Source organism: Setaria viridis, chromosome 2 (genome assembly GCF_005286985.2).
Source record: "Setaria viridis chromosome 2, Setaria_viridis_v4.0, whole genome shotgun sequence".
Classification (NCBI taxonomy): Eukaryota; Viridiplantae; Streptophyta; class Magnoliopsida; order Poales; family Poaceae; genus Setaria; species Setaria viridis.
Genome location: NC_048264.2, coordinates 6,347,440 through 6,487,547, shown reverse-complemented (window position 1 = coordinate 6,487,547; position 140,108 = coordinate 6,347,440). Strand labels below are relative to the sequence as shown.

The window sequence follows — 140,108 nt, the reverse complement described above, 5'->3', positions numbered from 1 at the left end:
GCGGCGGTCCGCCTGGGGCGCCGGTCGGGTACGAGAGTTGGGTGGGGGCGCCAGGTGTGGGAGTTGGACGGGAACAGAAGAAAACAAACCGGTATCTTCATAATCAGTGGCAGATGGGTAACTTTTTGCCCCACAAGTGAAAGTAGGGGGAAATATGCTTTTGGTACTAGAGTAAAAAGCAGCTTGACCTAAAGCATCTAAAACTTTTAAGCCCTTTTGATTGGCTTTTAACTTTCGCAAAAACTAAATGCTTTTAAACCTTTTAGTTGGCTAGCCCTTTAGTTGGCTAGCCCTTTAGTTGGCTTTTAGCTTTTTCAAAAGCAGGTTAGAAAGTCCAACCGAAAGCACCGTGAACCTTGTCCAAGTAAAATCCAGGAGCTTCCGATGTTCGTGCAGGTCCGTGCCTTTAGGCATGCAACCTCACTCATCTGAAAAGCCATCAAACTGCATCTTAAACCAACGGTTTAGACGAAGCTTATGGAGGGCATAAGAACAAGAGAAAAACAAGCAGGCCCTGCAGCGGGCTGGGCCGAGGCGATTTGCCCTCAGATCCAGTAGATACAGATTGTACAATTCTGAGAAAATGTGCATGTTATCAGAGGGCAAAACTTCGCTTTGAATATTATTACATATACTATCCAGAGTCCATATATAAAGAAATTGTACAGATCCCAATCATCCAAAAGGTGTTTTCACGTATACTAACGACTGACAGAAGAATGGCGGTGCAACAAAAGATGGATCCAACAGGAAACCAAGCTTACATATACTAGAATTAATTGAATTCCCTCGAGCTTTCGGTAGTATGAAAGCCAAAACAAGAAGAGTCAAAAGAGGAACTCTAACGCTCATGTTTTAGCCATTAGCAACAATCTCGTGGATCTTGTCACTGATCTCTGGGTCATCTGATCTGACAGCAAGCTTCATGGCCACCTCCTTCGAAGAAGTGATTCCGAATGACAGCCTCACCAAGACTTTCACGTTGCCGATAAATACACCGGAGAGCAGACAAGTGTGCGACCTTGAATTGCTTGGGACCACGTCAGTACCCTACAAACAAAAGGCAAATGGTATCGTCAGATTAAGGTTACAGAAGCAATGCTTTCATGTGAAAACGGCCAGGGTTCCAAATCACAGCATAACCAGGAGGCAAGGGACTGGAAATCCTGGTAGTAGCTACAGGGAAGAGCATGTCTTTCAGCTGTTTTTGGTTGTTTTGAACTATCAATTCAGTCAGAAATTATTGGAAGCTAAAATGTTATCGAATGTTGGTGGAAAATGCAAGTTATTGCCTGTTGGTACAGGTCATGATAATTATTAAAAAAACAAAACTGTAAATCATGCAATTTTTCTCTCTCTGCACAAGGTAGAAACCACTATCCAACAATGTAGGAAAAATTACAACACATATTATTATTATATTGTTATGGCATCCATCTCGTAGGGCAAAAAAAAGTGATAACAGAAAGACTAACCTCACAAGGCTGCATCCCGAGGATGCTTATAACAGCACTAACAGCCTCAGCTAAGCCTTCCCTTACTCCAAGTCCATACTCATCAACCCGCTCACTCTCTGGATCCATGTTTTCCCAGGCATTTCGGAAGTTGGATACTCCCACCTTCAACATATAATCAGCAGAAACAATTTCAAGATCTTCAAGCTGGTACTCGTCTTCAACACCATCATCCTCAGCTTCACCTGTGGATGGATCAACCTGAAACACAACAAAATGAGTCACAACCCATAAACTTATTGTTGAACACATCAAATTGGAAACGAGGGGAAGCATTACACAAATTCTCTGCATAGATTTAAGTGTGTATGTATGATGTGTGATTTTATTTTTTATTGCGTTCTTAATTCAAATGCTTTCATACGCATTTTGCAAATGTAGGTCCCAGTTTGCTGCATTTGTCAAGGACACCCAACTACCCGAGTATCAAACTAACAATACAACGGAAACTCTGTGCTAGGCAGAAGCTCAATGCACTTGTGAGAATAGAAAAGGAAAAAATAAAAGTAGAACAAAACAGAAGTATTTTGAGTTCAAACATTATTTAGGTACAGATTAACCTAAGTATAACACAAAACACCATGCTTGATCAAATCACAGCTAATAAAGTCAGTATGGAGATGATTCAGAAGTAGCTAGGGACCTTGCTGGAGAACCAGATTAGTTTTGACAGTAACCAGGTTTTACGAATCTGGTTCAGACTAAAAGGTTTTTCTAGAAAACTGGTTCAGGTAATTCCAATATGAATGCTAATCCTCAAATGAAATGCTTAGAGAAGGGTATAAAAGACAAGTAACCAGGTTTTACGAATCTGGTTCAGACTAAAAAGTTTTCCTAGAAAACTCGCTCAGGTAATTCCAATAAGAAAGCTAATCCTCAAATGAAATGCTTAGAGAAGGGTATAAAAGACAACATATAAAAGCCACAAGGATCCGTCCAGTGTATTTGAGAAGGGTATAAAACCATACCTCCTTAACAATGAATTTCAGTATATTTGAGAACTTGCCGGTGGCAATGACACCTTCAGGCTTTTCAAAAGCCACAAAGGTCTGTCCAGGGGAATCATAAGGTAAGGATTCCAAAGGCTTCGAGGTAACTTCTAAAAATTCATCAGCCTCCGAAGCATCAACAAAAACAATCACCTGCGAAATTGAGGAGTTAAGAAAAGCACTGAATCATAAAGATACATGATATCCAATTACATATGAAAGAAGTTTCATACCTGTTCAAGCAATTGTTCAGGAATTGTATTGGTACAGTTGTATTGGAGCACAATATGTCCATCATAAATATGCTTCACAACATTAACTGAATATTCAGTCTCAGCTTCAGTCAATTCTACAGGTGCTGATGACTGGAAGAGAGAAGAAAAGGTTACAACACATGAAATGTGATTTAGCCAGTGCATATGCTTGTCTTCCATATAAGCAAAATCAATACCAACCTTAAATAGCTTTCCAAAATCAGCAAATTCAGGAATGGATGAAAGAAGCTTCTCATAAGATGCGTCAACAGTAGAAACAGGGCCACTGAGAGCAGATGCCGGACCAGTCGGTTTCTTGCCTGTAGACTTCTTCTCAGCAAGTGGTTGTGATTTTGTCTCCTTTGGAACAGACGAAATATCAAAAGGTACATCCGAAGGTTCCTGTCAAGAAGTTACCGTAGCATAAGGTGACAGGATGATAGAGCAAAATCATAATTATATTGAAGTGACCGAAACATACATAATTACGCAGGCTTGTCTCCAAGTTTACTAGTGGAACATCAAGTGAACCAAAGAGAAACTCATTCACGTCCTTCTCAGTCTCACCAACTGTAGCTTCCCCACCTAACAACTTGAGGTAAAGGGTCGCTCTGTCACGCACCTAGAAAGATAAAAATAGCATATCAAATGTCAGCAAACAAAACATTCCTATATAGGGAACAAGAATATGACAAGGCCATTTATCTAATTAGAACTTTTGTCTCACAATTTAGACTTTCCTAGACGAACTGACGAAAATGCCAATGAGGTCAGCAAACAGTAAACAAGGAAAGCACACGGTGGAAGGGATTACTGAATTATACAAAACAGCATATAAGTATTTTCATGGGTGAGGTTTCACACTAACCTCATCATCACCATCAAACAGGCAACGTCTCAGGAGGACGAATATGCGAGGCTAGATAAAAAGATTGTAAGTGTAACAGATATTAGATAGAGAAGAAACATGTTGCACAGTATAACAGAATAAACTATAAAAAACTATGTAAGTACCTTGAGTGAGTCAACCAACGCACCAAACTTTGCCAATGTGCTTACTGCACCAGCACGAACCGTAGCATTTTCAAGTATCACTCTATTGTATATATAACGAATGTATTTACTGGGATCTGATGTTTTTGGGCCTTCATTTCCCAAAAAGTGAAGAATCTGTCACAAGATTAAAAAGAAAAGCAATTTGATTATAACACAAAAATGTAATGTAGCTCAGGGTATGCTAGTACATCATATCTACACCCACTTTGAAGGGGAAACAACTATCCACAAGCACAATATAAAAATATACAGAAATTTACACAGATGGCCTTAAGTAGTTTATGAACAAATATTTTAGCAGTCCATAATCATCAATGTCAGTGTTATAGGAAAACACAAAATGTGTTCAGTTGAAGCTTTCAATTTGGTCAGCCCATTATACATACAGGAGCAAAAAAAATCTCTACACAGCAGAAGGCACATATTTAGACAAGGAAATTAAGTCAATATCTTACTGCTATTTTCCAGATTTCATGCCTACACAATGATTACCTGAGTGGACAAATAGGTGAATTCACAGTCTTCTATGAATTCACATAAGTGAAACAAACCACTTTCCTTTGCATCAGGAATATCTCTAATGAGTATGATAATTGAATCAACTATGGCTTTCTTGTACTCAAATCCACCCTCTTCTCGTAGAATATTACTCAAGAAGTTCATCCTGGACAACATATATGGAAGTTATAGCTCAGGTGAAAAGGCTAGTTTAGGATATTTTAACAAGAGCAGTACAAGAAGCTGTGCTACTATACATACAGCGAGCGATATTTCAGAGGGAACTTCAAACACAGGGATCTTATTGCTTCGACAACAACGATCTTGAATTCATCAGCTATATCTGACATAAAGTTGGTCATCTGTTTCATTAAACGATCAACACTTGACTCATTGCCTGTCTTCAACAGTGTTGTGATCGCAAGGGTTGCAATACTCCTGTTCTGATCAGAGATTAAGCTCTCCATATCTATGTTACAGTTCGTGACAGCCAAAGGATGAGTTGATGCAACCTGTACAATTATGTACATGAGCACTCAGTAAAAATAATGCAATAAGATTCTGACAAAAATTCTACAAGAACAATCTCATACTATCGATAAGAATGTTAATGCCAACAGCCATATGTGGAACACAAACAGATTTCCATAAGGGGGCATAAATTTCCCATGATAGACCAGTCACACAGGAAAAGATATCCTAGTTCTAACAAAATTATGGAAACATATATGATCACCAAACAAACAAAAAAGGAATAAATTGCTTTCTTTCTTCTTTTTTCTTTAAGCTGCCATCTATGGTACTAGTAGGAAGAAAAATAGCAGATTCAGAACTTGCCATAAAAAATGTGTCCGTGGAGCCATTATAAAAAAGTGTCATTCTGAAATAGAAATCTTGCTTCAAACAAATGACACCAAATCAGTCTAGTAACCAAAAAATATGTCTTTGTCCTACCCAAGGATCAACTATTGTGGAGCACTATGTATAAACAATCATTGAACCAAGAATTCGATGAAATAGTTGTTGAGGCACAAAGCATTTGTAACTTGATTGAAAGGAGTTGATAGATTGACAGTCCAAACCAGCTATATTATATGGCTACTGGGAGAATTTAAAGCAAGCACAAACTGAATGTTGTAGGAAACAAATTATCCAAGATTATTAACTTCAGACATTCAAGCTTTAGACCCTTTTTAAGCAGTCCATTCATGAAAAGGCAAAGTCCATCTCAAGCCAAAATAAGTATGAATACAGAACAGGTAGGAACAATATTGCTGTATTATTGTATTTCTGAGACGAAAAGGAAACCCAGACTTTTGAAAGCCATAGATTCCGTATTGGCACCTTAATAAACAATAAACTTAAATGAGATGAGCATAATATCAAGAATAGTTAATATATCAAAATAAGCAGACAAACCTTATTAAGTGTGCGAACAGCTGCGAATCTGAGAACAGGTTTGGATGAACTTAAGAACAGCTGCAGCACAGTAATTGCAGGTGTAAGCTCGCGGCTTGTGACACCATTCAGTTCAGTTATCGCTCTTGCAGCCTCAAGTATGACCATTTCTGCTTTGTTCCGGAGACAGGACTCGAGGAAATCAAAGAAAGGGCGATCTCCACTTTGGTTCGTGCCAGACTCTCTAATCACCTGTGGACGCCACATTTCAGATATCTATGGTCTACCTGTTATAAATCTTGAAGAATTAGAACACATACCTGGCTAGTGTAGCGAATAAGCAGGCATTGGGCCAAAGGTGAGCGAACCGAACCCCTGGTCAAACTAGTGACGAGCTTGCTGACAGCCAATCGGTCATTTTGTCTAATCTGAAATGCCAGATAGATGATGTTATAACTTATTTGTAGCTTGATAACAATTTGTGCATAACACAATGCTCCTTGTTATTGCCCATAAAGTAGCAAATAAACCAGGGCTGAATAGTTAATTTTTCGCCTACATTTGACTATTTGAAGATATTATGGAGATGCCAATCCAACTTAAGAGAAGCATCAAATGCTGAACTCACTTGGTGAAGAAGAGCAAGGGCATGAAACTGCACAAGAGCAGCTCTTGACTGCACAGCCTCCTGAACTTCATTGCTCCATCTTTTCACGACTTCCGGACTTGTCTGCCAATAATAAAAACATGCAGAAAACATAATCATAAGGATATAAAGCTGCCAATAACAAGATACCCAATAAGAGCACAAATATAACTGCGGGACATACCTGAAGCAAGTAGATGCCACTAACAAGGGCCGCACTGGCCACAACAGGATTCTTATCAACAATGGCTTGCTTCAAATACCTCTCGATTTGGGTGAGTAGAGTTGAGTCGATAATACGACAGAGTACTCTAATAGCGTTTGCACGGTACATGTCAGTTTTGCTATTCATGTCCTTCATCAAAGAGCTGGTGACTATGATAACCTACACCCAATAAATCACAAATGAAGTCACTCCCACATTCCATAAAATGCATAGTATCACAAAGTAACAATTACCAACCTCATCAGCTGAAGGCGAGAGTTCCTTGATCATGAGGTACACCATCCTCCTAAGCCCAGCATCCTTGGACTGGAACAGCTTGGTTGTTGCAAAGAAGACCTCCGTGGCCTCCACCTACAAAAATTTTCCACACTCATGTACCTAGAACACATGTTCTGGACTAGGGCACAATGGCCACGCTAATGTACTGAGGAAATTCAAAATGGCACTACCTCCACAAATGTGATTTTATGTACTCTAAGATCTCCTTTGTACTTTTGAGTGTTTGGAACATACACAACTTAATGTGTACTCTGCACATCAAGATAGCAACTAACCCCTCACCTAATGTTACTCAGGGTACAAATGTGCCATACCTAATTTTCCAAGTACCAACTTCTTTACAGATGACTAGGGATGTCAAAACCTCACATGAATTTTAAATATATATGACGAATACACGTAGCTCCAGATTACTTATCCATGTACATGAGCAATGTAAACATCTAGGCCCAGCAATTCGAATCCACAAACCAAGACAAACTACGATCACGAGAAGATAAGCCACGTGCCACTGTACCTTGGTAAAGGTGTCGCCCTGGTTGAGCAGGTATAGAAGCTTGGTAATGACCTACAGATACGGGCAGAAAGCATCAGAAACCACACGACATTAACATGGGCCTGCGGACGCATTCGCAGTATCGCGAGATCCCGTGGGAGGGAATTGAAATGCGATTGGGTAGACGGGCACCTGGCAGCATCGCCGCGCGTCGAGCTGCGGGTCGTGGAAGACGCGGGCCTCCTGCAGCACGGCGCCCTTCTCGATGCCGAGGAACGGCGAGTAGTACTCTGCAGCAGCGAACCAAGCAAGCAATCAGTCAGCCAACCGCAATGGTGAAGGGCGCGGCGATCCGCCCGGGCCGGATCGCGCCAGATCTATGGCCCGGTGAGCGCAGATCTGAGCGAGCACGCGCGCGCACGGGCACATACACACACAAAGCCGAACGCGCGCACGGGCGCACAGCGAAGGGGAGGAGGAGAGAGAGAGGCGAGAGGCGCCGGGGCGCGCGCGCGCACCTTCCTCGTCGAGGTCGTCGTCCTTCTTCACGACGAGCGGCTGCGCCATGGCCGCGGCTGCTGTCGGGGCGGCGCGCGCGGGGGAGGGCGCCCGAGCCGGCGGCGCCGGGGCGGGGGAGCGGCGGGCGGCACGAGGGGTTCCCGCGAGCGGTGGCCGCGCTGGATTCGGAGGACGGGAGGAGTGAGGAGGGGAGGAGGAGGCGCGGAGCTTACAGGAGTGGGGAGGCGGGCAGCATGGATCTGAATCTGGCAAAGGGAAGGACGAGGGGGGGGGAGGGGGAGGAAGGGGTACTACCACCCTGCCAGTCGTTGAGGAAATGAGCAGCGTTTCCTTTCCTTCGGATGCAATTCAACCATGCACACCGGCGCGTTGATCATAATTATTTTTTTATAAACTATTACGTGTATATCAGATAAATATGGAAATCCGTAAAAGAAGTTCAAAATTGAACAATTGTGTGATGTTTTTTACGATGACACTAGGATTAGTTAGGATATATAATAAACTTTTCTCATCTATATTTAATAGGAAAATTGACATCTCATGAGGTGTTTGAGCGGTGCATCAACTTTTTCTCAATATTGTTCTAAAACGTATTCTAGATATTTTAAGCCTCATTTAAAAAATTGAGAGTTGTAGCCCATTTAACACCTAAACTTCATGAAGCAAGCTAGGTGTGTGGTTGGAAAAAAGAGCAGTTGAACACTCATGTATCATGGTAAAAAAATTAGGTGCTTAAGTATATAAAGTTCCCGCCATATAATTTTAAAGAATAACACAATCTTATATCTACATCTATTTAAAAAGAATTTAACATGAATCATTGCGTACGTTGTCCACTTATCTTAGGAACCATATCAAGAGCAAGCAATGATCATAGATCAGCTGCATTGACCACATGAATGTACGATAAACCCGGACAAATGTATGTGCGTATGGCAAGTGAGATGTGTATCAAAGTTTACCATGCCAAGAACATTAGCTAATATCACAATTAAGATCATAGTAGTTTCCTTTTTCTGGTAAACCAGGGGCTCAAGGCCCTCCTCTGACCCCTTTCTCCCCCAACGGCGTGAGTGTCCTCTCCATAAAAGAAAAAGGATGCATATGTGCAAATTGAACAAAGGTTAAGGAGCACAGTTGCAGACTTGAGCCATATGATCTTAAAGGCTAAATGTAGAAGAAATTTCAGGAAAAAAATATAACAATTTATTATGCATCCGTCCTTAAATGTGCATATGATCCAGTGTTGGGGGGCTGGGAGAGCTGGAGCCCCTGAAAATGAGCCCGCTTACTTAAAGGATTGGTAATTATTAGATCGGTTTTATGTGGCAACTGAAAAAGAAGCACAAAAACTTATCCGGCGACCACATCCTCTCTTCCATTGTTTTTTTTATAAAGGATTGGTAAATTTGATTGATCATAGAAACCGACGTATCAAGCAGCTTGGTCCTACACCAGTGGTGAAAGCGCGGCACATCGCTCAGCTAGGATTGTAGCCATCTCCTAGCTCGTGCATTGCGTGGCCGATGCAATGCAACCAGGGCCCGTTTCGTCGTGCTCCGAGTCGTCGCGCAGGTCGACAGGTGCCCTCCGCGAGAGTAGACGCTCGCTGTTCGTGCGTGCGTGCGCGCACCGTCCTGGCTTGTGCCATTCTCTCTCTTTTTTTTGGCGCGGGAGTGCTCTGCCTTTTGTAGGCTCACGCGGATGCCGAATTCAGTTGGATCACGATACGGTCGTTTTTTTATCGTTTCAACCGCGCTATATACTTCACCTCGAAGACTCTCCAAGTCCGATTGCATTGTATCACCGACCCAAGCTAAGCAACGTGCGTGCTACGATGGAAGCTTTGTTGAGCTGAGATTCGTATTTACACATTGGGGCTATTGTTTTGCTTGCTTAAATGAAATGTAAAATCCTTGTCAATCTTTACAACCAGAAAAAAGGCAAGTGAATTTGTTTTTCTCGACTTCAATAAATCGACTTTATTATCTATATATGTGACATTTGGCTATTTTTCTCCGTGCTCTCACTTGAGCTTTTTTTTTAATTTCAACTACCAACGGATAAAGCACGCGTGATACATGCCATTTTGTGCATCCGGAAAATTTGGGTGATTATTTGTAAGAAAGTTCAGCATCTTTTTGGGTACGCAAAATTTAAGCACATCTTTTCCTATCTCATTAAAAACGGACTTGATTTTATGAAATAAATGTTATTTCGTATGTGGAATTAAGAAAATAAATTCAATCTAACTTTTACAAATTTTAGACACATCTAAGAAATTGACTTTTTTTAAAAAAAATAAGCGTTATCTGGCCTGGTACGCTGTATGTGTAGAAATGGAAAATTCAGTAAATTTTGTTCCACTAAATTTAGACACATTTTGGCCTACCTAAGAAACTGATAGTGTGCTTCACAACACATTTGCAAAAAAAAAGGTTTATTAGGCACATCTACAAAATATTTAGACACATTTTGGCCTACCTAAGACACATTTAGTCATCTTTACAACCAGAAAGGACATGGGAACACCACCACACAAAAATTAAAAACAAATTCTAATTTTACACAAATTAGGCACGTTTCTTCCTCTTCGCCAAAAAAAGGCACTTTTCTTCCTGCCTAAAAAATAACTTGATTTTTTAGATAAATGTGCTTACATGTGTGAAATTGAAAGGAGGGGAAAAACTCAATATGTGATATTTAAATAATAAAAAATAAAAATGGAACGTAAAGCAGTGACTGCAAATATTAAGATTAGAACGAGAAATACAGAAAAGAAAGGGAAAATGAAAACACCAAGATACAACCTCGGCCGAAGCAAGTTAGAAGTCCCAAAGCAAGTAAGCAAACACGCTTTTAAATGGGCCGAATCTGCCACACAAATGGGCTAAAACTATCGCTCAAACAAAGAGAAAAAGGCGAGTAGCATTCGGCCCACGAGCAGTGCAGGCAGCCGCATCGGCAGCCCACCGGTAACTCGGATGACAAAAAAATTTAGCTGCTTGATTGACATTTAAAAGAAGTTTGAAAATGCGTGCTATCGAAGCTCATTAGCATTGACATTGAATTCTCAACCCCAAAAAAAAAGGTCAAACAAGAAACATGCCATTGTCTTGGTATCATAGTTAAGCACTCTGCTTCTTGAATCCCATGGCCACCTGTTGATCACCGTACCCGCTGATGCAGCAGAGCCAAGAAGATAAGCTTGGTTTATCCACTGGGGAATTAAAAATAGCGAAACGGGAAGTTCAAGCTGGAGCCAAAATACAATTCACGCGAGACGAAGCCACACCTGTAGTCATCTCACTCGCGCGCAGTCCTTTGTTTTTGCACTGTCACCGGCTCGCTGCCATCGTCGTCAGCGAGCTCCTCGAGTTCTTACATCTCATCGGCGGCACCTAGATCAGTGTTCACATTAAGCCGTAATTCCATCTACTATTCGTTAAACCAAAGTCCGATTACATTGAATTACTGTTCACAGTGATCGGGAATCGTGCCATTGGTATGCCCACCAATGCTGCACAACCTCGGACTGTTCTCTTGGTATATTTTTTAGTGCTGCATATACGCATGGCCTATCAAGGAATTATGAGGTAATTTTAATACGTGTCAATTGCAAAAATATAAAATTATGGCCTCTTTTGAAAAAGCGATTGTTTTGGCCCCTAACACGCGCTCACATTTACGTCCGGCAGTACTCCATTTTTCTTCCCGGCTATGTAACGTTCTGCAGCATCTCAATTGTTTTTTCAGCCACAGGCACATATCCGGCAGTGTTGTCATGGACCATGTCGGCCCCTGACATCAAGCAGTTCAAGGATGTCGTCCTTGAGCATTTTTTGCAGCGACGATCCGCCAATTCCTCCAGACGTCAAGACGCTCGAAGACTTCAGCGCATATCTTCGATACAAGACGCTCTGCCTGGTAGATGGAGAGGAACCTGATCCCTCGTTCCTCGACGCTCTGTCATTTCAGGCTACACCTTGCAGCATGACGACGACGACGACGATGGACAAGATGAGGGCACAAGCGGCATCAAGAATGGAGGCCCTCCCAGCACTACGGAAGAACCGTCAATGGAGTAATAATCAGGAATCGTAGTGCGGCATTGGAGATAATGAAATCCCCCGTGCCCAGGTTCAGTTTTCTACAAATATTTTGCAATTTGTCGGTGCGGTGAATCACTAATTGGTGATCAATTATTTAAAAATATAATTAAGAGATAATTATGTGATTAGTACAGAAGGGGCCACACACTTTCGGAAGGGATGCCTTCACACCCCCTCATCCTATATAAATGTAACAGTGACTCAATAATCAATACAGAAGAGAATCATTTTCATCCTTCCACTCCCTACGGAAGTTCTTCATTCTCTAACAGTCAGCATCTCTCCCACGACATGAATAAAATAAAGAATGCCATGTGGCAAACGGTGGTTTATGGATTTTTACTACCTGCATTGAGAACGACGTAATATGTGCGCGGCGGCCGACTGGATCCGGCAAAATACTGGCAAAACCTCTTGCGTATGCACGCAACAAAATCCTCCTGCACGATTCATGCGGGTAGATCTCAGTACGACTGTATTCATATGAAAATTTTCAAAAACGGAGTCAGCACGAAACCAAGGATCCATTTTTTACTTCTCACAACTGAAAAAGGAGCAACTCCCGTGAAACCTGGGCGGAAATCACATGCTAGCGCCACCTCATCCATCAATCCGCCCTAGAAATTGGTCTCCGATGAACAACAACATATGACTACTACCTGTGATTTGTGTCAGATCATTATGTGATAGAATCAACCAGTACTTGCATGCGTCGATCACTTGTCCATCGGCAGGATCCAGGCAGCCACGGAAGGATGCGCGTAATTTATGGTGGAGGAAAACCCCGCACATTAAAACAGAGCAATAATGACGCTGGGGGACGATTTTTACAGTTACGGATGAAATACGTGGCTTTTTACTACATGGAACGCTCGCCAGAGCTCTGGCCGTGGCGCCGCCTACGCGTTGGATATTATTCAACTCGCAGCGAGCTAAATAGACGCGCCCTATATATATAATATATTATATAATATATATATATACACACTATATTGCTATTATGTGCCTATGCTCACCGTAGTTCCCACCCCCAGTTGCAACCTAAACACTACATCAGTTGCAATTCTATCTTATAGAGGGTTACGGAGGGGCGTTTGGATATTTAGTCCGGACTAAAACTCATGTCATATCGAATATTTGGAGGCTAATAAGGAGAGCTAAATATGAGCTAATTATAAAACTAATTACATAGATAGAGGCTAATTCACGAGATGAATCTATTAAGCCTAATTAATCCATCATCAGCACATATTTACTCTAGCATCGCATTATCAAATCATGGACTAATTAAGCTTAATAGATTCGTCTCACAAATTAGTCTCCATATATGCAATTGGTTGTAATTAGCCTATGTTTAATACTCCGAATTAGTATCTAAACATTCGATGTGACAGGAATTTTAGGAGGGACTAAAGAAACAATCCTGGAGCTAAAGTTTAGTCCGTGTCACATCGAATATTTGGAGGCTAATTAGAAGGACTAATATGAGTTAATTATAAAATTAATTGCACAGATGGAGGCTAAACGGCGAGGCGAATCTATTAATCCTAATCAATCCATCATTAGCAAATGGTTACTATAGCAGCACATTGTCAAATCATTAACTAATTAGATTTAATAGATTCGTTTCGCCATTTAGCCTCCATCTGTGTAATGAGTTTTGTAAATAGTCTACATTTAATACTTCTAATTAGTATCTAAACGTTTGATGTGATAGATACTTGCTGGAACTAAATGCTAGACCAGTTGCAAAGTAACAAATATGAGTTGCAATTTGTAGTATGGATATCAACTCGGTGATCAACGTATATATTGATTGCAACTCGTAGCTTTTTTGAGTAATTGCAACTGACGGGTTGCAATTGGGTTTGTTTCTCTGGTGGCAACTGACATATTGTAATTGGTTTGTTTACCGAGTTGCAACTAGGGGCCTGTTCGCTTCAGCTTATAAGCCGGCTGAAAAGCTGAAACGGCTGATTTGTTGTGAGAGGAAAACACTGTTTGGTGGCTGATAAGCCGGCTGAATAATTTGAAGCGAACAGGCCGTAGGTCGTTTCACCGGGTGTAACTGAGTTGTTCCTCCAGTTGCAACTGACGGGTTGCCAGTTGCAGCTGGTTTATTTATCGGATTGCAACTGGGTTGTTTCTTGAGTTGTAACCGGAGGGTGTGCGCACCCTAAATAGCAAATGAGCATATGTAGACTCACTTAATAAGTAGTACCTAATAACTATTCCGTACCCGAGCCAACTTAAGGCCCGAGCCAACTTAAGGCCTTGTTTAGTTGCCAAAGTTTGGAGGTGCCAAATTACTGTAGCATACTGTAGCGTTTCGTTTGTATTTGTGAATTACTATCCAAACATTGACTAATTAGGCTCAAAAGATTCATCTCGCAAAGTACAACAAAACGGTGCAGTTTTTAATTTCATCTACATTTAGTACTCCATACATGTACCAAAAATTTGATGTGATGGGGAATCTTCGTTTTACGTAGTGCTAAAGTTGGGAGCTGGAGTGAACTAAAAAGGGCTAACTCACTCCGCCTCCTGCCGGCTTTTTTTTCAGGTTTTTTTCTCCGGATTGAATCACAACCAATTTAGATCGTGGGTCCACTTCATCCATATTCAATTCCTTCCTATCCCCACCCCGTTCCGTCCTCGCCGCAACTCACCATCCACCCCCGTCTCCGGCCACCGCCGCCTGCCGGTGCTTGCTTGCTGCCTACCCGAGCTGCTCGCCTAGGCATCGGCCTCCTCTTTCGTCGCGCCTAGCTGCCGGCGTCGACGGACTCCACTAGCCATCTGACCCCCTGTCTACAGATGCCGCAGCTCCTGTAGATGGTAGGTCAACCCCCCCCCCCCCCCCCCCCCCCCCCCCCGGGATTCAACATGCCCAGCCGCTGGCGGATAGGGCCTCCGCCACATTCAGTTGTCGGTAGCTCACCAGCAAGCCATCATCTTCAATCCGGCATTCGTTTGACTGCCTTCCGCAGTCGATTCCACCGGTCCTCTTCGTCGGCGAGGACACCGGCGCACCCCTGTTCTTCTCTTTAATTCGTTGCCCCTTCTATCATGGAGCGCCAGCGAGTTCCTACCGGCCGAGCCATGTCCGAGCCGGGCATTAGATTTAGCAATCTGCATTAACCTTTTGAGTTCACGCATAATTTGTAGGTAACCCTGTGCCGCCGTGCGGCCTTCCTCCCCCGTGGAGGCAGCTTTCCCATCATCTCTCCGAGCTGTGTTTTTCTTCATTTTCATCCTTACCGATGGAGTCTTCAGGTATGTCAGTTTGTGCTAAATCTTCAGAAAACAAGTAAAGAAAGAGTCTTTATTTCTAGTTCTCTCTAATTATTTCCCCTCCTGTGTAGATCCGGTGCCCTTATAGCCAGAAGAAAGATGTTCAGCGAGGTTCACCACGGATCTGCTCAAATAGTCAAATATAAGGTCGTATGTGCAGCATTGTGTTTGTTTTCTTTAACTTGTTATTGTTAATAACTAGGTGTCATCTTTACCACATTCCCAAGCTTGGCATAACCTTTACAGCTGTTTATTGATTTCAGTTTGTAAATAAACTGTGTAAACAATTACAACCATAATTGAATTGTAGCAAGTCATCGCATTCCTTTTTAGCTACTGCCTATGGTCTCACCCATACGCGCAGCCTTTTGCAGCAGCGGCATGGCAGATAAGTTCGCACATGTAGGTTCTCTATGTGCAGCGGTTTTGATAAGAAACGGCAGTAGTGTATAGCGTTCAGCAGGTGGCCATGGTTGCCGATGGCCTGGCTTGCTTTGATTCTTTGTGGCTTAGTTGCACAGTGCTACACCTCAATCTGGTCAACAGGATTATTAAACACTGCAAAGTTGAGTATATGATGCTATTTCTTAATTTATTTTTAGACCACAAATAATAATTATTATGTCAGCAAATTTTCAATTTTTTTTTGCCAAGATCATTCTATTCGTGGATCCTAATTGTAATATGCTCATGTTTTATTCCATCCTAGTCTCTGTTCAACGATAAATGCTTTTTAGTGGCTTCTATCCATGTCGGTTATACCACATTGGAGATTAGTCATGTTTTACAAGGTTCTGCAGTACTTTGTTAACTGAATTGAATATACTGACAAATGGTATGGTGGATTTCGATCAGGTAGAAGCAAGGTTCATTCAGAGTATACTAACAATGACATCCACTATTCTAACTAATCTGCCTTTTCCATCAGCCTAATTCTGAATATGTTTTCTTTATTAATTTTTCCTGTTTCAGCCACACCTACATGTTGAAACATTGTATGTGGGACCTAAAAGAAAGGTGAAAATGATCTAGTTATTATATAGCTAACTGTATACAGGATACATTGACTGTGGGTATCAGAGCATAATGTTGTGAATTTATGGTGTTTATACCTGAAAAAACTCTTAGAATTTCTGGTCGAAGTAACTATTGTTGCATTTTCAGTCTTAGGAAATAGTCGAGCTAGATCGTCAAGCAGGCTTGTGGCATGGTCTCTATCAGCTCCTTTTTGATTGAAACTGAGTTGGGGCCACAAAAGTTTGAGTCTTTATTATCGAACAATCAAATATTTATATTTTACTGAATCTTGTGGTATAAAGTAGCATTCTCACGGAGTAAGTATGTATTTGTAACATACTCCCTCCGTTCCAAATTGTAAGTCATTCCAAGAATCTTGGAGAGTCAAAGTATCTCAAGTTTGACCAAATTTATATGATAATATAATAACATTTATGATGTCAACTAAGTATCATTAGATTCTTTATCAATTATATTTTCATAGTATACCTATTTAATGTCATAAATCTTTATATTTTTCTCTATAATTTTGGTCAAACTTGAGATGCTTTGACTCTCCAAGATTCTTGGAATGACTTATAATTTGGAACGGAGGGAGTATTAATCAAATTGGCAGTGAACAGAGCTTTCTACGGTCAAATTAACTTAGCAGAGATTGAATGAATAGCAGCCACGATATGTGAGTTTTTATGATCGACTATAAAGACTTAAAACAGTATTTGTGGTTCGACCTATCAAAATTATTTGTGGTTTGGTAAAAAAAATATTTCATGTGATCGAAGGATTTTGGTCAATTATAAACGTTTTTATGAAATCAAATTGGCCGTGTAGCAGAGTTTTCAAAATTCCAAATAGCAGGAATGATTAGTTAATAGTTCACACATGAAATTATTTCAATTTATAAACGTCTGTATGAAATTATCACGTACGTGTTACATGTTTTTGCACCAACGTCTGAGCTTCTTGGTCCTAGCAACGTGTCTAGTCCTCGTTGGACCCATCAATCATTGTGATGTGGGCCGAGGTGCCTTTTTTTTTTGAGCCTGGGAAAACCGAACTTGGAAGGCCGGTTGCATAACGCACGTACAGAGAAAACCAGACGTGAGGGGAGGGCGTGGTGCGAGGGGGCGCGAATGGCTCGGGTATTCCGTACCAGGGTACCGAATAGCGAAAGTCTATATATATATATATATATAATTCCTATGTATTGCTCCTACCCTCATCGTATAAACTAAAGATCAATGTAGAAGAAATCTTTATATTGTGATTCAGTGGTTCTCTGATTACATATAAATAATTGGTGCACATCAATGAACACCAAAAATGCTATTTGTTTCACAGACCGTTAGTTGCCAATGCAAGATCACTTTCAGAATATCCAATCAGGTAGAATACTATGAGCACAGAGAACATGTTGTAGTAGCATATGCGATCAGCAATGTTCTGATGTGATCAGTAGCTATTTCAAAATGATCTTGAAGAACAGGCTACTTCATGGTTAGTAGTTGTATCCTTAACAAAACGTAGACTGCAGTCTTTTGTCATATAGCCAGGAAATAGTAAGGACCACTTTGAATAGTCATCCTGATATGTCGAGAATGCTATTGGTCATGAAGGTGAATTGAGTTTTTTACTGAAGCCTAAACCCTAAACTATCAAGCATCACATATGGAGAGGATAAGAAATATGAAACTGGGAAGATGGGAAATATCATTGGTGAATTTATTAAGACAATTTGTACTACTAGCATTATTGGTTCATACCAAATAAGATGTAGACTAAAAAATTATTGTATCCACTAAACCCTTATTGGTTCTAAAGCTCAAATCCAACCATGTGCATATCATGGCGCTGTAGAATGATTTTTGAGCCATCCTAGACATAATTGAACGCACACTCATTGTTGGGCATTGGTGCACACTCTTGGGATTCAAGACTATTGATGGTTTTGTTCTGACTTTCAGTTTCAAATGACTATGAACCAAAAGCTAGAGATCCATCTCAGCTATGCAATTTTGATCACCACAAGCAGATAGCAGATCTGCTCTGCTTTCAAAGAACAGCAATGCTATTTTATTCCCCTAAAAGAAATCTTCTTCGTCCCCAGAGTGTTATTTGAGGTCATATAATTTACTGTTACTGAGATTAGACTTGTTCTTGAATATCTAAAAAATGACTAAGAAAATCCGCAGGTGCATGACTAAATTTGTTTATACTTCCATACCAGTTTCTTGCCAAAGTTATCTATCTATCTAAAGTAAACAATGACAAAAAAATTAGTTATAGCTTGGTTGTTAAGTATTTATTCAAATGGGTTGTATGTGTGCTTGTGTAGCAGTGTTTGTATTAAAACTCCTCATACAGCAATTATGACTGCAATCTTGTTACTACCAGGGATGGGAAATTTAGATATTAAACATGCAAGATGAAGGAAACTAACCTGCGACCATGGAGAGCGAGGTTGCGTTGACAGCTCGACGCTGACGCCTCAGGCACAAGGAGATCCTAGAGGAGGGTGGATTCGTGACCTGCTGGACGCGTGGGTTGTGTTGTAGTAGCCAGCGGCGGGGGGGGGGGGGGGGGGGGGGGGGTTGGCGCTTGGTCCTCCGCGCCGTGGTGCCGATGGCTCACGGCGTTGACGGCGGACGGCGGTTGCGGGAGGTGATCTGGGGAGGAGGCGATGATGAGGACATCACATGCTCGGATACAACCATATTGGCATCTTTTGACTCTGAGGTGAAACAATTCTTTATCATAATTATATGTGATACATTTGATGAATTGATGCTGCACCATGATGTGTATTCGTTGTCAATTTCAGAAATACATACATGGATCAAAAATAGTGTTAAACACACATGGAAGGTACGGAGGACCAAAGAAGTAGATTGGGGGCCAAGTCCAAGTATTTCTAACGTCCTCCACCAGGCCACCACGTCACTTTTAGCCCAAGGAAAGAAAGAGATCCAATCCAACACGTTTTGGTGCTGGATTCGGACTACAGTTCTGGCCCAACTTGCAACGACCGCCACGACCTCATCCGGACTCCGTTTTGGGCGTTCGAGTACTCCTTGGAATCCTTATGAAGTCTATTTTCATATGGATCGGGACTCATGTCCATATCTATTCTGAGGCGGCCGCAATCATCGAAATACTACCGAGAGGTTTTCTGTCCACAGGTGCTGCGTCGTCCTATTTTGGCCCGATGGGCCGTGTATCAAGTTGGGTCCATTAGGGACGTGTCCTAGGGTTGGAGCACGACCCCAATACCCCCCTGGTCGTCCTCCTAGGTATTAATAAGGATTAGAGCCGCCACGAACAGATTGCGTTTTGTTTTGATGTAAGTTTAGCCATTGCTACTTCCTTGTAGACGCGTGTGTCAACTAGACCATCCGTTCTACTCAATTCGGAACCCCAACTTTGTGATTTCAGATTTGTTTTCATCTCCATATTTGCAATTGAGTTGCTTGTTCTACTTGTTCTTCGATTGCTTGCAGGACGAGTGCCCTAGTGGCCGGGTGACGTGCTCCACAAGATCGCGGCAGCCATTGGAGGAGGTGTATCGGTTGCTAAGGCGCAGCTTGGAAGGCTGTAGTCGGGCCATGAACGTCGTCTCCATCCACCAATCGAGTTATCCACGCCTCTCATCGAAAGATCGGGAATCAATCCTAGCGGGTCCATATCAGGCGAGTCTGGGAAAAGAAGGTGGCAGTGTCGGGGGCTCAACGCGAACCGATGGTGCGGAGGCAGAAGTGAATTCCGTGGAAAAAAGAATGAACGACGCTCGATGACGAGGCCTCTCGCGGAAGGCGTGTCGTTGATCGGAGGCTGGAAACGACTGGAGGTACAACGGGTTTTATTCGACGGACCATAAAATCATCTTACTTTTTGGTATTTGTTTTTTTCATTAGGAGTAGAGAATCTAATTTTAAACATGACAATTTAAGTACACAATTACTCAAACAATATAAGTACACAACAATAGAAAATGGTATTTTCAGTACCTAATATATAATTTAGTGTAAGTAGTACATGACATAGAGAAAGGTATTTATAAGCAATTGATTGAAACGTCCGAACAAACAATCAAAAAGAAAACAAAAACCATAGAAGTCAAATTAATCAGGTAATATCCACAAAATTCTCACTCAACTGTTCAAACACCACCGAGAAATCCCAATGAATGTAAAACAACTAAGAATATTTAAAAAAACACTAAGAAGGATAGATCAGTTTCTTGGCAAGCACGACCCCCAAGATAGGGCAAAAAGGGCTCTACGCAGCTGTGCTTGCTCCATGCATGATCCCCAAGATAGAGGTGGAGTGGCTCTACACAACCTTTGCTGTTTGATGCGCATATCATTCCCAAAGTTAGGCAATAGCTCTTATGTTTCAAAGATGATTCGATCCATTTCTAAAAATCCATGATAAAAGGTATCAATGGACCTAATCCTGGCCTGCACAAACATGTGAAGAATAAAACTTAGTTACACATGGAATTACATAAAAAAATATTTCACAAGCACAAACGCATGAATAATAAACATGAGTTATGTATGGAATTGCACAAAGAAATTTACAGCCATTCTATGAATTTAAGTCTGAGTATGAAAAAACAAGTACTCACAGGTTTAATACCCAGATCAGTCTCACTCCTAACAAGTCTATGCGTGTTAGGTCTCTTCTTGATAGGGTACACGCAATATCGTGCTATACCAAGAGTACCACCGGCTTCGTAGACGTTACGAGCCAGGTAAACAAAACCACCATAGGGGCCTTTGCCTTCACTTTGTGAATCTTAAAATTTCCACACTTGCTGCCCTTTAAATGTTCCATAGGCCACAACTAACACAGCGTGATTAAGGTCATAGAGTTTTGAATTAGGTCCCATCAACATGCCCAAACCCATCAAGCACACCATGTTAACACAGCAAACAAAAGCACCCAATCTAGTTATAGTAAACAATGAATATCACATTCCGCACACACATCATGCACATATTACTTTTTTTACGAGTGGCCTATTGTTCCAGTTTGTTATCTTTGATATATTTTCTTAAGGTATTATTTCCCCTTTATAAGTGTGTATTTGCAGCTTTAGTTATCAAATTTCTCTTCAGTAATGTGCAAACTTTAAATTTAATTGTAGGTAAACTTTAAACTTTAAACTTTAAACTTAATTGATACAACACTCACTCTTACACTCTTTATGTGGCTACCCCACCATGGCACCACTACACTACATGGCAGCCTTGTCATCTCTTCACCTATAGCTCACATGCCACTCTATGCCATGGTATGGCTAGGATGAAGGGGAGCACCTCTATTTATAGGTACTCATGATCATTGTGGTGTTGCCCTATGGCAACTTCCACACTCTTCCATACAAAATATTCTAACTCTAGAATCCTCATCATCCTTATCTAGTCTGTTATATTTCTACCATGCTAAAATATCTAGTTCTAGAGTATTCTACACTTCACCATGAAGCATGGCTACTATGATTCTTGCATTCTCTCCAATTTTCTAGAACTTTCTTACCTTGCCATGATCATGGTAAAGTTAGTCTCTTGAGATCTCCACAATTTTCTAGAATGTTCCAAGTATGCATTGTATATTTTAAAAAAGATCAAATGCTCAAGTGAAGCTTAATAGATATCCAATTTGCAATGGATATCTAAACTAATCCATAACATATTAGATAGGAGGTAATTTACAGGTTAATATATGAGCAAGAATCATTTATGGAACCTTCCTCAAGATATTTACCTTATGGATTGAGTTCTAAGTTGTAACAATATACATTGGGGGAAACATTCCTATTAATACCTGCACCTAGTGTTGCTCAGGCGCTCACTTGCACTTTACGCATTTGACTGCACTGGTTCACTATTAAACCAGGTATGTTTTAACAGTGCAGCTTAACTACAGATGCACTAATTAACAGGATTAATTTCCAATGACAAAAAGGTGGGAGGCGCAAGGCTGTATGGCTTTGAACCCATTTGCACCCCAACCATGGATTTATTATAATATCACAAGGAACCCAATGATCATTTTTCATTAGACTTGTTATATCTTATTTATTATATTTTCCAATTCTTTCTGGTGAACATATTTTACCATATTGGTGATATCTTCATCACTTAGTCATGAATACATATGTAAGGTCTGATCACACTCCCAACAACAATGGCCGCATAGAAGATGGTACGTGTAGGGCCTGTAGGGTTGTAGGCTTGCCTATGGTACACGTAGGTGCTAGGACCAGCCGACAACACAACGTGGTTGCAGTATAAACAATTTAAGACTGAGAACATGACATAGTTGTGCCTTCACATGTGAACTAATAGACGTGGATGATATATTTCACCTGATTAGCAACAATTTCAGCTGAAAGATTTTTTGCCTCTTTATCCAAAGCGAGACACTGCACAAGTAATGATTTTATCACCAACACAACATATCTTCTGACTGACATCAAGTATTCTGGATAGAATAAAGCAAATTGTACATACCACCCAGATCCTTGCAAAGCAGCACCTTCTCCGTTCATCTTTACAGGTGCCTCAAATGAACCACAATCCTCATTAATAACCCAGCCAGGTTTCCCATGCGGTGGCTCCCCACCACCTTCCTATAAAACAACATTCGCAGTTTTTCATGAAACAACACGAGAAAAAAATTGCATGGTTTCCCCTTGAGGGAACAACAAATTTTATTAACAAGATACTAACGCTCATAGCCTTGAGGTCATTCCAAAAAATTGAATGGTTCACATGACCTGCAACATGACAAACATCTTAGTGAAAATTCTAGAGCAGAGGAACAATTCGTTAACAATCTGAACACGATGACCTTTTACCAGAAGGCTACATGTGAATACAATCAAGAGGTTAACATGTCATGCTCATGAACAAGTTAAATAGGCCAAAAAGCTTCTTCACAATAAATAGCAAGGGGCTTAACAAGTCCTTAATCTAGCAGAACAAGAAGTGCTAAAATTGGTCTTGCCAATAAGCGAGGTTAAATAGGCAGCAGTTCACCAAACAAAATGAACAGGTTTCACATTTTCACAAACAAGTACAATATAGCCCATAGCCCCAAGACAATAAAGGGATGTGTAGAAAATGAAGTAAGTTAATTCATAATATAGAAGTGCCAGGACATCTCGTGAAAGCAGTATATAGGTCTAAACATCCACAAATATGCCTCAAAAAATTTCAATAGCCAACCAAAACACACCGATTCCTGCACGTTAGAGAGAACCTAACCAGTTTTCTAATCAACCACAACACAGAAAATGCTACTTGCATTATCAGGACTAGAAGCAGAACAACCTAAACACACTACTGGTACGGTACCATGAACTAATCTTAGAAATTTTGCCTGGAACAGTAGCACTAATCTAGAACACCATATCGGAGACAATCAGGCCATCGATGGTCCACATAAATCTGCATTCATGATCCAGGGAAAACCTCACAACTGAAACCTCAGAAACAGCATAATCATAAAATCCGCCAACCGTATCGAATTCGGGAGATCAACACCCACCTCCTCCACACTCAGATCATCCGAGATCGGCAAAAGAAGCGCACTAAACTCCCATCCAACGTAAACTTCGCCCCGCCTGCATCACCTCCACGAAATAATACAGCCCCATACCCTAAAGAGAGGAGCAGGGGGGCCTCACTCACCGCTGCCATTGAACTTGATGGCGCCCTGAAGCTGGACGATGGTGGAGGTGTCAACCTTGGCGACGGTGGCATCGAGCGAGTCGAGCGCCTTGTAGTTGGCAACGTAGATTGCGTGGTGCTTCTGGTGGTGTAGGCGCTTGATCTCCCCGGAGATGGCCGGCTCCAGCGCGCCAAAATCGTAGGAGAGGTCGAGGTGGCTGACCGTCGTCACCCCCCTCGCGGATGCCGCAGCCACTGACAGCGGCCGAGCGCCGCCGAGGGCGAGGGATAGGATCTTCTTCGACGACAGGGTGCGGAGAGCCATGGCAGGATTCCGGATTCCTCTCTCTGACTCTCTCGTGTGTGATTAGCGTGTGGGTGTGCGTGTCTCGCCGCGGTGCTGTATATGGAGATGTAGCGGCGCTATCAACTCTCCGATCTGGCCGTCCGATTTGCAAAAACACCCTTTGAGTTTGTTATATTATGTTCCGGATCTAGCGAGGCCCTCCACGAACAGTAAATGCTTTCAATTCTTTTACATCCAAGACCCTGTACTCGAAATTATTTCAATGCCAAGGAACGGAAATTCGAAAATCGTGTCAATTTTGCAGAAAACCCCCCGCTGCTACTTTTGTGAAGAGCCCCCTGCCACTTCTGCTCGCGACGCACGCTCGGCCCCGAGCGGCAGCCCGCTCTCTCTCTCTCTCTCCCCCCATCAGCTCCCTGCGCCGCTGCCGCCGCTCGGACCTCTCCGGCGACGCCATCCCACTCCTGTCCTTCCTCCCCTGCTCGCAGCTCAGTCCCTTGACCATCTGCTCGTCTCGTCGCTTGCACGGGGATGGGGCTAAAAGGTGAATGGAGATTTACATATTTCGAGCCAACTAAACTGAATGCATTTTTGTGCAGAAACCATGGCATTAGTAAGGGTGTATATCTCCTTTTAAAATGTTCGATACAAGGATGCTATGCTCTTGCTCAATTTCTTTGTTTGGCACTTCAAGTCTTCAACTATAATATGCAATGCAGAGAAATGTATAGATTTTTTGTTCTAATTTTTCAAATCTCTCAACTAAAGGAACTTTTTCAGGCACCAAGACTGATGCCAAAAGCAAGACTTTATCAGACATATTGGCCCGTGTAGACAGAGACAAGAAGAATTGAGGTGCAGAAGCAAACTAATCACTTGGTTCGTTCTTAAGCTAACTCTTATGTTTAATCTGTTATCTATTTTTTCTTTTCCAAATAATGCTTTTGTGTCTACTTACTTTTCGCTGCCTATATGTGTTTTGTGTTCGTCTCATCGTTCCTAAAATCTGTACTCCGAATCATAACAGACCAGAAACTGGCTATCACATATCAGTTAAGCAGTTGAGGAACCTTTTTCCTGCAATCTTGTAATGTTTATTGGGATTCAATGTGCAGGAGCGAAGTATAAAGTTATACTTAGGATAGAATACACTACTTATCAGTATCATGTTTTACTCTCTTGTCTCTACTTTAGAGTAGCTGTGCATGTTATAGGGCAGCCCGGTGCACGTAGCTCCCGCTTGCGCAGGGTTCGGGGAAGGGTCCGACCACTTAGGGTCTTTTTGGACGCAACCTTTCCGTGCATTTCTGCAAGAGGCTGGTACCCGTGACCTCATGGTCACAAGGCAACAGCTTTACCGCTGCGCCAAGGCTCCCCTTCCAGTTGTGCATGTTATAGTTATTCAGAATTTCAACTTTTTTGGGGGGTGAAACAGTAGGAACTTCAAATTGGGTCAATAACAATGCAAGTAACAAAGCATGAAACTATTAAAGCCTAAAATATGTGTAGCATTGTCACTTTTATGGTTTATTGTCTCCTAGAATACTCTGGACAACCATTGAAGAGCAACACTGAACTAAATTGTATCTTTTGATGGAACTGAACTAAACTGTATTACTTCCTGTTTTTTTTGCCACGTTATCCTGTTGTAACTTGTAAGTAGTCACTGGCGTCACAGGACACGGAAAGTAAGCATACCATGTATATTTTTAAAAAAGAATATACAAATAGGCATATGGGATTATGACAGTGTTTCTGTTTATACATACTGAAACCAGCGAAAACGATAAGCTGCCAGCTACAAGTTGTGTTTATGAGTTGAAAGGATGCCTATAGCTTTACCATCATGATGAGCCACTGTAATCCCTTTTCCAACATATTATGAGCAACCAATCAAGCCTAAGACAGCTTGCTATTTCATAACAAGGATCATGGTGTAATCTTCTTCTTACTGGCATAAGTTAAACACAAACATGCTATCTTTATTTTTTCACAAGTCAAGGGACAAGATGCATTCCTGTCTACTGTTTGTGTTTACGCTGAATGAAATAAATTCTCTTTTTTTTCACACCACTCATTATCTTCATATGATATTCAAACGTGTCCTAATGTCTCCCATTTGATTCAGGTTTCAACAAAATCAACTGGACTTGGCGTTCTAACGAATCGGCAAGCTGATGGACGGTAGCTTACAGAACCCTCGTAGTTTACCTATATCTTTTGTCCGATTTTGGGAGAAGTCACGAATTGGTCTTTGTTTCTTTGGGCTTTTCTGTGGGGCAGGGCTTTTGGTTGCATGCGTATTAGAACTCGGAACATTGCAGTTGCAGTAGAATGAGAGAGTTCAGCCAGCATGTAACTGGTCATCACCAGACTATTGATGTTGTGTTCACTGCGAGACAGCACGCTCATCGTTTCAAATGAAAAATGCCGATGCGTAGTTCTATGACTTGACGGGAGTCTTATTTAGGCATCTCTGATTACTCGTTCTCTGGATGGTAACCTCGACCCCCCAGGCGACACCATATGCGCGGCCTTCGCCGGTATCGTCAGTGCCGCGAGCGGCGACGGCCTCCTCGTCCTCACCTACTACGATTTCCCCGCCACGGCCCCCGTCGTCCCCGGAGTCGTCATGCCCGGCGGCATCCGGGGACGGATGCTGACTGAAGTCACCGAGGAATCCGAAGTCACGCGCTTCGTCTGCAACCCCCTCGGACCTCGGTGGCCAGCTGGTCCGCCTCCCGGACATCGATGGCACGACGAAGACCATGTGGTACTCGGACATTGGCATCCTCACTCAATCCGAGCGCCCGGATCAGCCACCTGACGAGTACGCCGTCGCCGTGCTCAGCAACGGCCAAGACCGGAGCTTCGTCATGCGGCGGTTTCTCTCGCAAACAGGAAAATGGGACAAGATAGTGGGTTTGCCGTCCCCACTCCCGCTCGCGCGCCCGATGGACATGTACATAGCCCATGAGGCGATGGCCTTCGCCGGCCGGCTGTGGTGGGTCGACGTGGCCCGCGGCGCGCTCTCCGTCGATCCGTTCAGCGACCGGCCGGAGCTCCGCTTTGTCGAACTGCCGAGGGGCAGCGTGACAGAGCACGTGGACCAGAAGAAGCGACGGGATATGTGCAGGTACAGGCGCATCGGCGTCAGCGAAGGGAGGATGCGCTATGCAGAGGTGTCACAGGAAGAGCCTTTCCTGCTCAGCTCGTTTACACTTGACGACGACGGCAGCTGCTGGACGCTGGAGCAGTGGCACTACGCCGACTCTGGCCGCATGAAGACCTGTGTAAGAACAAGCCGCAGATTGCTGTTGTTGACCCACTGAACGCAAGCGTCATGCATCTAACAGTTGGCAAGCAGTCTCTCTTTGGACATGGGCACGGGGAATTCGCTTGGGTGCACGCTGATAGGTGAAGATGATCACCGCCGAGCGGAGTATGAGTTCCTTAAACCGTGTGTGCTCCCACAGTGGCTTCAATCAAGCCAGATCCCCTCTTCAGGTTATTGTCTTTCACATGATTCATGTTTGGTACATAGATATTTTTATGCTACAATATTGCCTTTTAATTTTGCATCTTGTTGGTTGGAGGCTTGTGCATAGCAGTATCATTTTGTTCTGTAGTAAAATTAATTGATTATACTTCTGTTCAAAACTTCAAATGTATCAGTTTTATTTGCCACTTCAACTATTATATGCATCATAGGGAACTGTATACTTCAATTTATTTTTATGTAGTAATAAAATTATTCAAGTCCTATATATGATTGAAGGAACGTTTTGGAGGAACAAGGACAATGTCAAAAGCAAGAGTTTATCGGACATTTTAGTTCGTGTAGACAGGGTCAAGAAGAATTGAAATGAAACATTGAATGGGTTACTTGGTACTCCCTGAATCTGTCTCTCAATTATTGTCATATTCATTCCTTTTCATCTTAAGGATACTGCTTGGTGACTAGTTACTGTTCACTGCCTGTATGTGTTCATTTCTTCATACCATCATTATTGAAGTGCATATTCCGAATCATGAGTGATCAGTTTATAAAATGGCTATTTTGGTTAAGAATGAACTTGAACAACAATTCCTTTTGTTAGGTCTTGTAGTGGCACTTTAGACACTACATTTTGAGGGTAGAATACACTAAACATTATCACCATCATATTCTACTTTCGAGTCTTTCAGATTATAGTTGTTATACGAACAGCATTGCATAAATTATTAAAAAATCCAAACTGGGCAAAATATACCAAGTAACTATGTATAGAGGCCTTAAAATGTTTGGCGGGTCATCGTTTTGATTTATTTGTCTCCTGTATGTATAATTTTTTTAATGAAAAACGAGTATAATATTATAAGCAATTAATTGAGATATCCCTGTTTCTTAGAAGTGGTCTTCTTTTTCTGTTTTATGGATCAAGAAATTGAAAGAAAGTAAGCATAACGTGCATTGCTTTTTTTTTAAAAAAAAGCACAAAGAAGTACATGGGCTTGTACAAGACTGCTAGTATTTCTGTTTGTTTGTGAATATATTGAATCATCAGACATGGTTAAGTCAAAACTAGAAATTCTATATATAGAACACAATAATGTGTAAGAGTTTAAAGGATGCTAGCCGTGCCATCATGATGAGTCACTGCATGCCTTTCCTTTGTCCTAGAACCTATAGTAATATCACCTACACATCAAGCCTGAAATGAGGCTTGCTATTTGATAGCAAGGATCATGGTGTACTTCTGCTAAATGCCTGAATCAAGGCATGGATAAAGCATAAACATGCTATCTTTCCATTTTCACGAATAAAAGGGCTACATGGACTGTCGTTGTTTTCTCTTCAGATGATTAATAATTCCTATTTGATCCAGGTTCCGCAGAAATCAACTGACAGAGGTGTTTTAACGAACTAGGAAGGTGATGGATGGTAGCTTGCAGAACTCTCAACTGGGAAAACTCTGGAGAAGTGGGGTCTATTGGCCCTAGCAGTTTAGCTATTTGTCTTATTTCAGAAGGTTTGGAAGATGTTTTGGTTTTATCGGGCTCTTCTTTTTCGAGCGAGCGGGGAGCTTTGCTTGCACGCGCGCGTATTCAGATGATTCAGTTCAATCAGCATATAACTGCCATCACGTAACAGTGACACTATCCATGCTGTGTTCCTTGCAAGCCAGTGGGTTCAAGTTTTTCCATGAAAATGGCGCCAGAAATCTAATTTGTGCTTGTGCACCTCCTCTGTTCACTCAATTTCTGGAGATACCTCAAGATTTTTCTTTTTGTTTTGCTTGCTGTTGATCAGAGGGCTAAAACGATCTCCATGAAGTGGAAAATGACTGCCAAGTTAGGTTTCTTTTCAATCGAGTATGCATTAAGCCGTAAGGCCCATTGCAATTGCCTGTCAGCCGAAGCGTTTAATGAGACCTTGTGTTACGAGATAGGGAAATTAAATTTGGAAATTGTTCCTCAAGACTTTTTTGAACCATATATCCTTGGAACCCACTTTGCAAGATCAAATAATCATGGCTCAACTAGAGGACAAAGAGGTCAAGACTATAAAGCAAAAACTATCCCTGGGAAGGAAAAATTTTGAGTGTTTTCCGTCAGGATTGGAAGGGCGTCTTATGGTTTGATGACCGTTGTTGACAACAAAATCCGTAAAATCCCATAAGATCCAGAGTGAGAGATAGCCGGCTGCAAGCATCCATACAGACTATGATCGGCAAGTTTCTGGTGGCTAGAGTATCTTTCAGCAGCAGTTCAAACAATGGCCTATTCAGAGATATTTTTTGCTATCCGATTGACCGTTCGTTCAAGAGAAGGCCAAACCTCCATTATTGTTTTTGATCCAACGTGCACAAAGCTATTAGACGTGGAGGCTGGAACGCGCCCGCAATCCACTCGGCCTCTTGCCGCCAGTACGCGATCGAGGAGGGCGGCGGGATCCACGGCGGCGGCACCATGAAGTGCTCCGCCGCCGTCCGCGGGTGCGCGTCGTTCAGCTCCTTGGGGCCGATGAACGCCACGAACGCTGCCGGGAAGATGAAGAACAGCGCGCACGGCACCCTATGCTCGTCGGCGATGGGCGGGAGCCAGTGGTGCTTGAAGTCGACGATGACTCAGTCAGGCCTCCTGCCGCGCCCTTCCCCGGTCTCCTCCCCGCAGGCCGCGGTGAGGAAACCGGCGAAAGGCGCGGCGAGGCCATCGAAGGCGATCTTGAGCAGCTCGACCTTCTCAGGCGGGACATCGGACGTAGCTTCCGCGCCGTCCCGGAGGCCGTCGACGGCCGGCAGTGGCAGGGACACGAAGCGGATGTACGGGGAGAGCTCCGGCGGGACGGGCCTGGTCCTGGCGACGTTCCTCGGGGTGGAGAGGAAGGTGACGATGTGGCCGCGCCTCGCCAGCTGCTGGGCGAGCTCGAGGAAGGGGACGATGTGGCCGAAGGCGAGCCATGGGAACACCACCACGTGAAGAGCATCTTTTTCATTCATATCTATCTGTCAGTATGTTCTTGTGTTTAATTAGTTTTGTGCAAGGAGCATGACTGTACAGTAGTTTTGGCTATCAGGTTTTTATGGAGCAAACCCTCATCTACAGTTCTTCTATAACCAGGTGCATGCAAGTGACGGAGGCTTCTCACCTTGGCCAGTTTTCATCTTTTCGATTCGTCAGGCGTATGAGCTTAGGTTGTAGGCTGTTGCCATATGGTTTTGATTTTTGTTAATCCGTTTTCTTCTCTTTATTTTTATGTGCTCATCTGATGTGGCATTTCAGTTGGATTATTGTTTGGCAGGAGAGGATCACAGAAGAACTGCACTCAGTTAATGCCTGCTAACTGAGAAAGATGCTGAACTGCAGCAGAACTAGAGGTTTTGCTTGAAGTCTGGAGGCTGGTTTGCACATTGTTTATATAAACGTGACTAATTCACAATGGGGGTTTTTATATTGTCTTTTTTTGCTTTGCCTTTCACTCTTATTCATATAGTTGTTGCTGCATCTTATTGTTAGATGGAGTGCTCGTATCAGATGGAGGAGCGGTGCGTGCTGGCAAGCGGAGTACCGAACTACAGACTTATCCTAGAAAACTCCAGCTGATTGCCTCATCTTTGTTTGGCTCATGAAGAGCTGCCTGGGCTTTGCTACCAAGTCTGATTAATGCCATCTTGGTCCTGTCAAGAGTCGTGGGGATTCCTTCCCCTTGTCCTGTCATGCTTTAATTATTGGCACTTATTTTTGTAATTTTCCAAGTCTGTTGAGTGGCCAAAAGTTTTAATCACGTAAGTTGTGCAAGCAGATGTGATAATATTTACTAGTAGTGAGTTTGTCGCATACGAGACATGTAGCCGCTCCGAGCACTGGTGGCGGCGGCGGCAGCAGCGACGTTACAGTCGACGAATTTAATTGGATGTAGTTTAGGGGTGTTGGTATCTGTATCACATCGAATATTCGGATGCTAATTATAAGGATTAAATAAGAATTAATTATAAAACTAATTGTAGAATTCCTAAGCTAAATCGCGAGACGAATCTATTAAATCTAATTATTATATCATTAGTGAATGTTTACTGTAGCACCATATTATAAAATTATGGACTAATTAGGCTTAATAGATTCGTCTTGCGATTTAACTTAGAGGTTGTGAAATTAGTTTTGTAATTACTTTATATTTAATACTTCTAATTAGTATCGAAAGGGACTCAAGTTTAGCTCGGATCCAAATACCTCTTAGTTTTAGCGACTGAAACGTCATCTCGAAAATAGACGGATCGGAGGAGTAGCACCCATCACGAGTGATACACACGTGACCGTACGGGCTGTCGAGGTGTCGAGCGAATATTAGTCGAAGCCATTAAAATATTCATATGCGTGGGTCACACCACTATTTTATACGTATAAATGTCATAATCTTGGTCACCTTCTCGATATCAAGGTGCTATACCTATACCATTTCGTCGCCGAGATTTCCATCCAGCTATCCAGGAAGCAGCTATCTAGCCGGCCGCCATGGCATCCTCTCGTCCCCTCCACGTGGTCGTGTTCCCATGGCTGGCGTTCGGCCACATGATCCCGTTCCTCGAGCTCGCCAAGCGGCTGGCGCGGCGCGGCCACGCCGTCACGTTCGTGTCCACGCCCAGGAACGCCGCCAGGCTGGGTGCCGTCCCGCCGGAGCCGTCCGTGCGCCTCCGCGTCCTCACGCTGAACCTGCCGGAGGTCGACGGTCTGCCGGAAGGCGCCGAGTCGACGGCCGACGTCCCGCCGGAGAAGGTCGGGCTGCTCAAGAAGGCGTTCGACGGCCTCGCCGCGCCGTTCGCGGAGCTCGTCGCCGAGGCCTGCGCCGCCGGCGACGACAACGCCGCCGCGGCATTCTCGAGGAAGCCCGACTGGATCATCCTCGACTTCGCGCAGCACTGGATTTGGCCAATCGCTGAGGAGCACGAGGTGAGATATGCACGGTTGTTCATATTTGATGGGGAGATTCTGAAAATATATATTCTTTAGTGATCTTCCTCTGTCTGCTGCTAGATCGCATGCGCCGTCTTCCTCATCCTGCCGGCGGCGATCCTGGCCTTCATCGGCACAAAGCACGAGAACGAGGTGCACCCCCGCACCACGACGGAGGACTACATGGTCGCGCCGCCGTGGATCCCGTTCTCCTCAACCATCTCATACCGCCGCCACGAGGCCGAGGCCATCGCCGCCGCGTTCCGGCCGAACGACTCCGGCGTGTCCGACATGGACCGCTTCTGGGAGATGCAGCAGCGCCCCTGCTGCCGCCTCATCGTCCACCGCAGCTGCCCGGAGGCCGAGCCCCGGCTGTTCCCGCTCCTCACGGAGCTCTTCGCCAGGCCGGTCATCCCCGCCGGCCTCCTCCTGCCCAACGAGGCCGTTGCCGACGACGGCGACGGCGACGCCCCGGGCGTCGACCGGTCGTTCTCGGACGCCATGCACTGGCTGGACGAGCAGCCGAGCAGGTCCGTCATCTACGTCGCGCTCGGGAGCGAGGCGCCGGTGATGGCGGGCCACGTGCGGGAGCTCGCGCTCGGGCTGGAGCGCTCCGGCGCGCAGTTCCTCTGGGCGCTCCGACGGCCCGCCGGGCACTCCGGCTCGCTGCTCCCGGACGGGTTCGAGCGGCGCGTGGCGGGGCGCGGCGTGGTCTGCACGGGGTGGGTGCCGCAGGTGCGCGTGCTGGCGCACGGCGCGGTGGGCGCGTTCCTGACGCACTGCGGCTGGGGCTCCACCGTCGAGAGCCTCTTCCGCTTCGGCCTCCCGCTGGTGATGCTGCCGTTCGTCGTCGACCAGGGCCTCATCGCCCGGGCGATGGCGGCGCACGGCGTCGGCGTCGAGGTACCCAGGAACGACGACGACGGGTCGTTCCGCGGGGACGACGTCGCGGCGACGGTTCGGCGGGTGATGGCGGAGGAGGAAGGCCAGGAGCTCGCGCGCAATGCCAGGGAGCTGCAAAAGGTTGTCGGCGATAAGGTGAGGCAGGAGCAGTACGTCGATGAGCTGGTCGAGTGCCTGCATCGCTCCAAATGAGATGGACCACTGGTTCAGTGTACTCGTGAAGTCTGAACAGTGTGGCATCAGAATATGTTGAGCAATTTATAATTTGTTGGACCAATATGCACCTTCCTTATGGTAGAGTAATTTACTCTTAGACATATGTACCGTATTTACCAGTATTTTGCTCCAACTTTATTTGGATTTTTCTTTAAACATAGTTCGAATTTTGTCCAATATTTCCATGTTTACCGGTAAGCTGCGATTTTTTTTACCTGGTACCAAGGCAAAACCATGCCATTCAAAAATCGAAACTAGAAATGAGTCGAAACGAAGCTCCCAAATATCTTGAAAATACATCAAGCCAACGAAAATCGTAAACACAACTGCATGTTTTTACTAGCACAAAAGCTTTTCGTGCCAGATTTCGTGGCAGAGATCGAGCATTACCCACTGCAACCAGGAAGCCGCGCCTAATCTTCCTGGCGTCGCCGCAAGTGCTCGACCACCTCATCAGGCTTCATTTGGCAGCACAGGGTTAATTAATCCTGGGAAGAAATGATCCCAGGGGATATTATTGGATTTTGGAATCCTCTCCACCGCAAGGCAGTGCTTCCCCCTCTCCCCCGCTGCTGTTTGGGGTCCTGACGCGAGGGGGCAGCCTAGCAGGAGGGTTTTTGCCCTGTGTCTTCTTGCACGCTTCTTTTTTTTTTTAAAAAAAGTGCTAACTCAGAATACATGGCATGCAGTAGTAGTCCTAAGGTACTAAGGTAACAACATCTCTTTTCTAAAAAATACCTCCAAAAATACCTCCAAAAATACCTAAAAATTAGGGGGAAAATCAGAAAATAAAAAATAGCAACTTGATAAATAAAATCCGTAACATGCCTACAAGGTCAACAAGCAACATCAATCACCAAATTACATTCGCATCCTATGAACAGATGCTCTTTGCATGTTTTAAGCATCTACTTAATTAACTACAATGCTTTCAACTCAACTGTGGCCACATAATCTAATTATTGTATAAGAGATTTAGCTAGTAAAATAAGCCAAGGACTTTCCCTCCAACATGCTTTCTCCTATTCATATTCTTCCACCATTCACTGTTCACTGATTCTGAAAAAAAATAAACAACAGTCAGCATTGAAAAGTTGTAAACAATAAACAATTTTAGTCTGATCTCCTAAAATTGTACAGTATGAATTTATCATGATTTGGTAAGCATTTTATATTTCACAAGCTTCCTAAGTTGTCTGCTTAATCTAGTTTGGCTTGTGCCCAAATCACACATAAGACGGTAACAGAAATGGTAAATGGACTAGACAACATCCTACTAACCATGCCTATTTTCTCCACGCACTAGCATGAAGCCAACAAACTTGTGCAGCAACAAAGTTGACACTTGACTTCACCCCTAGATTTCGTGGACTCAAGTACCAACCCCAACTTGTCATGAAAAACTGCTACGTCGTGCAGGTCGGCTGGCTGGAATGTGAAACTGTGACTAGAAACTAGCAAGGCCAGTCGGTTGGAATGTGAAACTAGCAGGACTAGACATGGAAAGAACTGATGCTCGTAAAATAGGAAGCAATCATCCAATATAGTATTATTTGTAAGCCAAGTAACACAACTTAAAAATTACTATGCATGCATACTACTGGTTTACAGAAAGCAGGTAGCAGACACAACCATGCTAGAACTCAAATCAAAGATCTGGCACAACTAGGCAATAGGAGAAGTGGCAACTTACAGTAATATATAATGGCCACACTCCTATAAATTTGTTGATGAAAGACTAGATTAACTTATCAGACTCAAATAGCCTAATCCAACAAACACACCTGAGCAAAGGGAAAGGGAGCATACCTGAGCAATCTTTTTCTTCAACCAAATCAGCCGGACATTTGGGTTTTTTGTGCCCACTAATATTTTTCTGTTTGTTTCACTTCGGAAAACTTCATTTGCATCAGCTTTTTGTTCATCCGATAGTCCTTCCATGGCATCCACAATGTCAATACATTTCTCAATTGAGTAGTCTTCTTCACGTCTTCTCTTCTCTTCTAACTTTTCTAGAGTTTTTCCAATTTGATCCTTTCTAAAGTCAATGTAATCCCCAAGTTTTGCAGCCATCTGACTTTGTTTGCGTTTCTTTCCACCGGTAACATCTTGGTCCTCTGAATTACAACTAGCTGGAGCAGATTGAACTTCTATGCTTTCTACACCACCAAGTCCAAAACTGAGTAGATTTCTATCAATAGATGCCATGCTATGATTGCTTTGCTCTGAGATACTTGTCTGGGGAGTGGGTTCAGTTGGCAGCTCACTGTTATGGGGAGTGGGTTCAGTTCTTTGCGGTGGTGGCTGAATTGATGTAAAATTTAAATCCCCTATGGCCACACTTCCTATTAAATAAATAATCAAGGTAACAATATCAACATCTTAGCATCTACAATAGCGAGAGTTCAAACTAGGAACATAATCTACAATGAAGTGACTCTCTAAAGCACCATCCACACCATAGCACTAAAACAAGAACAGAGGCAATGAACAACAAGATGAAAGCATTACCTTCATACAATAATTCCAAGCTGTTAAATAAAGGAAATGGCTTCTTACGGAACTTGGCAACTTTGTGGTTATCCTATTGAAGTACAAAAAAAAATATGATTAGATGGTTTGTATAAAGGTTAGCTGTTATATAAAGGGTTGTTATATAAAGTTGATTCTCCATTTAAGAGACCTAACCTTAATCAACTTTTCCCATCCTTTTGGTTCTGCAATGATCATACCCAAAGTGTCATTCCAGCCAACACCACTTTTCCTCACTTCTTTTATTATCTTATAGTTTCCTTTTAGCTCTTTCTCCTTTTCTTGCACTTGTTGCTTCGTGAAATGTGTCGTTGGAAACATATCATTGAATTTGTTTGTGATATTCCTCCAACCTTCAGCAGTCCACCCATTTTATCCCTTAAACATTGGGACGTTGGCAAGCTCTTTCAGAATATCCACAAGTCCCTTCTCATACGTGTAGCTCCACGTAGCTCTTTCCGTTGACATGGCTGCAAGAAATAAACAAGATTAGATAAAGGTTGTCATAAAAATAATACAGAAATAAGCAATGAAGTAAAAAAAACAATACAAGCTGTCATGAAAACATTTATGCTTCACCTAATTATTATGGGCAGCCCACATCTGAAGAGCAATTTGGTCTCGTAGGGTGCTTCCTTCATTTAATTGCAATTCATTTGGATAGTTGTTATCCCCCTCTGGCAACTCAACATAATCAGATGGGTTGATATTATTTGGTTGGTGATCTAGCCACCCTTCATCCCCATTTAGCTTTCTAATGAGATTATGAAATACTGCAGCTGCCGCTGGAATTTTAATTTGATTCTCTATTGGATAAAATGTCCCAACTTTCAGGATTGGAAACCGCTTTTTTAGCACACCAAAGGCCCTTTCAATATGATTGCGTAGCTGTGCATGCCGGTGGTTGAACAATTCTTTATAATTTGCATACTGATTTCCATGTCTCCTAAACTCACTCAGATGATATCTAACTCCTCGGTATGGAGCAATGAATGAGGAAGTATTTGCATATCCACCATCTACAAGGTAGAACTTCCCCACAGGAACATGAAAACCCTTCGCACGTGCAGACCGTAAGACCCCTGCATCGGATGCAGATCCTTCCCAACCACACGAGATAAAAGTAAAATTTAAATCAAAGTCACATACACACATGACGTTCTGCGACAAGGTTCCCTTCCTATTTCTGTAGGGAGCGGCTCTTTCTTGTGCAATGGTGATAGGAACATGAGTGCCATCAATGGCCCCAATGCAGTTCTGGAAGAAAGGCATAAAGCGAGAGTCTGATGCAATCTTCACATGTGTATGACTCACATTTGGGAGCTTCAAGAATCTATGAGTCAATGCTGGAATTATATCGAAGAACTCTGTTATTTTCCTATGAATTGTCTCACCACTATGTTGGAATTCTTTTTTTAGCCTATCGGTGCTTGCATTATGAGAGAGCATGAACATAAACATTCCTAGCTGCTCCTCAACTCTAACACCACGGGTGTCACGTAATAAGTTCTCCACTCTAAGATAATTTGCTATAACTCTAAATATCTCAGGTTCCATTCTGAACTCCACTTTGCACCAATTTTCGTGGCCTTCCAAGATTTGTATGACCTTTTCAGCACCAGGCAGAGTTGAGGTATGCTCCGACCTTTTCTCCTCATATAAACACTGCTGAAGAGCGGGAACCATAACTAGGAATAGTTCGTCATCCTCTTCTTCCTCCTCTAGCATGAATCTCCTAACTTCATCCTCCCAAGATTCCATTATCTATATGTATGTATATGGTAAGGAAAGTAAACTATGTTACTCAAATGCATATGGTCTAGAAAAAAGGGGACAATGCATACTGTCAATATTCTAACGAAATAGTTAATATATAAGTTCAACTATAGCTGAAATACACAAGAATCTATAGATCTCACACAAAAGTGAGTCCAGACCTTATAAAATGGCAGTACTGCACCAGTGGCCTTGGGACAAAGAAACTATATAATATAAATCATGCAATAGTTGTGACAAATTAAAGAACTATATACTAGCAAAATTTAGTCAAACTTTCCTAACTAATGTTAATTGTTGGGGTATGTAAGTAGTGCAGAAATGGGGCTGAACCAACAAAACACCAACAAATTATACTGCTGCCACAACATCATTTGGAGAAGCAGTATCTATACTGATGATATACAAATTATACTCAAATGCAATGTGGATGATATCAACAGAAGCTTTAAGAGCTAGTTAACTTTTGACCTTGTACCTAGAAAAGGGCCGCATCAAAAGGATAATAAGAGCTGACAGTTTGGTTACATTCAGAAGCAATGCCCATGACCCTGTAACACTATTTAAGGCTTCACCATCACGTAGGATAATAAGATCTGGCTTTGACTTCATATTTCAATAACAAGTAGGACTGAAGATCTGGGTTCCAGCTCGGGTTTAAACTCTATTTAAGGCTTTGGAAGTGAGATTTTTAGGTACCTCACCATCACGAGAGCCGAGCTCAAGCGGCATCCTCATAGACAAGGCAAGCAACCGATCTTGCGGATCTGCACGGGCAAAGGAGCTACCGCGCTCAGTGCTCCAATCTAGGGGCAGCAAGGCAATGGAGGGTTGAAGCACCGTACATGCTATAAGTCTGTAGTACTGTAATAGGGTATAGACAGACGAGCTGCTGGATATGCTCTTAATCATGACAATGACAAAAAATGGCCGACAAAAAGATAAGGAAATATTGCAAGAAAACATCTTTTCTATAAAAGAAAGTGACAGCAAATAGTACACATGCACATTGGTATTAAGTTCCAACACAGCAAGGTAGCTCGAAATGCAAACGGCAAATAATTGCCAAGAAAACGAACCAACCTGACAAACAGTACTGCAATCTCGAACATTCTCCAAATTTACACCTTAAAAAATTGGATTGCCAATGTTATCTACCTTTTCGTTAAAAAAATACTATGCACCCAAATCCACGGCTTCTCGGTAATGTTACAAATGACAACAGTATCCAAGCCCCGAGGTCTCTGAGCTTTCTCCCAAAATGTTCGAACGGCAATAAACCAAGAACTACAAAACAACATGCTGATGAGAAAGCAGAACCTGAAAGCTACATACCACGATCGAAGTCACTGATGGAATTGCTAGCTCGCGCTTCCAAAGATTAATAAAGAAAATGGCAGCCAAACATTAACAGTTCAGCTCCAAAATTTGCGCACAGCAATTGAATTAACATACACCCCCCCTTAAGGACCAATCAGAACACAAATGGAACTAGTCGACCAGGAAGCGATTGATCTGGTGCCGAGCTGGCACCCAGATCTTATTATCCGCATCAAAGCGATTGATCTGGTGCCGACCCAGATCTTCAGTCCTACTTGTTCTTGCAATATGAAGTCAAAGCAATCTATGTACAGATCTTGGAATTAGAACAGGAAGACTCACCGGAGGATGAGGCAAGGTAGCACGGAGTCACGGAGCAGTCACGGAGCCACGGAGCAGTCACGGAGCCACGAAGCAATCACCGGAGGTGGGGGCAGTCACGGAGCAGATCTCCAGCGAAGATCGAGCCGGCGTGGGGATGGGGAGACGACGGGGAGGCGACGACGAGCCGCACGGGCGACGCCACGACGGGGAGGTGCAGGAACAGGGGAGCCGCACGGACGCCGCTCGCAGGTCGCCAGCGGCACGGGGGGCGGCGGCGCGATGCGGTCGTCAGCGGCACGGGGGAGCACAGCGGCAGCGGCGGTGGGCGAGCACAGGTAGGGATGGGGATGCGGACGCGGAGGGGGGGGGGGGCGCCTGGATGCGCGACGCGGAGGGGGTTGCGCCGCCAGGAGCCTCGAGGTGAGGACGGCTCGCCCCGGGGAAAACTCGCGGATGTGGTCTGGCCTCCCCGTCCGATGGGCTCCCAAATGAGGAGGCGATTCGGCCCGTGGTAAAATGCCCGCGTGGGCTTCTGACCCAGGGAAAATAGCGGGATCCCCTCGGGGTTCTGAGTTCCCAAAGGAGCCCTCAATGTACTCCTCCTGCCTCGCCGTGTCCCAAAGAATTTCCCGCAACTCCCTGGCATTGCCGGCGAACACCTCCCCTTCATCCTCCACCATCACCCGCCGCACCGCCGCCGCGACGTCCTCCCTCCGCACCGAGCCGTCGCGGTCGTCCCTCGGCACCTCCAGCCCGACGCGCCGCTCCGCCATGAGCCGAGCGGTGAGGCCCTGGTCGGCGAACAGCGGCAGCATCACGAGAGGGTGCCCGAACAGGAAGCTCTCCACGAGCGAGCTCAGCCCGGCGTGCGTGAAGAAGCCGCCCACCGCCGCGTGCGCCAGCACCCGCACCTGCGGCACCCACCCGACGCGCACCAACCCGCGGCCGCCGGCGCGCGCGCGGGCCTCGAACCCGTCCGGGAGCATCCCGCCGCTCGTCTCCCGGAGCGCCCAGAGGAAGCGCACGCCGGCGAGCTCCAGCCCTGCGCGATCTCCCGGGCGAGCGCCGGCGTCAGCGGCGCCTCGCTCCCGAACGCCACGTAGATCACCGACCTCTCCGGCTGGGCGTCGAGCCACCGCACGAGGCTCGCCGTCTCCTCGTCGTCGCCCCCGCCGGCCGCGTCGATGCTGCTGGCGGCGGCGGCGGCGTCGTAGGGGCGAGGAGGCCGGAAGGCACGACGGGCTTGCCGTAGATGCCGTCGAGGAGCGTGCAGAGTGCGCCGTCGACCTCGCGGCTGCAGCGGCAGACGAGGAGCGCGCAGCGCTGCACCGTCTCCAGCAGGCGGACGCCGTCCGCGACGCCGGAGGCGTTGGGCTGGAACGCGCCCGCAATCCACTCGGCCTCTTGCCGCCGGTACGCGATCGGGGAGGGCGGCGGGATCCACGGCGGCGGCACCATGAAGTGCTCCGCCGCCGTCCGCGGGTGCGCGTCGTTCAGCTCCTTGGGGCCGACGAACGCCACGAACGCTGCCGGGAAGATGAAGAACAGCGCGCACGGCACCCTATGCTCGTCGGCGATGGGCGGGAGCCAGTGGTGCGCGAAGTCGACGACGACCCGGTCAGGCCTCCTGCCGTGCCCTTCCCCGGCCTCCTCTCCGCAGGCCGCGGTGAGGAAACCGGCGAAGGGCGCGGCGAGGCCGTCGAAGGCGATCTTGAGCAGCTCGACCTTCTCGGGCGGGACATCGGGCGTCGCTTCCGCGCCGTCCCGGAGGCCGTCGACGGCCGGCAGTGGCAGGGACACGAAGCGGAGGTACGGGGAGAGCTCCGGCGGGACGGGCCTGATCCTGGCGACGTTCCTCGGGGTGCAGAGGAAGGTGACGAAGTGGCCGCGCCTCGCCAGCTGCTGGGCGAGCTCGAGGAAGGGGACGATGTGGCCGAAGGCGAGCCATGGGAACACCACCACGTGAAGAGGAGGTGGAGCAGGCTTCTTCGCCATGCCTGTCACTGGCAGTGTGCCCCGATGGTTGGAGCTCCAACGATGGTAGAAGCAGGAAACCTGCTTGCGATGATGGATTGGCAACGACAAAGGATGGGTTATCTATTAGAAATGATGCCCCGTGTACTGTGCGTACTTAAATTTTAAAACGGGTTGCACTTACGATTTCTGACATATGGTGCCGATCCCATCTGCCTCCTAGTTAGCTTTTCCCATTTTTAATCATCCGTGGTCCCCTCTCGCCTCTCGGTCTCCTCTCTCTCGCAAAGTTATATGAAAAAAATTGTATATAAAAAAGTTATATGCAAATTTGTATACAAAATTATATATAGAAAGTTATACAAAATTTGTATACAAAAGTTATATACAAAACTTATATGAAAAAAGTTATGAACGAAACCTTGGGAAAAATTAGAATAAAAATTATACAGGAAAGGGGAAAAAAATATCTAATGAGGTCGCCATGCTGTTGGCAAGTCGCAGCTCCTGCCATGCCCACCACCGCTAGACGTGCCCTCCCACTCCAGCTGTGCCTCCTTTCGTGCCCGCTGCCAACGCGAGCTGAGGGGTCCGCCACCGCGAGACACATCCTACTACTCCCACTAGGGAGCTCTGCTCCTATGCCTGCCGCACTCGCCCCTCTCAAGCTGGATGAGTGATTTCATTGAGAGAGAAGAAGGTGATGGAGAAGGAAAAAAAGAAAAGGATAGAAGAGATGTAGGTGAAAGGGGAGAGATGATAACTATTAGGAATAGATGTGGACCGATGCACGTGGAAAGCGGGGTGCGATCTAGATTGCACGTTGGGAATAAATCTAGAAAAATACAACACTTGTTAGATATGTGTCGAATATGTGTACAGTTTGGTTACACTTGGACTTGAATTGTAATTTGGTAGGTCAGGGATAAAGTCTTAGTCGTACTTTGTATCCCTAGGGTCCATAAATATGAGGGCACTACCGTTGTAACCGTAAGACGACTTGGCGGCTGGTGTGGGCAGCGGCGTGGCCGCTATGGTGGCTGGATGCCAGTGTAGCTGCTGTTTATAGAAAGGAGTACCTGTAGTCATGCCCTGGGATGTAGGCACATAGCCGAACCTCGTTAAAAAACATCGTGCCTCGGTGTCATTCTCGTTTGTGTGATCTTGCGATTTGGTTTTGCGTTCTTGGGGTTATTGCTTCCGCGCTTTTATTCTAACAAGTGGTATCAAAGCTAGATCCATAGAGAAGATCCACGCACGATGGGTGTGTTCCACATCGCAATGTCGCACAAGCTGTCCGGGGAGGGGCAGAGCATAAGCTGGAACACGGCGGCGATCGATGACTCGATCGGTGGAGTTGGACACTTTGAGCAGGTGGCTCGGACTGTTCAATAAGCTGCAATCAACAGGGATATGGAGATCGGGTTGATAGTGCCTGGTGGCTGGTCAGACATGACGGCCAGGTTCGACGGTGCGGCTGGAAGACGTCGTGGATGAAGACGGCGGCTTCGGCTCGCGATCAGATTGACAGGTGGGGTGGTCATTGCCGGCTCAAGGTGTAGCTGCAACGATGGTGGCAAAAGCCACGGTGGACTCTGGACGTGTCAATGGAGGTGATTTGTTTTCAGGTTACGTGATTGTGATGTCGAGGACGGCGGCCAAGGGAGCAGCGATGTACGGCATCGTGATGCTTCGCTAGGTCACGCACTGGCGTGGGCCTAGGGCGCGGCCAGAGGGCACGCACGGGACGGGAGTAGCCAGGATGGCGCGGTGTGTTGCAGCCGGTCGGAGCGTTGGATCAGGTGGCGGACGTGTTGCAGATGGAGGCATACAGACGGAGGCCACATGCAAGTGCATGTTTGTGCATGGCCCCGTACGTGGAGGAGTTCAGTTTGGATTTATTTTTCACGTTTTTTGGTGGGACCCAATAGGAACATGCATGTATTGCTGGGTGTGGATTGCATGCGGTTTGGCTACTTTGGCAAGGCAAAGCGACGAGTCAAGGGCGGAGTATGACTGCATGGAGACGTGACCGGGTTGGACTCGGTCGGTTCGATGACAACACGGTGCAGTCTTTCCATAGGAGATCACGTATGCGAGAGGGAAATAAGGAAAGGATAGAGCAGCGGGAGGAGTCTGATTCTCTTGGGACTACTTGTGCTGTTCTATTTTTTTGCCTCGGTATAGAACAACACATATATAGTCTACAGTAGATTGCACCGAAGGCAATCTGAGCTGTTCGTGGAAGCTGGTGCTTGCGGCGGTGGACAGCGAACGGCGGGCGCAGCTCTCGAGCGGGTCGGCATCGTCGTGTGCGACGATGAGGAAGTTGACAAGGCTTGCGAGCGGTGCGGCTGTGCACAGGCGGTGTACGGCAGCGGCAACACACGGGGAGCAGCACGCGCAGACGGCGTGAGGGCTGCAGGGACGTGTGTGCAGTGGCGTTCAAGACAGGACGCAAGGAACGAGAGCACACGGCGTGTAGAAGGTACGTGGCCTGTGCGTACAGTACACGTGTGTGAATTGATTTTCGGCGATCTGTGGCAAGGCGTCGATGGCTTCCAAATTTGAGGTGGCGAGGTTCGATGGCACCGGGAACTTCGGGTTGTGGCAGATGAGAGTGAAGGACCTGTTGGCTAGAGCAAGAAGAAACTGGTGAAGGTGGAGGATGATAAGTGGGAGGAGATGCAGACGCAAGCGTGTGCAACGATTAGGTTGTGTCTCTCCGATCGGATCATGTACCATGTCATGGATGAAAGTTCACCTAAGAAGATTTGGGACAAGTTGGCCGAGAAATTTATGTCCAAGACTTTGACCTGGAAGATGTACCTGAAGCGGAAGCTGTATGGACTGAATATCCAAGAGGGGTTGGATCTTGATGAGCATGTTAATGTCTTCAATCAATTAATTGCTGATCTGGGGAAGGTCAATGCGAAGATTGATGATGAAGACATGGTGATTATTCTTCTGTGTTCGTTATTGGGGTCTTATGATCACTTGGTTAATACGCTAACGTATGGCAAGGAGAATATGAAAGTGGATGATATTGTTACTGTTTTGCTTTCTCATGAGCAGAGGGAGGAAGAATAATTCACCTGAAGAGTCTTCTGGGAGTGCTTTTGTAGTCAGGAGTGATCATAGTGGTGAAGATAAGAAGGATAACAACAATAAGAAGGGACCGCATTGCTACAAGTGTAAGGAGTAGGGACATAAGAAGGCTGAGTTCCCAAAACTGAAGAAGGGTAGTGGAACCGCAAGTGTGATGATAGCCAATTAGCAGGATGACTCGGATAGTGATCGTGATGTTCTCACGGTGTCAAGTGAAAAGTCTTGTGAAGCGTGGTTGTTGGATTCATCTAACTCGTTCCATGCAACACCAAAGAAAGAGTGGTTCTTATTATACATCGAGGAGGATGGTGGTCTTTGCTCACTTGGGAGATGATTCGGCTTATCGTATCATAGGAGTGGGGGATATAAGTTCAAGATGTGTGATGGTCAAGAGGTGCTACTTAAGAGTGTGAAGCATGTACCGGGGCTGCGGAGGAATCTGATTTTGCTTGGGATCTTGCATGAAGAAGGATGGCTGTATCAGGTGGCGCCTGATAAGAAGACCTTGAGAGTCATGCATGGAGGCAAGACAGTCATGGTTGGTGAGAAGTCAAGTGCACACCAATACAAGCTGATGGGAAGCGTTGTTGAAGGTGGAGTCATGGATGGCAATGCAACTGTGGCGGTGTTCTATCCGGACGTCGGCGAGGTGGCAGCGACATCGTCGAGCTATTTTAAGCAAAGGAGATGACTCAAGTCTGGTACACGGAGGTTCGCGCATGGACAACTCAAGATGGCGTGCATATTCACCAAGGTGGAGTTTGTTAAATATGTGTCGAATATGTGTACAGTTTGGTTACAATTGGACTTGAGTTGTAATTTGGTAGGTTAGGGATAGAGTTTTAGTTGTACTTTGTATCCGTAAGGCCCATAAATATGAGGGCACTACCGTTATAATCCTGAGATGACTTGACGGTTAGTGTGGGTGGCCGCGTGGCCGCGGTGGTGCCCCGATGCTGATGTAGCTACTGTTTATAGGGAGGAGCGCTGGCCCGTAGTCATGCCCCGAGGAGGCACATGGCCGAATCTCGTTAAAAAACATCGTGCCTCGGTGCCTTTCTCGTTTGTGTGATTTTGCGATTTGGCTTTGTGTTTTTGTGTTATCGCTTCTGCGCTTTTATTCTATTAACACTCACGTTCAATTGATGTCTTGAATCCAGATAGACATGTTCCACCATAAGAAACCTTCCCAGCTAATCTACACTTAATTTGTCTCTCTCTCTCCTCAAGCCTCCTTAAATAAATTAGGTCCAGAGGCTCATCAATTTGGTGCCACAACCAGCTAGTTTCACCAGATCTTAGGAGATGGCGTCATGAAGATGAAGTGGTTTTGGCGGTGTGGCCTGACCATCCCTTCCTATCTCGAGCTCAGCTTCACGAGGTTTGTTGCAAGAGTGTTGTTGACGGAGTTGTTGCATTGCATACGAATTCGTCTGTTGCAAGTTCTTGAGGCTATACCTATTTGGGATTTTGGTATCATCATTTTAGGTGTTGGATCAAGTGATTGGATGTCGCAAGCATGAATTTTTTTAGAGCAATGGCAGGTGCTCTGCCTTTCACTAAAGTAGAGATAGCAAGTGCAAGTACGTACATGACCTAGACGGTGTGCCAAGCTACAACTATTAAAGGATTATACTCGTTTTGGTCATACGGTATTTTTTTTCAGCGCATCAACATCATGTTAGATAAGGGTCGCAAGTTGTAGCGCTAGGATCACCTTGTTATCACATCGGTATCTTTCTTTCCATGTTTGAAGCTGTGTAGGTGGTGATGCGCATTCTGCTAAGTGGCATGTTTGCTATGGACCACCAAGTCTGGATTATCCTCTTGATTATCCTTGTATTATAATATGTCGCTCATGCTCCACGCCTGATTCCGGGAGCACGTGGATCCCGCGTGCTAGTGAAAAAGAATAACCAGCAACAGGAAGAAAAGGGTTTTGGGGGGTAGTTTCAGTTTTTCCCATCATCATTGGTTCATCATTTGCCCAGTGATACAGTGGTGGGCCGGCACATGGGCTTAGTCAGATGGGCTAAAACCATCACAACACGATACGAGGCGCTATCGGCCCAAATAGAAAGCAAACGCACGCGCCATTCCTCCCTGGTTTACGCCTTCACTAATGCAGTGACAGACTTCAAAGTTAGAAAAAGTTATTGCTGTCATCATCAATCAAAAGAAAAAAGAAGAAGAAGAAAAAGGAACAGATCATCTTGCAGAAAAAAGAAGAAGAAGAAAGAACATCATTCGAAACCGCCATGTGATTCGTTGGCGTTGGACTCCTTGGAGACGTGCGCCGTTCAACTCCCTTCCCAACTCACCCGACCTTCGTTTTCGCGCCAAACTCCCCCCCTCCTATTTTAGGCTAACCAACCGGAACAACGACGTACGGACGTCGGCTAGCTACCAGCTCATCGTCACCGGCGGTCCGGCCGGCGCTATATAAGAGAGGTCGTTCGAGTTCTTGCAAAGATGACACGCCGGCCTCGCCGTCGTTGGATTAATTAATCCTCCATCACTCTCCCGTTCGTCACGCGGACGAGACGACGCCGTCGGATCGCCGCCGATCGATGTCGAGGCTGCAGCGGTCGTCGGTGTCGTTCCGGCGGCAGGGCTCGTCGGGGCGCATCTGGGACGACCCGCTGCGGGGCCTCGACATCAAGGGCCTGTCGACGCCGAGGGCGGGCGCCGTCGTGGCGCCGCTGCACCCCGACGCAAGCATCCTCGCCGGGGACCCCTCCCCCCGCGTCGTGTCTTGCTCGCTGATGCGCCACGGCGGCGGCGGGGGGTTCGGCAGCGTGGGCGCCTCGTCGGCGGCAGGCGGCGTCATCGTGGAGAGACAGGCGGCGTCATCACCGGCGACCGTCGTCGTCGGCGCGAACGGCGAGCGCCACGAGCGGCCCGCGCGGCGGCGGCGGAGGATCTCCGCCGCGTTCTGCGCCTGCATGGGGCACCCGCCCGCGTCGCACGCGCAGCAGTAGGGCGCGCACGTGTGGCGCCGCCTGCGGCGGCGATGGGGATGTGGCTGGCGCGCGGCGACGTTCTTATGCAGCATTTGTGCATGTGAGAATTATTGCACTCGATGTACTGTAACATTTTTCTGCTCTTTTCTGTGGGTTGAGATCGTAGCACCATGTGCACTATTGCACGCGTGCTTTAATTTTGTGTAGGCTGACGAGTTGAGAAAGAAAACTTGTATGCCAACAATTAGACTTACGATGATGAAGTGTGTTGGCCACAAACCCATTCGAATTTCTTAACATGTGATTGTGATACATCCAAGTGATTGTTACCAGGTGTTCTCACTCTAAATTTCTTAACCATCAGGTGCTCTCTGAAACACCAGATGATTTCGCTCCTTTCATACCATCCATGTTACCAGAATGAACTGTAGTTCAGTGCAGCTCTTCGAAGAGTTCCAAATGCCCTGATTCTCAATTGTATACTTGTATTGTGAAGATATTCCAGCAGGAAAGCTTGGATTTTGACCAACAGGGACTTGTGGTAGCCTGGTTGGGCAGGAACAGGAACTAAAAGAAAACTTGCTGCTGGCTCCGTCAACAACAACATAGCAAGATTTGGTTACTACTATTCGCTTACGAATATATACACCCAAACCACCTATACAGCAGAAGAAAACAAGAGGGATACCGGACACGAGCCAAGAACAGGTTACCAACTTGTACCGCAGCTGAGAAATTGATCACAGGAAGGAGAAATAAACTACAAACCGGGACCATCACGATGACATCCTTTTATGGTTGCTGGATCACGGTCGCATTTTGGCATGCCCAAATCATATCCGACAAGGCAACCTGAGCACATTGACTCTGCATCCGATTGACACAGGCACACAAAAGAATTCCGGAAGACCAGCACAACACAAGCAAGCCAATTTTAGAACACTTTGCTGACACCCAGGGGCAAGGGATCTTATCTTTCACAATTTGCTGATCACGCCCACATTTTTTGATACCCATCACAGATTTTCAGTGTTAAACACTTGCTTCCAAGATTGTGACAGGACTGAACTGTTAAACATTCTGTAGTTTACTAGCTAACCACAAAGTAAATTTTAGAACGCATTGCATGCCAGAAATTACTCGAACCGTGAATTCTTGTAATATATTCATGCCAACAGACAAGTAAAAACTGATGAAAGAATGATACAGACTGGTGAAGATGCCATGCCCAGCCATGTGTGGCCATACAACACTTGCAGGCCTCAGCTCTCTGAAACGACGACGACTCAAGATTTCTTTTCCTAGGTCAAACAATTATCCCTCTATACTAGTACTAGCACAACAGGTTTTGAAGGAAAAAAGCGAAGCAGAAAAAAGCAAAGTGGAGGAATTGGGTGAAAGAATATACTATTGATTATTATACAATGATCTGCCTACAAAAAATACCAGCTTGCAAACTAGGAGCTGCCGTGGGACTTGAACGATGAAATTGAGTGCGCTGAAACCGAGGCAGTTGGGCTGTTTACTTCCCTGTCGCCGTTGGCAGCTCTACCCTTTCCGCTGATCATACTGGCAACTTCTTGAGCGACGTCCATGAACCAATCGTCGCCAGGAAGTACACTGCAGAGAAGCAAGAATATTGGTTGAAATTTTAAGTTTCCGGTGGAAGCCTCATGGCCTCATGGGCAAGAGAAACCCAGCTGTAGCTACTAGAATCTCCCACGAGGCTTCATGTAACACAGAACATGAGGGGATCCTCAAGATCTTTTGAAAGTATGACTGAACTAAGAGTAAGTAGGATGCCTTGTTCGCATTCAAGTACAGCAGCATAATGTGTTGGTATCAGTGAGCTGAAGTAAAAGAAACTGCTTCATATAATCTCTTTTCTAAAAACTACTTGAATATACATCAAGCTTTCCCTAATAACCAAAATTCTATCAAAACCATCCCAGTAGTGCAATTTGGTTAGGTTACTAAGGGCAGCCAATCTGCCAGTTATGGTTAGTATAGGATACAATGGTAGCAGCCTATAGGAACATATAATGATATAACCCCAAGTTATTTACTTATTCTTCTTTTTACTTGCATTCTTAGGGAGGAACATTCGAGTAGTACAAACTACACAATAAAAAAAATGCAACACAGGGTTCACTTCCCTAGAGTACTGTGTATATTAAATATTAGCAACATTTTTTTTGGTGAAGCGTGCAGATGAAAGAATCAGCATTTAATTCTAAACCAATAGAGGCGCAAAAATGATGAGCGTTGTACCTATCAGGGTTGATTCCAGTAGCAGAAAATGCAGCCATTGCTCTATCAATGATATCCAAAATGACTTGATGTACATGTCTAGAGAGAAAACGCCCTTGCCCGAAAATGATGACAAATTGCATATCCAGGTAGAACTGCAAAGAATGGAAAATTTTGAAAATAACAATTAACCAATTGAAACGAAGAGAAAAGGAGGAAAGGAGCTTACCTGCTGCAGACCAAGGGGACCTAGAGGCTTTGGCCCCTGTTCTATCTCTTCCCAGAAGGCCTGATCTTCTGAGAGCCACAGTATGACCGTCTCTGTGAGGCGCATCATTAACAAAGTAGCGAATCTTTCTCTACCAACAAACATTTCTGCAGCAATGCTTGCCATCCTGTTCAGTTTTGCATATAGTTCCTGCAATAAAACACCAGATGACATCCTTCCAAAGACTATATATCATCGAAGATGCTTGCGCCATGCAAAGAAAGACAACTAATTTTGACAAGTTGCACCATTTTTTAACAACACATTAATATAAAAGATAAAAAGAAGCTTCACCATGGAACCTGCAATCTTAGCAAAGTGCATCCAATATGAAGGATATAAGCAACATATGAGGCCTACTTTCTAAAATGGAAAGTATATATGCCCCTTAAGTTTTGACGTTGCACCATCTCAACCCATTGTGCTATTAAAACTTGTATCGATATGATTTTTTTTATATTCCAGGGGCTCAACTAGAAGAATCATCAAAGTTAAGGGTTATAAGCTTCTCTTTCAAAACTGTAGATTTGACCCATCCATTCAAATACCATGTTTCCCATCCAAAAACATTCACTTTTGTCCATATGCTAAATTAATTTAGTCACTACTGTCCCCTTAGGATATCATCATGATAAAATGATAGGCCTACACAAAGGATTGACCCAAGCAACTACGTGAAAAGATGTGCAATGGTCTCAGAGTTGGAATTTCATTATTTGAAGGCATATTTCCGCAAGGCAATTATAAGTAAATAACCTAATTCTGAAAGCTCAGAATTTATAAGAGAAAGACCTATATGATCCATTCTGGCAAATACATGGCCTGGGGTTCAATTTAGCCAATTATAATAAATAGTCGAACTTGTAATTACCTGGAAAATTGGAGATGGAACCCAATCTGGTTCTTCAACAGTATTATCCATATTGATATACATTTCTGCGCTGAGATGGGTATCACCATCATCTGTAAATATAAGTTCAAGAGCATGCTGCCTGCAAAAGCTATCTCTCAGTCTGTCCACCATTCGTTGTAGTTTTCTTTTCCATTCACGTTGCTCAGGCACACGGTTTTGCTTATCTGTTCCTCTTTTACGCAAATCATCCATGCTAGACTGGTTTATTGATGATAACTTCATAGCTGCCCTAGGTAGCAACTCCTCAGCTAGTAGAGATGCATTAGCTAATAAAGCTAACTGCTGTTCTTCAGTCTCTGCCATTCTAACAATCTTATGTCCTAAACCATCTAAGTTAGCTTCATCATCCATTGAACCAGGTAAAGCACTTACAAGCAAGTTGACATATGAATTGAATATTTGTGTGATCCCGTCCATTGTAGAACCACCTAATTGTAAACTAAGTAGCGGTGCAACATCCTCAAAGAAATCCTGAAATTCAAGATAACATTAGGCATACTTAATATAGAACCAAGATACAAGCTAATGTCACTTATGAAGTAGTCCACCAGGAGTAGTTTATAATAGAATATTTCTTGTATGCAAAAGTAATGATAGGCAAAAATCTATTTACAGCGTAAGCAAAACTCCTGTTATTGAACCAGTGATTCTAGTGATTCAAGGGAAATGTGCTGGCATCACCAATTATTCTAGTGTCTGCAAGCCTACTGTATCGGTTTAACACGCAACCAGAAGTCTGAAGTGCATAAAACAAAGGATAAGGCTCATAAGCCATGTATTAGGTTTAATTGAGATGATGATTTACTGAGAAATTAATGCAATCCTTGCTGAAAACAGTGTCTTTGATGAGAACATAAGTTCAAAAGACAGTGCAGGTAAGAGCAGGAAATAAAGATGAAATTACAAGAACGCCTGAGGTAGTGGAAAAAGAAATGTTAGGCCATAAGACACATAGCTATGCCATGTCCAGTATGAATGTAGATTAGCATTAACATGCTACCTATTCTGGTACAAGATTTTTAAAAAAGATTAACATCGTCTTTCTGGATACAACAAATAGATAGATTCATTCTTGTAACCTAAACATAAGAGATTACCATTACCTGAACCATTGAATTGAAGCGGTGTGCGCTGCTAGAGAGCTTAGGCTGAAGTGCCAAATTAGCAGCAGATGATCTTGTTAATGGACGAATACCAGTTGGGGGATAAGTGAGTATCCAGTTATCTGCTGCAGCTAGTGCAGCAGTACTCTCCTCAATTCTCCTCAGGTTAGCATCTAACGCTTGCTCAAGACTGGGCTTGAATTGTTTCAGGAGAACAGATGAAACAGACAGACCACGAGCTTCCAGCAAGGAACAATGGCCAAGTGATATCTGAACACATTCTGCAGCTGCCCTCAAGCCTCCAGCAGCTGCACAAGAGGACAACACATGCCTCTTTACTAGGAGCGCAAAGGACATAACTTGCTTGGTAGCCCATGTAACCAGTTCAGATGCGTAACATGACTCATCACCAAAGACATCTACAGAGTCACTGAGTGCCTGAGCTATGACTGAAAAAACCTGTTGAGCAAGTGCTGCAGTGTATGCCCCACCATATGAAGTGCTAGATGGATGTATAGTTTGCATATTACATTGAAGCCTTTGATTATGTGCACTGAGTAAGAGGCTGTGAGCTCGGGGGCCATCACCAAGTCTTTTGAGGGCAGAAGCCGCAGCTCGAAGCTCAATACCACGAGTGGAAGACTGACAAGCAGCTTCAGCAAGCTGATCAGCCAGCCTCTGACGATTATCAGAGATAGATCTTCTCAAAGCCGAAACTTCAGCTGCAGTTAGAGTCTGTTTTCGTTTTGCGTCAACAGCAACTCGTTCTGCTTCATCCAGTGCATCTAGTGCTTCATCCACTCTTCGCTCAGCTAACAAAACGTCAAGCATGTCAGGAAAATCTGCAGACCATTTCTGAATCTCTGAAGGCTCCTGATCTTCAACATTGGATATGTTATCTTCTGCAGAACCTTCCGGGCCTGATGTCAATGAATCTATCTGAACTCCTTCAGACAGACCGTGAATTAAAGCTGCCTGTGTATTAAGCATATTTCTAATTGACAGCAGCTCCCCTTCAAGGTCGGATATCTCCTTTGATGTTCTGATGACAAGTAAATTAGTACAAAGTAGTTATTAAAGCAGAAAAGTTAACAGTTGAAACTGTGATTTCACATGTCACAAACTAGACAAATATAAAGATCAAAAGTTCAGGATGAATAAGAAAAAAAATACATTGATATAACCCTGATTCAATAAAAACCGATACACTAATACTAGAAAAGAACATTCTTTGGGATTGTCAAAGTATTTAGTTTCCGAGAAAAGAATATACAGATTGCATAGTATAAATGAGATGGATAAAGATATTAACAATGTAAAAATAAAATTAGGCAAATGCATCTACATAAGCATTTTTAACACATTAATATGGTTTAATTCACAAATAAACAAATTGTTATAGCAGTGAATTACTAAAAGAAACAATAGCTGTTCCTGTAGCCAGCATTCAGCACAATGATAGTTAAGAGTTGTTACCATAAAGAAATAAGGATTTGATGAAAGTGGTGATAATAAAAAAATACCAGTGGGATACATGACGAAGGGGGATGGTTCATGTGTCATCATGATTAAAGTGTCGATATCTCAAGCAAAGGTGACAATAGCACAAATTAAGGAAATTTGCAAAAAAGGTTGCTACCACACCTGATAAATGAAGCATAATTTGCATAAACACTTCTGCGCATCTCTTCAGCTGAAGCCTTCTTTAGGTCTTGCAGATAAGAACACAAATGTCTTATTTCCTGCAACAAATTTGAATTTCCTTGTCAGTTATGTCTAGTGCACATCCTAGTGACATACTGACAGTTCAGGTGGAATTCAACACTTCAACAATGTCAATAGCAGAGAGGAAAAAAAAGCAATGACTGGGAGAGTACTGGGAGACAGGGAGAGTACAAGGCAGATGCCTTGAGAAACATGATTACAAAATGCCAAGAGAGTAGAGAAAGTCCAATGTGAACATCTGATGCCTCAGAAATAGCATTAGCTAGTTTACTTTAATGAACCCGTGCAAATTCCGTGGAAATTCAGTACTACTACATAGGGTAAACAACATGCATTGGAAAATGATAAATTCAAACGCTAAAGTATTCTCATGAACCGGATCCACTGTGCAAACTTGAAAGTCTATGAAGAGACTTTAGTTGGTTAGTAAGAAAAAATAGGATACTACAACTATACACTAGTTACATTAATGCGGATAAGAACATGAATTTGCTAAACTGTCAAAACCAAAAAAGTTCAGCACGATTTTATAGTAATGTAAGAGTATAGTACTCAGACTCCTACAATAGGGATGGCTGTAGATACAAAAGTTAAGAGATTTCTCAAATGACATGCATCTTGTTAGGCTGGAGTGAAGTCAACCCAGTAGCCACAAAAAGTAAACAGTGAAGTGCCATCCTTAGTGAGGAATAGAGGAAAGACATGATATAAAATCTTTACTAGAAACTTACCACAAAACTCAAAATCCCAACTGGATTAATATAGTATTCTAGGGTGCATTTCTTAAAAATGTACACCCTCCATTTCTTAATATATGACGTTTTGGACAAGTTAATTAATCGATTTTATGTCAAAAGGTAAACAAACTACCATTTTTCTACCACCAAACACATCAACAAAGAAGAGATGTATTCCAGTGAACAAAACCATAACATCAAGACTTCAATTTACCATGATCCTGAACCCTTTAATCGCTGTGATCATCAAAACTATGTTAGGACTCGAACTGCTGTAGCAATAGCCATAGCAAACTCAAAATGCACTACTTCCGGAAGCAATGGCATAAATTTACCGAGAAATTGAAGATATAAGACAACTCCTCCAAACACAGGCCTCTAGCATTTCATTTCTAGTAACACATAACCACATTATGATGCAGCCTCAAGAATGGCAGCATATTCAAACCTAAACTTCTGAGTATTCAAATTATCTGGCTTGCATTAAAATGTGCAGATAACACCAGTAATAAGGGGGGCATGTGGTTTGGCACATGCTCAGCTTTCCAATTAGCGCACGTAAGACAATAGATAACAAAATTTTTGCCATCATCAGGTCACTTGCTCTACATAATGTGAAGCATATAAATTCCGAAATTATTCAGACAAGTTATGCGAAATCATTTCTTCACTGCGAAGTACCTACCAATTGCGCTAAGAACACATGCATTGAAATGCCAAAGTGCATTCCCTCAATCACCAATCGTGGAGATACTAGAATCGCCCCTACTGCGCAATTCACCCGAATTTCAACACCAATACCCGCCCCCCAGATCGCACCCACCTAATCCGAAAGGCACCCCCACCACGAGACAACGAAATGCGACCTCCCCACCACCCCGGCGACCCTCCCTGAGACAAGAGGCGCGGCCGGATCGAGCCAGGGAGCTCGGCCCCCGCGGCCGCGGGCGGATCAGGGCTCACCTTCTCGTTCATGGTCTGGCACTTGGACTGCACGTAGGCGTCGGGATCGAAGTTGTCAGTCTTGAAGATCTTGAGCTTGTCGGCGAGCTGCACCCCTCCGTCGCCGCCGCCTCCCCCTCCCCCTCCCCCTCCTCCCCCGCCACCGCCGCCGCTCCCCACCGCCGCGGCGCTGCCCACCGGGAACACCCCCGAGTGGCCCGCCGGCCGCGACCGCGACGACTTGGCCGACGCCATCCGAGATCCAGAACACCCCCACCCGCCGCGGCGACCGCTCTTCCTCCTCCTCCGCCTCCTCCTCGCCGGCAATGGGGGGCGGGTTCCGCGACGCGGTGATTGCCGCGGCGGTTGTGGGGGGTGGTGGTGGGGGTTGTTGCTCGCCAATCAATCAAGCAAACGGAAAGGGAGGAGGGAGACGAATGATTTGGGGGCGGCTCGCCGAGGCTCGGCTGGCTTCGGGTTGGGTTGGGTTGGGTTTGGTTCGGAGAAAACGAATGCGATTATTTTTTTGTTGTGTTCGCGACGATGATTCAGGCGTGGGCCCGAAGTTTAGCTGTTGTGAGTGCCATGGCCTCGGAAATGGGCCATCGGGTTTGTTCGTATGCGCTGCTCACGACATTTTTTTTTTGTTATTCCTCCCGGGTCTGAATCTCGCAGGTATCAAAATTCTTGATTATTTTTTTTCATGTTTTAAAATAAAAAATGTATATAAAACTCAAATTGTATACCATTTTAGCTTTTTTTTAGATTCATAGATATTATTATTCACCTTGATATAGTATAGTTAGGTGCATAATAATATCTATGAATTTAGAAAAATCAAAACCACCTCCAATTTAGAACAGAGGGAGTAGAAGTTTGATGGTATACCATGTTTTATAATTTTTATTTACGTTCAAGAATCCTCTTGAGGCTATGGAAACTAATAAGAACGGTCGATTGGATTTCCAGCTTCATACTACCATAGTACCATGCAACAAGCCGACCACGGCCAGCTTAGGATCGTCTGTACACGAAACTCGGTGCAAGAGAAGGTTTTGCGATTTGGGTTTCTTGAGTCGTGACGCGTTTTTTTACTTGTTTGACATCCACTCCCGAATTGATTATTCATTTTTCCCCGATCAAACAATGCTAAAAGGAATCTCCCAAAAGAAGACTATTCTAACCAAAGGCCCACATAACACAATACTAGAGAAGGCCCAGCATTTAAATTTAGCCCGTTTTCCTTGTCTGCAGGAAACTGGCAGAGCCCATCGTTTAACCTGGGAAAAATATTAAGAGCCTAGTCGACGTTTATGGGACTGTTTGTTTGAAATTTTAGTCGGCATGAAAAGTCAGAATATCAAACAAACAGTAAAACTTTTATGCAGTTTCAGTTTATATGGAAAGCTGAAAAGTTAATTTTTTATTTAGAAAATTAAAAATATATTTTAAATATTATTGTTGGCTCTTTAAAACTAAAAGCTAGTAGCAGCTTTTTAGAAAAACTCCAAAAAAGGCAGCTCGGTAATGCCCATCATGCAGCAAAAGAGCGTCCATGCTCCACCTCCGCATGGCTGGCAAAGATCTCTGCGTTCGGTGATTTCTGATTTTTGGCAAGTGCAAATCACCCGGCAAGCAAAAAGAACCCAAGAGTTCCATCGGAACCAAAGTAGGAAGATAGAAGAAGAGAGGAAAAGAAAAAAAAAGAAAAAGGAAGAAGAAAGGATGGAAATTAGAGGAGACAGGAGAACCAAGTTCCTCCTAAATTTGAACTTGCTTCCGCTACTAGTGGCACGAAACCAATGATTTGGTGGAATTGTGTAGCATGCCGATCCTACATAGCTTCCTATCCGCATATCCCCTTCTTTTAAAATTGTATCTTGGTCACTGTCCCGGTAATTAGGACAATTGCTTCATCTTAAAATCTACTTTAAAGAAATAAAAGATGCTAAGATGGGCTTTCTTAGCAGTTACCCTTTAATAACTTCCGGAACAAAGCGAAAGTTGTTATGTTACGAGATCCTCAAAACCTGAAGCGACCTTAGAGAGCTTCAACCTCAAGCGGAAGTTAGCTCTCCTACTCCAACAGTGCACGGTATACACCTCGTGAGAATTCATTTGTCCAAGGACATGCGGGCTAGCGGTTACAGCAACTAGCCTTGGGTAAATACATGATATATTTGTATGATTCAATCAAATAAAATCTCTCACAATCTGACGAATAGCACACAAGCCATGACGTGAGGCTTAAACTTTCGGTTTTCTTTTGTCCTTTTTCTAGAAGCCATATCTTTTATCAATAATTTCAATACTGACTTGAATCTTAAAGCTCCAAAAGCATCACACAAGAGTTTGATATTAGTCCCACTACTGGGGAAAGGGCCATCAGTACTAGTTGGGAACTCCTTTTAGTACCAGTTTCGCAACCGGTATCGCTAGTTTGATACTAAAGGGTCCTATTAGTACCGGTTGAAATAACATGTACTAAAAGGTATTAAAAAAATAAAAAACAAATCCCGCCGCCGACACCCGCCCCGCCGCCGCCTGCCCGCCCTCGCCGCTCCCGTCCCGCCCTACCCCCGCCGCTCCCACCCCACCACTACCGGCCCTGCCCCCGCTCCTGTTGCCGCCCCCGCTCGCCCGCCGCTCCTGCCACCCCCTACGTGGGAGAAGAGAGAAGCGTGAGAGAGGTGTACCCATGAGAGAGAAGAGATAAGGGGGGAGAGGAGAGACGGGAAGAGAGTTAAAGGTACCATGTGACCCCTTTAGTACCGGGTGTACCTGAGGGTCTTTAGTACCGGGTGGAGCTCCCACCCGATACTAATGTGCCTAAGGGCCTCCCACCCGGTACTAAAAGGGACCACGAGGAACTAAGGTACCGAATGAAAGACCCTTTGCCCAGTAGCGTCTAGAGCTTCCAGAAATATTGACGACGTAGGACTTACATGTCATAGCCTCGAGTACATTGAATTTTGTAATCACATGAGCCACTTGAAAATAGCATGAGACGAATAACATTATCTGACACATTAGTCTTGCTTTTTTCTCTGAATACTTTTTTAGTAAAATATTCATCAAGCACCCTATTTTTTTAATTCCATCATCATCAACTGAAAATGCCATGTTAATCAGCACATCTTGCAGGCACTATAAACTCATACACATAATAGGCTGAACAAGGACCTATTCAATTAAGATAAAAGAAATACTAGTCGGAAGTGAGGGGAGCGCAGCGTATTATCACTAGTCGGTGGTACAAAATACCGACAGTTGGCGCACCAAGTAGGGGAAGTCGCGCATTCCTTGCTAGCTTTTGATGGCCTCCTTCGGTTTCAACCCCGGTGGCGCCGCCGCCCCGGGTGACACCATTTGCTTCAGGAGCCTCGAGTTCGTTGTCGATGCTGAGGGAGAGTTGCAGCTCCTCCCTAGCTTTCTTCTAGCCCAGGTATACCGTTTCGGAAGCCTGGACTTCGTCGCTGACCAGCTAGGTCACCTGCACCTTCTCGAGGAGGGGTTCCCCATCCAGCTTGAGCTGGAGGGGGAGCCGCCCTATGGTAGCCCCGCCACTCTACCCATCGACAGTGACGCCCTAGCGCGTCGGATCGACGCCCACCTCAGGGCGAACCCTGAGCTGGAGGCGTGCCAGCACACCTTCTACGCGCTAGCCAACGTCTTCACCCAGCTCTCAGGGGAGGTCCCGCTTCCCCAAAGAATGAGTTTTGGGACCCTACGGTTCAGCTACGTCGCATCGCGGGAATGCTTCATGGCAGAGCTCGCTGCCCACACCCCGCCTGGGGATCAGCACCCTCAACCGCACCATCTTACTACCAAGCAGCGGGAGGCTTACCTTTGTGAGAAGGCGGGACGCCTTGCCGCCGAGCTGAGCAAACAGCGAGGCGAGCCAGCGGGTAGTTGGAGCGCGATCATGCCGAGCTGAGCAAACAACGGGGCAAGCTAGCGGGCAGTGTGGCTCGTGACCGCTCACACCACGTGCATGAGCAAATCACACGCGATGGGGACGGTGTCCACCAATTCGCGCGGGCTAGCCAGAACGTGGCTGCTGCGGCGATGATCCTGCACTCGATCCTCAAGCCGCAGGGCCCTGAGGAACTACGTATTCATCACGAGCTCAAGGGGTTGCTCGAGACTGCAGCAGTCCAGCAGGCGGAGAGCTCCCTCCAGCGAAGGTAGGAGGTGAGCAGCAGCTAACGCACACGAAGCGCGGGCGGCCCCAGGCTTCCCACGCATCGGACGCTATCGTGGCAGGCCGCCAAGGAGCCGGCCAGCCTGAGGAAGGGGCAAGGTGCCACGGTGACTTGCCGCCTCGATGCACAGCCGCCTGGGCAGCGCCCATGACGCGCGGCGCATCATACAAGCACGGCGCCACGAACGAGTAGAGTATGACCGACAACGTCACCACGATCGTGACGACCACCGTGGCCGCCGTGACCGCTACTATGAGCGCTCGCGCTCCCCAACCTTGGATGGCCTGGGCCCAAAGGCATTCGGGAGAAGAATACGCTCCACGCCCTTCCCTGAGCGCTTCCGCGCTCCGACCAACATCAGCAAGTACGTTGGGGACACGAATCATAGCATCTCGCTTGAGAACTACAATATAAGTCCATTTAAACAAATTCAATAACCGGAATATCATTGAGGCTATTGATGCTCTAATAGATTTATATTTGCGATTAGAAGAGACATTTAGAAATGGTACTATAAACAACCCACTACAAATAACCCATATATATTTTTCTTTATCGAGGTCATGGATTGAATTTGAACATGATATCTAATATGGGTGCTTTTTATGACTTTTACTCAATTTTTTTGAGACGATTTATCATGATGTTTTCTGCTGATACTGGAAAGTCCAACAAGTCTCCGGAAATTAAAGTGGCTGGTTCTCAGTTACTATACAGTTTGCAGGGCAAATAATAGGCAATTAATTTTGCACATATGTCAAAACTGAAAACCATGTTATTTGGAATTTCAATATCTTCAAGACCAACAAAACCCGGTGACCACAACCACTCGGAGAGCTAGAGAGTGACAGGGACTAAACTTGGACCACTGATGAACCTCTCATCTGTCTATCAGTCAGCAAAAACTCCTCTGTTTTAGGGCAATGGCTCGGAGGATATGTGCATGAGCTCCATTTCATTTTTCTTTTTATAATGGACCACTCAACATCGTACTCTTGTTCTCTATCCTTGCTTGTATGGCATTGCTTGTATGGTATTGTACTGGCTAATAATACCCTCAACTAGTTGAGATGTAGGCTCAATTACCTTCAAGGTTTCAAGTACACGTAGCGTTAATGGGACGCATATGCACAAATTAGTATGCATGGTTGAAGACGTTACGTCATTATGGGCAACAAGATTCTATTATGATAGATGCAGTTGTGACAACCTGCATGCATTTGGCAGTACAGTGTTATCACTGCAATCGTTTTCAGGTAGGGGAGAGGTCAGGACACAGTACAGAGACACAAATATGGTTCATTGCAATTGCCTACGCCCTATCCCTTCCATTAAGGAGTCTCATGCTACTCAATCATGCAGCCAAAATACAACCTCATAAGAATCTGCATGTTCCAGTCCCTGGGGTGGCTAAAAAGAACGCGAGACTTTCTCAAGCACACATGGATCACCAGCTGCACAACATCTCACGTAGATAGCAGACCTTGTACTCAAGTGATTGTGCATATAGCGCATTATTTTTCACAAAAAGTGCATTTGTAAAAAAAAGATAGTACGGTGGACATGACACCGAAGCAGTATGGTTTTTATGTAAACTCATGACACCTTTTGAATTTTAGAAAAAAATTTAGGACAAATTGTGGTGTTTGAAGCAACCAGTGTCCTTGCTTTTAATTTTACTTTTCTTTAGGATCCTATATGTAAGATGGTGTTTCGGTAATAAGTAGTGCAAACTATAATCCAACCTATTCGGAAAAAGAAAAAAGAAAACGAAAAAGGCAAACCAGTTTGCAATTCAAAAAGGAAAAAAAAAAGGAAAGCATCAACTTTCCTTCACAGCTGCTAGTGTAAGTGCGATAGCATATTGCAACTGCAAACGGTTTTCGTTCGAGGAAATAAAAAAGAAAGTAACTTGCCAATGGTACATCATCTCCTTTTTCACTGAATCTCACTTTCTTTCCACAAGAAACTCAGTGTCACAGCAACACAGCACGCGCACAACCATCGTCAGGTTACGATCAGACCGCACAAGCCGACCAGCAACGACGCCGCCCGCCGCCGTTCGTGTTCATCGTGGCATCGTCTATCCCAGCAGAAGGATCAGAAAAGGCGCGGCGAGTGGAGCGGCCGCGGCGAGGAGGGCGAGCACCACCGCGCGTGCGCCGCCGTCACCGACCGTTCCCACTCCCAACCACCGCCCCGCGTGATGACCGGCAGCTCCGCTCTTCTGCGCGCCGGCCGCGGTGGCCGCGCTGCCGCCACCTGGAGAGCATTACAGCAGGCGTGCGTTAGCCCAGGGATTAGATCATTATAGCCAATGATTGCCTTCGAAAACAAGCCCAAAGTGAGCTCCAAAAGATGGTCATGAGTGATGACAAGTCCACGAGCACGATTGCACGAAACTGAATTAAAAAAAAAAATCAGCAGCACTCCTATGTGTATAAAGTTTCTTTCTTTTTTTGGGAAGCATATGCCTTGGCTCTCTTTCAGTAGTTTCCTGCTTCACTGATCACTGTTGCAAACTTGCCGGCGAGCTCTGTTCAGAGGCAGCACGGATGCAGTGCAGTAGTTGTGCTCTCCCTGCAGCACATTGATTTCTCGCGTCGACTCGACCGAGCTTAATTAAACCCCGGCAGATGAGGCACTGTAATCCAGTATCAGTGCAGCAGTTCCGTTCAGCTAGCAATCAGCGAACTAATTGCTTTCAGTTCAGATACTCTTAACATAGCCATGCTGCACTGCAATTCCTCTGAATAATCCCAACAACGGTGTGGCATCTACAGGTAATCTAGCTAGCTAGCTAAGCTAACCGTTATTTTTGAAGCCATATCAAAACATGCAACTACTAGATCATGCAAGCAGCTAGCGAGGCAAAGAAAATGAACGGGAAACAAATTAAAGCAAATTGATTGATAATGGAACTGACCGGTGGCGCTCGGAGTGGTGCCCTGTGCCGCCGCCTGCTTGGCGTACTGCTCGAACACCTGCGCCTCCTTGGAGTTGGGCGCCAGGTTCAGCAGCCCTGCACGAAGCAAAATCAACAACAAGCAACACAAACACGAGAGCATCTTAGTTGTAGCAGCATGTACAGTAACAACAACAGCAACAAAAAAAAAACACGTGAAAAAGCTAGCTCTTGTGCAGGGATCAGCGCTTAAAGATTCGTGTAGCCAGTTTCCTCCACCTGAAATTAAAATCCTACGACACCCTCATCACCGCATCGTCGTAAAGATTTTGTTGCTGGAGACCACACTGCTCGGCTAGCGCACTTTCTTGGATTCTGTCCCTCCAAAGTCTTCCGCTAGAGTGCCGATCGACTGAAGTCAAGCGGCAGAGGAGACCACACTAGTCCCTTTTCAGAATCTCCTCTGGTATCCGAGGTGGGGTCTACCGATCTCCTTCCTCATCGATCACGGGCGAGCTGCCGTTGTGATCCCCCGGGAAAAAAATGGCCGCGGATTTGGAGCCTTCTCCGGTGTAGTTTCCTACGGAGCATGGAAAATGCTCCCGACGTGTTGCTATCCGCAACATCCCACAACTAGCAAGGGCCCCCGAGCCTATAGTAGCTTGGCGTCGCACGGCATCTCTGTCGCCCAACTGTCTCTGACGTTTGGGAAAAGGATGTGTGCCGGCCTTGCCCTGCTCAAACTCCTAACCGAAATGCAGACACGATGGCATGCAGCTTTCTGCATGTTTTTCGTTTGGAAAGAATTATGCCGGTTTAATTATCAGAATTCACAAGTGAAGGCCGAGCCTTTCTGATTAGCTAGCTTACTGCTAATCGACCGCAAGCAGAGAGCTCAACTCAAGCTTCAGAACCTGATTTCATCCTTCTCCTAGTCGTCATTAATTTAGCATCCAAATTCAAACCGACAAGGATCGATCGAGACTTTCATAATTATTAACAAGTTTTTAATAAGGTGGCCGATATAGTAGACAATTAGGATCATACAATTAGGATCATAATTAGCTAGTAAGTAGGTGGTAATGAATAATGAAGGAATCCAGTGAGATTATCGTGAGAGACGTACTGGGGCAGTCGGAGATGTTGGCGGGTGCGTTGCAGACGGCGGGGAGGCCGAGCGCCTTGGTGACGTTGAGCTTGAGCCCCAGGTTGGGGTCGTCCTTGTCCTTGACGAGCACGCACAGGCACTTGCGGCTGCTCTGCAGCACCGTCTTGAGCCCCGCGCAGCAGTCCGGTGTCGGCGCCGACGCCTCGTCCTGCACGTACGTCAGGCACGTCGCCAGACCCACCAGCTTGTCCGAGCACTCGGCCCGGTCCGCCGCGAAGTCCCCGACGACGACGACCGCCGGCGACATCGCCGCCGCCACGAAGAGCGCCAGGACGGAAGCCGCCGCCCTCGGATCCATGGCGCCGAGAGCTAGTGATGAGTGGTGGAGTGGAATGGGATTTGTGGCGGCGTTTGATGGTGGAGTGCAGAGGAGGAGGAGGAGGTGCGCGCGGCGAGGCGTGGTATATAGGGAGGGAGGGTGGCCGTGTGAGCGCGCCGGGCCGCCGGTGCGGGCGCGTGCTGGTGGTGGAGAGGTGGGCGGGGACCCGGTCTGGTTGGAGTGGACCGGACGCGGACGGGGGTGCGTGACGTAGTGACGTGGCGCTAGTGACGTGCGTGGACACCGGTCGTTGAGTGGTTGGTTGCTTAACTGCTTATTGCCTCTGTCAGAGGCTAAGTGACAATAGTCTGATGGATCATGGATGGATGGTAAGTATAAGCGTCGCCGTAAGGATTTGGAAAGGAAGACTACCGGTGATGCACGGTCATCTTTTGATGGCCGTAGAAATTCAGTCGATTAGTTTGTTTTCGAGGTTATACAAGATGGAGCAGATCCTTTCAGAGGACACAAGTCTCTTATTCACTCTCTTTTCTTAGTCAGAGGTTTGGGGGGGGCTCCAAGCAGGACCCCAACCGCAGCTTGCCATTTGTCAGCATCCTGAGGAGTTGAAGCCATGAAGGCCGTCGCCAACCAACAGAGCCCAACAACAGTGGCGGTTTGGTAACCTGTCATCTGATCGAGCCTTCCATCTTCGTCTTCTGCCCGGCATGATGACAGGGAATCGCTACTGTCCTACTCCTAGGTGCGGTAACCACCCTGGTTGAGCAAATATGCCTCTGCGATGGGACCAGAAAACGCACCGGTTCCTGTTAAGGGACGACCACATACGCTCCTCTGTTTTGTATTGCATCAAGTCATCAAGAGGGTGAGTTCAGGTTGCTGATCCATCACATGGTTACTATGCTAGTGACTTGGCAAATATGTATTCTAGCTTCAATACTTTTTTTGGAAGATGCTTATTAGACTGTAGAGCTTGAAGAGAGATTTTTCTTAAGGAAAAGAGTATTTACAATATTTTTGAAGCCGTTGCGTGCTTATTTATTTGATTTTGATGTCTTATATCTATTATTGTGATGTTCAATCCATTAATTCACTGATTACATACGCTAATGACCGATCAAAAAAAGTCCTATACTCCTATCAACTATATGGTCATTGTGCATAATTCATACGTAATTTTCAGAACCATGAAAGCCAACCGGATATTTTCCGACGGTACGATTGGCCTGGTTTCCTATGACTAGCAGTCAACCAGGTGTATAAAAGGTGGGTCGCTCCTCTTCCCCCTATCACTCCCATGTGGGCGACACAGATGGGCGGAACCCTAGCCGTCACCCCTTACCCCCACCCCCCTCCGTCGTGCCGCCACCAGAGCCGGCCGCTGGAAGCCCAAGCGGCTCGCAAAAATGGTGGCGGTGGGGCGGGTTTCCTTTCCATTGGCATCTTCAGGCAGGCGTGGCCGCCTAGGTCGCCGGAATGAACCGCTGGTGGGTGGATTGCAGCGGGGACGGTGTCACCGGCCAGATTCGGTGTCCTTGCAGCCCGATCTACCTCCTGGCGTGGCCGTGCATGGTGGCGGCTATGCGGCGCCTGTGCGTTGTGGCGGCCATGCGAGGGCCTGGAGCGGTCGTGCAAGGCGCGAGTGGGTGGTGACACCTCGGTGGCTAGCATCACGGTGGCGGTGCGATGCGGCCACGTGCCAGTGGCGACGCCCTAGCCATCATCAACGTCACCGGATCCATCCCATCGGCACGGAACCATCATCAATGTCATCGTTCCCTTAGCCCGGATCCGCCACTCCCTTTTCCTGATGTTGGTGGTGGCCTCATGGCCGATGGTCGGATGGTTGGGGTCGCTGCTGCTTTGTGCTCTAGGGCTGATGGCTCTAGGGACACAGTTACTGCCTGCGCCAGTTATGGAGGGATGTCATCGCATTTGCTCCTAGGATGTGCTTCCACCTAAGCTCTATGTCTGCCTCCTATGGTTGGCTGCTGATGGCACAGCGTGGACTTTGGTAATTACATTCATGAACGTCGTGCTTGCAACAAGTGCTCAGCACCTCGCCGTGTGGCGTGTGTGGTATGGGACGCATTTTGTCTACGTCGGGTTTCAGGTGCTTCGGCCTCCAATGATCGGCAGTGACGTGGTATGGGACGCGTTTCGTTGACCCTTGGGGCTATGTTGTGGTGGGCTAGGGTGCGATGGCGAAAGTCATGCTAGCCTTAGCTGGCTTCGATGGTGATGACGCCTGGGCGCCGTTTTCCCTCTTGAGGGCACCGTCAATTTGCCTCGAGCCCACCCATCACTAAGTCTCCAGGTGAAAACTTTGTCCTAGCGGGCAGCGGCGGCAACGACTATCGTTTTTTCCTCGATGGAGGCGTCGTTTCGGAGATTTTGAGTGGTGGTGTACTTCGTGTGGGTTTTGTGGTTGCTCAACTCGGATTCAACAATAGCTACCGGTATCTTGCTTATCCCTACTGAAGTGTGGATGATTTTGCTACTGTCTTGAGTTTGTGATCAGAGTGTCAAACATCAGATGGAGTTGCTTCTCTTCTTCGTCGTTGGATTGGCTCATGCTTTGGTTTCGATTTCACCTTGAGGAGAAGTTGGTTCATTTGAAGGAGACCTTATGAAACAACATGTATATGGAACAACACGTATATGGAGATTATTGAAGTAGCTTGTTAGAGTTTTTGAGTTGTATGTTTCTTATTTTGTTATTTCTCTTTGGTACATCAGATCTTCTAATGTTTTGGCTACATATTCTTTTGGAACATGTGCCACTCTGTAATCTTTGTGGTCTGATGCATTCTTGAAAAAGAATATTTGAAGCTGGAATATAATCTTCCATTATCTAAAAAAAGTAGTGAACCAGGTGTATATCAAATTATTATATACCTACTGTTTTTTTTCTAAATAGCATATCATATATATCTAGTCTCATGGGCTATGACCATTTTTGCTCTGTGCTTGTACAGCTTTGCTGAAAAACAAACAACATTGACCTCCTTTTATTATATTGCATGTATCCTAATATGCATCTAAATAGTTAAGGACTACGCTCGTCCCTCCGCAACTCACGGGACGCGCGGCGGCATGGGAGAACGTGAGAGAAGCCTTGCCGTTGCGGGAGGAGAGGAGGTGCCGGGCGTGGGTCTGCTTGCCTTGCCGCTAGTAGGTGGGCCATGGGAGAAGCCTTACACGTCCGTGGATGGAGTGCCCCACTGTCGATCGATCCATGCCGGACCCCCCTCCCACTGTCAGAACAGCGTGCGCGGCACCCCCTCCCCCCATCCGCCCGTCAATCCCCTACCTGATCCGCTTCGAACCCCCCCTCCGTGCTCCGGACCCCCTTCCCCCGTCGGAATAGCGCACTCAGGCGGTGACGCACGGCGCTCGTGCGCGCGTGCCCTCTTGCCTTCCTCTGCTTGGATTTGCTCCGAACCCCCTCCCCCCATCAGGACAGCCTGTGCAGGTGGCGACGCGCGGCGCCTGTACGTGCATGCCCTCCCACCCTCCTCTCTGCCCATGTCGAGGAGCAGCTGGGGGAGGACGACCAGTCCAATCGGCTAGGGAGGCATGTGCTCCCGCCGCTTGATGTGCTCCCCTCCCGTTGTCGAGATAAGTGCCTCCCTCCTCATTCCTTATCCCCTTCTTGCTTGGCTTTCTTCTCCCCTCTGCCTGGTTTCAAACCCTAGCAGCGCTAGCGCTTCCCCACATTGGTTTCAAACCCTAGCAGCAGGACGTCGTGCTGATCTGTGAGCTCTGACCATTTCCTACACATCCCTCCCTTTCTCCTGCTTATAGATCTGTGTGCTGATCTGCTTTTAGGTTCCTTCTTCGTCTACTCTGATGTTTCTTTGCTATATGTAGCATTGCTCCTTGTTGTGCTTTTAGGAAACTTGTTATGCTTATTGTTTCAGTCATATTCCCAAGAAACATGCTATGGAGAAATTACTAGGATGCAAAAATATCAGAAATGTCAATCTCCAATCACAAATGCACTTTATAAAAAGCTATGAACAAAATAATCTATGCAAACTCATATAATGGCATTATTCATAATAAAGGAAATACTTAGCTATGTTGTTCACAGGAATGATAGTTTGTTATTGCAACTGTGATCTATGTAGGTGAGAATGGAACTATTGATGGTCAAGGCAGTGTGTGGTGGGATATGTGGAAGAAAGGCACACTGCCCTACACAAGGCCTCACTTGCTTGAGCTGATGAACTCTTTTGGTATCATCATCTCCAATGTTGTTTTCCAGGATTCGCTTATTTCAGTGAGTTTAGTCCAGAATCCCAAAAAGAATTACCGCACTACTCACGAATTAAGCAGAGATGCTACACCTGCATCTTGCTACCTTTTTTTAGGGATTTTAGAGTGCTTAGTTCATTTTGGCCACAAAGTTGCTTTGAGCCTCCCTGCTCGTTTGTTGCAACTGTTTCTACAATCCTGTATTTGTGTTCCAAAATCTGCTTTTATTGTTTGTCCTAGCTTATAAATAAATGTTGGATCATCTTTCATGTGTGTGCAGCAATAATGTTGCAGCAACATGTCTCTTTCCCAAACCAAACCAAATATGTCTCTTTAAGTGGAAAATCAATTAATTAGTGTTTGATGATTCTTGCTTTTCCTAAAATAATAAAACTGTCGAAGTACTTCTTAAATTTCTAGGTTATTTCACTTGCTTTGTCCTATCTGATTTTTCGACTTCATATGACTGTGCTTGAAAATGCAGATGAATAGGGTGCCTACCATTGACATCACTTTGTTTGTGAATGCCTAGGTGCTTTAGACATGTTTTAAGAGCTGAGCTGAAGGTTTTTTTTAATCTACACACACCTCAATACCTCATGAACTGTGTGCTAACTCTTATTTCAATTTTTTGTGATAGTGGTTTGCCTGCCCATCCAATCAAGTATGTGTTGTGTTTCATGATTGAGCTGCAATCAAAGCACAGAACAGGTCTTCCAGGAAGAGTTCATGTTGTGTTTCTGCTTGTTTGTTAAGCTATGATTATTTCACATAACATTTACGTGAGATCTGAGTTTCATGCAGCCGCTAGGAATGGCAAATTTATATGTATTCTGTACTCAGCTTTCTAAATCACAGATATTGATAGTCCAAAATGTATATATTAATCTGATTTGATATTCTGAATGTGGATCTTCTGAAAATAACTCAAGATATAAGGTAGATGTCAATATGTTAATGAGCTCTATCTTTAAACTTTTATGTTAAAATGCTGTGATTTCGTGGTGAATTTGTACTGTTGCCCTTGTATTTGATTGCTGAAATGGTAGGGCGCGCATCGCGTGCCGAATGTTCTAGTGCTAACTAAAGAGTGGATACTCACGGCATTTGAAACTAGCATGAGATACCTGATTTTTCTACTGTTTCCAAAGGATTATGAAAATCTATCCCATGAAATTTCTCCGTTTCAAAGACACATTTAAAATGGTCGTATGCTATAAACAGAACTTTACAAGTAGGGGAACGAGCTTTTACAAAATTCCTGCGAATTGAATCGTTCCAAAAATATAAGTCAATGGAGTCTTCGAAACAAATAGGGACAAACTGCCAAACTGGGATATTCAGCGCAACCGTTCTGATGAAAATCAATCGAATTTATGGCCCTGAAACCAGAAACGGTGACACAGTTATGAGATGAGTTCAATTGATGACACCAAAACCGTATGATTGTCATCTACAATGACAGATTAGAGAGCATATTCTAGTGGTTGCATCCTCCAATCAAATCCAACGCTCACAAGTGATCTAGTTGCAACCAGTTAATTAAAGATTTGATCAGGACATTCAGCAATCCATGCAAATGCTCAAAGTTGATTTCGAGGTAGCCAACTAAAGGCTCTGAATGTCACCAAGAAGTACTGGACCATCATCATCATCATTTAGAAAACATTGTAGGATCGCTATCTTTTGATTTTTGAATGATTGAATTAAGGAGAGAAGTGACAACAGCAGTAAGGGGAATATGGGCCCTAGCTGCAATAGACTCTGTTTTTCAATTTGAAGAGAGTAGTTTTCCTCGGCCAAGTTCTTTTTGGTGCATCTCGCCGGCCCGGCATGGCCACTGCGGGCCGGCCAGCAGGAGAAACCGAAAATGCCCACTGCGGCCTGCCGGCCCACGTATCTTGTGCTCCCAAGTCCCAACAGCAATCAATCCCCAAGTGGCCAAGACCCCCAGCAGGCCAGCCTTCCCAGCGCCTCCCGACGGGGCGCGAGTCGTATCCTGCCGGCCGCTGTCTCCGGCGTCGGAATCCGTCGCATTCTGCGGATCACTTTCCTGGGCGATGATGGCGCTGTCGCCGAGACCTCGCGCCGCGTCGGGCAGCCACGCCGCGCCCGCTCTCGCCGCCGGCGCCCTGCCGGAGGACGCCATCTACGAGATCCTGCTGCGCCTGCCGGCCAAGGATCTCTGCCGCCTCCGCGCCGTCTGCCGGCCATGGCGGTCCCTCCTCTCCGACCCGGCTTTCGCCGCCGCCCACGCGGCACGCCACCCGGAGCCTCTGATCGTCGCGGGCTACACGAGTCACTCCGTCATGAACGACGATGGCATCCTCTTCGACATCATGGACCAATCCGGCCGCGTCGTCAGGCGGATCCGGCAAGCGAACAACAAAGAAGGGCACAATGAACGGATGGTACTGGTACCCACGCAGGGCGACCTCGTCTGCCTCGTGCAACATTGGTGCCGCAGGAGCTGCCGATTGCTCAACCCGGCAACCGGAGCCGTTCACGTCTTGCCGGAAGGATTGGCAGAAGAACATGCGATGCACGAGGGTAAACTCGCTTACTGCGCATTGGCGTTTGGGCAGGTTGCCGCGACCGGTGAGTACAAGGTCCTTCGTGTGTTCCGTGGCTATTTGCCCCACGGTAGGGAGCTTTGTGAGGTCTTCACCCTCAATGGTGGCAGCCATGGTCGGTGGAGGGGAATAAGGACGGCCCCTCCACGTAATGTCATCTTGAATTTGTTGAACATTGTGACGATCTGCAATGGGATTGTGTACTTCTTGTCGATCGAGCATGTTCCGGGAGATTTTATGCTAGACGACACTATAGCTCCATTCAACCTCGAGTCAGAAGAGTGGATGCCAACTATCCGAGGGCCGCTAAGCAGCCTAGAGAGAGCGAAGAACAACGACAGAAGTGTGTTATCACTGGCGGTTCTGAATGGTTGTTTAGTTCTGTCTCAGCACGTAGTTCCTTCCTCTATGGACATGTGGTTCCTGATGGACGTCGACAAGGGCTTATGGGTCAAGCAACATTGCATACAATTTGAATTCAGCTATTGGCAAATTATGCACCCAGTACACCCTTTGCTCGTGTTAAGTGATGGGAGAATAGTGCTTATCCACATGGCAGATAGGGGGTTACTGAAAATGTACAATCCAAGAATCGGCACCTGTACAGATGTGGCAGAGATTGGGCCTTGTGATGAAATTGGTTTGTACACAGGAAATCTACTGAGCTTGGCAAACGGCCCCAGTCAATGAGGTCAATCATGTAGTTTGCTGTCGTATCCATTCAATAAATTTGTTGTTTCCTCCCCCTCGTTGCAGGTAGCAGCATAGCACAATGGATTTTGAGCTTTTTATCCGTTGCTGAAGATAAGAAGATACCCTACTGATGCATAGTTGCACACCATATTCAAGGATTTACTTTTAAAATTTTTAAGAGGATTGGCATCAATAATTCCATCAGTATCTTTACTTCTGTTATATATTAAAGGAATAAATTTCATGTTTTGTTTATGTTGACAAGTTCAATGCCCTTTCTTAGTTTCTTTTGGTCTTTTATTGTTCCATCAGCTGGTTGAAATGCTATCTTGTAAAAGTTGAATTTAATTGTATATATGGTACTCGTTCTGTGAGATTTTTTATACCACTACATTCCGTGGTTCCCAAGCTAATGTTTATATTCATACTTTGATGTTGCCAGAGGTACATAAGTTTTTAATTTTTTGTAAATTCAGGCTGCTTCTTGTTTTCTGTTAGCTAAAATAATTGGTGGAACATTAATAAAAAATGGATTTGATTGTCATGAATTGTTTTGGTAAGACACCCCCTGGCTTCCCAGTCAAGTCCTATTTGACCGTTGCTGCAAAGGTAAAATTTCATTGAGGTGTTTTGTGCGTTTTATTTTGTGCAAGATAAAATTTAGACAATTTGTTTTATTTGTACCTTTATATACTGTTGGGTAAAAAAATGCAACCATTTGGCGGGTAGTCTGTATCCTTTATATACTTTTCTTCAGAACTAAGGGTTTCAGAGAATTTCTCAGATGCCAATTTAATTGCGCAAAAGCCAATTATTTGCCACACCTAGCCAAGAAAAAAAAAATCAATCCGGGCAAAATGTGGCAAAGAACAAAATTCTTCTTCTTTTTTCTGAGGAGGCAAGTATGACTAAATGCAACTGAGTTATATCCAGAAAAATCTGTGTTCTCTTGGCAGAAAATGTGCCACATGATTTTCTTTCTTTTTTTTTGGCACCTACATCATTTCGTAGTACCTTCCGAGATGTCGACGTCCAAAAAACGTTAACCTCCGATTGGAGAGGCAGCGTCGTCGTCCACAACCACAGGAATCATGGCGTCGTCGTCCACAAATTCCAGCCGGTGCCACCACCGCTTCCTCGCTTTCATTCCTTTCCAGTCTCTAAGGAATCATGGCGTCGTCGAAGCTGTGCGCCGGGCAGGTTGTTGCAGAAACGCGCGCCATCCTCACCCTCGCCGGCGGTGACCTGCCCCCGGACGCCGTCTTCGAGATCCTGCTCCGCCTCCCGGGCAGGGACCTCTGCCGCCTGCGCGCCGTGTGCCGGCCGTGGCGCTCCCTCCTCTCCGACCCGGCCTTCGCCGCCGCGCACGCCGCCCACCACGCAGAACCCCTCGTCGTCGCCGGCTACGCGAAGCACACGAGCAACAACGGCGTCCTCTACGACATCCTCGACCTCTCCGGCCGCGTCGTCAGGCGCGTCAACGCGGCGGCGACGACGCCGACGGAGAACGAGTGGGTGGCGTCCACGGGGCTCGGCCTCGTCTGCGTCGCGGAAGGCGCCGGCGTGAGCTGCAGGCTGCTGGACCCGGCCGCCGCCGCCAGAGTCGCGTTTGCCCTGCCTCGGGGACTGGCGGAGGATCACGCGGCGCACGAGCGGGATATAAGCCACCACACCGCCATGGTCGCGCTTGGGCAGGTCGGCTCCACGGGCGAGCGCAAGGTGCTTCGTGTGCTCCACTTGTTCCCCGACATGGCTCGACAGCTCTACGAGATCATCACTCTCGACGGCGGCGACCGTTGCCGGTGGCGCAAGGCGATGGATCCTGCACACACCGTTGGATTGGGCACATGGACGGCCATTGACGGAGTTGTGTACTTCTTCTCAAGTGAGTTCATTCAGGGCCAAGATGTTATGCCTGACCGCATAGCGTCGTTCGACCTCGAGACAGAAGAATGGAGGCCGACGATCCGAGGACCGGTAAGTAGTAGCCTAGCTGACGATGTCGGTGGGCACCGGCCATCAATCACTTGGATTGGGGTGAGTTCTCACTAGCTGCCATGAATGGCTGCTTAGTTATGACTCATCGCGTATTTTCCTCCTCTATGGACCTGTGGTTTCTGATGGATGTAGAGAAGGGGTTATGGGTCAAGAAGCATGTCTTACAGCTCAGTATCAGTTACCAGCATGGTGAACATGCAGTTCGCCCTTTGCTGGTGTTGGATGATGGGAGGATAGTGCTTGTTCACATAGGGAACAGGGGGTCGCTGAAAATTTACGATCCCAGGACAAGCAGTTCTACAGATGTGGCAGTGCTTGGACCTTGTGTTGCAGTTGGTTTGTTTGCTGGAAGTGTATTGAGCTTGGCAAATGGTGACAGTTAACAAGGTCAGCTTTGTAGTCACAATTCACAAACAAAGGCTTCTGCACTAGTACCAGTGAAACATAAGTGTGGGTGCTTCATTCTTAAGTCCTTGGTGAAAATGTGGTACTATGCCAGTTTTATCTTCTCTGCCACTCTAATAAACTCTCACTATTTTTTTAATGCTATTGCCTATTAGCATACCAGCCGCACTTGCACCATGAATATAGTTCGGGCTTCTGATTGTATTGTATTTTTTTAATGCTGCCAGTTTAATCTTCAGATTGTACACATTTCATTATAAGATTACTGGTCACTTGCGCATATTCTTGTTTGAGACTTCCAGGTCATCTGCCCCTACTGCATGTAAACTTTGATCTAGCCATGTCGCTAAAAAGATTGCTTCTTCCATTACCTCACATACTGTGACATCATGCGGTACTAATTATGATCAAATCACTACAAGTCTAATGCGACAAAGCTAAGAAGCGGAAGTGAAAAACCACTGCAAATAAAATAAGATGAGTGAGGCATCAGATACATAGGAAATTGCAATAGACGTGCTTTGGAAGCAGAGGATAGGAAATTGCAATAGACGTGCTTTGGAAGCAGAGGAAGTTTTTTTTTTTTTTTACAATTTTGCAAAAATAAATGCCGGGTAGAAAAAATTACAGAACTGAACCTACATAGCCATTTGAAATGGCTATAGCCGTTTCATCCGACGGTAGATCAGTTAAAAAAAGAATAAAAATAGATACCGCCATTTGAATCGGCGGTTAGGCATGTGGCGGTGATGTGGCACCCCTTGCCGCTGTTTGAAACGGCTATAGCCAGTTCAAATGGCTATAGCTGTTTCAAATGGCGGTAAGCTCCTGCTTTCCGCGTTCAAATGGCTATAGCTGTTTCAAATGGTGGTAAGCTCCTGCTTTCCGCCCTCCAGTAGCAAGAGGTGGATATGCCTATAGCCGGTTGGAACGGCTATAGCCGTGTGAGACGGCTATAAGTTCCATTAATTTTATTTTATTATTTTGATTTTATGAATTTTTTTCTTAGATATGAAAATGTAAGTTAGATGGGAAGCGCTTAATATTCAAATATGTCATTATTGGTTGTAATATGAAACTTGCAAATTGGAGAGAGAGAGCGTGCTTCGAGGAAATATTGCAAATTGAATTAACTCCCGGCTATGGAATACATAGTTGTTTTTAACGAAATTACAACACATGACAATGAAATTCGTACACAACATACGAACACCAACGACTCTAGACTAAATAATTAATTATAGATTGCAGTGGTATGTACGACACGGATGCTATCCTAAACCTGTGCTGTTGCTAAACCTAACATGCCTTAGGTAACTGAAATAATCGGGGATAGAGCCATCTCTACTTTATAGTAGAACTGGCTTTGCGAGAACTGGGAGGGCATAGCCTCATAGTATCCAGCACCTCCAGAGGAAGGCGGTGATGGTGGATGATCCTTGTTGTAGTGGTAGGGGTACTTGCACCATGGATCGGTACAAATCAAGTCATCTGCGATGTTAACCACCCAAGAATTTGCATCAACTTCAGATTGAAGATCCTCCACCCTACACTCGAGGTTAAAGATTTTGCACTTGAGGTAGTAGATGTACTCTTGGGTCGGCTCAGGAAGTGGAGGATCCACCCACTTCATATAGCGGCAGTTTCCTTCATCGAGATAAGACTGAACATGATGTTAGTTTCTAGCACGAAAAAAGTCTAGCAAAAGTAACGAATTAATAATATGACTCACCAAGCCATATGGGCATCAAAAGAAATGCCAACTACCATCACCGTAGCCATCAAACAATTGCATCACACATGCCACGCTATGGTGACATATTGGCCACGCATCATGCTGATCATCATAAGGCCTAAGGGAGTTTGGAGGGGCGTAGTTAGCCCTATCATGTAGAGGGAAGTCGTTGAGGGGTTCATCATACTCCGTTGGGTCAAAAGAACCTAGCCATGTGATGGTACGAATAAGAGCATCACCTCCTTCTTCCCTACTCCCACGACCTCTCCCTCTTGCGGATGCCATTGTTCTTCCTCCTACTTAGTGGTGTGGAAGGATACGGGAGAGGGAGGTCCATATAAGGAGAGTTGAGATGGAGATGCATGTTGCCACCCTATGTTTAGTACCCTGTCATGTTCAATCATCCTGAAAAGGCTTAGATATAGGCTATGCAGGTCTATGGACGTAGGGATAAGTGTGGAGTCCCATCCACCTGAAAAGGCTCACGTTTAGGGTCTTTGCATTCTATAATGTAGGCTTTTCAGTGACGGTTGACGTCTACAGTGGATTGCCACAATCTGAGTATTGTACTGGCATAAAAGGGTGGAATCTGAGTAATTGAAGCATCGATATGAAATGTTATCACAATACAAATAACAATACAACACAGTACAAATAATAATACAATGGCATGTGAGGCGCCCAACATGGCAAAATTGGGTTCAGGGGTCAAAACTAATTTCTTCTCTCACCTTATAAAATGGGTTCTCTCACTTACAGCACTATTTGATTAGACAGCATTTGACCAAAATGGTGTAAGTTCGTAAAATTGCAAATAATTTTTATGAAAAATCTACACTTTCAATGAATAATAAGGAAAAGATGAGTAGAATTCATCGACAACGCCAAGACTTTCTCATTCATCCACTCCACGCACTCTCGCCCCCTCGGTGATCGACATACAAAATATATTCCTCTCACCTGCCATGCGGAATCGAATCGACACATACCATTCTGCTGTCTGCTCCGAGCCGTGCGTGCTTGCTCTGCTAGTCTGCGGTATACTCTCGTCAGTCGTCACCGCTCAAAGCTAGCCGCTCGTGCACCCGGCGGCCCCCGGCCCCTTCCCTTCTCTTCCTCGCGTGCGTGCCCGCTCTATCTATCTGCTGCGGCCAGCCGTGCCGATGCGCGTTAGCTAGCGCTGGCCCAAGCCCAGCTCGCTGCCGCTGTCCCCTCCTCCGCCTCGCCCGCGCTATAAATAAAAATAGCGTCGGCAGCAGCAGCTAGCCTCCCGTCTCCCCCATCGCAAGACACCGAGCTCTATCTCCACTCACCGTCTCGCTTAAACTCTCCGTCTCCGCTCCCAGCTCTCTCTGTTCTCCACCTGAACCAGGCCGCTGGCCGCCACCATGACCTCACTCACCGGCTGCTTCTACGCCGAGGTAAGCTAAGGCCAAGCTCCACCGTGACCTTCGCTGCCCTTCCTTTCTACATCTCCCGAGTCCCAGCTTCGGCTCTGCCGTCGACCCCTACTGTGGTGCTATGCATCTAGACATAGCGTATATTTTTAAGTATATACTAAAATCTAAGAATCTAAAAAACCAAAATGTTTCAACTAACTCTAAATATCGATGATTTTTCTTCATAAGTTGTTCTAAAATCATAACGTATTCATTTCACCTAGTCTCATCCTCGTTGGAGCTCATTTTGTACTGTTTGGTGCTTGTTTGTTACAGTAGCCGACCGAGTGATCAGGGAGTAGCTTAGAAACCAGTACTACAAGCTGGAGCCTAGAGTGCTGGTGTTCGTGTTCTAGCAAGGTTTTTCATCAAAGGCAAGTCCAACCTATTCTTTTTTTTTACAATATCTGAATTTTCAAACAAAATCCATGAAATCCTCTTTACAAATGCATCTGCTTCTTTTTTTTTTCGAAACACAGTACAGATGCAAGCGCTCATATAAATGAACGCATACTTAATCCTATGAATACACATACAACCCTACCCCTATAAATGAGCACCTCCGAGAGACTGAGACAGATCCTACCACTGATGCCTCGCTATCGACTAGCACGTCACCTACCACTTGGTGGGCAGATCCCACCATAAGGGTAAGTTGAGCTTCGGTTTGCAAATGCATGCATCTGCTTCATCTAATTAAAAAGTTGATTGGATAGCCACTCATTGTGTGCAATTACCTCGTTCATACTACATATCAACCTAAGACTTATCAGTAGACATGATATGCGCTGTTTTATGCGAATGCATTGATGCTAGTTGAATAAGGACCCATTACTCGAGAACAGATCCTGTGCTCCAGCAGCTTCGGCTGCTACAGTCACCCGGGCAGTGTCATCTGTTGGATGCACAATGGATGGCCTAGATGCACACATTTTTTGGACGGTGGGTTTCATTCATGAAAAGTTCAAGGGCTGAAATGCAAAAGTGCATCAGGCAAAGTCATGCATATGGCCCGTCCCACTATACCACAACCTCAATATCCCGTCGGACGTTAGTCGGTATAAGTTTGAAAATAACGAAGGACCATTCGTCGGTATAGCTGAGCAACGGACCATTCGTCAGTATATCACGTTAGTATGGCTCATCATTTGACGGGATATATAGTTAGATGTTCCATCGAATCATTGGTCGGCATAACTCAACATATACATCCAACTATCCATCGGCATACATTCCTTAGGCCCATTTCCCTTTGCCGCACTTCTGGCCCATTCTCGCGCACAAAACTTGGCCCACCAGTCAGTCTAAAACTCGGCCCACCGGTCAAAACTCGGCACATGAAACCCTAGCTTCACCTCTTTCTCCCAGTCACCCAATGGCCGCCGCCACCACTGCCATCGCCCTCGCTCCTTTCCTCCAAAATCGCCGCCCTGCGCTCGCGGCTCTCCCAAATCTCCCTCGGCGTGCTCCACCTCCTCTGAAATCCCCTCCGCGCGCTCCACCTCTCCCACCACCCCGACCTGCAGCCCGGCGCTGCCCCAACCTGCATCCCAGCGCCTCCCCGACCTCATACCCAGCGCCGCCCCGTCCTCAAGCCTAGCGCCGCCCTATCCTCAAGCCCGGTGCCGCCCCATCCTCAAGCCCCCTGCAGCCCCGTCCAGGCGCCGCCCCGTCCTCCAGCCTGGCGGCCGCCTGATCAGCATAACTTTCTTCTCCTAGTATCTGCATAACTCTTCTGTCTAGATTGAGCTGTCTTCAAATTCTCTCTGATTATCTGCACCTGTTTCTTAGCTTCTTGGATAATTTCCAAACCAAATAACTAACTCTCTCTTGTCTCACTCCAATATAGTGGAGTTCTGCACTTCCTTCCATATAGAGCCTCAAAGGGTGACATCTTGAGACGAGCTTGGTAGCTGTTGTTATAAGAGAATTTAGCATATGGCAAACTCTTATCCCAACTACCTCCATGTTTTAGAGTGCATGCTCTCAACATATCCTCCAGAATCTAATTTGTCCTCTCAGTCTGCCCATCGGTTTGAGGATGATAAGCTGAGCTAAAATTCAACTTTGTACCCAAGGATTCATACAACTTTTGCTAAAAATGGGATGTGAACTAAGTACCTCTGCCAGACACTATCTTCTTGGGTACACCGTGTAGACACACAATCCTTGATATATACCATTCTGCCAACCTAGTTCCAGAGTGAGTGGTCTTCACAGGAATAAAATGAGCCACCTTAATCAACCTGTCCACAATTACCCATATAGAGTCATAACCGGCTTAGGTACAGGGTAGTCCAACTATGAAGTCCATACTGATCTCTTCCCACTTCCATTCTGGCACTTTCAATGGTTGAAGCAACCCAACTAGTTTTCGGTGTTCAGCCTTGACTCGCTGGCACGTATCACACAAGGCTACATGTGTAGCCACATCCCTCTTTATTCCATACTACCAATCTTTCTCCTTGAGGTCTTGGTACATCATGGTGCTACTAGGATGGATAGAATAGGCTGAGTCATGAGATTCTTTTAAGATGGTGTCTCTGATATTTCCCACATCCGGTACACAAATCCTCTTTCTGAACCATATAGTTCCCTGATCATCCTTTGTGAATTTGGAACTGTTCCTTCTTCCATGAGTTCCTTAATCTCCTAGATCTTGGTATCCTCAAGTTGTCCTTTCCGTATCTCCTGCTCTAGAGTTAGTTCCACTTCCAAATTTACTCCTTCAGCTTGAGCAACTATCCCCAAGTTAAGTTTCTCAAACTCCTTTATCAGCTCTTCAAGCATTTGGAATGCTAGAGCCATATTAATATGACCCTTTCGACTCAAAGAATCTACAACCAAATTTGCTTTCCCCGGGTGATAGTGAGTTTCCAGATCATAGTCCTTGATCAGCTCCAACCAACGGCGCTGTCTCAGATTAAGGTCCTGAGTGAAAATGTACTTCAGGCTCTTGTGGTCAGTGTAGATCTGCCACTTGGTTCCAAGAACATAATGCCTCCAAATCTTCAAGGCATGCACCACTACTGCAAGCTCCAAATCATGAGAAGAATAATTCTGCTCATGTTTCCTCAATTGCCTGGAGGCATAGGCTATAACATGCCCTTCCTGGATAAGAACACAGCCTAAGCCCTGTCGAGACGCATCACAATAGATGTCAAAACTCTTCTGCAGATCTGGCATCACTAGCACTGGAGTTGTAGTCAATCTCTTCTTCAACTCCTCAAAACTGGCTTGATAGGCTTCAGCCCGTTTGAATTCCCTTCCCTTCTGTAATAGTGATGTGAGAGGTTTCACTATTTTAGAGAACCCCTCAATGAACCTGTAGTAGTATCTTGCAAATCCAAGGAAACTCCTGATCTCCGTGCCTGTCTGTGGCTGTGGCGGCTTCCACTTCAGAAGATCCCTGACTTTGCTTGGATCCACTGCAATCCATCCATTGGTGATGATATGATCAAGAAAGGAAACCTCAATCAGCCAGAATTCACACTTGCTGAATTCTGCATATAGCTGGTTCTCCCTTAGCTTCTGAAGTACTAGCCTTAAATGCTCCTCATGTTCTTCCTCATTCTTGGAGTAGATCAGGATATCATCAATGAACACCACAATGAACTTGTCAAGATACTCCATGAACACCTTATTCATCAGATATATGAAGTAGGCAGGTGCATTAGTCAAACCAAAGGACATGAATGTATATTCATAAAGACCATATCTAGTGGTGAAAGCAGTCTTGGGAATGTCCGATGGCCTGATCTTCATCCTATAATAACCAGAACGCAGATCAATCTTGGAGAATACCTTGGCTCCCCTCATCTGGTCAAACAAATCCTCAATGCGAGGCAACGGATACTTGTTCTTGATGGTTACCTCATTGAGTGATCTATAGTCTACACGTATCCTCTACGTGCCATCCTTCTTCTCTATAAAGATAACTGGTTCTCCCTTGGTGATGAACTAGGGCGAATGAACTCGTTATCCAATAACTCCTTTAATTTTTTTCTTAAGTTGTTTTAATTGATCAATAGACATTCTATATGGACGCTTAGAAATTGGTGTAGTGCTAGGTAAAAGATCAATAATAAACTCAACATCTCGGTCAGGTGGCATACCTAGTAACTCATCTAGAAATACATCCAAGTAGTCACACACCACTTTGATATCTTCCAAAGCCTTTCCATCCAACCGATTTACCACACAATCTGCTGCTGAAGGTAGAGTAGCCACGAACTCAACTTTTTCTCCAGCAGGACTTGTCAGAAGAACTGATCTCTTGGCACACTAAATGATTGCATCAAAGGCTGCTAACCACCTCATTCCTAGAATAACATCAATTCCCCCAGACTCTAAGATTATGAGATCAGCTGGAAAGTCTACCCCCACTATCTTTAGCTTAACTTGTGGACAGATGTACTGAGCCTTCATTGCTCCCCCAGGTGAGCTAACTAGCATGTGACGCTTCATGGTATGCATGAGTAAACTATGCTTTGCTACATAATGAGTAGTAACAAAAGAATGCGGTGCTTCGGAGTCAAATAAAATTGAGGTGGGGGCTGAGTTGGCAAAGAACATACCGAGCACTACATCTAGAGCTTCCTGAGCAGTCTCAACATCCATGTGGTTCACCTTGCCACGTGCATAGCTCTGCTACCCCTGGTTGCCCTGTGGGGTCAGGTTTCCACTCCTCAGCTGTTGTATCTGCTGGTTCTGCCTTGGAGCACTGTTGTTATGCACGGGAGTGTTTGGGCCAATCCTCTTGGGACATCCATTGGCATAGTGGTTCACCTCTCCACACTTGAAGCAACTGTTGCCCACTGGAGTGCTAGGCTTCACTGGGGTGCCTGCAAGAGGGTACTGGCGGTTTTGTGGGAAGTTGGCGCGCGGAGTCTGCTGAACTTGACGCTGGAGCTTCTGAATGGGGTGCTGGAATTGATGCTGCTAATAGTTTCCACTCAGGCCCATGAGGCGGAGTGGCGTCCCTTGCGGTGGAGCGAAGCGAGGGCGGGTGTTGCTCCTAGACTGTCCTCGTGAGATGAACTTCCTCTTCATCTAACCTAGCTCGCTGCGCTTGTGCTCCAGACAAATAGCCTTGTCCAACATCTTCTGGAAGGATGGGAAGGTGTGGGACATCAGCTGATACTAGAGTGGCCTAATCAGTCGCTCCAGGAATAGCTTTTGCTTCTTGTCATCATTAGTCACATCTTCTTGTGCATAACGGGACAACTGGATGAATTTGTCGCTGTACTCACTCACGGACATTGTCCCGTGCTTGAGAGCAAGGAACTCCTTCTTCTTTAGCTTCATAAGACCAGCAGGAATGTGGTGATTCCTGAAGCTTTTCTTGAATTCCTACCAGGTGATAGCATCAACATCAGTGTGTACGGTGGTGTAAGCATCCCACCAGTCTGCAGCAGATCCTTCCAGTCGTCCTGAGGCATACAGGACCTTCTCCCTATTAGTGCACAAAGTGATTGTAAGCATTTTCTCCACCGCCTTCAGCCAGTCATCAACCAAAAGTGGCTCAGCAGAGTGGGAGAATATCGGGGGCCTTTGGCTCATAAACTCCCGGTGCTTGTCTCTTGGTGGCTACTGTTGGTTGTTGTTGTTGTTATTCTTCTTCTTCTTCTTCTTCTTGTTGAGCTGAGCCTGCATGGCCGCCATGGTGTTGGCCATGTTTTGGAGGAACTAGATCTGTGTTGCAAGGAACTAATCCATGTGCAAAAGAAACATGACCTAAATCTAAAGATCTTTGAACTACGCTGGACCGCGGTGCAAAACACAGAAAGCAAGGGGGCTCTTTAGCAAAAAGCACGGTGAGGCGCGGGAGCTGACTGGTACGCGAACCGGTTGACTCAAGTATCCACCCACACACGTCATCGCCCTTCCCTCGCACAGGCCCATCACGGCATCACCCCTTCTCTCCCACCGACGTCGCCCTCCCCTTCTCTCCCACCGATGGCGCCGCCCCTCCCAGCACTATGACGCCGCCCTTCCCAGCTCTTGCGCCACTGCCGATCTGTCACCGCACTACCGTTCCCCGGTGGACACCCTCGAGGCTGACCCGCGGCTGGCCGCCCTCCGCCAGCGCCTGCCTGCTCGCCGCTCGCCTTCCCTCTTCTCCGTCCGCCTCCCATTTGCCGTCGTCCGCTGCCCGCCGGCCCTCTCCTCTGTCCACTGCCCATTTGCCGCCCACCCGCTGCCCGCCTTCCCTCTCATCCGGCCAACGACGCCCACCCCGACGATCATCCTCGCCCTCCTGCCCACCCCGACGCCCCGACGCTCATCGACGCTGCCACGGGCAAGCCGGTCTCCTATGCGGAACTCTGCCGTCTTATCTCCGCCCTCGCCGTGGGACTCCTCCACCACCACGGCCTTCGCGCGGGCGACATCGACACAACCATCCATCGCCGCGGGACTCCTCCTCCGCCACAACCTCCGCGGAGTCGGTTCAGGCACCACCGCTGGCCTTGCGCCCAGAGCCAAGAATGCGGCATGCACCATTAGCGTTCTCGGTGCTGTTGGTGACGAAGGCTGGTGGACGCGGCCCTGGAGCTCCTTGGCGGTGAGCGCGCTCCTAGCTGACCCGTTGCCGGCAGCGTCCCATGTCGGGCTGCGGAGGGAGGAAGCGGCCCTAGACAAAGACGAGGAGCTAGTAAGAGGCAGCCCTCCGCCGGCGCTCTCCATGGACCCACGGCTGGGCGCCCTCCGCCGGCGCCTGTCCGACCCCCGTTCTCATCTGTCCACCGATTTGGGGGCATTTTTGTCCAAGTTAACAGAGCTAACGCTAGAATCTAACAGAGTGCTATTTTCAGTTGAGGTCTGCACCTTTCAGTGGTATTTTACGGGGCCAATGCCTTTCGGTGGTATTTTACGGAAGTCGCGATCTTTCGATACTACAGAAACAATTTTCCCAAAAAGAAAAGGGGAAAAAGAAACAAACACAAATTCAAAACTGAATTCAAACACAAATTTGAATTTCAAACAATAAAAAATAATGCACCAGCATGAATGCAGTAATGAACTCCTATGATTCATTAATTTATTTTGAAAAAGATTTAATTGTCTAAGAAATTTAAATGCAACCTTAAAATCCTTAGACCCTTGCACTTTATTTCTAGCAAATTTTATTAAATTGCAAAACTTGAAGTTTAGGGTGTTACACGAGCTCAGACGGGCAACAGTAGGAACACACTTATACATGCATCTTTGGAACACAAAAGAAAGAAAGACAGATATTGCATCATTTCTGGTTGATCCAACTGACTGCATATTTAGTTGTTTACTCCCCGAGTGCAAAGGCAGTGGCGTCAAAGCTGTCGGAGAGGCCAGTGCCAGTCTTGAAGGTGACCTTCTCCGGCGAGGCCTCAGGAACATAGACCTCAACTACACTGAGCCAAAGCATCAGCTCCTTGGTCTTGACACCGGTGATCTTCCGCAGCTTGCCCTTCTCGGCGAACGCTGTCACCTCGGCAGCATAGGACACGGTCTGCTTGATCTTCTTGAAGGTGTGATCCACCTTCTTCTTCCTTTGCACCAGCCACATGAAACCCGTGGTGCGGTTGTACCCAAACTCCTGGATGTCCTCCATTGGCAGGAGACCCTTGGGGAGGCCGAGCTCTTCCAGCAGGTCGACGGATTTCTTCCTGCAGATGGCGTCTCCATCGAAGACCTCTGCGCCAGGACGGTTGCTCTCGATGGCCTGAGACGCCATGTCACTTTTGCTGTGAAGTGGTTCTATTATTGGAATTTGTTGAGTATGCAAATGAGTTAAGCTTGTTGTGGTGAGCTGGTGATACAGATGTTGAAGAGGCAAGTTTATATAGACGTCTCAAGTCTGAAGCGTTGTCCCTGTGCTATTAAATTTTGAAACAAACTGGAATCTGCAAACTAGAATTCAACGGCTAAGGAATGAGCTCATGAGTCATGACCCTAGCCATATCTGACTTGTGACCAGCACGCATACTCTGACGCACAAAATTACTGACCAAGTCAAGAGACGCATAACTGGCAGTGTGCAAATGACCCAAGTCTTGTAGTACGGAAACAGTTAGCACACCAACCTTTAAATAAAAAAAAAGTAGTTAGTTAGCGCACTAGGACCGAGTCAACAATCTGTATATAACTGGGCGGCCAGAGATGACCGACTGACGCCTTGGCTGCTCTGAAACTGAAACCAAGTAAAGAATTTCAGACTTGTCGTCCATACTGTATCATATGGAGTCGTAACTTATTCGCATGTTACAAAAGTCAGCCAATTATGATGACAAGAACTTGGATTCCAAATTTGTCTTATGGTGTAACATTCTAGGTTGTCTGATGAGCTACAGTCCCAAATTGGCCGCAAGCCCGAAAAGGACATACAACACGATAGTTTAGCAAATTTCAGGTCATGCAACCAATTTTACGAAACAACTTGGAGCATATACACTATTTTTTTTTTAATTTGTAAGGCTTCTTTGTCTATAGATATTTTTAAAAGAGAATATTTTTTTTTCATTTCATCAGTTTGATTGCAAGCAGATGCACATGAGAATTGTTTTTCATAAAAGCGAATAATGTGTTTTTATTTCACCAAAAATTTCCTTGACCATTATAAAAAAATTACTTGATTCCAGTTCTGATGTCTGGATTAACACCAGTGACAAGCAATCAACTCATTACACCTTATCAAAATACATGCGTTGCTGCCAAGATTCCAACTAATATGGCATGGTAGACAGTCTATATATCAACAACTTTGTAGACCTTCCGATGTATCGACCGGAATATGGTTTTCATCAATTATCTAACAATGCACAATTATGTTGATATTGAACATTCTACACTTGCAAAGGTAGTAACACATTTCCTTCTTTTCAAAAAAGTACCACATTTCCACAATGTTGTAACTTGTGGCATTCTCTCATCACTCTTCTGTAATACGTGACAGAACATAAGAAATTATACAAATATCCTCCAATCGACTGACATAAACCTGATAAGGACGAAATTGATCAAGTGTTACTTCCAGATAGGCTAGATTTGAAGAGATGTTTGTAATAAGAGATAACAAATTTTGTACTAACTGAATTCATTTTGCCATAAAAAAACTGCGAGATACAAACTCGTAGGGGCAATAGGACACACTTATATATGCATCATTCCAACACAAAAGAAAAAAGACATAGCATCGTATACATAATTAGCACCATCACCGTAGAATAGTACGATTATGGAACCGGCATCATTTCTAGTTAATCAACTGACTCCGTGTTTACTCCCCATGCGCGAAGGCAGTGGCATCAAAGCTATCCGAGAGGCCAGTGCCGGTCTTGAATGTGACCTTGTCCGGCGAGGCCTCGGGAACATAGACCTCAACAACGCTTAGCCAGAGCATCAGCTCCTTGGTCTTGACGCCGGTGATCTTCCGCAGCTTGCCCTTCTCAGCATATGCCGTCACCTCAGCCGCGTAGGACACGGTCTGTTTGATCTTCTTGAACGTGTGCTCGACCTTCTTCTTCCCTTGAACCAGCCACATGAACCCCGCGGTGCGGTTGTACCCAAACTCCTGGATGTCCTCCATTGGCAGGAGGCCCTTTGGGAGCCCGAGCTCTTCCAGCAGCTCGACAGACTTCTTCCTGCAGATGGCATCTCCACTGACAACCTCTGCACTGGAGCGGTGGCTCTCAATTTGGGATGCCATTGGAGTATGGCTAATTGCTAGCAAAGGTTGCTGACCTGAGAATATATTGTGTCCTATGCAAAAGAGTTCAAATTGTTGTGATGAAACTTGATGCAATAGAGGCACGTATATATAGAGGTCTCAAGGCCTGTTCGAGTGTTATTCGGAAAGTGACTGGAATCTGGTGACTGATTCAGAGGCAAAGCAAGGAAATAGACTCCTGACCCTCATAGGCAATAGCACATCTGCACAGGTAGCCACAGCTGACTTTGTTACCAGCAAGCATACTCTGACGCACAAAGTCACTGACCAAGTCAAGAGAAGCACAACTATTTCAGTGTCTAGACGAAACAAGTCTTACAGTTAGCAAACCACGATGACCGAGTCAAGAGTCTATAACCAGCCTATCAGAGATGACCATGAAAAATTCCATGCTGTATCATATGGAATTGTAATTATATTGTTAGAATATTAGAAGACAGCCAGTTATGATGATGCGATCTTTCTTCATTACAAAATGATCATACAGTGCTGTAAGTTTCTAGGTTTACCGAATGAGACACTACCAGATTGCCTCCGCCGAGGAAGCTTTCCTACACAGCTGGATGCTTCTGTTCACTCTTGTATGACTTCATAAATCAATTGCACAATGCATTCCACTAGCCCATGGCCCTCTGCCATGTTTTAATTTCATAAGCCTCATTGTGTATAAATATTTTTAAAAGGAGAAAATCGTATTCACTTCATCAGTTTTTCATTGCAAGCAGATGTTATTGATTAAGTAGGACAATGGAGCACTAACATCTTACAGGCAAGCTATTGAACTTGGCACAAATGATTAAGATAATCCTTGCACGTAATCCTCGTAAGGATTAATAAACTAATAAAACTCAACATCCACATAGGCAAGATTTGGAGAGACAATTGTAATAAGAGATGACATTCATATGAACTGAATTCAGTTTGCAATAAAACTTCAAGATACAAGCTGTCACACCCGGTTTTAAAAGTAAAACCAGATGCATAAATCACATATGCGTCAGGATCAAATTACACACATGCGACCACTTCAGTGAATATCAAAGTCATTGCAAAATCATCTTACGGTGTTGTAAGTTTCTAGCTTACCGAATGAGACAGGACCAGATTGCCTGCAAAGGACATACACAACAATAATTTACCAAATTTCATGTTACGGAACCAATTTTGCAAAACAAAATGTTGAGCTATAATAATAGTATGCAGATAAAATATGGAGTATATAAACAACTTTTTGTTTTGCAAATGAACGGTAGACTGAGTAAGCCTATCTGAACATTTCATTTCATCAAAGAAATATTACAAGATCATGCACCTGACAACAGTTTTTGATGAAACAGGAGGGGATGATCATCCCCTGCTGGATATATATTAATATAAAAGAACAAAAGTTGTAGAATTACAAATCAAGAAACAAAAAAGGATAGGAAGAAAATCAGAAAGACTACAATGAGTGCTCTAGCCATTCAAACATTGATTGTTTCCAAGCCTCTTTTACTCGCAGAACAACTTGAGTAAAAACAGTCCTAAACCTCATCATAGCATCCTGCACTGAAGGAGTAATATTTCTGAAAATCCAATCATTTCTCGCCATCCAAATACACCAGCTCATGAGAACAATGATTTCCATAAAAAACGGAACTTGCAGCTGATTTTTAAAGCTGGTGAGGATTGTGAATGGCTCATCTGTCAGATTAGCAAAAAGACTAATATTGATCCAACACTCTTGGGCAAAGGGGCATTGCAGTAGAAGATGGAACAAGGTTTCCTCATTATCATGCTGACACAAGACACAAGAATAAGAAGGCAGAGCCATGTGTTTTCTTCTAAGTACATTCCTGGTACTTAGCCGGTCATTGAGTAAAAGCCAGAAAAAAATTTTGTGTTTACTTTGACATTTAGATTTCCAAAGCCATCTGAAAACCGGGTGCACCTGTCGATGTCCAGACAGTACATGATATGCTTTTGATGAGGAGAAGTGAGAATTACCCCAGATATATGTCCAACAGTCATGATCTTCATTAAATTTGAACTTTGAACTTTGAAACTTGGCCCAAGCTAGCTACATCAACTGTGTTCACTGGCAGGGTGATGGTGCCTCCGCCGGGGAAGCTTTCCTACACAGTTGAGTGCTTCTGTTCACTCTTGTATGACTTCATAAATCCGTTGCACAATGCATTCCACTGGCCCATGGCCCTCTGCCATGTTTTAATTTCCTAATCCTCATTGTGTATAAATACTTTTAAAGGGGAAAATCGTATTCACTTCATCAGTTTTTCATTGCAAGCAGATGTTATTGATTAAGTAAGACAATGGAGCAAGCCATTGAACTTGGCACAAACGATTAAGACAATCCTTGCATGTAATCCTCGTAAGGATTAAATAAACTAATAAAACTCAGCATCCATATTTACTCCCCGAGTGCAAAGGCAGTGGCGTCAAAGCTGTCGGAGAGGCCAGTGCCAGTCTTGAAGGTGACCTTCTCTGGCGAGGCCTCAGGAACATAGACCTCAACTACACTGAGCCAAAGCATCAGCTCCTTGGTCTTGACACCGGTGATCTTCCGCAGCTTGCCCTTCTCAGCGAACGCTGTCACCTCGGCAGCATAGGACACGGTCTGCTTGATCTTCTTGAAGGTGTGCTCCACCTTCTTCTTCCCTTGCACCAGCCACATGAACCCCGTGGTGTGGTTGTACCCAAACTCCTGGATGTCCTCCATTGGCAGGAGACCCTTGGGGAGGCCGAGCTCTTCCAGCAGGTCGACGGATTTCTTCCTGCAGATGGCATCTCCACTAACAACCTCTGCGCCGGAGCGGTGGGTCTCTATTAGGGACGCCATTGGAGCTTTGCTAGAAGTGTGATTCAAACCTGGGAGTGTACTGTGCTAAATGCAAATGAGCTGAGCGTGTTGTGATGAAACATGAGACAATGGAGGCACGTTTATATAACAGATCCCAAGGCCTGTTCAAGTGCTTCTTAATTCTGACACAGACGGTGATCTGGCAGCTAGAATTCAGAGGCAAAGGAATAGGACTCCGGACCCTCGTAGGCAATAGCTTAACTGCACAGGTAGCCATACCTGACTTGTGACCAGCAAGCATACTCTAACGCACAAAGTCACTGACGAAGTCAAGATACGCACAACAACTATTTCAGTGCTTCAGAGCAACAGAGAAAAATCTTACACAGTTCCCATGCCACGACCGAGTCAAGATAACTGGGCAGCCAGAGATGACCGTTGGACACCTTTCTTTTTTCCTTTTTTTTTTGAGGGAAGACCGTTGGACACCATGGTTGCTCTGAAGCCAGGTGAAAAATTCCATGCCGTATGATATGGAACTGTAATTATATTGTTAGAAACTTAGAATATAATATTACAAGCCAACCAGTTATGATGACGTGATCTTGCATTCCTAAATCATCTTATGGAGCTGTAAGTTTCTGGGTTGTCAAATGAGCCACTGTCCCATTACCTGCGAAGGATATACACTGGTAATTCAACAATTTTCAGCTTATGCAACCAATCTTACCGAACAAGATGTTGACCCACATTAAAATAATGTAGGGATTACAAGGATCATCTTATCTTACTATTACTAATTGGAGATTCTTTTGAAACCTTCACTTAATTTTAACGACATGCCTAGAGAAAAAAAAGAAATTCTTACAAAAAATTGGAAACATCCGATCATCGATCTGTAAACTCCAATTATCATAGCCATTGAATCTATTACGTAGATTCGTGCCCCATGCACAGCTGTACCAAAAATGTTAATCCAAAGTAATAGTGAAAATGTGGTGGCTCCTTCTACTATGCTCAGAAAAGCATATATAGCATTGATGAACCGAATCAAATTTAAAAGAAAGAAAAAACTCAACCAAATATCGAATTGATCACGTGCAATCTTAAATTCAAAAAAAATATGTTCATTGTTTTGATCCTTCAAGCGCTACACATTACTTTTTGTTTAGGAATTCACTTATTTTTACATATTTGGTGTACGTAGTTGATTGATATATCTATGGGATTGACGCACTATGCTACAAAAGTTCATGGTCTCCATAAAAATAAAATATGAAATTAGCAATAAATAATTCAATCATATATTGCATTATGATTATTTGAAGCAACAAAGTAGCAATGGGGTAGCTCACGAGCTTGCTCAACTGGTGAAGCGAACTAGACATACAGATATATGGCGTGTGCGTACTTCATTGTGTGTTGAGCAAATTATTGCTCATGATTATATGGCGTTTGCGTACTTCATTGTGTGTTGAGCAAATTATTGCTCATGATTGTAACTTTGTTTATGAGATGTAACTTTGTTTATGAGCAAAAAAATGAGGCTTTCACAATTGGGCGCTGCACACAAAGTTTATCTAGTGTTTTTATAAACAGTGGAAAATCAAATACATTTGATACCGTCAATCCATAATGGCACTACAAAATACCCTGGCCCCACATATACCATGTAACACCCTAATTTTCAAACTTTTGCAACTTAATAAGAATTGTTAGAATTTTCTAGAAATTAATTGCTTGTGTTTAAAGATTTAAGGTTTTCTAAGGTTGTAGTTAAATTACTAGGCATTTAAATTTCTTTTAAAATAAGTCAATGAATCATAGGAGTTTATTACTGCATTCATTCCGGTGCATTGATTTTGGTTATTTGAATTCAAATTTGTATTTGAATTCATTTGTTTGACCCACTGCTGGGGAAAACGCCTTCAGTACCGATTCAAACGCCTTCAGTACCGATTCCTAACCCCTCTTTAGTACCGGTTGTGCAACCGGTGTTGCTACTTTGATATTAAAGGGGGGCCTTTAGTACCGGGTCAAATAACCGGTACTAAAGGAGTATTAAAAGTAAAAAAACAAATCCACCGAACGGAGCCCCGGCAACACCCCGCAGCCCTCCTCCAGAGCGCCGGGGCTCTGGCCGCACCTCGCTGCCGTCTGCTCGAGCGCCGGCACCCCGGCCGCACCCCGCCGCCATCCGCCGCGGAGAAGATGGACTGGCTTGCCACTCAGCAGCTAAGCCCACATTATTGAAGCCCAAATACCACTAGTTCACTACACATTTCGTCTTCTTTCTCCTGCGTGCGTTCTCAGCAGCTCCCTACGGCTGTCCATGGCAAAATCAACGTATGGCGAGTGCTATACTGGGTCCTCCGCGCCTAGTGCTGGTAGAACATACCTTATTTTCGAATAATGCCTGCAAAGTACAGTTGCAACTCAGGAAGTTCAGTTTTCTGAGTACTCCCCCGCTCTTGGCTGCTCGTCCCGACCATCACAACGACTACTCACTACCAGAATTTAGAATTATCTTGGCGATCGAAAACTCCAAGGAATATACAAAGATTGCGAAGAAAATAGTACTTGGCATCCAACCACCAAGCAAAATCCGCAAAGAGTAGCAAGCTCGACGATAAAGATATTCCAAGCATTTGTGCAGATGTGATGAGGTTCCTCCAATACGAGATTTGTCACATGTCAAGCATGTACTTTGAATCCGATGGTGTGTAGGCGATGGGCGAGTGATGGCAATAATAGTTATATCCTTTCAATATTTGTTGAACCATAAATAGTTCATATTTATATGCTATTATTATATATGATGGAATTTTAATAATATGAAAACATATATTATTCCCCAACTGGCACCTTGATTACTCCCCTAGCACAAAGGCAGCAGCGTCGAAGCTATCCGAGAGGCCAGTGCCGGTCTTGAATGTGACCTTGTCCGGCGAGGCCTCGGGAACATAGACCTCAACAACACTAAGCCAGAGCATCAGCTCCTTGGTCTTGACGCCGGTGATCTTCCGCAGCTTGCCCTTCTCAGCATATGCCGTCACCTCAGCCGCGTAGGACACGGTCTGTTTGATCTTCTTGAACGTGTGCTCGACCTTCTTCTTCCCTTGAACCAGCCACATGAACCCCGCGGTGCGGTTGTACCCAAACTCCTGGATGTCCTCCATTGGCAGGAGGCCCTTTGGGAGCCCGAGCTCTTCCAGCAGCTCGACAGACTTCTTCCTGCAGATGGCATCTCCACTGACAACCTCTGCACTGGAGCGGTGGCTCTCAATTTGGGATGCCATTGGAGTATGGCTAATTGCTAGCAAAGGTTGCTGACCTGAGAATATATTGTGTCCTATGCAAAAGAGTTCAAATTGTTGTGATGAAACTTGATGCAATAGAGGCACGTATATATAGAGGTCTCAAGGCCTGTTCGAGTGTTATTCGGAAAGTGACTGGAATCTGGTGACTGATTCAGAGGCAAAGCAAGGAAATAGACTCCTGACCCTCATAGGCAATAGCACATCTGCACAGGTAGCCACAGCTGACTTTGTTACCAGCAAGCATACTCTGACGCACAAAGTCACTGACCAAGTCAAGAGAAGCACAACTATTTCAGTGTCTAGACGAAACAAGTCTTACAGTTAGCAAACCACGATGACCGAGTCAAGAGTCTATAACCAGCCTATCAGAGATGACCATGAAAAATTCCATGCTGTATCATATGGAATTGTAATTATATTGTTAGAATATTAGAAGACAGCCAGTTATGATGATGCGATCTTTCTTCATTACAAAATGATCATACGGTGCTGTAAGTTTCTAGGTTTACCGAACGAGACAGTTGCATCCACCGAGGAAGCTTTACTACACAGCTGAATGCTTCGATTCACTCTTGTATGACTTCATAAATCCATTGCACAATGCATTCCACTAGCCCATAAAAGCAAACAAAAGGAAGAAAAATAAGAAAATAGTACATCAAACAATATAAACAGAGGAAAACAAGCTCAAAAAGCCAAACTACACGTTAAGATGAACTCGGGGATGCAAGAAGTACTTAAAACGGGTCTAGGATGCTAAAGATATGCACTAAACAAGATGGAGGGGCTTGCTGGCGAAGATTTAAAGCTTCCAGTGGCCAAACTTGAAGAAACCGAGGGTGAAAACATAATTACACGTATAAACCGAAGGTTTAACGTGCAAAAGAGGCAGGCTAGGATGGTGGGCGCTATTATGCAGAAGCGCAGGGGCTAAAGTGAAAGAAACAGGATCTAAATCTAAAGATCTTTGAACTACGCTAGATCGCGGTGCAAAAAGAAGAAAGCAAGGGGGCTCTCTAGCAAAACGGACGGCGCGACGCAGGAGTTGACCGGTATGTGGACTGGTTGACTCTGGTCAGATCTAATCCGAGCCGTCGGATTTAGATCGGGCGGCTATGATCGACGATGACCTAAGTGGCGGCGCGCAGGCGGTGGTGCACGGCGGCGGGCTCGCCGGACTTGCTCGAAAATGAGCGTCCGGGCTCGATTTTGGATGGGGACTTGACCAGGAGGTAGAGGAAGACACGACGAACACGTCTAGGGTGTCTCCGAGGTGGTTTTCGCGGTGACAACGATGAGCAGCGCGGTGAGGAGGCTCGGTGGCGGGGAAAACATCTCGAGCGAGCTCGCAGATGAAGAAGAAGGCACGGGAGCGCTCGAGAGTTCCTCCATCGGGTGCCTTACACCCCCGCAGTGCTTCGGGTGAGGTTCTCACCGACGGGGGAGCGGCGGAGAAGGAAGGCGATGGCGGTGGCTGAGCTCTGGTGGCGGTGGCGCAGAGGGGAGCGAGGGCTAGGGTTTTGGGTGAGGGAGCTGGAGGTGTGGCGGCGCCTTTTATAGGCTGGGAAGGAGGGGTCCTGGGCATGAGTGCTCGCGGCGAATGCGGAAGCGGTTGCGTGGCAGACTCAGAGGCGAATCCGAGTTTGTTGTGGTGCGGCGGCCGGAGGTGAGGGATGACAGGTGGGAGCGGGCGCGTTGCGGTCCGGCGCGGGAGAGCAGGTTGTTGCTGGGCCAAGGTGGGAGAAGCTAGGCTGGTGTGCAAGCAGGCCGAGGCGGAGGCGAGCGGAGGGAGAGCGAACTGGGCCGAAGGAAGAAAAGGAAAATGGGCCGAAAGAAGCAAAGAAAAAGAGAAAAAGAAAAAGGTTTGAAAAAGAAACAAACACAAATTTAAAACTGAATTCAAACACAAATTTGAATTCAAACAATAAAAAACAATGCACCAGCATGAATGCAAAAATGAACTCTGAGGATTCATTAATTTATTTTGAAAAAGATTTAGTTGCCTAAGAAATTTAAATGCAACCTTAAAATCCTTAGACCCATGCACTTTATTTCTAGAAAATTTTATTAAATTGCAAAACTTGAAATTTAGGGTGTTACAAATCCTACCCCCTTAGAAGAATCTCGTCCTTGAGATTCAGATGGATTATCAAAGAGCTGGGGAAATTCCTCCTTCAATTCATCCTCTCTTTCCCGTGTTGCCTTATCCTCTGCATGGTGACTCCACTATACCTTACACATTTTTATCACTCTGTTCCTTATAACCCGTGTCAAAGTATCCAAGATCTTGATGGGATATTCAGTGTAGGTGAGATCATCCTTTACATCTAAATGCTCCATCGGTAGCTATTCCTCTGGAACTCTAAGACATTTATTTAGCTAGGAGATATGGAACACATCATGCATATCTGAGAGTCAATTGGGCAACTCCAATCGATAAGCCACTTCTCCTACTCTCTCCAAGACCTTGAAGGGTTCAATAAAGCGAGGTGACAACTTCCCTTTAACCTTGAATCTGCACATGCCTTTTATAGGTGACACCTTAAGATACACATAGGTGCCTTCCTCAAAGGTTAACTCTCTCCTCCTACTATCAGCATAACTCTTCTGACTAGATTGAGCTGTTCTTAGATTCTCTCTGATTATCTGCACCTATTTCTTAGCTTCCTGGATAATTTCGAGACCAAATAACTGACTCTCACCTGTCTCACTCCAATACAGTGGAGTTCTGCACTTCCTTCCATATAGAGCCTCAAAGGGCGACATCTTGAGACTAGCTTGGTAGCTGTTGTTATAAGAAAATTCAGCATAGGATAAACTCTTATCCTAACTACCTCCATGTTTTAGAGCGCATGCTCTCAACATATCCTTTAGAATCTGATTTTTCCTCTCAGTCTGCCCATCGGTCTGAGGATGATAAGCTGAGCTGAAATTCAACTTTGTACCCATGGATTCATGTAGCTTTTGCCAAAAACGGGATGTGAACTAAGTACCTCTATCAGACACTATCTTCTTGGGTACACCGTGTAGACACACAATCCTTGATATATACAATTCTGCCAACCTAGCTCAAGAGTGAGTGGTCTTCACAAGAATAAAATGAGCCACCTTAATCAACCTGTCCACAATTACCCATATAGAGTTATAACCAGCTTGGGTACAGGGCAGTCCAACTACGAACTCCATACTGATCTATTCCCACTTCTATTTTGGCACTTTCAATGGTTGAAGTAACCCAACTGGTCATCGGTGTTCAGCCTTGACTCGCTGGCACATATCACACAAGGCTACATGTGTAGCCACATCCCTCTTTATTCCATACTACCAATATTTCTCCTTGAGGTCTTGGTACATCTTGGTGCTATTAGGATGGATAGAATAGGCTGAGTCATGAGATTCCCTTAAGATGGTGTCTCTGATATTTCCCACATCCGGTAAACAAATCCTCTTTCTGAACCATATAGTTGTCTGATCATCCTTCGTAAAATCTGGAACTTTTCCTTCTTCCATGAGTTCCTTAATCTCGTTGATCTTAGAATCCTCAAGTTGTCCTTTCCATATCTCCTACTCTAGAGTTAGTTCCACCTCCAAAGTTACTCCTTTAGCTTGAGCAACTATCCCCAAGTTAAGTTTCTCAAACTCCTTATTAGCTCTTCAAGCATTTGGAATGCTAGAGACATATTAGCATGACCCTTCCGACTCAAAGAATCTACAACCAAATTTTCTTTCCCCGGGTGATAGTGAATTTCCAGATCACAGTCCTGCATGGGAGTGTTTGGGCCAATCCTCTTGGGACATCCATTGGCATAGTGGTTCACCTCTCCACAGTTGAAGAAAGTGTTGCCCACTGGAGTGTTAGGATTCACTGGGGTGCCTGCAAGAGGGTACTGGTGGTTTTGTGGGAAGTTGGTGCATGAAGTGTGCTCAACTTGACGCTGGAGTTGCTAAATGGGGTGCTGGAACTGATGCTGCCAATAGTTTCCACTCGGGCCCATGAGGCGGAGTGGCGTCCCCTGCGGTGGAGCGAAGTGGGCGTGGGTGTTGCTCCCAGATTGTCCTCATGAGACGAACTTCCTCTTCAACTCACGCATCTCGCTGTGCTTGTGCTCCAAGCTAATAGCCTTGTCCAACATCTTCTGGAAGGATGGGAAGGTGTGGGATATCAGCTGATACTGGAGTGGCGTAATCAGTCCCTCCAGGAACAGCTCCGACTTCTTGTCATCATCAGCCACGTCTTCTGGTGCATAACAGGATAACTGGATGAATTTGTCCCCGTACTCACTCACGGACATTGTCCCTTGCTTGAGAGCAAGGAACTTCTTCTTCTTTAGCTTCATCAGACCGATAGGAATGTGGTGATTCCTGAAGCTATTCTTGAATTCCTACCAGGTGATAGCATCGACACCAGTGTGTGCGATGGTGTAAGCATCCGACCAGTCTGCAGCAGATCCTTCCTTTGTGGCTGAGGCATACAGAACCTTCTCCCTGTCAGTGCACTAAGTGATGGTAAGCATTTTCTCCACCACCTTTAGCCAATCATCAGCCAAAAGCAGGTTAGCAGAGTGGGAGAATATCGGGGGCCTGTGGCTCATAAACTCCTGGTGCTTGTCTCTTTGTGTCTGCTGCTGGTTGTTGTTGTTATTCTTATTGTTGTTGTTGTTGTTGTTGTTGTTGTTGTTGAGCTAAGCCTGCATGGCCGCCATGGTGTTGGCCATGTTCTGAGGAGCTAGGTCTGTGCTGCAAGGAACTGATCCATGTGTGAAAGAAACGGGACCTAAATCTAAAGATCTTTGAACTACGCTAGACCACGGTGCAAAAAACAGAAAGCAAGGGGTCTCTTTTGCAAAAAGCACAATGCGGTGCGGGAGTGTAACAACCTGGGTGCATAAACGGTGTTTTTGTTATAAGAACAAGTCCTTTGTGCTTAAAGAAAAGCTTTGGCAACTTTCAGGCAAGTGGAAGTACCATTTTTTTCACCTCACAAGAAGCCCATCAAAAATTCGGTATACCAATCTGTGTTGTTTTGTCCAAAATACATGTTAAAGTCCCCTAGTTTGGTCAACTCAGCCTCCTTTAGCCATTCTGGCTAAGTCTGGAAATCAGCCTGACCTGCCGCCTTAGGGCGGGTTTATCTTTTGAAAGTTGAGCAAAACATCAGAAAGTCCCTTTGTAAAAGTTGGAGAACTAAGTTCCTACAACAACTTTGCTAATTGGACCTTGGTCCAATTCACCTCCGAAGCTTCCCAAATCTATAGCTCAAGTCAACCCCGACCCCTGAAAACCAGTCAAACCGCCATTTTCCTCTAAGTCTCGGAAACCGGCATTCCTCCAAACTTCGGAGCTTTGACTCTCCAAATCCAACATGTTTTTGAACTCGGACAAATTACAAAGGTTGGACCTTGGTCTGTGTACTACAACTTTGGTAAAGGGAGTCAATGTGGCGCAGTTTGAAAATCGTGAGATCAAGAGGCTTGAAGATGGGCCTGGCAAAAGATCTCGCGGATCCGTCGGCCAGACAGCACCAGAGTGTGTGTGCGCCGCGCTTCAGAGCGCCGCTGCCGCGTGGCATGACCTCGCTAGCGAGTGCCACCTCACCTAGTCGCCGGTCGTGACAAGATGGGTCGACGTGCCTCACTCCCCATATGTGCGAGGCGACAACCCACGGCCCTCCGCCCCGTCTCTCCCCGCCCAAGGCCTCGTCGGCCACGCTAGGCACACTGCCCGCAGCTCCGCTGTCGCCTCAGCCACTTTGCGACCAAAGACCGACTGTAGCAGCACCAGTGCCGCCTCACCTCCCGCGCGCATCTGCCCCACCCGGATCCCCGGCCGCGCGCCCCAACACCTTCCGGCCCTCCCGTCACACCCCGGTCGCACTGCCCACGCGCGCGGCCCGTGACGTTGCTGTCTTCGCCAACCATCGCGCAAGCAGGAAAAGCTCCTCCACCGCCCTGCTAGTAGCGTGCCTCGGCAGAGCCGCTTGTCCCGCGCATGCTCGCGTCACACCGCTCGTCTTGTCACCTCGTCTACAGCATCCTCGCCTGCAGTGCCCTTCCCTCCCTCCTGTCCGCCAATGGCACCACCGCCATTGATGGCCGCGATCACACACGTGCGCAGACCTAGCAGATCCGCATGCCCAGCAAACCCGCTTTGCCCAAAGCCCCAAATCCTTGCTGCCCAACCTGGGCAAGATCGCGTTCGAGCTCGCCAATGGAGGCGCCGACCACTCGCCGCCGCGATAGAGCACTTCTTTCTCCCTCGATCTTATTCGCTCGCCTGCTTGAGCTCGTTTCCTTCCTCTAAACACTTCCGCGCATCTATAAAAAGGTACGAAAGCCTCTGACCGGAATTCCCTTCGCCACCACCGCCATTGCCGCACTACCTACTCTATTTCCGCTCCCTGCGCTGCTGCCTGAGCTCTCTGTGGAGCTCCCCCTTCCGCCCAACCCCGCACCTTGCCGACACCACCAACTGCTTCACCATCCTCTCACGCAGCTCTAGAGCTTGCTTGTTGTCCACGAGAAGCACCACTGCCGCCGGAGCACTGCCGAACCTCACCGCCGCACTTGGAGCTGCCATTCCGGCCAGCCCCGCACAATGACTCCTTCACTGTCAGCTTCGCCTTGGTCTCCTGGAGCTCAGCGACCCGTTCAAAGAGCTCGCCAACTTGCTCGAGGAGCCTCTGAGGCCCTTGTCTCGCCGGATCACCGCCGCCCGAAGCTTACGGCCTTCCGTCGTTCCGCCTCGGCTTATCCTTGCATTGCATTTCGTGTAGAGCTGAACCTCGCCAACAGCACCTACGAGCTTCACCCGATGCCTGAAGGAGCTGTAGCTGAGCAGCCGCCTGCAGGAGTTGAGCCCGTGCACGCCAAGGACCAGTTCGCTACCGTCCCGCTTGAAGGCAAGCCTCGGAGCATAAATTCCTATCTTTAACTTCTTGCAATATATTTGGTTGTTTGATTGTGCATTTACGTTTTTAGGAACTGCTTGAAACCGTAGATGCATGAATTATTTTTCCTTTGATCTGAACACTAGTATGATAGGTCGAGTAGTTGCAATACTTAAATAGGACTTGGTAAAAGTCGAGTGATTTCCTGTCACTCGCGAGTATAGGAGTTGTTTGCTCTGCTTTTTGTTACAACTATAAGGACGATGGATGGGGCAGGGTTCTGTGAACTATTTTGGTGGTCATTGGATTGCCCCGTCTGTGTACTTGAAATTGGACTAAGGCCGAAAAGTGATGGTGTTCACGATCAAGTGTTTGAAAAGTACTAATCTCATACTTAGTATGGGATGGGGAAGCCTAGTACCTGATTGAACCAGGACGTGAGCGGTTCGATCTACTGTCTCTGGAATGAAGTTCCATTGCGGCCGCATGTGGTGACAAGTGCGGTCATAGAACGGCAGAGGCCGGGTTTGTGGAGCCTTGTACCAAGGGAAGTGGGCCCAACACGGGTCTGGGAATTGATGGGGATGGCGGACAAGTGAAGCGACCCTTCGTAGTGCGTGGATGTCGTGAGATTAGGTTCACCATGCATGGTTAAGAAATTTGAATCGATTCGTCTGCTTTTCACAGTTTGAGACTACTTGATCGCTATGCTACACTGAGTAAGAATGGAACTTGATGGTGATGTTAATATTAATGCTTGTCATAAATTGCTTGGAAACTTCTGCTGGGTTAGTATAGTGGCTAACTTAGATTGGTAAATGAACATAGAACCTGTGGCTAAAATATTAAAAGTAAGGACCAATTGTAGTTGTTTTTTGCAAAAACAAACCCCTTAGCCAGAAAGCCTTGCATGTATAGAAGTTGGTGGAGTAGTACCGCGGGTCGGTTAAGTCTTGTTGAGCGTAGTCGCTCAGCCTTGTTGTGGCACATCTTTTTAGGTGTTGTTGACGCTCTCGAGTTTGCTGCTAGTGGCACTTGGCCTCCCCAGCTTCCTCCTGGGTGGACGGTCGAGTGGGATCCCTCCTCGGACGGCGAGGACTGGGATCAGTGATGTCAGGATCGGCCTTGTCATGATGTCCGACCTCGGCGCTAGCTTCCGTTTGTTTATTTCCGCTGCTTAAGAATTTTGCAAACCATGTTTGAATTTCGAACCATGCTGTTGTGATAAATTAATGCACTTGTTTAATTTGGATGATCTATTGTATTCTCTGGAACCACTCACCTTCGTGTGAGCTATACTTTCTCGGTCCTGTGGAGTGGTTTACCGGATGAAATCCGACGGACTGCCAAGTTACCTTGATTAAAGCACATGATCACGTGTTAGGTGACTTAATTGTGCTTTAGCTAAGTTAATTAGGGTGGTTCCGCCACAGCTGGTACCAGAGTAGGTTGGTAGGATAGAGAAGACAATAGATCCTAAACACCTCTTTCTAAATAAAATTTGCAAGAAGTTTATTTGAAAAAACCGTACGATCGTTAAGGATGAACTTAGTGCGAGAGGCCCTAAGGGAATTTTGGGTTATTTAAGGTGGCTATTAGATATTGGTTATTTTACTGACTTCTAGCACTACGCCCACATGTATCATACGTGCGTCGAGTTCCGCATCACGAGTATGTGAGGGTTGATAGGCAGTTCTATTCAAAAGAACATATCATCACGGTTGTTTTCGCCCACCTTTATTATACGTGCGCAAGGTTTCGTATGATAATTCATGCGAAGGGTGGTATGGTTCGATTCCAACGAGCCTATCATCACAGTTGTTTGCCCATGTTTATGATACGTGTGCATAATTTTGCATCACGAGTATGCGAAGGGTTATATGGTCCTTTTCGAAGGGGCCTATTTCCATGGTTGTTGCGCTGTCCATGCAGCGTTAAACGCATGGGTGCCATTTCTATAGTGAACGGTAATGAATGGGGACGCTTTCGTGAGTGCTGGCATGAAAGGTTCATGTGGTTGTGTTTTTCTGCAGGTACACTAACCGCGTTCGCGTAGGGAAAGGATATTAGAAACCCGACTAGATATTACAGGGAGCAGCGTAATTGTTGCCTTGCCACCGGCACTAACCATGTAAGTCCAAAAACTTTTTGGCAATTGTTTTGGGTTGGAAGGACGATATAGGTCGTGCATGCATCATGAACTAAAATCCGTGAACCCAAACCCTTAAATCAACCTTGCCCTTGTGTTTAAGCTCTTCTTCGCGTTAAGGATTTTCTAGCTGCCTTTCAGCATGTACCACCTGTCAAAGATATGAGTGTATCACCCTGTTAGGATCTATTTTCACTCCACTCATGAATACCAAACTTGTTACCAATTACCCGAGGGAAATGTTGGTAAAAGTTGGGAATTTTTGAATGAGTACTTGTCGAGTTATAAGCTTTTCTCTAGCCTACTGGAATTTGTTTTTCATCCCGAGTTTTAATCTCACGTTTCTTTTATCGATCCTTGGTTCCAGATGGCTACTCCTGGGCATGTGATTCGTGGCGCGGATGGCACCTCCCACTCTACGTGCTTGCACTTTGAGGGTTTTCCCGCTATCCTGTGGGACACCTTGAGGTGGTTTGGGTACCAGTCGCCGCCTCTTTATGTAGGACACGAGTACCAGGAGCACGGAGTGCAGCGGTGCAACGTGCGTGTGGTCGTACCTCCACCCCCAGTGCAGCCCGAGTGGCCCCAACTTGAGGTTTCGACCTATGGTCATACCCTCGAGGATACTTGGGAGTCCGCTGCCTTGCAGGCCCTTACCCAGTTTTGTCGGCTACACCCTTTCGAGGTCCTTTTGGATCCGATTGGCTTGTTCCCTGCCAGGGACAGGCTGAACACAGCTTGGCTTGACCGGGTGAACAACATGGAGGCATTGGTAACCTCACACCCGCTAGTCACCATTTCCACCACGACGCGGTGCATGACTGTGTTGTACCGACTGGTTGAGCTCCAGGGGTGAGCTATGGCTGTCTTGGCTCAAATAGCTGCAGACACCCAGGAGCATCTCAATACCACCAAGAGAGATTTGGTGGAATAGTCATATCAGCTCATCCAGAGGGGTATACAGATTTCCAACATGGAGACCCAGATTGCCGAGCTAGAGGAGGAGGTGACCGACATGGAGCATGATATGGTACTGCTTGCTGAGGAAAAGCTAGAGGTTGAGATGGAGCTTGCTGTTGCTAATGCACACTTGGATGAGCACCACGCCGAGATCAATGCCATCCATGCGCAGGAGCAGCAGGGGGAGAATGACCCTATGGAGGAGGAGGAAGACCCCGAGGAGATAGAGGGAGTCTCGAGCATGGACTTTGAGGTGGTTCAGTCTCTGCCCCGAGTGGGTAACGCCCCTTCTGTGACGCACAGCGCTTCCTCCGTGGGCAACCTAGATGAATTTTAGATTTGGTTGTAGTAAGTTGGTCTTTTCTTGTACTCCTCGGCAACCTATATTTTGGATGGTGATGTAATTGGGTAGCCTTGAGTTGAGTACTCTTCATGTGTTAAAAAACTTGTCATGAAATGAGTATGGTGGTGATAATCCTGGCAGACTCAGTTCCTGTTTTCATCTCACTGTTACGCCCACTTCTATCCACTTTTGAGATGCGCCTTGAATATCAAAGTTGTGCGAAAAACTTGTGTTTTAACCGCTCGTAAAATTTCAGCTCTTTCAGATCTGTCAAACTCGGGTTAGAACCAGTTTTCTGCTGACCAGTTTGCTAAAAAACAGCCACTTAGCAACGCGCTCATCTTGCAAATCGATCATGCTACTCTCCCTTTCGGTTGGCAAGAATAAAGTAGAAAATGCTGAGAGCAATCTGAGTGCTAACTGAATTGGAAAAGAAGAGATATGCACCTACTCGATAAAGGAGAATACTGCTATCTTTCTCACTATTGGCAAGATGGATGCTTATGATATTGCACATAATGTTTGTTCCTTGTGATGGAGCAAGTTTCGGATTATATGGCTAATGGAAAAGTACACTTTTGCAGATGGTGCGCCTTACCCGCTCCGGATCAGCCCTGAGTGGCAGTGGGGATAATCAGGCACCCCCACCACCACCGCCCCTTCCACCGCCACTCGCGGCTTTCCTGGCTGCCCAAACTGAACTCCTGCGACACTTGGTTCAGGGGCAGCAACAATAGCAGCAGCAGCCACCGCAGGGAGGATGAGGTCCCCCGCACCCCCAGGTCGCCCGGTATGAGGATTTCTTGGGCACGTAGCCCCCAACCTTCCACAAGTTAGAGAACCCGCTAGATGCAGATGCATGGATTTGTAAGATTGAATCCAAGTTTGAGCTCCTCACCGCCCCGTGCCCGGACCAGAATAAGGCTTGGTTCGCGGCACAGCAGCTGCGTGGTTCTGCTAGTCTTTGGTGGGTCCACTACCACGCTATGCTGCTAGCCGATCACCTCGTCGGCTGGGACGAGTTCAAGACTGCCTTCAGGGGCCATCACATCCCGGAGGTCTTGCTAGAGCGTAAGCTCAATGAGTTCCTAGCTCTCACCCAGGGAAACCATGACGTCCTGTAGTATGCGCAGGCCTTCAACGATCTGTGCCGCTATGCCGGCTATCATGCGGATACAGATGAGAAGAAGCGGGATAGGTTCCGTAGGGGCTTGAGTCTCGAGCTCAAGGAAAGGTTGAACCCTATCAAGGTGGATACCTACAATGAGCTGGTGAATCTAGCCATTTTCCAAGAAGATTGCATGAAGGCCCTCAAGGTCGACCTGAAGTGGAAAGCTCCAATGGTACCACCGAGCCAGCCTGCTCGGAAGTTTTGGAATGGTTCCCCCTCCATCACCTCGCAGGCCCACGCAGCCTGGGAGATGGGTTGCTCACCCTCCACAACCGGCAGCACCTCGTTTCCCTAGTTTCCAACCGCAGGCGCCCCGGCCCAACCTGCCACCGCCGCCGCACCCTGCGAATGGCAACCGCTGCTTCACCTGCGGCAACGTAGGGTACTTCACCAAGGACTGACCCAGAAACAAGAATCAGCGCCCTGGTGAGAGTATATCTATGGCCAACAAGGGAAAGAAGCCCAACGTGCAGGTCCGACAAGGGAGACTAAACTTCACCAGTCTGACAGAACTCCCGGAAGGTGCGCCAGTAATGACGGGTACATTCCTTGTCCATAATCAACCTGTTCTTATTTTGTTTGATTCGGGAGCATCTCATAGTTTCATTGGGAATAAGACTAGCGAGAGATGTGGGTTGAGTGTTGGTCACACCAAAGGGTCGTATATGATCTCAACCCCGGGAAGGAAAATAGCTTCGGACAAGATAATTAATTCTTGTACCTATCCAGTTGGACAAAATCCTTTTTAAGGAAAACCTCATCATCCTTGACCTAGAGGGGATAGACATCATTTTGGGTATAGATTGGATGACCCGACATCAGGTGATACTAGACATATCTGCTCGAGCTGTCCACATAAACTCACCCCTACACAGCAACTCTACCTTGTACTTGTCCCACCCCGAGTGCGTAAATCCTTGTGCATATCCTGTGACGGAAACCCGGCTAGAAGAAATTCCTATTGTCTGTGAGTACCCCGATGTATTTTCGGATGACCTGCCTGGCATGCCACCAGATAGGGATATTGAGTTTGCTATTGAGCTACAGCCAGGCACAACACCTATATCAAAAAGGCCCTATCGGATGCCACCCACCGAGCTGGTAGAACTAAAAACCCAACTGCATGAACTCTTGGAGAAGGGATTTATTCACCCTAGTACTTCACCATGGGGTTGCCTTGCTTTTTCGTGAAGAAGAAGGATGAGAGTCTACGCATGTGTGTGGACTACCGACCTCTCAATGCGGTTACCATAAAAAATAAGTACCCTCTTCCCCGTATTGATGTGTTGTTTGATCAACTAGCTAGAGCCAGAGTATTTTCGAAGATAGATATTCTCTCTAGTTATCATCAAATCAAGATCTGACCCTGTGATATTCCCCAAACTGCCTTCTCCACAAGATATGGACTCTATGAGTACCTGGTTATGTCTTTTGGACTCACTAATGCACCCGCTTATTTCATGTACCTCATGAATTTGGTGTTCATGCCTGAGTTGGACAAGTTTGTTGTGCTATTCATTGATGATATCTTGGTGTACTCAAAGAACAAAGAAGAACATGCCGAGCATCTTCATGTGGTTCTTCAGCGATTGAGGGATCATCAGCTTTATGCCAAATTCTCCAAGTGTGAGTTCTGGTTAGAAAGTGTGAAATTCTTGGGACACACGATCTCTCGAGATGGTATAGCAGTCAACCCCAGCAAAGTGCAAGAGGTCATGGACTAGAAGCCACCCACTTCGGTCCATCAGATCCGAAGTTTTCTTGGTCTGGTAGGCTATTATCGATGATTTATCCCGAATTTCTCAAAAATAGCCAAGCCTATGACTGAGTTGTTAAAGAAAGGAGCCAAGTTCATGTGGAGTGATAAATGTGAAGAAGCCTTCCACACCCTAAAAATACTCTTGACTTCTGCCCCAGTCTTAGCGCAACTAGACACTACTAAGCCATTCGACGTGTATTGTGACGCCTCTGGCACTGGACTTGGATGCGTTCTGATGGAGGACAACCGAGTCATTGCCTATGCCTCATGAGCATTACGACCTCATGAATTGAACTACCCTACACATGATCTTGAGTTGGCAGCAGTGATCCATGCTCTAAAGATGTGGAGATACTATTTGATGGGCACTCACTACAATATCTACACCGATCAAAAGAGTCTCAAGTACATCTTTACTCAAGCAGACCTTAATATGCGCCAAAGAAGATGGTTAGAGCTGATCAAAGATTATGATTTGGAAGTGCATTATCACCCTGGCAAAGCCAACGTGGTAGTAGATGCTCTTAGCCGCAAGGTCCATTGCAATTGTTTGTCGGCAACTAACTTCACAGAAACCCTATGTCATGAGATGGAAAAACTTAGTTTGGAAATTATTTCCCATGGCACCCTCGATTATGTTTCCATTGAATCTACCTTGGAAGACCAAATTGGGCTGGCACAATTAGAAGATGAGGAAATAAAGCTAATTAAGGAGAAAGTGGCACATGGAAATGAGGGGTATAAGTATTTTCGACAGGATGAAAATGGGACAGTGTACTATAAGAACTGACTTGTTGTTCCGTCTAACCCCGATCTTAAGAAGCAAATCCTAGATGAGGCACACCTCTCCAAGTTCTCGATTCATCCTGGCAGCAATAAGATGTATCATGACCTCCGTCAAACATTTTGGTGGAGTGGAATGAAGCCGGAATCGCGCGCTATGTCTCGAAATGCGACATGTGTCAACATGTTAAGGCAAGCCATTTGAAGGTAGCAGGTACCTTGCAACCACTACCTATTCCATCTTGGAAATGGGAAGATATCAGCATGGATTTCATTGTGGGATTACTTGTTACCTCTTAGCACCATGATTCTATTTGTGTTATAGTGGATCGCCTCACTAAGATGGCACACTTCCTTCCCGTTCACACTACCTATACAGCCCGGAAATATGCAGAGTTATATCTGGACCGTATTGTTTCCTGGCATGGTGTTCCGAAGATGATCATCTCTGATCGAGGTGCTCAGTTTGTGGCACGATTTTGGGAAAACTACAATCGTCTCTTGGCACCAAGTTAATTCGTAGCTCCACCTACCACCCTTAGACTGATAGTCAAATAGAAAGGGTAAACCAAATCCTAGAGGACATGCTACGCGCTTGCATCATACACTTTGATAAGAATTGGGATGAATGCTTGCCATTAGCAGAGTTTTCTTACAACAATAGCTACCAGTCTAGCTTGAAAATGGCACCCTTCGAGGCCTTGTATGGCCGAAGGTGTCGAACACCATTGAGTTGGTCACAAGCAGGAGAGAGAAGAACCTACAGACCTGATCTGGTGATAGAAGCCAAAGAACAATTAAAAGTGATTCAAGCACATCTAAAGACTACTCAGTCACGGTAGAAAAGTTACTCGGATAAAAGGAGGAGACCCTTAAAGTTTGATATTGGTGATCATGTATACCTTCGAGTCTCCCCGACTAAAGGTGTACAACGGTTTGGGGTAAAAGGGAAATTGGCTCCCCGTTACATTGGCCCTTATGAGATTGTGGAAATATGCGGACCCGTTGCATACCAGATCCGACTCCCGAGCAGCTCTCAACTATTCACGACATCTTCCATGTCTCCCAATTGAAGAAATGTGTTCGAGTCCCGACTGAAATCTTGGAGCAAGAACAACTTGAATTTGAACCCGACTTATCCTATGCGGAGTATCCGACCAAAGTCCTCGATCGTAAGGAGAGGTACACCTGATGGCAAGTTGTGAAGATGTATAAGATTCAGTGGAGTAACCACACTAAAGATGAAGCGACATGGGAAATAGAGGAATATTTGAATAAACATTTTCACGGTTTTCTTTTCAGCCAAGGAGGTAAGACCCACAAATGACACTAGTTGTCCTTGCACTCGAATCTCGGGACGAGATTCTTTTTAGGGGGTAGGCTGTAACAACCTAGGTGCTAAAACGGTGTTTTAATCGTAAGAACAAGTCCTTTGTGCTTAAAGAAAAGCTTTGGCAACTTTCTGGCAAGTGGAAGTACCTTTTTCTTTCCCCTCACAAGAAGCCATCAAAAACCCGGTATACCAATCTGTGTTGTTTTGTCCAAAATACAGGCCAAAGTCCCCTAATTTGGTCAACTCAGCCTCCTTTAGCCATTCCGGCTAAGTCTGGAAATCAGCCCGACCTAGCGCCTTAGGGCAGGTTTATTTTTTGAAAGTTGAGCAGAACATCAGAAAGTCCATTTGTAAAAGTTGGAGAACTAAGTTCCTATAACAACTTTTCTAATTGGATCTTGGTCCAATTCATCTTCGAAGCTTCCCAAATCTGCAGCTCAAGTCAGCCCCGACCCCTGAAAACTAGCCAAACCGCCGTTTTCCGCTAAGTCTCGGAAACCGGCGTTCCTCCAAACTTCGGAGCTTTGAATCTCTAAATCCACCATGTTTTTGAACTCGGCCAAATTACAAAGGTTGGACCTTGGTCTGTGTACTACAACTCTGGTAAAGGGAGTCAACATGGCGTAGTTTGAAAATCAGGAGATCAAGAGGCTTGAAGATGGGCCCGGCAAAAGATCTCGTGGATCCGTCGGCTAGATAGCGCCAGAGCGTGCGTGCGCTATGCTCCAGAGCGCCGCCGCCGCGTGGCGTGACCTTGCTAGCGAGCGCCGCCGCCGCGTGGTGTGACCTTGCTAGCGAGCGCCGCCTTGCCTAGTCACCGATCGTGACAAGATGGGTTGACATGCCTCACTCCCCAGTCGCGCGTGACGACGACCCGCGACCCTCCGCCCCATCTCGTCCCGCCCGAAGCCTCGTCGGCCGCGCCAGGCGCACTACCCTCCACTGTCGCCTCAGCCACTCTGCGACCGACGACCAGCCGCAGCCACGCCGGTGCTATCTCGCCTCCCGCGCGCATCTGCCCCACCCAGATCCTCGGCCACGCGCCCCAACGCCTTCCAACCCTCCCGTCACACCCCGGTCGCGCTGCCCACACGCGCACCCCGCGACGCTGCCATCTTCACCAACCACCGCGCCGGCAGCGACAACTCCTCCACCGCCCCGCCAATAGCGTGCCTCGGTAGAGCCGCTAGTCCCGCGCATGCTCGCGTCACACAGCTCATCCCTGTCACCTCGCTTGCAGCGCCCTCGCCTGCAGTGCCCTTCCCTCCCTCTTGTCCACCAATGGCACCGCCGCCATTGATGGCCGCGACCACACACGCTCGTAGACCTAGCAGATCCGCATGCCCAGCAAACCCGCTTTGCCCCCAGCCCCAAATCCTTGCTGCCTAACCAGGGCAAGATCGCGTCTGAGCTCGCCAATGGAGGCGCTGACCACTCGCCGCCGCGATAGAGCACTTCTTTCTCCCTCGATCTTATCCGCTTGCCCGCTCGAGCTCGTTTCCTTCCTCCGAACACTTCCGCGCATCTATAAAAAGGCACCGAAGCCTCTGACCGGAGTTCCCTTCACCACCACCGCCATTGCCGCACTACCTACTCTGTTTCTGCTCCCCGCGCTGCTGCTTGAGCTCTCTGTGGAGCTCCCCCTTCCGCCCGACCCCACGCCTTGCTGACACCACCAACCACTTTACCATCCTCACGCGCAGCTCTAGTGCTTGCTTGTTGTCCACGAGAAGCACCACCGCTGCCGGAGCACCGCCGAACCTCACCGCCGCACTTGGAGCTGCCACTCCGGGCAGCCCCGCGCAGTGACTCCTTCACCGTCAGCTTCACCTTGGTCGCCTGGAGCGCACCGACCCGTTCGACGAGCCTGCCGACCTGCTCAAGGAGCCTCCGAGGCCCCTGTCTCACCGGATCGCCGCCGCCCGAGTCTTGTCCGCCTCGCCCGAGTCTTGTCCGCCTCGCCCGAGGGTTCGGTTGTGTCTTTTTCTTTTTATTGAGGGTATCTGTGTAAAATCTCGGGGACTTCTCTGTGTTAAATCTGAGGATCCCGGTACAACTATTCCTTAAGTCTAAGGGTCAGATTGTAAGTTTTCCCCGATCCGACTCTTTTAACTCATTTTTAATCGACAGAAACTTGGAACTTACATCTTAAATCGAGGAAAAATCAAAAAAATGTGAAATTACTTTGGTTGGAATCCTCGTTCTAAGTAGAATCCAATAAAGTGGGTTTCACACCTTTTCCTGTAGTTTTGCTACAGTTTGAGTTTAAATCCTTGCAAATACTGTTGAAATCACGATCTAAGTGTCTTATCCTTGCATTGCATTTCGTGTAGAGCTGAATCTCGCCGACGGCACCTATGAGCTTCACCCGGTGCCTGAAGAAGGTGCCGTAGCTGAGCAGCTGTCTGCAGGAGTCAAAACTACGATTGCTTCGTCAAGCAGGGAATAACCGGTAACACTTAGGAGGGGCAGGAAAGCAAGAAGCACCGATCAAAGCGGTGAATAGTTAGTAATAATACAAACCTCTTGGGTAAGGATTAATTGGCAGCTCTCTCTTGGACGGTGAAAGATCATATTGCGATTGCGATCAACTGCGTCGCGTACAGCAACCTTGCCAAACACATGGAGCGGCCACTGTAAACCTCCCCGTATCTTTGCGACTTTGAGTGAAAAGATCTGCAGGGTAGCAGTTGGCACAGGAGAATGAGGCAGCTTAGGCTTCTTGTACGTGAAACGCATGTTAGGGATCTTTGCTGCAAGTATATTCAAAACTAAGTTAAGCTGCAAGTAAATTTACACTATACTAAGTTAAGAAGGGGGTTCAGCAGCGACGACAACAATTCATCGCCGGCAATTCTTCTTCTGGGTCCACCTCTGCTACCATTGTCTTGCCCGTCGCCGGCACTGGACCCTCTTCCGCAGCAGCCGAAACGACGTCGACCATCGCTGATCGATTGGAATTCATCGCTGCTGCCGCCGTCGCTGTTGAAGGACAACAACAATTAAAAAGGGTAAGACACAGGCCCAACCGCACCGAAGCCCAAGCCCTTTCCGAGCCCAACTCCACTAAGCCATTCCGAGCCCAACTCCGGCCACCTCCTCTACTGAGAAGACGAGATCCATCATCCATCTGTCCAAGGTTTGCTAGAAATTTCGGGAAGAAATTGAAGCCGAGATGGCCGGCCGCCGCTTGTTGATTCAGAAGCTCTCCTCCGGGGCGACATGCCACCTTCTTGCCCCGGTCACACGCACTGCGTCGATAGTACGTACAATCTCCAGTTCATCTTCTAGTTTTCGGTGGAATTAATCATGGATCCGGTTTCCTCTTTTCTCCAGTCTGTTCGGCCTTACTGAAATTCCTCTTTTCTCCATGGAATTAATTTGCTGAAAATTCGAATTTGTTAAATTTTCCATAGATGTAGTTGGTCTTCATACTACAGGCATGCATGGATGCTCCCAATAATCATTGATTTCATTGGTACTAAATTTTCTTTGCATCCCAAAATATAAGGCATGCATATATTGTTTTATTAGCTAGGAGAAGATGACTTACATGTTATGTTACAATTAATTGCTTACTATGTCATGATGCAAAATCATAATCATAAAAGTATCGTAAGTGTAACAAAGATTATATCAGTATTATCCTGCCTAATCTAGGGAAAGAAATATCTATTGCAAGTGTGTTTCTGACTTCTGATCCTGCCCTGGCTACAAGCTACTTCAGCATAGTTCCCTGCTCCCATGCTGAAGCTAAAACAAACTGGCCAGTGAAGCGGACTTTTTCGTCAAGTTCATTCAACAAGCACAAGGTTTCATCTGAACCAAAAATGTCACCTCGGCGAATTAGTTTAGCAGAGTAAGTACTTCAGTTGTCTTCTCTTTGTAAGTTTTGGATGAATGGGTAGGTTCATTGGGTTGAACCATGATTGCTTTCACGTGTGAATGTAGCTTTATTTCTACTTGTGCTTCATTTATTAAATGAACTCGGGTTGATGATGCTGAGCATTTGTTTTGTTGCACGTTGGAGCGGCCTAATTTGTTTTGTTGCTTTCAATGGCATCCCTCAACAGCAAAACCACTCTCAAGCCTCTGCTTCTAAAAGATAATCCCTGCTGGTGGTGGTGGTGGTGGGTGGCATCTAAAGTCAGCTCGGGTTGCAATCATCATGGGTCCCATCTCCTCTCTTTTACAATTTTTTTGTTTTTCCTAGACTTATTCAATTAATTCACAGTATCTGTCAACCTCTTGAGGTCTAGACACAACAACCCTCGATCCACCTCCGTTCATGTACCATGGAGCGAGCCATAGTGAGCGCGGTGACCGGAGCGATGAGCTCCGTCCTCGCAAAGCTAGCGGAGCTGCTCCATGAGAAGTACAAGCTTGCCAAGGGGGTTCCCAAGGATATCGAGTTCCTCAGGTCAGAGCTCAGCGTCATGAATGACCTATTGTATGTGATGGCAGACATCCAGGAGCTCGACGCCCTCAACAAGGGGTGGCGGGACAGGGTGCGGGAGCTGGCCTACGACGTCGAGGATTGCATCGATCTCTCTGTGGCCCGGTTCTGTCATGCCGGCGGTGATGCCAGCAAAGGCGGGTTCATCGGCACCAAGCAGCTGGCACGGAAGCTCAAGAAAATCAGAGTGTCTTTTCAGATCGCTCACCAGATACAAGAGCTCAAGGCTCGTGTCATTGAGGAGAGCGATCGACAAAAGAGATACAAGCTTGATGGCCTCATCGGATCAAGCTCCGATCCTTCTCGTAATAAGGTTGACCTCCGGATGTGCGCGCTTTGGGAGGAGACGAAGAATCTTGTCGGACTCGATGGACCCATGGATGAGATCATCCGCTTGTTGATGCCTCGAGAGGGAGAGGTGCCCTCGCAGCAAGTCAGGACTCTGTCCATCGTTGGGTGTGCAGGCTTGGGCAAGACCACTCTTGCCAATTAGGTGTACCAAAAAATTCAAGGCCATTTTGAGTGCAAAGCCTTTATATCGGTGTCTCAGAACCCTAACATTAAGGATATACTGATGAAGATTTGTTCTCAAGTTGGAGCAACCCCAAGCATGGCGGATGATGAGGTCCTTCTCGTCAACAAGCTCCGAGAGCGACTCCAGTACAAAAGGTGTGTTGCTTTATTTCAACCCTATGTCCCTATATATCTTCCATTATCTATAGTGATGACTGGGCTCACCTTTATTATGAATGGCTCTGATCTGTTGGCATGGTCCTCCTAATATACAACCTAATATATGCAACTAGGATCTGATTCACCCGCTTCATAACAAACATGCTCAGTCAATTGGCAAACCAAAAAATAAAATAAGTAGAATATATAAGCATGTTGTTTTTATCTAAAGGACACTACAATCTTTATGAGCTTAAAAGCATGTTGTTTCAAGCCAATTTGAGATGCATAAGAATCAATCTTCCGACTCTCTTAAAAAGATTCATATAGTTTATCAAAATCAAGAATGAAGCATTACATGCATAGTTTTTCCCTTACAACATCTAGTTTATCAAATTAGAATCACATATTATGGCAGGTACATTGTTGTAGTGGATGATATATGGCACTCCGATCCATGGAAGAATCATTGGACAAGCATTGGTCAGAACTAGCCTTGGTAGCATAATAATTGTGACAACACGTCTGAAAGATGTGGCCGAGTCATGTTGTTTTTCTCACGGTGGTCGTGTTTATGATATGAGACCTCTAGACGACAACGACTCTAGAAGGTTGTTTTTCAAAAGAATTTTTGACTCCGAAGATAAGTGTCCTCATGAGTTGGAAAGAGCTTGAAGATATACTGGAAAAGTGTGATGGCATACCACTTGCAATAATTTCGATATCCAGCTTCTTGGCAGTTGATGTACCACAATCTGCTGATCACTGGAACAAGGTGAAAGAATCTATAAGTTCACCACTTACTGGAAATAAAGCTGTTGAGACCATGCAATCAGTGTTATCACTCAGTTACTTTAATCTCCCACACCATCTGAGGACTTGCCTATTGGACTTGAGTGCATTTCCAGAAGATTGCATAATCGAAAGCGATCGTTTAATAGGCAGATGGATTGCAGAAGGATTTGTTAATGCAGAACCAGGAGAGAGTCTATATGAAGCAGGGCTAAGGTATTTCAATGATCTGATAAACCGGAGCTTAATCCAACCATTGCATGAGGTAAGAGGTGTGGTGGTGAGCTGTAGAGTTCACGATGTCATCCTTAATTTCCTTGTGTCCAAATCAATTGAGGAGAACTTTCTTACTTTGTCGGACCCATCTGGGCTCCCAACTTCTCTCCATAGCAAGGTTCGTCGCCTATCTCTCCATAATAGCTACCAAGAGAATGTAGTTTCATGGATAAAGTATATTAAGCCTTATGTCCGGTCACTTGCATGCTTTGTGGACTGCAAAGAATTGTTTTCTCTTACGGAATTTGAAGTTGTACGTGTGTTAGACCTGGAAGACCGTTTGCCATTGACAAATGTGCACCTTGCAAATGTAGAGGTGTTACTTCAGTTGCGGTATTTGAACATTAAAGGAACAGGTGTCAGCGAGCTCCCTGCTGGAATTGGAAAAGTCCAGAATTTAGAAACATTAGATATAAGTCTGACTCAAGTGGAAAAATTGCCATCAACTATTGTTCATCTTGAAAAGCTGGCACGTCTTTTCGTCAGTCCGAAAGTCAAGTTCCCAGCAGAAGGCTTCAGCAAGATGAAACGATTGGAACAACTAACACTTCTCTCGATCCACAGGCAGCCACTCAGCTTTCTAAAAGAGCTAGGCCAGCTTACCAACCTGAGAATGTTTGAAGCCATTTGTGATGACAATTATGAAGGTAGCGCATGGGAGATTTTAACATCTTCACTACGTGCACTGTGCAGTCATAAACTTGTAGGTGTTGATATAAATATGAGGATTGGTTCGAACGCTATCCCCATGGATTCCTCGTTCCCTGCTCTGCAAAGCCTCCAGACATTTGTCATTTCAACCATTAGCAATCTCCCTATCTGGATGGGCTTACTTGTTAATCTCGAGGTGTTACAACTCGAAACTAAACGATTCACTCCAGAAGATTTGCGAGTGCTTGGAGGCATGCCGGCTCTTGAGACTCTTATACTGTATCTTGCAGACACACATGCAGGTCCTTTCACCATCCGAGGACACGAATTCCAGCGTCTCAAATCATTCAGGGTCGGCGAACTAAACCAAATTCTGTTTATGCCTGGTGGTATGCCTAACCTGAAGCACCTCAAAATTAGACTTGCCTTCACCACGAATAGTTACAGCGATCTCGGCATCCAGCACCTCGCCAGCCTCATCATGGTCGATGTGGGTATCAATGCTTGGTGTGACCATAGAGGAGCCGTCGAAGATGTGGAGGCCAAAACCCGGAGTTTACTTGACACACATCCCAATCGTCCCACACTAATCTTCAATACAAACTTTCTGGACGATTGCTATTTCACTAAAAGGGTTGGAAAAAGTAGCTATTTCACTAAAAGGGTTGGAAAAATTAATGATGAGAATTAGCTTCACGATAGCAAGGTAATACAATAATTGTTCCTAAGCCACACAGTTTTCTAGATTTATTTAAGTTTTTCTCTTCCTTCCTTTACATGCTCCCTTGATAGTAGATAGTAACTAGTTACTGTTCTTTTTGGTGAACAAAGCAGGATCCTTGTCGACTGGTCTTTCAGTTCGTCCGTCGAGTCTTGTTTACCAGTGAGGAGACATGAAGCCACCAACATGTGTTTGGTCATGACAGCGTGTTCAATTTCATCCGTACTATCTGCAGCCTTTCATTATTCATAATCTACTTATGAAAGTTGTTTAGCTGCTCCACTTTTGTTGTTCTTGAATAAGAAATGACATCCATTATTTGCTCCGCCAGCCCCATCTGTTATGTTCTGCTCCTTGCAGACAAACCTTTTGGGCTGCCTTCATTGTAACCAACTTATGAAGACATTTATTTGAGAATTTAGTTGCACACCTGCTTTGTCTTTGCTCACTGCTGAAGGCGTCTTTCAAAGCCCCTTGAGTTAACGCTATGAGTTGAGTTCTCGTAATAATCGAAGAAAAAGATTTTCATGAGATTTAGTGAATTATTTGTCATTGGTTTAATTTTCCTGGATAGCAGCCCTGCAGGAGGTTTTGGCAACTGAGCAGGATTAATATGGAATTGTGATGTTTTAATTCAAATGCTCATTTTCTCGAGCACATAAGCTTTTACATGAGAGGAACCATATGCATCAACCATTATAAGGTTTCAGTGCAAGCCCGAGGTTGAGGAGTACAGAGAGTAGAATGATACAGGGTTGTCAGCTTAACAGAGAAACCCAAGCAAACTTTCCAGCAATGATTGGGATAACAAACCTAAGAGATGAGATCCCTTGCACAAAATGAAGAACTCACTACCGGAAACAGGAAGTTTGCCGAGTGCCCCAAGCACTCGGCGAAGGCCCAAAAGCACTCGGCAAAGAGTTTGCCGAGTGTAACACTCGACGAACTGGACTCGGCGAAGTTTGCCTCGGCAAACAGTGGATTTGCCGAGTGTCAAACGTCGGGCACTCGGCAAACGCTTTGCCGAGTGCCAAAAAACACTCGGCAAAACAAAACACTCGGCAAAAAGGCGTTGACGGACTGTCACAGTAACGGCGCCTTTGCCGAGTGCCAATCGGAAGAACACTCAGCAAAATTTTATGTTTTGCTGAGTGCCTCCGTCCCGACACTCGGCGAAGATTCTAAATTTTGCCGAGTGCCTTTTCACAAACACTTGGCGAAGTTTCTAAATTTTGCCGAGTGTCATATTCATGACACTCGGCGAACATTTAGTGTTTGCCGAGTGTCGGTTTCGTGGCACTCGGCAAAGAAGAAGCTTCCGCCAGCTTTTTATGGCGCGTTTGCCGAGTGTTATGTCGATACACTTGGCAAAGTAGTCACAGATTAATAGAAATTGGCCTCCCTCCTGTAAAACAGATTCGTTACATATAATGGACCCCTCTCAAAAAACAACCACAGAAGCATCACAGGCATATAAATTGCATCATAGGCATATACAATCATCACAAGCATCACAAGCACACAAATAACATTCAGAAGTACATATAGGTTCTAGTCTAAACAAGTAATTCACAAGTTTGCTTAACACAATAGCCGTTCAAACAAGTCACTGAGGAGGATGTGTAGGTGGCCATTGGCCCCAAGATGATTTTGCATTTGATGCTGCCGATTGATTCTGCACAAAGTTAAAGAGATTTCATTACTTACTTTTCTAGTGTAAGTTTCTAGTGCCTGTAGTTTCTAGTTTAATTCTAGATTGATTGTAAGGTTGAGAGTGACTCACAGGAGTAGTTGCAGGAGGTGGAGGTGGCGCGAATAGGTTCGGTGGCACAGGTGGTGGAGTTTGACCTAAACTCTGAAAAACACTCTGCATGTAATGGAACATCGACTCCGTCCTCTACCTTTCTATCTGCCGATCCGCCTCGATCCTCGCCTCTAGGTCCTCCCGTCACTTCCGTTCTACTTCCACCTGGGCCTACAATATTTCATCCCAATGTCTTATTGCAAAGCAAAAGGTACGTAAAAATCAATGAAAGATGAAACAAACAGAAATAACCTGCAGAGCCTGCATCTGTAACTGTGCAGTGTTCGGCCGTGCCCGTATCGCGGGGCTAGAGTCCGTGCTCCTTGCTCGGATCTGGGAGAGACTGGGAGTACTGGCAGTGTCGATCACACTATCTCCAATCCAATACCGGCCATGCTTCTTGCCTCCTCCCACCCTCATCCAAAATTTCTGCATCAATATCCTGAGAGCTCGGATCGAACTCTGGCCTATGAACCTCCCTTGCCATTGATGTGTACTCGGTGACGTGGCTGTGGATGCTTGCATGGTTGTACGCCTCGGGCGGGTCCTCCGGGTTGAAGTCGATGTCGACCGTCGCCTTACCCTTTTGGACATAACCCTGCCTTGAACCGGGAGCACTCCTAGCCATCATGTGATGATGTCTGCGGCAAAAATGCAAAAGGATTAGAAAGTATGCAGTATTGAGTGTGAGAATAAAGAAATGAATTCGTGTACCCATTTTTCCTTGTATTCATCAAGGCTCAGGCTGCCTTGATGGTGTGATGCATATGGCATCTGCAGACGCCGCTCCTGGCAAGCAAGGTGGTTCTCCAACCACCCGGGCTGCAACCACACCTCCACCATTTGTTCCCAGCACCGAGTATAGGCTCGGCACCACCATGGAGGCACCTACATCATCAAGTGTGTGACATATAACAAAAGAAATTAAGCGTAATTAATCTTAGAAATAGTAAATATTAACTTTGTGTACGTACCGCCATGAATTCTTCCTTGGTTAGGTTCATTGTCCTTGCCTCTTCTTTTTTGACCTTCATCCTTCTAAATTCAGCATAGAAGTCAATGATGGCCTGAACCCGCGCCTCGTAGTGCATGTCCTTGACGAGCTTCTTGGCGGCTTGTTCAGTGATGGAGGCCGCCCTAGCCTCGAATCCCTCCTGGCATCTATAGAAGTACTGCGTATAGACACATTGTATACAATTATTATTTCAAGAATGTCCAGCGAAGCTGATGTATTAACCAATGTAGTGCTGCAAATACTTACCCACAGCTCGGCCTTCACCCGCTCCGCCTTGTTCGCGAATGTCCTATGGTCACAATCACCAATGTCGGCGGCGGCGACGTAGTGGTCCCATGTGTAGGCCGGCTCCTCCTATCCGGCTAAGACCACTAGACCAGGGAAGTGTAGCCTACACAAAAGACCAAATATGCCGTTGACCTTGTGGTTGTGGCCACCCCCACTGAGCTTAATCCAACTCCTGCACAAGTGATTAATATAAATTATTAGTTTCTATTGTAATTTTCAACATATCAAAAGTACTAAGAATATGTAAAGGAATTTACTTTGCCCCAGTTGGTTGAATCAGTGGGCATCTATGAAGAGGGATCGGTCGCCTCGGGAGGGAAAAGGGACCTCGCAACCAGATCTTGGACTGCAAATCCCCTACCTCCTCCCCTTCCTCCCTCTCCTGCTCCTGCTCCTGCTCCTGCTCCTTCTGTACCTCCGCCTCGTCACTAGAGGCGTGCGCGGAAGGTATCTCCTCCTCCTCAGACGACCGGGGCGAAGGTACAAGCGACGGGGCTCTCACCCCTTTACCCTTTCCTCGATGCCTGCCTCGACCCCTGCCGCTACCCAGGACCTGTGCATCCTCTGTTTCCTCGACCATTGGGTCACCCCTGCCTCCACCCCTGCCTCGACCCCTGCCGCTACCTAGGACTTGTGCCTCCTCTGTTTCCTCAACCATTGGGTCACCCCTGCCTCCACCCCTGCCTCGACCCCTGCCGCTACCCAGGACCTGTGCCTACTCTGTTTCCTCGACCATTGGGTCACCCCTGCCTCCACCCCTGCCTCGACACCTCCCTCGACCCCTCGATGCGTCTGACCTTGTACCTGACCCTGAAGCTGCAGCTTTCAATTTTTCGTAAAGCGCTGCGATCTTCCTCGCACCGCCCACCATTGTTCAATCACATGCAATTACAAAGAGTAAACCAATCAGCACAGATAAACAAAACATACTTTGAAAAATAACATAGTATGACAAATAATAAATAAATTAGTACGGTCCATACATGTATTAGAAATAATCATCATGATCGGGATTAGCTGGATAATAAGTCTCATCATCACTGGCACGCGTGTCAATAAAATCATTCCAGTGCTCCGAAGGAGGAATATCGTCATCAATGTCCTATCCTAACTGTAATCGCTGAAGTAATTCTAACTCCTTCATATTATGAACCTCATCTCCAACATCATCATCAGCAACCCTTTCATTGTCTACATCCATTTCGAAAGCTTCGGTTAAGTCAATCTCAAAAATCCCTTCGAGCCCATCTTCTTGAAAAAAATCTCGGTCATATGTGTTGGGGTCAATGTTGTAATCTTCATTGTTTGGTACAGGTAGTTTACCGTGTGGTGATACCTTGTACACAACATCCCAACCCTTCAGACGGTTGTCAGTTTGGCACGGGTATGGCAAATAATAAACTTGCATGAACTGTTGAGCCACAATATAGACATCGTCTCCTTGTAAGACCGATGATTGCCAAATTTCGACTAACCCAAGATTAGGGGCCCGTCTCATGACTGATGGATCAAACCAATGGCATTTGAATATGACTAGATTAAGAACTTTGCAACCATGAAAAGTTAGTTCATATATTTCTTCAATTCTTCCTTACTACTCGACACCATCAAAGCCTGGCGTAAAAACTCCGGTATTTGTGGTTCTTCGATTAGGCCGACTCTGCTCATGGCTTGTTGTGTGAAAGCGATATCCATTTACGTCATAACCGGTAAACGATCCGACCCTATAGGCACAGCCATCAGCAACCTGTCTCAACTCGACATTCATAGACGCATCAGTTTGGCCCTGCAAGTTGAAGTAGGGTGGTTCGTTATATTATTCGCATGTACGAGCAACTTGTAATATCAAACTAAGTACGAGCTAAATTGGACTGTACCTTATGTTTGAACCAAGAAATGAAATCGGGCATTCCATTTCCTGCACCCTCTCTGAGAAGAGTCTCCGCTTCGTGCGGGGTAGGTTCCCTTGAATTATGCCAGAAGTGACGATGGAATTCCTTGTACCAATGAGAAACATACGAGTTGGACGCAGAATAGTGACTAATTGAGAACAAACAAGTTTGTTGAGAACTTACAGTATGTACGTCTCCACCTCGGATAGGTTGGTCAATACATACATCATGATAGTGCGCCACTCTTCATGTTTCAAGTTCTTCTGTGTTGCACCACTTGCACTTCCGAGTTTTGTGCGAAGTTGGTGCACAGAGTCTGTTGAACTTGATGCTGGATTTGTTGAATGGGGTGCTGGAGCAGATGCTGCCAATAGTTTCCACTCGGGCCCATGAGGTGGAGTCGCGTCCCCTGCGGTGGAGCGAAGTGGGGGCAGGTGTTGCTCCCAGATTGTCCTCGTGAGATGAACTTCCTCTTCATCTCACCCAGCTCGCTGCGCTTGTGCTCCAAGCCAATAGCCTTGTCCAACATCTTCTGGAAGGATGGGAAGGTGTGGGATATCAGCTGATACTGGAGTGGTCTAATCAGTCCCTTCAGAAACAACTCCTACTTCTTGTCATCATCAGCCACGTCTTCTGGTGCATAACAGGACAACTGGATGAATTTGTACCTGTACTCACTCATGGAAATTATCCCTTGCTTGAGAGCAAGGAACTCCTTCTTTAGCTTCATCAGACCAACAGAAATGTGGTGATTCCTGAAGCTGTTCTTGAACTCCTGCCAGGTGATAGCATCGGCATCAACATGTGCGGTGGTGTAAGCATCCCACCAGTCTGCAGCAGATCCTTCCAGTCATCCTGAGGCATACAGGACCTTCTCCCTGTTAGTGCGCTGAGTGATGGTAAGGATTTTCTCCACCGCCTTCAGCCAGTCATCAGCCAAAAGCGGGTCAGCAAAGTGGGAGAATATCGAAGGCCTGTGGCTCATAAACTCCCGATGCTTGTCTCTTGGTGGCTGCTGCTGGTTGTTGTTGTTATTGTTGTTGTTGTTGTTGTTGTTGTTGTTGTTGTTGTTGTTGTTGTTGTTGAGCTAAGCCTGCATGACCACCATGGTGTTGGCCATGTTCTGAAGGAGCTGGGTCTGTGCTACAAGGAGCTGATCCATGTGCAAAAGAAATAGGACCTAAATCTAAAGATCTTTGAACTACACTAGACCGCGGTGCAAAAAACACAAAGCAAGGGGGCTCTTTAGCAAAAAGCACAGCACGGCGCGGGAGTTGATCGGTACGCGGACCGGTTGACTCCAGTATCCACCTACACACGTGACTCATTGCCCTTCCCTCGCACAGGCCCGTCACGGCGTCGCCCCTTCTCTCCCATGGACGTCACCCTCCCCTTCACTCCCACCAACGGCGCAGCCCCTCCCAGCACTATGACGCCGCCCTTCCCAACTCTTGCGGCGCCGCTGATCCATCATCGCACTACAATTCCCCAGCGGGCGGCCTCGAGGCCGACCCGCGGTTGGCCACCCTCTGCCAGCGCCCGCCCGCCCGGCTCCCGCCTTCCCTCTCCTCCGTCCGCCACCAATTTGCCATCGTCCGCTGCTCGTCGGCCCTCTCCTCTGTCCGCTGCCCATTTGCCACCCGCCCGCTGCCCCCTTTCCCTCTCATCTGGCCAATGGCGCCTGCCCCGATGCTCATCCCCGCCCTCCTGCCTGCCCCGACGCCCCGGCGCTCATTGACGCCGCCACGGGCGAGCCGGTCTCCTAAGCGGAACTTCGCCGCCTCATCTCCGCCCTTGCCGTGGGACTCCTCGACCGCCACAGCCTCCGCGCGGGTGATGACGGCACGACCACCTGTCACCGTGGGACTACTCCTCCGCCACAGCCTCCGCGGAGTTGGTTTGGGTGCCAACGCTGGCCTTGCACGCAGAGCCGAGCATGCGGCGTGCGGTATTGGCATCCTCGGTATTGTCGGTGATGAAGCCTGGTGGACGCGGCCCTGGAGCTCCTTGGCGGGGAGCGCGCTCCAGGTTGTCCCGTTGCCGCCAGCGTCCCATGTCGGGCTGTGAAGGGAGGAAGCGGCCCCAGGCAAAGATGAGGAGCTAGTAAGAAGCAGCCCTCCGTCGGCGCCCTCCACGGACCCACAGCTGGGCGCCCTCCGCCGGCGCCCGTCCGGCCCCCGTTCTCATCTGTCCACCGATTTGGGGGTATTTTTGTCCAAGTTAACAGAGCTAACGCTGAAATCTAACAGAGTGCTATTTTCAGTTGAGCTCTGCCCCATTTTACAGGGCCAAGGCTTCTTTGTCTATAGATATTTTTAAAAGCAAATAATTTTTTTTCATTCCATCAGTTTGATTGCAAGCGGATGCACATGAGAACTGTTTTTCATAAAAGCAAATAAAGTGTTTTTATTTCACCAAAAATTTCCTTGACCATTATAAAAAAATTACTTGATTCCAGTTCTGATGTCTGGATTAACACCAGTGACAAGCAATGAACTCATTACACCTTATGAAAATACATGCGTTGGTGCCAAGATTCCAACTGATATGGCATGGTAGACAGTATATTTGATATCAACAACTTTGTAGACCTTCCGATGTATCGACCCGAATATGGTTTTCATCAATTATCTAACACTGCACAATTCTGTTGATATTGAACATTCTGCACTTGCCAAGGTAGGAACACATTTCCTTCTTTTCAAAAAAAGTACCACATTTCCACAATGTTGTAACTTGTGGCATTCTCTCATCACTATGCTGTAATATGTGACAGAACATAAGAAATTATACAAATATCCTCCGACGACTGACATAAACCTGATAAGGATGAAATTGATCAAGTGTTACTTCCAGATAGGCTAGATTTGAAGAGATGTTTGTAATAAGAGATAACAAATTTTGTACTAACTGAATTCATTTTGCCATAAAAAAACTGCGAGATACAAACTCGTAGGGGCAATAGGACACACTTATATATGCATCATTCCAACACAAAAGAAAGAAAGACATAGCATCGTATACATAATTAGCACCATCACCGTAGAATAGTACGATTATGGAACCGGCATCATTTCTAGTTAATCAACTGACTCCGTGTTTACTCCCCATGCGCGAAGGCAGTGGCATCAAAGCTATCCGAGAGGCCAGTGCCGGTCTTGAATGTGACCTTGTCCGGCGAGGCCTCGGGAACATAGACCTCAACAACGCTTAGCCAGAGCATCAGCTCCTTGGTCTTGACGCCGGTGATCTTCCGCAGCTTGCCCTTCTCAGCATATGCCGTCACCTCAGCCGCGTAGGACACGGTCTGTTTGATCTTCTTGAACGTGTGCTCGACCTTCTTCTTCCCTTGAACCAGCCACATGAACCCCGTGGTGCGGTTGTACCCAAACTCCTGGATGTCCTCCATTGGCAGGAGGCCCTTCGGGAGCCCGAGCTCTTCCAGCAGCTCGACAGACTTCTTCCTGCAGATGGCATCTCCAGTGACAACCTCTGCACTGGAGCGGTGGCTCTCAATTTGGGATGCCATTGGAGTATGGCTAATTGCTAGCAAAGGTTGCTGACCTGGGAATATATTGTGTCCTATATATGCAAAAGAGTTCAACTTGTTGTGATGAAACTTGATGCAATAGAGGCACGTATATATAGAGGTCTCAAGGCCTGTTCCAGTGTTATTCGGAAAGTGACTGGAACCTGGTGACTCTGATTCAGAGGCAAAGCAAGGAAAAAGACGTACTCCTGCCCTCATAGGCAATAGCACATCTGCACAGGTAGCCACTGCTGACTTTACCAGCAAGCATACTCTGACGCACAAAGTCACTGACCAAGTCAAGAGAAGAACAACTATTTCATTGTCTAGACGAAACAAGTCTTACAGTTAGCAAACCACGACGACCGAGTCAAGAGTCTATGACAGGCCTATCAGACGTGACCATTAAAAATTCCATGCTGTATCGTATGGAATTGTAATCATATTGTTAGAATATTAGAAGACAGCCGGTTATGATGATGCGATCTTTCATCATTGCAAAATGATCTTACGGTGCTGTAAGTTTCTAGGTTTACCGAATGAGACAGTACCAAATTGCCTCCGCCGAGGAAGCTTTCCTACTGCCATATTTTAATTTCGTAAGCCTCATTGCGTATAAATATTTTAAAAAGGGGAAAATTGTACTCACTTCAACAGTTTTTCATTGCAACAAGATATTATTGATTAAGTAGGACAATGGAGCAGTAACATCTTACAGGCAAGCCATTGAACTTGGCACAAACGATTAAGATAATCCTTGCACGTAATCCTCGTAAGGATTAATAAACTAATAAACTCAACATCCACGTAGGCAAGATTTGGAGAGACATTTGTAATAAGAGATAACATTCATATGAACTGAATTCAGTTTGCAATAAAACTTCAAGATACAAGCTGTCACTCCCGGCTTTAAAAGCAAAACCAGATGCATAAATCATATGTGCATTAGGATCGAATTACACAGGCGACAACTTAAGTGAATATCAAAGTCATTGCAAAATCATCTTACGGTGCTGTAAGTTTCTAGATTACGGAATGAGATAGTACCAGATTGCCTGCAAAGGACATACACAACAATAATCCTACTATTACTAATTGGAGGCTCCTTTTGAAGCCTCCAGATGAAGCCACCTAGGATTCCTAGGTGGACACTCTAAAAAAGAGAGAAATCCTAGAAATTCTCACAAAAAAGCAAAACATCCGACCATCAATCGATAGATTCAAATCATCATAGCCATTGGATCTATCATATTTTCTAAAAAATTATCCACCTATGCTATTATGATAATAGTCTAAAGTAACCCCCTAAATCTATATACAAATTACCCACCTCTACCAGTATATAAAATAAACTAAAGTAACCCATAATCTTCATCAAAATTACCCACTTATGCCATTATAAATAATATTTAAAATAACGCCCTCATTTGCAACTGAATTGCCGACCACTATTATTTAAAAAACTTAAATAAACCCTTAAATTTGCATCTATATTACCGACACATGCTATTTTTAAAAATAACATAAAGTAACCCTATGTTTGAATCAAATAACCTTAATTAAAATATACAACAATATATGATTCTAAATCATCTATATCTTGCACTATTGGTATACGATATAATAATTAAGGTCTATACACATGATGCGTGTCACCATTTATAAGGATATAAAGTTGAGAATATAGATTTCTATGCTAAAATTTTGTCTCAAACTTAGGGTTCATTAAACAAATTCAAGTGCATACCTGCGAAGCAAAGTGAAAAGTTAAAGATTATAAATGTGGATGAAAATATTATAGAGTAAATACTGACTAAAATCTATCATAATTGGATGAAGATATTAAGTATATATCTACATAAGCATTATGTTCTAATATTTAACAAATAAGAGGTAGCTTATGGTAATAGTTTTGTAGCGATGTAGTCTCATTTTTTTCCATTGGAAACTCCGCATTAGTTCCCACGAGACAAGCTAGAAAAAACAGACAAATTCTCATAAAAATTAAAAACATCAAACACCAATCCTATAAACTCTAATAATCATAGCCATTGATCTATTATATTTTCAAAAAAGTTACCCACCACTGTCATTGTGAAAATATTCAAAAATAAGCTCTAAACCTATATTTAAATTACCGAGCTCAGCTATTATAAAAAATAATTTAAAGTAACCCCATAATCTTCATCCAATTTACTAATACAGATCATTATAAAGCATAACTTAAAATGTCATTCTAACATTTTATCTATGTTACCCACGTATGTCGTTATTAAAAATAACCTAAAATAAACACCTAAATCTTAATCCAATTATCTTCATGTGCATCATACAGAAATATCAAAAAGTAAACTAATATATAACTCTAAATTACCTATTTATGTCATTGTTAATATAAAAATACTAAGTTAAAGTATATACACATGATGAGTGCCACCATTTAGACCATTTATACGTGTTTGTGAGGAATAGATGAAAAATATTGATTTGTATGCTAAACATAATATATGGAGGATTGGAGGTGTGCTACAAAATGGAAAAAGTGCATAGAGTAATTATTAATTAAAAATTAACTACAACTGGACAAAGATAGGTACATATCTATATAAGTATTATGTTGAAGTATTGAAAAATAAGAGAGTAGTAGGTAAACAAGTTTGATTCTTAGCTAGGAGTTTAATTTCTATATAATTTTTAAATGCAATAGGTTCTAAAAATATTAGTCTGTGCGGGAGCACGAGTTGATGGACTAGTTTACCAAATTTCAGGTTACCGAACCAATTTTGCAAAACAAAATGTTGAGCTATAATAATAGTATGGAGATAAACATGGAGTATATAAACAACTTTTTTGTTTTGCAAATGAACGGTAGACTGAGTAAGCCTATCTGAACATTTCATTTCACCAAAGAAATATTACAAGATCATGCACCTGACAACAGTTACCGGACAGTGATAACAGGCAGCACTAATGTTAAAATTTGAACTTTGAAACTTGGCCCAAGCAGGCTACATCAACTGTGTTCACTGGCATGATGATCGTGCCTCCGCGGGGGAAGCTTTCCTACACAGCTGAATGCTTCTGTTCACTCCTGTATGACTTCATAAATCCATTGCACAATGCATTCCACTGGCCGATGGTCCTCTGCCATGTTTTAATTTCATAAGCCTTATTGTGTATAAATATTTTTAAAAGGGGAAAATCGTATTCACTTCATCAGTCTTTCATTGCAAGCAGATGTTATTGATTATGACAGACAATGGAGCAGTAACATCTTACAGGCAAGCCATTGAACTTGGCACAAACGATTAAGACAATCCTTGCACGTACGTAATCCTCGTAAGGATTAAATAAACTAATAAAACTCAGCATCCATATTTACTCCCCGAGTGCAAAGGCAGTGGCGTCAAAGCTGTCGGAGAGGCCAGTGCCAGTCTTGAAGGTGACCTTCTCCGGCGAGGCCTCAGGAACATAGACCTCAACTACACTGAGCCAAAGCATCAGCTCCTTGGTCTTGACACCGGTGATCTTCCGCAGCTTGCCCTTCTCGGCGAACGCTGTCACCTCGGCAGCATAGGACACGGTCTGCTTGATCTTCTTGAAGGTGTGCTCCACCTTCTTCTTCCCTTGCACCAGCCACATGAACCCCGTGGTGCGGTTGTACCCAAACTCCTGGATGTCCTCCATTGGCAGGAGACCCTTGGGGAGGCCGAGCTCTTCCAGCAGGTCGACGGATTTCTTCCTGCAGATGGCGTCTCCATTGAAGACCTCTGCGCCAGGACGGTTGCTCTCGATGGCCTGAGACGCCATGTCACTTTTGCTGTGAAGTGGTTCTATTATTGGAATTCGTTGTGTATGCAAATGAGTTAAGCTTGTTGTGATGAGCTGGTGATACAGATGTTGAAGAGGCAAGTTTATATAGACGTCTCAAGTCTGAAGCCTTGTCCCTGTGCTAGTTAATTTTGAAACAAACTGGAATCTGCAAACTAGAATTCAACGGCTAAGGAATGAGCTCATGAGTCATGACCCTAGCCATATCTGACTTGTGACCAGCACGCATACTCTGACGCACAAAATCACTGACCAACTCAAGAGACGCATAACTGGCAGTGTGCAAATGACCCAAGTCTTGTAGTACGGAAACAGTTAGCACACCAACCTTTAAATAAAAAAAGTAGTTAGTTAGCACACTAGGACCGAGTCAACAATCTGTATATAACTGGGCGGCCAGAGATGACCGACTGACGCCTTGGCTGCTCTGAAACCAAGTAAAGAATTTCAGACTTGTCGTCCATACTGTATCATTATAAGGAGTCGTAATTTATTCACGTGTTACAAAAGTCAGCCAATTATGATGACAAGAACTTGGATTCCAAATTTATCTTATGGTGTAACGTTCTAGTTCTCTGATGAGCTACAGTCCCAAATTGGCCGCAAGCCCGAAAAGGACATACAACACGATAGTCTAGCAAATTTGAGGTTATGCAACCAATTTTACAAAACAACTTGGAGCATATACACTATTTTTTAATTTGTAAGGCTTCTTAGTCTATAGATATTTTTAAAAGCGAATAATTTTTTTCATTTCATCAGTTTGATTGCAAGCAGATGCACATGAGAATTGTTTTTCATAAAAGCGAATAAAGTGTTTTTATTTCACCAAAAATTTCCTTGACCCTTATAAAAAAATTACTTGATTCCAGTTCTGATGTCTGGATTAACACCAGTGACAAGCAATCAACTCATTACACCTTATGAAAATACATGCGTTGGTGCCAAGATTCCAACTGATATGGCATGGTAGACAGTCTATTTGATATCAACAACTTTGTAGACCTTCCGATGTATCGACCGGAATATGGTTTTCATCAATTATCTAACAATGCATAATTCTGTTGATCTTGAACATTCTACACTTGCAAAGGTAGTAACACATTTCCTTCTTTTCAAAAAAAGTACCACATTTCCACAATGTTGTAACTTGTGGCATTCTCTCATCACTATGCTGTAATATGTGACAGAACATAAGAAATTATACAAATATCCTCCGACGACTGACATAAACCTGATAAGGATGAAATTGATCAAGTGTTACTTCCAGATAGGCTAGATTTGAAGAGATGTTTGTAATAAGAGATAACAAATTTTGTACTAACTGAATTCATTTTGCCATAAAAAAACTGCGAGATACAAACTCGTAGCGGCAATAGGACACACTTATATAGGCATCATTCCAACACAAAAGAAAGAAAGACATAGCATCGTATACATGATTAGCACCATCACTGTAGAATAGTACGATTATGGAACCGGCATCATTTCTAGTTAATCAACTGACTCCGTGTTTACTCCCCATGCGCGAAGGCAGTGGCATCAAAGCTATCCGAGAGGCCAGTGCCGGTCTTGAAGGTGACCTTGTCCGGCGAGGCCTCGGGAACATAGACCTCAACAACACTAAGCCAGAGCATCAGCTCCTTGGTCTTGACGCCGGTGATCTTCCGCAGCTTGCCCTTCTCAGCATATGCCGTCACCTCAGCCGCGTAGGACACGGTCTGTTTGATCTTCTTGAACGTGTGCTCGACCTTCTTCTTCCCTTGAACCAGCCACATGAACCCCGTGGTGCGGTTGTACCCAAACTCCTGGATGTCCTCCATTGGCAGGAGGCCCTTCGGGAGCCCGAGCTCTTCCAGCAGCTCGACAGACTTCTTCCTGCAGATGGCATCTCCAGTGACAACCTCTGCACTGGAGCGGTGGCTCTCAATTTGGGATGCCATTGGAGTATGGCTAATTGCTAGCAAAGGTTGCTGACCTGGGAATATATTGTGTCCTATATATGCAAAAGAGTTCAACTTGTTGTGATGAAACTTGATGCAATAGAGGCACGTATATATAGAGGTCTCAAGGCCTGTTCCAGTGTTATTCGGAAAGTGACTGGAATCTGGTGACTCTGATTCAGAGGCAAAGCAAGGAAATAGACTCCTGACCCTCATAGGCAATAGCACATCTGCACGGGTAGCCACAGCTGACTTTGTTACCAGCAAGCATACTCTGACGCACAAAGTCACTGACCAAGTCAAGAGAAGCACAGCTATTTCATTGTCTGGACGAAACAAGTCTTACAGTTAGCAAACCACGACGACCGAGTCAAGAATCTATAACCAGCCTATCAGACATGACCATGAAAAACTCCATGCTGTATCATATGGAATTGTAATTATATTGTTAGAATATTAGAAGACAGCCAGTTATGATGATGCGATCCTTCTTCGTTGCAAAATGATCTTACGGTGCTGTAAGTTTCTAGGTTTATCGAATGAGACACTACCAGATTGCATCCGCCGAGGAAGGTTTCCTACACAGCTGAATGCTTCTGTTCACTCTTGTTTGACTTTATAAATCCATTGCACAATGCATTCCACTAGCCCATGCCCCTCTGCCATGTTTTAATTTCATAAGCCTCATTGTGTATAAATATTTTTAAGAGGAGAAAATCGTATTCACTTCATCAGTTTTCCATTGCAAGCAGATGTTATTGATTAAGTAGGACAATGGACCAGTAACATCTTACAGGCATGCCATTGAACTTGGCACAAACGATTAAGACAATCCTTGCACGTAATCCTCGTAAGGATTAATAAACTAATAAAACTCAACATCCACATAGGCAAGATTTGGAGAGACATTTGTAATAAGGGATAACATTCATATGAACTGAATTCAGTTTGCAATAAAACTTCAAGATACAAGTTGTCACACCCGGTTTTAAAAGCAAAACCAGATGCATAAATCACATTACACACATGCGATGACTTCTGTGAATATCAAAGTCATTGCAAAATCATCTTACGGTGCTGTAAGTATCTACCTTACCGAATGAGACAGTACCAGATTGCAAAGGACATACACAACAATAATTTACCACATTTCAGGTTACTGAACCAATTTTGCAAAACAAAATGTTGAGCTATAATAATAGTATGCAGATAAACCATGGAGTATATAAACAACTTTTTTGTTTTGCAAATGAACGGTAGACCGAGTAAGCCTATCTGAACATTTCATTTCATCAAGAAATATTACAAGATCATGCACCTGACAACAGTTTCTGGACACAGTGATAACAGGCAGCACTAATGTTGAAATTTGAACTTTGAAACTTGGCCCAAGCTAGCTACATCAACTGTGTTCACTGGCAGGGTGATGGTGCCTCCGCCGGGGAAGCTTTCCTACACAGCTGAACTGCTTCTGTTCACTCTTGTATGACTTCATAAATCCGTTGCACAATGCATTCCACTGGCCGATGGCCCTCTGCCATGTTTTAATTTTCTAAGCCTCATTGTGTATAAATATTTTTAAAGGGGAAAATCGTATTCACTTCATCAGTTTTTTATTGCAAGCAGATGTTATTGATTAAGACAATGGAGCTGTAACATCTTACACGCAAGCCATTGAACTTGGCACTAACGATTAAGACAATCCTTGCAGGTAATCCTCGTAAGGATTAAATAAACTAATAAAACTCAGCATCCATATTTACTCCCCGAGTGCAAAGGCAGTGGCGTCAAAGCTGTCGGAGAGGCCAGTGCCAGTCTTGAAGGTGACCTTCTCCGGCGAGGCCTCGGGAACATAGACCTCAACTACACTGAGCCAAAGCATCAGCTCCTTGGTCTTGACACCGGTGATCTTCCGCAGCTTGCCCTTCTCGGCGAACGCTGTCACCTCGGCAGCATAGGACACGGTCTGCTTGATCTTCTTGAAGGTGTGCTCCACCTTCTTCTTCCTTTGCACCAGCCACATGAACCCCGTGGTGCGGTTGTACCCAAACTCCTGGATGTCCTCCATTGGCAGGAGACCCTTTGGGAGGCCGAGCTCTTCCAGCAGGTCGACGGATTTCTTCCTGCAGATGGCATCTCCACTAACAACCTCTGCGCCGGAGCGGTGGGTCTCTATTAGGGACGCCATTGGAGCTTTGCTAGAAGTGTGATTCAAACCTGGGAGTGTACTGTGCTAAATGCAAATGAGCTGAGCGTGTTGTGATGAAACATGAGACAATGGAGGCACGTTTATATAAGAGATCCCAAGGCCTGTTCAAGTGCTTCTTAATTCTGCAACAGACGGTGATCTGGCAGCTAGAATTCGGAGGCAAAGGAATAGGACTCCGGACCCTCGTAGGCAATAGCTTAACTGCACAGGTAGCCATACTCTAACGCCAAAGTCACTGACGAAGTCAAGATACGCACAACTATTTCGGTGCTTCAGAGCAACAGAGAAAAATCTTACACAGTTCGCATGCCACACCGAGTCAAGATAACTGGGCAGCCAGAGATGACCGTTGGACACCTTTCTTTTTTCCTTTTCTTATTTTTTTTTAGGGAAGACCGTTGGACACCTTGGTTGCTCTGAAGCCAGGTGAAAAATTCCATGCCGTATGATATGGAACTGTAATTATATTGTTAGAAACTTAGAATATAATATTACAAGCCAACCAGTTATGATGACGTGATCTTGCATTGCTAAATCATCTTATGGAGCTGTAAGTTTCTGGGTCGTCAAATGAGCCACTGTCCCATTACCTGCGAAGGATATACACTGGTAATTCAGCAAATTTCAGCTTATGCAACCAATCTTACCCAACAAGATGTTGACCCACATTAAAATAATGTAGGCATTACAAGGATCATCTTATCTTACTATTACTAGTAATAGGAGATTTTTTTTGAAACCTCCACTTAATTTTAACGACATGCCTAGAGAAAAAACAGAAATTCTTACAAAAAATTAGAAACATAAACTCCAATTATCATAGCCATTGGATCTGTTACGTAGATTCGTGCCCCATGCGCAGCTGTACCAAAAATGTTAATCCAAAAGAATAGTGAAAATGTGGTGGCTCCTTCTACTATGCTCAGAAAAGCATATATAGCATTGATGAACCGAATGAAATTTAAAAGAAATAAGAAACTCAACCAAATATCGAATTGATCACGTGCAATCTTAAATTCAAAAAAAATATGTTCATTATTTTGATCCCTCAAGCGCTACACAATACTTTTTGTTTAGGAATTCACTTATTTTTACATATTTTGTGTACGTAGTTGATTGATATATCTAAGGGATTGACGCACTATGCTACAAAGGTTCATGGTCTCCATAAAAATAAAAGATGAAATTAGCAATAAATAATTCAATCATATATTGCATTTTTATGATTATTTGAAGCAACAAAGTAGCAATGGACCGCTCACGAACTTGCTCAACTGGTGAAGCGAACCAGACATACAGCTATGTCGCGTTTGCGTACTTCATTGTGTATTGAGCAAATTATTGCTCATGATTGTAACTTTGTTTATGAGATGTAACTTTGTTTATGAGATCTAATAAAAGGCACTCTTTTCCTCGGAAAAAAATGAGGCTTCCACAATTGGATGCTGCACACAAAGTTTATCTAGTGTTATTATAAACAGTGGAAAATCAAATACATTTGATACCGTCAATCCATAATGGCACTACAAAATATCCTGGCCCCACATATACCATGTAACACCCTAATTTTTAAACTTTTGCAACTTAATAAAAATTGTTAGAATTTACTAGAAATTAATTGCTTTGTGTTTAAGGATTGAAGGTTTTCTATGGTTGATGTTAAATTATTAGGCATTTAAATTTCATTTAAAATAAGTCAATGAATCATAGGAGTTTATTCTTGCATTCATGCCGGTGCATTGATTTTGGTTGTTTGAATTCAAATTTGTATTTGAATTCATTTGTGTGACCCACTACTGAGGAAAGCCCCTTAAGTACCGGTTCCTGACCCCCTTTAGTACAAGTTGTGCAACCGATATTGCTACTTCGGTACTAAAGGGGGGTCTTTAGTACTTGGTCAAATAACCGGTATTAAAGGGGTATTAAAAAAAATCTGCCGACCGGACCCTCGGCCACACCCCGTCGCCATCCGCCAGAGCACTAGAGCCCCAGCCGCACCCCGCCGCCGTCCGCCCGAGTGCCGGAGCCCCGACCGCACCCCGTCGCCATTCGCCGGAGCACTGAGCAACCACACCCCGCCGCTGTCCGTCAGAGCGCCGGAGCCACGGCCGTACACCGCCGCCGCTCGTCGGAGCCCCGGCTGCACAACACCTCAGCCCTGGACCAGAGAGAGGGAGGAAGGGAGGGAGGGAGGCGGCGTACTTATGCTGCTCAACTACCGCCACCAGTTGCCGTCGTCGCTGCTCCTCAGCCTGTCGGTTGTCGCCGCTGCCGGATCTGAGGGCAAGGTGGCCCCTACTCCAAGATCCACACGCTCCATGCTCCACCACGCCTACCGACGCTTCACCGCCTTGCCACGCCCTCCCTTCTTGTCTCCGCCGCTCCTCGCCACATGTAATAGGTGAGGGTCGACCGGAGGGGAAAGGAGAGGGGTGGCGACGACAGGGGCGGCAAGGGGATCGATTTGTGTAGGGGAGAGAGGGGATTCGACGGGGAGAAGAAGAGAGAGAGGCACGGGTGAGAGGCCGGATGAGGGGGATGAGTGAATAATTACGTGTGGGGAAGGGGTGAGCGTGGGGTGAGAGAGAAGGGGCTGATGCGTGAGGGGAGGTGTCACACCCGATTTTAAAACAAAACCAAGTGCTACCTATATGTATAACAGGATCTAGTTTTATACATATAGTGATATCATTAGTGAATAACAACAACAGTATCACGTAAAGGAATATAAATAAAGACTTACGAGTCTGACAGAGATATATACCTTAACCCTAGAAACGGAGGCTCCAAACTTCACAGGCAATCGACTGGGGACTGCGTACACCTAGAACTCAGCATCATCTTCAGAAAACTTTACACACCTTCCTCTTCTAAGCAGTAGTAAGCAAGGGTGAGTACACTTATGGTTGGTACTCCGCAAAGCCACAAGAAATAACTAGAATAACGATTTAAGTCCATCTTCAAGCTTATTAATCATGTGAGGGTCTAGGCCACTCTTGACCGTGAGCATGGCTGATATATCAGTTTTACACTCTGCAGAGGTTGTACACTTTCACTACAAGTTGTGTAAAAATTCAGAAGAACTTTGGACCCAACCATGCTTTTCAAAAGTAGGCACTTATCACACTACCAAGGTGTGATTGCATAGGGACGCTACGAGACCTTTATAAAGATTCCCTAATAAGAGGTAACCCGCTAAGATGTCGGTGTCTAGCACGCATAAACCTCCCTAATAGGCATAGTGTCTTAGCAAAGGTCACTTTCCAAGAGGACCAGGCTATACAATGACTCAGTCCCCCCCCCTCTTGCCATTTCGGTAAGCTTACCCTAAACTACAGTCTCTAATTAATTAGACAAGACCAGAGCCATATAGTCTTGTGATTGCACAATTTTCCTAGGTGGTTCTCCATGTTCCAAGTAATACATGGTATTCTTGTAAAATAAGCATAGATAGAAGGATGGTTAGGGACACTTGCCTTTCTCCAAAGAAAAGTTACTCTTACTGCTCTTCAACTCTTGCTCTCTTGAAACTTTTAACCTTCAAATTTTTCGAATAGCGATCCTTCTACTCAAAGCAATCACCGGCACAAACATACAAACAAACAAACAAACAAGTACAACTAAGAACAATACACCAATCTAATAAAAGATTTAAAACAATGTACTAAAGGATAGGGCTCGATTCTAGAATCACGCAAACACATGAAACACTGATAACGGAACTATGGTCGATAAGGCAAAACTATCGAGAGGTTTGATTTATAAAACAAATAAAAAGACTATATGCTTGATCCATTTTAATTAAATAAAACATGCACATAGGTTATTTTAGAGAAATACCCTATTTGGAATTAAGCAATTTATATATTTAATCATTAAAAACGTGATAAACTAAATCATATTTTATTTGTAAATATTAAAGTACAAGTTATACCAATTTCACAATTAACTTTAGAAACTCAGAGCATGTATAAGACATAATTGAATAACTTTGTATTTCGGGTTCAACTAAACATGTTAATGTGGAAAAGGGCATTTATAATATTATTAAGCATATTATCTTTATTTATGAAAACCGATGTATAACACTAGATATCTTTTATTTAGAAAAGCTAGTTATAAATAAGAATTAACCAATTAAATCTTAGTTCGTGAAAATCCAGATAGAATCTAATCAATTTTTATTTAGAAAACCCAATTAAATAGTATTGGTCAAGTTAATATTGATTATGAAAAACTGATGTAAACCCTACTTAAATCCTCATTAAGAAAAGGCATTCAGATAGGCATTAATTAAATTAATATTAAATTTATTTTTAAATACATGCATGATGAAAAACTCACCACTATCGTATTATTTATGATATCATGAACCTAACGTAACTTGAACGGATTAAAATGGAGCTAAAACATGTAATCTATGGATTAAACAAGGTTCCAAGGACCTAATCGTGATTAACCGTGAACTTCAGGGGCTAGCAAGGAAGATTCACAAGACACATAGGAAGATTCACACGACATTAACAGAGACCATTACTAAATATTACTAAATTTAACTAACCCTAAACACCCCTGCATTCCAAAAACATATATATAAAGACATGCACGATATGAAAAAAAATTGTAACTAAATGTAATAATTTCAACAAACCCCTAAAACACCTACATGCTGAATACCTAGACAAAATAGAACTCTTGCATTGTGTATAATATTCATGTTAAATTTATCTAAATAAATCAACAAATTAATTTTACTATAACACAAAAACCTAAGCTAAATCCACTATACTGACTAACCTATATTTTTCTATGTCTCGTATGAACACCTAGATTTCATCTACTAATTAACACTACACCATTTGTATAGCTGCTACATCAACTATTACATCTACCAACTACGAGTTAAGCTAAACTAGGGGATTAGTAATACTACCTCAAATGAAGCGAAGATCCGGGCTTCAATCTCCACCCTACTCTCCTCCCCTCCCCTCCCCTCCTCTCCTCCCTCCCTCCCTCCCTATTGACTATGAAAGTTTGCCCCCATATGCCTCATGCACCACCTACTCTTCATGTCCGGCCATATTGGCACCCTGAAATGCTCCACACTACCATTCCGTAGGTCTTCGATTGCTTGTAGAATGCCTTTCTGCCGATCATGAATTAGACAAACACCCTCCACGTCCTTCACAATCATCTGCTTCACCCTCTCCACGAACCAATACCAACTATCTCCAGACTCCTTCTCCACAAAGGCAATCGCCAGCGGCAACACCTCCCACTTGTTCTTCCATCTGACTGCTAGACCCAACCTTCGTGAACACTTGAACATACAATATGAGTAGTAAACCGTGGTTCGTGCAACTATTTACATGAGCCCAGTAGTTCTGGGTTCCTTCAAACAGGATCAGCTCCCAAAAGTTTATGTCAGGCCGTTACCTTACTACAGCCCTAACCGACAGATTCACTTGATCTCTATCAAGATCGAAAGCCTTATAAAGCTACTTGCATATTGAACTCCAAGTCTTCTCTCTTGCTCTTGGTAAATTCTTGCAGAACGACTGAAATTCAGACAAAACTACCGCTTCTACACCATATCTAACCTCCCCCAACCATAGAACACTTGGAAAAATAAACTTTCCGACATGCCTACCAATATACACGACACGAATAGTGGAAATTACTCTTAAGAACTTAAATTAGTTAAGTCCAACGACACCTACATTACAATATATGGTACAAACATCTAACTCTATCATCAACAGTAATAACCATTTTAGAGTTATCCAAAGTTACGAACTAATTCATTTCATTTTATCCAGTCAATATACCTGATACTACCATAGAAAATTACTAAATATTACTAAATCAATCTAACCCTAAACAACGGGTCAATATAGATGACAAGAACAATAATTCTAACTAAATCTAATAATTCCAACTACCCATGAAATAACTACATTCTGAATACCTATACATAATATAACCCTAGCATTGCAAATAATATTCATCTGAAATTAATCTACATAAATCAACAAACTAATTTTAATGTCAACTAAATACCTAAGCTAAATCCACTAAACTAACCAAGCGATATTTTTCTATGTCTCAAATCCACTAGACTAACTAAGCTACATTTTTCTATATCTCAAATCCACTAAACTAACTGCTAGATCTATCTACTACGAGCTAACCTAAATTAGGTGATTAGAAAAAATACCTCTAACAAAGCGAGCAACGGGAGCTTCAATCTCCCCTCCCCTCCCCTCCCCTCCCCTCCTCCCTCCCTTCCTTTCTTTCCCTTCTCCTCCCTCCCTTCCTTCTTCTCTCCCTCCCTCCCTTCCTCTTCTCTCGTGCGGGCTCACTCTCCTGCTCTGAGCGCGAGGGGGGGGGGGACCGAATGGTTAGGCGTGCACTCGAGGCGGCCGCACCGCGCGTTTTAAAGGCGTTGGGGAGCTACCATCGATTGAACTGGTGGTACCTTTCCCACTTCCGCAGGTTCAAACGGTGGAGCCTGCTACTGCCGGCTCGAACGGCGGAACAGCCTCATCCCCCACGCCATTGGAATCTGTGTGCGGCCTGCCGGATGGGACGGCGGTAAGCGGGATTCCGTGTTGACGTAGCGGGTGCAGGGAGCTACCGCTATTTCACTCGGCAGTAGCTTCTCTTACCGCCGGTTGAGACGGCGGTAGCCTATTACCGCCGCTTCAAGCGGCGAGATAGGTCTATTTCTGCAATTTTTTTGTTCGACTATTTATTTCTCCAAAATTGTAAAAATTATATATATAAAAAAATCACTGGATCACACCGGTTGGGGCATGTGGGGCAGTAAGCCGGCCCATTATGTAAAGCTAGTGGACCCACTGTCCCAGCAGACCGTTAGCCTCACTTGTTTCATAAACGGGAGTGACTACAAATCAACCGAGTGATTTTTGTTTGGGTTTCAATCGAATTTTTGGACTAATCTTACAGGTAACTATGGCACTGTGAACACGTGATAAAGTGAAAAAAAAGGGGAAATCGAAATGAGCGAAAACAAAAGGAATGCGAGTTGATTGTCCTGATTCGATCAAATCACTGGGCTTGACGTTTCCTCTGCTGTTGGGCTGTTTGCTTGCAAGAAACTTCCGCACGGTACCACCGGGGCGAAACGAAGCCCATAATATATATGTCCTTCTGCTGTTGCCTTTTCTTTGGCGTTCGAGGTGCTTATCGCTAGGTCGTGCTGTGGGAGAAACTGGGCTGCGATGATGAATCAAGGTGCCTGTAAACTGGGCCGGAACAAGGTACTCGGCCTAAATTTGAGGCAGCTGTAACCTGCACAGGCCCAGGGACGGCCCTGCCGCCACCACCCGCACTCCCGTGTCGCTCGTTGACGTGGGCGTGCCGC

General features: G+C 45.4%; 19 protein-coding genes, 1 long non-coding RNA gene and 2 pseudogenes across 21 annotated transcripts in view; 8 read left to right on the top strand and 14 right to left on the bottom strand.

The window, feature by feature from the left end:
* Positions 1-592: 592 nt before the first annotated feature.
* Positions 593-8,125, bottom strand: LOC117843509 (coatomer subunit gamma-2). Its single transcript, XM_034724123.2, has 18 exons — positions 7,875-8,125; positions 7,549-7,646; positions 7,378-7,428; positions 6,819-6,932; positions 6,540-6,740; positions 6,338-6,439; positions 6,030-6,137; positions 5,731-5,961; positions 4,573-4,823; positions 4,306-4,477; positions 3,772-3,927; positions 3,626-3,676; positions 3,239-3,379; positions 2,959-3,159; positions 2,737-2,868; positions 2,483-2,656; positions 1,476-1,715; positions 593-1,050 (listed from the first exon to the last, which is right to left on the bottom strand). Exons 1-18 carry the CDS (start codon positions 7,921-7,923, stop codon positions 856-858), a joined length of 2,667 nt encoding a protein of 888 aa, XP_034580014.1. The 5' UTR covers positions 7,924-8,125; the 3' UTR covers positions 593-855.
* A 6,712-nt stretch (positions 8,126-14,837) lies between these two features.
* Positions 14,838-15,616, top strand: LOC117843512 (uncharacterized). Its single transcript, XR_004637751.2, has 2 exons — positions 14,838-15,266; positions 15,356-15,616. It is a non-coding gene; the product is annotated as an uncharacterized lncRNA (long non-coding RNA).
* Positions 15,617-22,647: 7,031 nt separating this feature from the next.
* Positions 22,648-24,424, bottom strand: LOC117844026 (superoxide dismutase [Mn] 3.4, mitochondrial-like). Its single transcript, XM_034724809.2, has 4 exons — positions 24,002-24,424; positions 23,039-23,085; positions 22,816-22,938; positions 22,648-22,731 (listed from the first exon to the last, which is right to left on the bottom strand). The coding sequence occupies exons 1-4, from the start codon at positions 24,303-24,305 to the stop codon at positions 22,648-22,650; spliced, it is 558 nt and encodes a 185-aa protein (XP_034580700.1). The 5' UTR covers positions 24,306-24,424.
* Positions 24,425-26,621: 2,197 nt separating this feature from the next.
* On the top strand, positions 26,622-28,151 carry LOC140221802 (uncharacterized; annotated as a pseudogene).
* A 1,678-nt stretch (positions 28,152-29,829) lies between these two features.
* Positions 29,830-30,885, bottom strand: LOC117843511 (putative UDP-rhamnose:rhamnosyltransferase 1). Its single transcript, XM_034724125.2, has one exon. The coding sequence runs from the start codon at positions 30,767-30,769 to the stop codon at positions 30,398-30,400; it is 372 nt and encodes a 123-aa protein (XP_034580016.1). The 5' UTR covers positions 30,770-30,885; the 3' UTR covers positions 29,830-30,397.
* Positions 30,886-32,037: 1,152 nt separating this feature from the next.
* On the top strand, positions 32,038-34,016 carry LOC117845375 (UDP-glycosyltransferase 91B1). The gene is made up of 2 exons (XM_034726401.2): positions 32,038-32,717; positions 32,802-34,016. Exons 1-2 carry the CDS (start codon positions 32,283-32,285, stop codon positions 33,813-33,815), a joined length of 1,449 nt encoding a protein of 482 aa, XP_034582292.1. The 5' UTR covers positions 32,038-32,282; the 3' UTR covers positions 33,816-34,016.
* A 612-nt stretch (positions 34,017-34,628) lies between these two features.
* On the bottom strand, positions 34,629-41,948 carry LOC117845376 (putative UDP-rhamnose:rhamnosyltransferase 1; annotated as a pseudogene).
* A 5,149-nt stretch (positions 41,949-47,097) lies between these two features.
* LOC117844812 (uncharacterized) lies at positions 47,098-48,148 on the top strand. Its single transcript, XM_034725604.2, has one exon. It carries the CDS (start codon positions 47,444-47,446, stop codon positions 47,852-47,854), a length of 411 nt encoding a protein of 136 aa, XP_034581495.1. The 5' UTR covers positions 47,098-47,443; the 3' UTR covers positions 47,855-48,148.
* Positions 48,149-48,972: 824 nt separating this feature from the next.
* LOC117844811 (exocyst complex component EXO84B) lies at positions 48,973-56,262 on the bottom strand. The gene is made up of 7 exons (XM_034725603.2): positions 55,796-56,262; positions 54,015-54,112; positions 52,371-53,412; positions 51,226-51,738; positions 50,316-50,504; positions 50,108-50,241; positions 48,973-49,456 (listed from the first exon to the last, which is right to left on the bottom strand). Exons 1-7 carry the CDS (start codon positions 56,027-56,029, stop codon positions 49,294-49,296), a joined length of 2,373 nt encoding a protein of 790 aa, XP_034581494.1. The 5' UTR covers positions 56,030-56,262; the 3' UTR covers positions 48,973-49,293.
* A 5,560-nt stretch (positions 56,263-61,822) lies between these two features.
* LOC117842150 (non-specific lipid transfer protein GPI-anchored 14) lies at positions 61,823-64,490 on the bottom strand. Its single transcript, XM_034722514.2, has 3 exons — positions 64,011-64,490; positions 62,906-63,001; positions 61,823-62,241 (listed from the first exon to the last, which is right to left on the bottom strand). Exons 1-3 carry the CDS (start codon positions 64,348-64,350, stop codon positions 62,063-62,065), a joined length of 615 nt encoding a protein of 204 aa, XP_034578405.1. The 5' UTR covers positions 64,351-64,490; the 3' UTR covers positions 61,823-62,062.
* A 6,165-nt stretch (positions 64,491-70,655) lies between these two features.
* Positions 70,656-71,999, top strand: LOC117844024 (F-box protein At3g07870). Its single transcript, XM_034724807.2, has one exon. The coding sequence runs from the start codon at positions 70,656-70,658 to the stop codon at positions 71,853-71,855; it is 1,200 nt and encodes a 399-aa protein (XP_034580698.1). The 3' UTR covers positions 71,856-71,999.
* A 947-nt stretch (positions 72,000-72,946) lies between these two features.
* LOC117844023 (F-box/kelch-repeat protein At3g06240) lies at positions 72,947-74,541 on the top strand. The gene has a single exon (XM_072291931.1). The coding sequence runs from the start codon at positions 73,029-73,031 to the stop codon at positions 73,908-73,910; it is 882 nt and encodes a 293-aa protein (XP_072148032.1). The 5' UTR covers positions 72,947-73,028; the 3' UTR covers positions 73,911-74,541.
* A 9,935-nt stretch (positions 74,542-84,476) lies between these two features.
* Positions 84,477-85,241, bottom strand: LOC117845873 (uncharacterized). The gene has a single exon (XM_034726953.2). The coding sequence runs from the start codon at positions 85,147-85,149 to the stop codon at positions 84,718-84,720; it is 432 nt and encodes a 143-aa protein (XP_034582844.1). The 5' UTR covers positions 85,150-85,241; the 3' UTR covers positions 84,477-84,717.
* Positions 85,242-86,547: 1,306 nt separating this feature from the next.
* On the bottom strand, positions 86,548-87,494 carry LOC117845896 (uncharacterized). Its single transcript, XM_034726971.2, has one exon. It carries the CDS (start codon positions 87,118-87,120, stop codon positions 86,692-86,694), a length of 429 nt encoding a protein of 142 aa, XP_034582862.1. The 5' UTR covers positions 87,121-87,494; the 3' UTR covers positions 86,548-86,691.
* A 1,751-nt stretch (positions 87,495-89,245) lies between these two features.
* On the bottom strand, positions 89,246-90,387 carry LOC117846389 (uncharacterized). Its single transcript, XM_034727543.2, has one exon. It carries the CDS (start codon positions 89,975-89,977, stop codon positions 89,549-89,551), a length of 429 nt encoding a protein of 142 aa, XP_034583434.1. The 5' UTR covers positions 89,978-90,387; the 3' UTR covers positions 89,246-89,548.
* A 2,293-nt stretch (positions 90,388-92,680) lies between these two features.
* On the bottom strand, positions 92,681-93,698 carry LOC117845982 (uncharacterized). Its single transcript, XM_034727079.2, has one exon. The coding sequence runs from the start codon at positions 93,235-93,237 to the stop codon at positions 92,809-92,811; it is 429 nt and encodes a 142-aa protein (XP_034582970.1). The 5' UTR covers positions 93,238-93,698; the 3' UTR covers positions 92,681-92,808.
* A 17,938-nt stretch (positions 93,699-111,636) lies between these two features.
* On the top strand, positions 111,637-116,639 carry LOC117842768 (disease resistance protein PIK6-NP). 2 transcript variants are annotated; one of them, XM_034723278.2, is made up of 5 exons: positions 111,637-111,904; positions 112,370-112,501; positions 112,716-113,767; positions 114,189-116,195; positions 116,324-116,639. In XM_034723278.2, exon 3 carries the CDS (start codon positions 112,938-112,940, stop codon positions 113,589-113,591), a length of 654 nt encoding a protein of 217 aa, XP_034579169.2. In that variant the 5' UTR covers positions 111,637-111,904; positions 112,370-112,501; positions 112,716-112,937; the 3' UTR covers positions 113,592-113,767; positions 114,189-116,195; positions 116,324-116,639. The 2 variants fall into 2 exon arrangements, with proteins under 2 accessions (XP_034579169.2, XP_072148164.1); XM_072292063.1 differs by lacking the exon at positions 114,189-116,195.
* A 7,477-nt stretch (positions 116,640-124,116) lies between these two features.
* LOC117845944 (uncharacterized) lies at positions 124,117-124,837 on the bottom strand. Its single transcript, XM_034727026.2, has one exon. The coding sequence runs from the start codon at positions 124,736-124,738 to the stop codon at positions 124,310-124,312; it is 429 nt and encodes a 142-aa protein (XP_034582917.1). The 5' UTR covers positions 124,739-124,837; the 3' UTR covers positions 124,117-124,309.
* A 3,118-nt stretch (positions 124,838-127,955) lies between these two features.
* On the bottom strand, positions 127,956-128,612 carry LOC117846162 (uncharacterized). Its single transcript, XM_034727276.2, has one exon. The coding sequence runs from the start codon at positions 128,546-128,548 to the stop codon at positions 128,117-128,119; it is 432 nt and encodes a 143-aa protein (XP_034583167.1). The 5' UTR covers positions 128,549-128,612; the 3' UTR covers positions 127,956-128,116.
* A 1,273-nt stretch (positions 128,613-129,885) lies between these two features.
* LOC117846012 (uncharacterized) lies at positions 129,886-130,607 on the bottom strand. Its single transcript, XM_034727110.2, has one exon. The coding sequence runs from the start codon at positions 130,510-130,512 to the stop codon at positions 130,084-130,086; it is 429 nt and encodes a 142-aa protein (XP_034583001.1). The 5' UTR covers positions 130,513-130,607; the 3' UTR covers positions 129,886-130,083.
* A 1,622-nt stretch (positions 130,608-132,229) lies between these two features.
* On the bottom strand, positions 132,230-132,755 carry LOC117841943 (uncharacterized). The gene has a single exon (XM_034722267.2). It carries the CDS (start codon positions 132,698-132,700, stop codon positions 132,272-132,274), a length of 429 nt encoding a protein of 142 aa, XP_034578158.1. The 5' UTR covers positions 132,701-132,755; the 3' UTR covers positions 132,230-132,271.
* A 7,330-nt stretch (positions 132,756-140,085) lies between these two features.
* Positions 140,086-140,108, top strand: part of LOC117846287 (F-box protein SKIP23) — a 2,146-nt gene continuing 2,123 nt past the window's right edge. The window contains exon 1 of the mRNA XM_034727428.2: positions 140,086-140,108. This exon is cut by the window's right edge and continues 2,123 nt beyond it. The gene's annotated coding sequence lies outside the window, so the exon portion shown is untranslated.

Bases quoted from the DNA above. Each gene is read 5' to 3' on its own strand.
- LOC117843509 (XM_034724123.2), bottom strand. From the start codon at position 7,923: ATGGCGCAGCCGCTCGTCGTGAAGAAGGACGACGACCTCGACGAGGAA. The intron at 4,824-5,730 runs GTTTGTCTGCTT...ATAATTGTACAG, and splicing joins CTGTTCGCACACTTAATAAG to GTTGCATCAACTCATCCTTT. The intron at 3,380-3,625 runs GTTAGTGTGAAA...TTATCTTTCTAG, and splicing joins TGTTTGATGGTGATGATGAG to GTGCGTGACAGAGCGACCCT.
- LOC117844026 (XM_034724809.2), bottom strand. From the start codon at position 24,305: ATGGCTCTCCGCACCCTGTCGTCGAAGAAGATCCTATCCCTCGCCCTC. The intron at 23,086-24,001 runs GTGAGTGAGGCC...GTCATGTTGCAG, and splicing joins CATCAAGTTCAATGGCAGCG to GTCATGTGAACCATTCAATT. The intron at 22,732-22,815 runs GTACAATTTGCT...TTACTTGTGCAG, and splicing joins TGCAAGGATCTGGGTGGTAT to TGTCTCGCTTTGGATAAAGA.
- LOC117843511 (XM_034724125.2), bottom strand. From the start codon at position 30,769: ATGAATGAAAAAGATGCTCTTCACGTGGTGGTGTTCCCATGGCTCGCC.
- LOC117845375 (XM_034726401.2), top strand. From the start codon at position 32,283: ATGGCATCCTCTCGTCCCCTCCACGTGGTCGTGTTCCCATGGCTGGCG. The intron at 32,718-32,801 runs GTGAGATATGCA...GTCTGCTGCTAG, and splicing joins CAATCGCTGAGGAGCACGAG to ATCGCATGCGCCGTCTTCCT.
- LOC117844812 (XM_034725604.2), top strand. From the start codon at position 47,444: ATGTCGAGGCTGCAGCGGTCGTCGGTGTCGTTCCGGCGGCAGGGCTCG.
- LOC117844811 (XM_034725603.2), bottom strand. From the start codon at position 56,029: ATGGCGTCGGCCAAGTCGTCGCGGTCGCGGCCGGCGGGCCACTCGGGG. The intron at 50,505-51,225 runs GTAATTACAAGT...GTTTTATTGCAG, and splicing joins TTCCATCTCCAATTTTCCAG to GAACTATATGCAAAACTGAA. The intron at 49,457-50,107 runs GTACAACGCTCA...GCTTCTCTGCAG, and splicing joins ACTGGAATCAACCCTGATAG to TGTACTTCCTGGCGACGATT.
- LOC117842150 (XM_034722514.2), bottom strand. From the start codon at position 64,350: ATGGATCCGAGGGCGGCGGCTTCCGTCCTGGCGCTCTTCGTGGCGGCG. The intron at 63,002-64,010 runs GTACGTCTCTCA...TGCTTCGTGCAG, and splicing joins CAACATCTCCGACTGCCCCA to GGCTGCTGAACCTGGCGCCC. The intron at 62,242-62,905 runs GTCAGTTCCATT...AATGCTCTCCAG, and splicing joins CACCACTCCGAGCGCCACCG to GTGGCGGCAGCGCGGCCACC.
- LOC117844024 (XM_034724807.2), top strand. From the start codon at position 70,656: ATGGCGCTGTCGCCGAGACCTCGCGCCGCGTCGGGCAGCCACGCCGCG.
- LOC117844023 (XM_072291931.1), top strand. From the start codon at position 73,029: ATGGCGTCGTCGAAGCTGTGCGCCGGGCAGGTTGTTGCAGAAACGCGC.
- LOC117845873 (XM_034726953.2), bottom strand. From the start codon at position 85,149: ATGGCGTCTCAGGCCATCGAGAGCAACCGTCCTGGCGCAGAGGTCTTC.
- LOC117845896 (XM_034726971.2), bottom strand. From the start codon at position 87,120: ATGGCATCCCAAATTGAGAGCCACCGCTCCAGTGCAGAGGTTGTCAGT.
- LOC117846389 (XM_034727543.2), bottom strand. From the start codon at position 89,977: ATGGCGTCCCTAATAGAGACCCACCGCTCCGGCGCAGAGGTTGTTAGT.
- LOC117845982 (XM_034727079.2), bottom strand. From the start codon at position 93,237: ATGGCATCCCAAATTGAGAGCCACCGCTCCAGTGCAGAGGTTGTCAGT.
- LOC117842768 (XM_072292063.1), top strand. From the start codon at position 112,938: ATGGAGCGAGCCATAGTGAGCGCGGTGACCGGAGCGATGAGCTCCGTC.
- LOC117845944 (XM_034727026.2), bottom strand. From the start codon at position 124,738: ATGGCATCCCAAATTGAGAGCCACCGCTCCAGTGCAGAGGTTGTCACT.
- LOC117846162 (XM_034727276.2), bottom strand. From the start codon at position 128,548: ATGGCGTCTCAGGCCATCGAGAGCAACCGTCCTGGCGCAGAGGTCTTC.
- LOC117846012 (XM_034727110.2), bottom strand. From the start codon at position 130,512: ATGGCATCCCAAATTGAGAGCCACCGCTCCAGTGCAGAGGTTGTCACT.
- LOC117841943 (XM_034722267.2), bottom strand. From the start codon at position 132,700: ATGGCGTCCCTAATAGAGACCCACCGCTCCGGCGCAGAGGTTGTTAGT.